Source organism: Diplotaxodon limnothrissa, linkage group LG5, assembly GCF_057381915.1.
Source record: "Diplotaxodon limnothrissa isolate DT_005_m linkage group LG5, D_limnothrissa_male_GT1.1, whole genome shotgun sequence".
Taxonomy (NCBI): domain Eukaryota; kingdom Metazoa; phylum Chordata; class Actinopteri; order Cichliformes; family Cichlidae; genus Diplotaxodon; species Diplotaxodon limnothrissa.
The window spans coordinates 8,879,028-9,023,206 of record NC_140600.1 but is presented as its reverse complement, the minus strand read 5'-3'; the positions used below and the strand labels follow the sequence as shown (position 1 = coordinate 9,023,206).

The 144,179-nt window shown below is 39.9% G+C and overlaps 1 protein-coding gene across 3 annotated transcripts; it reads left to right on the top strand.

Annotated features, from left to right (window-relative positions):
• Nucleotides 1-43,351: 43,351 nt before the first annotated feature.
• Nucleotides 43,352-105,275, top strand: cntn6 (contactin 6). 3 transcript variants are annotated; one of them, XM_085353004.1, is made up of 22 exons: nucleotides 43,352-43,412; nucleotides 46,337-46,460; nucleotides 46,696-46,871; nucleotides 50,165-50,260; nucleotides 52,895-53,098; nucleotides 53,243-53,345; nucleotides 53,488-53,672; nucleotides 55,875-56,017; nucleotides 56,109-56,238; nucleotides 56,562-56,715; nucleotides 67,378-67,505; nucleotides 73,702-73,874; nucleotides 75,903-76,020; nucleotides 78,727-78,885; nucleotides 79,859-80,008; nucleotides 80,547-80,617; nucleotides 81,035-81,269; nucleotides 83,625-83,740; nucleotides 95,780-95,960; nucleotides 99,975-100,087; nucleotides 101,463-101,631; nucleotides 105,196-105,275. In XM_085353004.1, the coding sequence occupies exons 1-22, from the start codon at nucleotides 43,352-43,354 to the stop codon at nucleotides 105,273-105,275; spliced, it is 3,069 nt and encodes a 1,022-aa protein (XP_085209130.1). The 3 variants fall into 3 exon arrangements, with proteins under 3 accessions (XP_085209130.1, XP_085209129.1, XP_085209128.1); XM_085353003.1 differs by lacking the exon at nucleotides 105,196-105,275 and having other exon boundaries at nucleotides 101,463-101,735; XM_085353002.1 differs by lacking the exon at nucleotides 105,196-105,275 and having other exon boundaries at nucleotides 43,358-43,429; nucleotides 46,339-46,460; nucleotides 101,463-101,735.
• Nucleotides 105,276-144,179: the final 38,904 nt, after the last annotated feature.

Here is a 144,179-nt window from a genome sequence, read left to right as displayed (position 1 = left end):
TAGAACTGACGCACACACTGATGAATTGCTTGTTTTTTCACAATTCTGAGGAAACTGAAAATCCCAGGACATATGCATTTCCTGAAATACACAGACCAGCCTGTCTCGTCAGTTATGCCACTGAGAAAGTCACCATTTAGATATTGACAAGAAAATAAACTGAAGCTCCCGATTTTATGCATCATACCGCTGCTACGTGATTGGCCAATTGAATTATTTTTGTATCTACTTGATGGTGCACCGCCAAACAAGTATCCAATGGATACTTATGAGCTGCCGCTAAGATTTGACAGAGTCATGATGAAACTTAAACAGACTTGTGCGCTCATTGTCAGTGATATCCTGGCTTATGCTGGAGTGATGCAGAGGTTTCTGCTCATATGCCTCACTCTCTTAGCTGCTCTTGTAAGGAGAAACTGTGATGATTTGTAATCTTGACAACAAATCACTCACAGCAGGGGGTTTACAGTGTTTGCACATTACATGTCTGAAGTCTGGGTATTTTTTGTTCCATTTGATTTATTTGCCCGCATGAGAACAATGCTATTTGACTTTACATGGCACTAAATCTCACATGCCATGCTCCAGGTGATCTGCTAGGAGGTTCATTAAGAATACAGACAGAATCAGGCCAACTACTTTGCAGCCAGTGACCAAAAAAAAGTCTTCAGGCAGAAGGAATCCTACTGGACTAATAATGATGTTTGATGTTTTTTCATGCGTACTACCAACAAGTGTGCAGTGGAAAATATTTTGGGCATCCTACTTTTAAATTTTCTTTGAATTATGGATTAAAAAACTACCAAGGAAGTCAGTCTATGATATAAGCAGTTTGCCCCATGTGATTATTCTCTTATAAATGATCTGCTGTAAAATAAAGAAAATAAGACAAAGTTGGAAAGCAAACTTTATCCCTCTGTGAGAAGACTTGCAGGGTCGGCCCATGACTCCAAGCAGTGAGAGGTGTTGCTTTCAGAGGAAACTAGCTTACAATCACATGTACTAAAACTCATCTCCTCAAAATAGATTTAACTGCTCTCTACAATTGACTTTGCTCTGGTTCAGGTTATGTCTGCTGAAGTCTGTCTGTCCGCTTGCAAGGTTCATTTTTGTTCCCACAGCTGGAGTTCCTGCTGTGTTGTTGGAAACCCTGCATGCGCTCAAGCTTTGGCTTGTGAGCTCAGCAGCCCTCTGCCTCTCAGAACATTTGCCTCTGAAATGCAAAATAGCCTTTGTGGTATTTTGAAGAAGTTTGTAGTGCACTTTAAATTACCTTTTTGGAATGTTTTTCAAATGATTTTTGAGTTATTTTGTGCACAATTCGTACTACTTTGGATATCTTTGCCAATCTTAATAGCGAATATTCAGGGTTAAATGGAGCACAGTGTTAAATAGAAAACTCAGGTTGTATTGGTATCAGCTACTTCCTTCATGCTTCACAGTTACTTGATCATTCACCAGCTAATTGGCAATCAGGTGACTAGGAACATGCAAGTGTGTTCGTGTAACTATCTAATTGTGACAAGTATGAGGTTTTTGAGAGCGTCTTCAAAGAGCAGAGTTTTCTGCTTTTCCTCACTAAGGAGACATCAATTGGAAGACTTGAACTTCAGCTATAGAAGCTATAGAACTCAATTAATAAGCTATTTGACTTTGTTGATCCATCATAGCAGAATAGAGTCCCATCCGTCCATCCATAACTCTTCCGCTTATCCCAGTTGTCATAGGGCAAGAGGCAGGGTACATCCTGGACAGGTCACCAGTCTGTCGCAGGACTGACACACAGAGACAGATAGCCATTCACACTCACTTTCACACCTTTGGGCAATGAATCACAAATCGACCTGACCCCACCAACTTGCATGTATCTGGACTGTGGGGAAAGCCAGAGTACCTGGAGACAACCCACGCAAACATGGGCAGAACATGCAAACTCCGCACAGAAAAGCCAGATGGTGAACCCAGCAATACTATGAATTTTGACAGGATGCCCGCGAGTTCAGACACTAGTGGTGGTGAAGATGAATATGGAGGGCTCTGAGAGACCAGGCTGAGGTGGAGCTACAGAGTTAGATAGAAGATAATTACACATAAAAGAGGCTGATTGGCTCACAGAAGAAACAACTTCGCCAGAGTCATGACGACAGGCTTGAGTTTGGCTGGGTTAGATAATATTCTAAATATAATTTTCTTACCATAGAAAAAAACAGAGGTTATTTTGAAACACTAAATCATTTATCAAACAATATTCTAAAAGTGGGTAACAATAGTAATAATTATAATAATTATAATAAATATAATAATATTTCCTCTTACTGGAATGATTACAACACTGGTTCCGCTTCTGCAGCACAGAAAGAAATTCAACAATAATCATATAATTGCCTTTATTAATTTCAGGTGGAATAACGTTCTCTGTTATGTTAATGGTTGTTGTGAAAAATTTCAAAGTACTTGTTTTTCTCTATTGCTGTAGTTACTACAGGTACCATAGATGCAGTAGGTGCTAGATAGTGGTGGTAGCAATTGTACATGCACTGTATATTTTTTGTAAAAGTCCATTGACCAAAAGGTTGTACACAAATGTTGTCAAACTCAACTAGGAAATGCATCAAACGTATCTACCAGCTCAGACACAGACATCTGGATCAGTACACAGAATTCAAAGTGAAAAAGTCAACGTGTTTGTCTTCTTTGGTGACTGCAGTCAGTGCAGCTCCCTCCACACAAAGCTCACATAGGTTAATGTCATCTTGGTTAAGCTAATTTAGCCATAGCTTTTAACAGGAGCATGTAATGTTTGTGGGGCACCATCATAACTGTGTCTATCAAAAGACATGAGTGCATGTGTTAGAATGCTGGGTGTTTGGGATGTGATATGCCTTTTATGTCAAAAGTTATGGAAATTCTTTAAATCTGGTCCATACTTCAGTTTTATACCCCCAGTGTCTCTTTAGGTGCAATGAAACAATAAAACTTGAAACAGGGGGGCGGATACTTTTACTTTCTGCTACATAGTCTAGGATTTTTTCTTACATACTTAGACCTCAGAGGATTGTAGAAGCCTCCCACCAAAACAAACCCAACACAGCTGTTATCTGAAACAACTGTAGTTTATACATCAACAAACAAGATTAATACTCCTGTTGCTAGGGGGAAATATAAATCCAGACTGCATATTTTATTTACTTCCACTTTGACACAGAGGGGGACTTGGCTGGGTGATGTTCAGCTGCTCATTCAGTGTTGCTTTGAAGCCACTCAATGCCTCGGAGAAGTGTGTGGCCTGCGTGACCTGACATCGCCCTGTGTGTTGCACTGGCTGTAAAAGCAGAAGACAGCACCTAAACACTGGAACTCACATGTTTCACTGTGCCAGCCAAAAGAGTCTGAATCCCCACACCCACCCCACTCAGTAGGGTTGAGTCCAAGTGGACTCACAGTCAAACAGGTCTGTAGAGGAGAAGGATTCAAAATCATGGTATTGAACTTGCCTGAGCATCGTTAAATCATGTGGATGAAATCACTTTTTAGCCTCGTTTAGAGCAGGGGTCACCGACCTTTTTTCTTCTGTGAGCTACTTTTACACAGCAAAGTATCAGACCTACTCATGCTTAACAAAATATTACTTGTATAGCCATTTTCAAGAGCGCATATAGTGTATAAGAAGTTTCATTCACAAGTATCTGACCGTTGTATATGTTGTACTTCAAAATGGTGGAAATGATCATGAACATATAGAGATCATGCACAAAGAAATTAAGGCAAGTTTGGCAAGTTTATTTGTATAGCACAATTCAACAACAAGGTGATTCAAAGTGCTTTACAGAGACATTAGAAAGAAGAACAAATAAAAAGCATGATTTAAAATTGATTAAAACAAGCAAATAAACTAACTAACTAATTAACAAACAAACAAACAAACAAACAAACAAACAAACAAACAACAGTATATAAAATCAAAACAGATAAAATCAGAACAGTAGATAAAATCAGTAGTTAAATGTAAGTTTTGAAATTTAAGCTTAAAGTGTGGATTTGGTGCTTTATTCAAATGCAGCTGAGAACAGGTGAGTCTTCAACCTGGATTTAAATAAATTAAATAGCATAGATATGCTGTACTCCTGAAGAACACCTCAAAAAATGTGTAAAAGTCAGATAATCCAAACTAATTCAACAGCATGTGATCCAGCATATTGAACTTCTCTAAATTCACAGTTTGTCAAAGAAATAAAGAACAAAAGATGCACATTTCTGAGCTCATAAATTCACCGTCTTTTTATAGCGTGCATGAGTTGCACAGTTTCTGTCAGTGAGAAGACTGGCACTGCATAGATTCAACCAGAGAGCTGTATGCAGCCACTGAGGTTCACTCTGATGGAGTCATTTAAATGTTCATCTGTCAGTCTGTTTCTGTGCTTTAATTTATAACATTCATGTCAAAAAAGGCAGATTCACACAGATATGTCGACCCAAACAAAGCCGCTACTTTTAGACCAGCCTGATGAAGAATTGTATAGTTGTCTGGGTCTCCAGAAATGTTGGGAATGTTGCTCAGATTTAAGCTGGACATCATTTTGGAGATTTATTATCTCCATCTCCGTCTCCACAGGATCAACACTGCAAAGCTCAGCCATCTGTCCTGACAACTCACTGATGTCAACATCTAGGAAGGGGTTAACAATGCTGTCACAGAGGGCTCCGGTTTCTCAAAGTCACAGAATCAGTCTGACAACTTCTGTCCCAGCTTGGACAGCAGGTCACAGGCCCTGTGGCCGTTAAACACCTTTTCTGCCCCTGAATGGGACTGTAGCATCTTTGCAACTTAGGTGCAGCGCTGAAAGTCTTTTATTTTGTGTCTGCTGGATATAAAATGAGAGCTTAGCTGTGAACGCCTTCAGAACACTGTTCATTTCACACACTGTTTTGTCTCTACCCTGCAACTGCTGGTTAATTTTTTTCAATCACATCCACTAGGAAAGCCAGATCCAAGAGCCACTCAGCATCACTTAGTATTGTGGTATCCTCTCCTCTCATTTCCATGATCTCACACAGCAAGGAAAAAAAGCATTCCAGTATCTTACCTCTGCTCAGCCACCCAAGGAAATCTCCATATTCTGCAGAATATTCCTCTGGGAAAAGTCTGAAGCCCCAGTGTTGCTTGGCCTTTGCATGAATGGAGTTAATGATTTTAACAGCAGGTGTCACAACATGATCAAACCCCATGACTTTTGCACAAATAGCCTGCTGATAGATGATGCAGTGATAGTTCAAAAATTTAGGAAAGTCTGGGTCGACTTTGCAATGTGCAAATAATCCCGAGTGATGTCCTGTCATGGCTGGTGCTCCATCAGCTTTAACAGAAACCAGTTTTTCAATGGGAATCTTTTTTTCCCAACAAGTACCACTCCACTGCATTGTAAATGTCAACTCCCTTGGTGGCGGTTTTCAGTGGCAGTAATGTCAAAAACTCCTCTTTTGTAGAAAATTCATCGAACACCATGCATGTGAAAACAGCTAGCTGTGCTGTATCACTGTAGTCCACAATCTCATCACACTGAAGTGAATACCAGGAACATCTGTTCAGGTCCAAATCCAGCTGTCTGTCTGCATCCGCTGACAGTGCGCAAACCTTTCGTGCTACAGTGTTTGAGACAAGCTGGACATTAACTATGGCAGAAAGAATCTTTATGCTCCCGGAACAATGATTCTGCCACAGCAGTCATTGCTTTTTTAATGATCCCACCATCAGTGAAGAGTTTTTTGTGCTTGCAGGATGTGCGCCACTTTAAATGATGCCTCGGTTGATGCGCTAGCCTTCTTCATCTGTTAAGTGATTGTTGTTTTTGAAGGATAGTTTTCAGCTCTTTTACCTTTTCTTTGCAGAGGTTGCTTCCCGCAGGAAAGTCCTGGGAAAAGTTACTGTGGTGAAATGCAACTCCACATTGCATTTTTTTCCCAAGAGCAAGGTTCGCGCCATAGATCAAACATACTTGTTGTTCACATTTGTGAAAAAAAAGTCAGTTTCTCACTCCTCATTGAAATAATACTTTTTTTGCCTCTCACTTGCATGACCTATGCTGCTTTCATTGTTGCCTTGTCTGCCTGCTAATTCTGCATGGCATCTAATCTCAATGACTCCGTCTTCCCCGCTCCAGTTGCAGACAGCAGCCCCGCTGAAGCCCTACAGCAGAGGTATTGAAAAGAAGACCTTAGAGCCTTTTTAGTTCACTTAGTTTGTCACTTTGGGTCAAACTATCTAAATACTGGATAGATTACTAACCTCCTGAAAGTAAAACTCTGGGGTCTTTTGAAGGAACAGCAACTAGCCACTGGTACAGATACACAGATGAAACCTGGGTCAAAATCAAAGCCCAAGAAGTGGAAGCCTTCACCTCTTCAACTCAGTGGTTAGAAACATAAAGTTTACCAGGGAAGATACAACGGATAATAGTTTGCAGTTTCTGGACTGTGTTGTGCACATTGAGGAGAAATCCACACATGCTGACCAGTACATACTCTTTGACTACCACCACCTCTGGAACACAAACTTGGAGTAATCAGGACCCTGCAACACCGAGTGGAAAATGTTCCCTATAAGCCAGAAAGGAAAGGAAAGGAACACACACATGTAAAGAAAGCGCTTAAAACATGTGGTTATTCCAACTAGGGTTTCATAAAATCAAGATGCACAGTAAACAAGGTCAGACACCAACTTGGAGAAACAGAGTGACAAACGGGACAACAGTGTCATCCCTTGTGTAGCAGGTTTATTAGAGAAACTCACGAGAGTTTTCTCCAAACATGACATCCCAGTTCACTTGAGACCCAGCCACACTCTCAGAAAAAAACTGGTTCATCCCAAGGACAAAACTCCCAAACACAAGATAAACAACATAGTGTATGCTGTGCAGTGCAGCGAGGAGTGCTCAGATGGAGAAACCAAACAGCCACTCCATAAATGCATGGCACAACCTGGAAGAGCCACCACGACAGGACAAGACTCCATCTGTCCATCTGCATCTGAGGGATAAAAGTCACTCTCATATTTTGGACTGAGAAGACAGATGGTTTGAAAGAGGAGTGAAAGAGCCCGTCTATGTTCACTGTGAACAAACATCTTTGAACAGAGGGGATGGCTTACAACACCAACTGTCTGCCACCTGCAATGCAGGTTTGCATCTCAACCCCCACTCACATCTTGCATCAAATGATATCAGTAGATCACATGATAGGGTGTAGCAAGGTCTCCCAATGGTTTCACCCAAAACCACTGCTGACAATGACCCACACCTTTTTTCACACCTTGGCTCAGTGATGAGGCACATGATCAATAGCAGGTCAGCAGCCCTCTTAAGGAACAACTCCCACTAAAATACTTAAATACCTGGGACTCTGAACCATTTGGTTTTAGAACTGAAGAAGCTTCTTGGATGAGAGTTGAAACGTCTTCAAGAAACTTGAAGAAACTCAGTTACTTTCTTTCCAAGCTCCTCAGATGATCTCCTGAAGACTAATATTTGAACAACCTGAAGCCGGAGCTTCTAGCTCTCAGGGATTGCTTGCACATATGCTGACCCCATTATTAGAAACTCTGATCACATGTAATATAAGCACCAACCATAATAATAGTCTATTTATTCTTGGAAAATAAGCTATGCTTTAAATTAATTTAACTTCACTCCTGGGTTTTGACACATTTTATGGTCTATTGATTGATACTGATTGAACTGACTTCTGCACCTCACTATTTAAGGACAGAATAGGAGAGGTCCTCGTGGTTGGCAGGATTATAGCATATTTAATTTTCATGCCAGAGGCTGCATTTTCTGCTTTCCCACAGGATTGCAATTAAATTTCACTTCTTCTTTTTAAATCTCAGTTTTTCGAAAAAATGTAGCCATGCAGTTGTTAATAAAAGCACAAATATTCAAAAATATTGTCATCCAAGGTGAGCCAGGGTTTATAATGTCATTAAGGGCCTGTACTTCCATTCAGTGAAGAATGTGGGGTGATGCACTTGAAATTGTCAGGAAAAGCTGTGACATTTTTTTTTGGTATTGCTTTTTCAGAACATTGCCTATTTAAAAGTTAAATAGCTAGTTTATTGTTTTAAAAAGGATGATTACACTGTATTTCTTTTTTCTTCTCTTTGTTATGACTGCTTGTCTGGCTGTTATTATTTTTGCACCATTAACTGATATCAAAACTAATGACACATTTGTAGAAAATCCTGAATTCATTATCATTAATTGAGGTAAGAAGATTAGCCCAAAACGAGAGGCTCAGTGGATGATAAACGAGTTGAAACCTCTCAACAAAGTGCCACTTGCAGTCAGAAGTGGCCTAAGTTGTTAATGATCACCAGTAGCAATTTTCCCATCAATTATAATGACAAGATAATGTAAAAGGTATCTCCACAGGAAGCCTCTCTCTTTTTGGTGGTAAAGCACTGATGGAGACGTGAAAATGAGCCTTGTGGACTGCTGACTGCAGCAACACAGTTTCGCTGCATGTGCCAGACTGTGCCACTGCAATTAAGTGCTGAGCTTGTGTAATGGAGCAGCAACGTGAAGAATACATGGAGGTCACCAGAGTGAAAGGTTCACCAGTCACAGCTGTCATGGCTCTGATCTTCAAGACTTTGAGAAAAACTTGTCTTAAATGATGGTTTTCAGTCACGGGCTTTTCTCAAATTCTAAGGAAATCACAGCACCAAAACTATCCGCCTTCTCTTCTGAAAAAGTCTATACTGATTCCTGACACCAGTGGAACAACCCACCAGAAGATCATCTTTCATGGAGCAAACACAGTCTGATGTGCGTGGAAAGATATAATATCTATAGTATATTTGCAGTATGCAAAGTATTTACTGTAGAACCTAATATTAACCTGTCAAATGACACAAGCACGAGACATGCTGTTTAAACGAGACAGAAAGAGAATGAAGACAGTAAAACGTACCCACTGTGACATGACCCAGTGGTTTATAACTCCACATTTCAAAACCTCAGTGTCAACATTTTATCTTCCTACCGTGTTGGTTTTTCTAGTTCTAGAAGTTGAAGGATTTCTTATTAATTACAGAAACCTGACAGTGTGACTCGAATTATTCATCCCTTATCAAACTTTCCCGAGGTGGTTGCTCTATCATATGCCACCCTTGAGTGTCTGGTCAAAGAGGAGGTCTTACTGCTGTGTCTTTCAGTTTTCATCAGTTAAAGTCGAGAGTGAGGATCCCTTTTACCCTGCTGCAGTGCGTTGTCCACACGGCCAAGCCAACTTTATTTATAAAGCACTTTAAAAACAGCTAGCACTGACCAAAGTGCTGAACATAAAGTAAGAAAAAATATTAATATAAATACTAAAAATAAAAATGCAATAACAGTAAACAATATTGAACACCAACATCAAAAGACAATAAAATCCAAATAAAATCAACATTTCTATACCGGGTTAAAAGCCAGACTGAAAAAGTGGTTTTCCAGACCAGATTTAAAAATATCGACAGAAAATGGCCCAAATAGTTTTTCTTTACTTTTAAGGAGTGACTTCTTATCCTTCACCTTGAAGCTATCCAGACTGGAATACTTGGTGACACACTCATGTTGACGATATCATCTTTGACAGAGGTCTTTCAGTATCGTGGATTCTTTTCATTCATTTCATGTGTCCTCCCCCTCACATTACAAAGGACACACATTGGACAGAGTTTTTACCTGATTTTATTTGTTCCAAAGACATTCTTCTTTCTGATCATGGTTCAATTCTTGGTAACTTGTCCCATTATCTGACTCTATCTGCCATTACCCATGTGGTTAGCTCTTGGATTTTAAGTTCCTTTACTGCTGTGAAATTCCCAATCCTTTTAATTTAGTCTCATGCTCTTATAACAATGTTGGTCTCTCAACAACTATTTTTAATATTTCTTGTCTTTCCAATGTATACGATGTCCCGTTAAAATGAGATTAATTCTTTCAAACTCTCTGCTGGGATAAATGATGCTGTTAAAAAATTGAGTGTTTGTAGAGATCAGCTCATTTATATGCTCAACTCAAAGTAAATTTTAGTTTCTTTTGACACTTTAGTTGAAGATGTGAAGTCTACCTGCATTTCAAAACTAAACTGATTTTAAAGAGCAGAGGTAGTCCTACGGTGTTTTTCAACACTACTAGTAAAATGCTGTCCCAATTTTTAAAATGAAGATTCAAATTTTCTCTCTTAGAAATAATATTTTACTTTCAACATTATATGTTTAAATTAGCTGAGCCAATGAATGTGCACTCTTGCTTCCTTGACATATCTTTCAGTCACTGGTCCTGTTGTACTGCCTGTAATCAGTTTGCTGATTGGTTTAAAGGAAAAAAAAGGCAGAACAGACACAGAAATTGGCTCGCAACCAGCTGATAATGATAGACATGGATTACAATGACAGGGATTACATTAAAGCCTGTTAAGTAATTTTGTATACTTTTTGGGGGTGTTTATGTTAATAAAGACAGCAGTTTGAATTAACAAAGGCTCTACAAATCCTTTTTTGCCAGTACATTTTACCACTTTTTTATGGATTAGGACACAGTCATTTAGCAGAGTTCAAGGGAATAACACTGGAAAGTGGCTCTTACACACAAAAAACATTGCCTTGTAATATCCATTCACAATAGCCCAGAGACCCAGGAGCTGCACTGTTATTTAGCCATAGCCTCATGTATAATGGATGATGAAATGTCTTGCATGAATTCAGCGACCTTTGCTCTTATTATGGCCGGATGACAATCACAGCGTAACATCACCGTATGCTCTCATGTGAGGCTCAGATAACTGCTTTTCTTCTTTCACCATTTCTTCCTTTTTTCTTTTTTTCAACAGCCACAGGAGATTTTTCAAGGAGAGTGACCTTGTTTTGCCAGAGAGCTCATGCTTGGTCAAGAACCAGTGCTCTTGTAGATCTTTGAGGCCCACTGGGACATTGTATGTCCATGCTGCAGAATAATTATTCTCCTGTTTGTCTGACAATAAGACTTGGATGGCTCTTAACTTTCTACATCTAAATGAAAGTAAAACTGAAGTCATTGTGTTTGGGCTTCCTAAAGACCCCGACCTTTCCTTTGATTTTATGGGACCCCTAACTTCCGAATGTACTTCCTCCATTAAGAGCCTCGGTGTTACTTTTGACAGTGCTTTTAAATTTGATAAACAAATCAGCTCCGTAGTCAAGGGATCTTTTTATCATCTACGGATTTTAGCTAAAGTCAAGTCCTACCTGTCCAGGAACGATCTAGAAAGGGTGGTCCATGCTTTTATTACTTCACGGCTGGACTACTGTAACTCCCTTTATGCTGGTTTAGATCGTTCCTGCCTGCATCGCCTTCAACTGATGCAGAACGCTGCTGCTCGCATGCTGACCGGCTCCAAAAAGAGAGACCACATCACTCCGGTCCTCTGCTCTCTCCACTGGCTCCCAGTTGCTTTTAGGATTGATTTTAAAAATTTACTGTTGGTTTTTAAGGTTCTTAACGGTACTGCACCTCCTTACCTGGCAGAGCTTCTTAGCATTTACCGCCCCAGGAGATCTTTGAGGAGGAGATCTTTGAGGTCAGCAGACCTGATGCTTTTAGATGTTCCCAGGTACAGACTAAAGACTAGGGGAGAGGGGGCTTTTGCTGTGGCTGCACCCAGACTGTGGAACAGTTTACCTCCTCACATCAGATTCTCCACAAGCCTTGGAACTTTTAAAACTGCTCTTAAAACTCACCTCTTCTCATTGGCTTTTAGCAAGGTTTAACTTATTGTTTTAATTTATTGTTTTATCAGTGAGGTGTTTTATGTACTTGTGTTTTATTGTATTTTATATTTGTATTTTATTGTACAGCACTTTGGTCAGCCTCGGTTGTTTTTAAATGTGCTTTATAAATAAACTTGACTTGACTTGACTTGACATGCTGGCGTAAATAAATGTGAATTTACTCACCCTCTCTGCCTACAGAAATGGCAGTGTTAGTAGGCTTGGCACCAGGAAATTGAGTCAGGTTAAGGCTTCAGTCGGTGTGTTACTCAATTAATCTGTCAGGCGACTTGTCACTTTCGCACAAAATTATGTACATATAGTTGTTCTCTGAAATATACTGATGTTGTCCACTAGCTTCATGAGGTCATTGCATTTATGTTTTGTTTTTTTCATAAATGCGTCACATATGGAACTCGCACAATAAATCTAAATTATTTTTGATTTACAGGTAAGACTCGGATGAACAAATGAAATGTTCTATTCTTAAAAACTGCTAGATAGGATGACATTTTGACCTGATAATTTTCCAGCTGAGCTCAAAACCACGTCTACTTAAACATGTAATTTTGTGGTTTAGAGTCAAGCCCATGAATCAGAATGATTCACCAGTTAAAAATGCAATGATTTAAAGATCGAACGTGTCTCTTTTGTCTTGTAAACAGCCTGTATTTGTATAGCACTTTACTTAGTCCGTAAGGATCCCAAAGCGCTTTACATTACATTCAGTCATCCACCCATTCACACACACGATGGCAGATACATTGTAGCCACAGCCGCCCTGGGGCGCACTGACAGAGGCTGCTGGACACTGGCGCCACCGGGCCCTCTGACCACCACCAGTAGGCAACGGGTGAAGTGTCTTGCCCAAGGACTGTCGGAGCCGGGGCTTGAACCGGCAACCTTCCGATTACAAGATGAACCGCCAACTCCTGAGCCATGATTGCCCATGATCTGTTGCTGATATTTTCACTATTAATTTTTAAATGTAGTTTTATTTTATATCACTCAGGTAACCTTTGATCTTTAATCATCTAGAGCCTTGACGACGTTTTCAAAGCTCACTTACCCATTCAAATTAAATTTAATCAGTAGCAGGAAGACCGTGTAACTGATATAATTCTAGTACCAACCTTCAATATCTGAAAATGATAAAATGGCCAAATAGTACAAATAAGATGTGTGCTTTTCTTGAAATGTGCAGTTCAAGTGATGAACTAAGTCGTCTAAAATGATTAAAAAGTCATTTAAAGTAATTATTGGAAACACTCTAGTTCTACGTTACTTACAGGTAAAAGGGATCATTTTAGCATTTAACCAATAATATTCAAAAGTGAAGGAAAGCAAAATGAAGGATTTGTTCAATCTCTTTAAGAAATGTGACTGTGGTGGGTATGATTTGCTGATTCGTGGTCTCTACGGGAACTGACTGAATTTATTTGCCATGAATTTTTGCATATTCCTCACATGGTGAATTTTTAAAAGTCTTGGGATCCCTAAATTTCTGATCGAGTAAAAATATTAATGTGTCCAATACTTTGTTTAATCACAAATACCTGAAAAAAGAAATACAGTCACAGCAGATCCAGCAGTAGCATGTGTTTGGCTCTAATTAGCACTTGTTAACACTGAAAAAAGCCTTACTGTTTGTGGCTTGTTAATTTTGAAACGTGACAATTAGAAAACCAGCTGTGACTTTCTTATACCTACTTGTTCTTTGTTCGTTCTTCTTTGATCTCCGTAAAAGAGCCAAAGTTGACCCTGTTGGCTATATACAACACTATATAGAACACACTTATTTTTCTATTGAGAAACAGGCATCGAGAAGCAAACAAATATGAAATACAATGGTGAACATGGCAGTTGTTACACCTGCTTAATATCAGCATATTAGTGATGCTATTTTGTGCTTGTTAGAGACCAGGATGTGAGCACTGTTTGTGCTTATAGAGAACTTGTGTCAAAGTGACATTTTAGCAAGTGAACGGTGAACTACAAGCCCCATCTGTCACGGTCTGACTGGGGCAGACCGTATGTGTTGCAGAGGAGGACTCAAACGCAGACCAAAACGTGGTGTGGATTAACAAAACAAGCCGTTTATTGAGGTTAGCAACGAGGGTACAAAATAATAGGGCATCGGTGAAAACTAAACAATAACCTAAACTGGGTGAACTAATAACAAAACATGGAAAACCTTAACCATAGTGAACTGACATGGGTACCTGGAGATGAGACATGGATGAGCAGACGACCTGACAATGGCATGCAGAAAACAAAGGGCTTAAATACATACATGAGGTGATCAGGGGAAGTGGAGACACATGGGGGAAACAGCTGACAGACATAAACCTAATGACAGGACCAGGAGAGGAAAGCTAAATACAATAAACAAAGAACACATGACATTGTCAGAATAAAACAGGAAATACTAAAACTAAAACATGACAACACAACTTAACAGACCTAATATGTGATGAATAAATACAAAACCCCAAAACATAGAAAACCCAGGAATAATAACTGCCTAAACTAAAGGCAGATAGGAAATAACACAAACTAAATCACATAACAAAATGAGACAAATACAAACATGAACTCAGAGCGCTGGGTCAGAGACCCAGCCTGTGACACCCATCACTTGTGCCAGAAAGCTTGTAATACATGCTCACTGTCAGCCTAAAATGCAATTCAGTATTCCCCCAAAGTTAAAGTTGGAAATGTCAGTGTGTTTCCTGGAGTATCAGTAAGTTCTTTGGCAAACACAACTAGTTAGAATTCTGTGTGTGTTGCTTAGGTGCCAGTAAAAGAAAAAAGATGTAGAATGAAAAATGACCTTCTTTTTTGTCACATTGCCGTGTTCTTGTTGCGCTTCTTTATTGCAACACTGAAGTTTTTAGAATGACTTTGTAGCTGTTTGTGAAAATAACCGTAAACGTGGAAGCAGAAACTGAAGAATAGAATTTTTTCGTCTTTAAAACTGTGAAAAGTTCATTCAAAGCTGCAGAAGATTTCCAGAGCCAGTGTTCACACTAGAATCTGCTTCTTTGTGCTGAAGGTCTAACCTGCATAACTGCGTAATTTTCATGAACACGTTGCCAGTTTTTCTTCTGCTCTTGTCTTTGCTGCGTCATTCTTTGCATCAGTGTTTTTTTTAATAAGGCAGAGACTCACCTTTCTCAGTGCTCGGCACACATATATCCCTTGTTTGTGTGACAGGTAGTTAGCTTGTTAGTGTCTGACGAAGGATCCAGGTGGCTCGGTAACCAAATATAGACCAATCACCCAGTATAAGGACACACTGATGCAACCTTCTGCACAAATTCATGCTCATAGTGTACACACCCATCAAGTTTCTTTGTCCTAGTTTTTATGTATCCACTGTCTCTAATTTGAACACAGATGTCTGACTGTACAGCTCTCATCCTAGGTGTAGAGGATTGTTTCATTATCCTCAGAGTGTCAGGGCATTCTTTCCTCAGTCGTACAGCCTAAATGGAGCCCGAGACCTAGCGGTAATGGGTGACTTGTCTCCTGGGTTGATATTCTCAGGCCCAGGCTCGGGGAGAGACAAATTAATTGAAACCACTGGGGTGCATGAGAGGGCAAGCGTAAAGGAGGCTGTAGGGGATACTGCTGTTTCAACCAGGGACAGGTATAGCCATTTGAGGGGTTATACTCTGGAAAAAGGCAACACCATATCTCAAATTTCAAACCCCGAGTTTGAAATAAACACCTGAACTCCTTTAAAAACCAACACCTAGCTCCTTGTGAATTACACACACACACACACACACAAAAGAAAAAAACAAACGCGAAAGTTGGTGAACCACTGCTTTCATGTGGTCGAAAACCTTAGCACAGGTAGGAAACTGTCCTCCAATCATCTTTAATCTCTTGAACCTCTTGGAATTTGTGCTCAGTTGTGCTCTTTCACCAAATTTACATTGAGTTACAAGTAACTCCAGCTTGCAACAAAAGAGGGAGTCCACACAAGTATATTAATCATTAACCGTTTTATTGACGAGAGATGAAAGCAGAAAAGTCTATGTATCAGTGGTGCTTGCTTGGATGTGTGAATAAAGAGTCCATCAGCCCAGGAGCCTGCCTGTCATGTAGAGGAGAGAAGAGAGCAAGAAAACGTGGCCAGGCCATCTCTTTATACACTCTAAGCCACAATCACAATCAGCCAGCTGGCTGGGCTTCTTCAACTCCACCCAGAGTTACATGACCTACAAAGGGTCTTTGTAGGGTCATCACAACTGAAGCTATTTCTCCTCAAAAATTCAGATTTCCTCTGAGTCCTTCATGCCCTGTCCTTTTCTCTCACGTAAAGAACAACAAAAGTTTGGATGGTATGTTGATTTAGTAGCCCTTTAGCCATCATGGCCTACTCATATTTATGCAGCTAGAACAGCATTCGCTTGTCCTTCCTTTTTGGAAGCGACTCAGCCAAAGAGGGCAAATGGCTGTTGCTCGGCAACATAGGCATTGTGCGCATTGACTAGTGATTTAAGATTGCACAACCCGGTCCTTTATTGATATTTATTTTTGGTTTTAGGTAATTGTCTGTAACATAAAAGCATATAATACTGTACTGAAATACAAAATCTAGTTTAACCACCCTTAATTCAGAAGGGAAAAAACGAATGTGCACAAATTTCTGGCATGCTATTTTTGACTGAGTGTCATTTTATGTGTCTTTATATGTCTACTGCTTATGTGTGTGTCATGCAGCCATACTGTTATACTTAAAAGAAAGGTTGCAACGTTACCAGATCTCTAAATAATTATGGATGTAGCTAAATAAATAATTGCACTTTGTTTATGAAACAACTGGAAAGGGTGTGAATTTCAAAAAACAAGCAGTGATTTTAATTACGACTTAATTCAATTATTATATAATTAACACTGTCAAAACTCGGGCTTCGAACAGCATTTGCAGCTGTACTGAACACTAATGCTATCAGCAAATTCATAACCAAAAAATGACATTGGGTCTGTTGTCTCGTTAATTTAAGTGTCTATTTCGTTGGTCAACAATGGATGCTGCGGCTCTGTGATCTTAATGAACTACAACTTAAAATTACATTTTTAAACATGCTGTAAATTAAAAGTCTAAGCATTTTACTTGTTTTATTTTTGCTTAAGATGACAACTGAAAAAGTCCAACAAAAAGCTCGTCTCCAGCTCTCACACTGTCCGTTCACTCTTATGCTGCTTTTATTGAATTATCACATGATTACATGTCATCCTCAACTCATTTAGTATTATTTCAGTTCACCTGTCTCTCACCTGGTCCATCTCAGGTGTGTGTGTGTGCGTGTGCGTGTGTGTGTGTGTGTGTGCGTGTGTGTGTGTGTGAGGAGGCGCACTCACAGTGAGAGCAGTAAAAGGAGATGCTAGCATGGGTGTAGCATTGCAGTCGCTTCCTCACAGTCAAAAACGCAGCTTATTCATTTAATACCAGTGTTGGATCTGATTTCTGATATTTGAAGCCAAGGCATCGGTATAGAGTTGCAATTGGAAAAAGTTGGATGGGTGCATTTCTTTATGGTTCAGTCAACTATCCATCATGCTGAGCTCACACTAATCATAAACACCAGCTGTCCAGTGCCTATTCTAGTAAAGCCTGTTCAAACAAAATGTTTGAAAAGAAGAAAAAAAAAGAGAAAGGCAATATCACTTCTTTTAATTCTAAAGTAGAAATTGTAGGCAGAAATTGATTTAATGGTTGATTTAAGATAATTATATCTGGCACAATGACGTGGACTCTGTTCTTGTTGATGTGAACAACAAAAGCTAGACAGATTATCTTAGAAGCATACTTGCTTTTCCCACCGACTGATTGAAGAAAGAAGAACCGTTGTTGATCTCACAATAACCATATTTTATCTGTTGGTTTAGAGACAGGAAGGCTTTTGCCCATGCTTTGTATCAGAATTACACATATTCCTCAAATGGTTGCATTTGAGCACTTACTAAATACCTCCCCCAGACAATGGAATAATTCTCCAAAGTCTGACATTTTTCTTTGAACATATTCTCAGGTGAAATTGCTTTTTTTTTTTTGAAACTGAACTGTGTGCAAAGATTGTTTTGCTCTCAGCGAGGTGATTCCTGATTTTTGCAGGGCATGACCCTTTAGCAGTAGAAGTCTCAAACCATTTGCATTCTGAAATTGAAATGTCTCAGCTTTCAAGCAGGTGCAATAGTGTTCTCTTTGACTATTTGTACAGCCACTTTGTGTGCAGGCCAGTGTTGTTAGATTTTCAATTTACGTATTTCTGCTGGCTGCCTTTGACCAGGGTAGGTGAAGTTTGACAGGTTTTTTTCATTAGTTTAAAATAACTTGTATGTCATTCATTTCAACACTGTTACCAGCCTTATTCTGGATTTTACTGTTTTATTATTGATAGATACTTTATTGACCATCCATTCTCTTTCACTTATCCTTATCAGGGTTCTTGGGGTTCTTGAGCCTATCACAGCTATCATAGGGCGAGAGGCACGGTACATCCTGTATAGGCCACCAGTTTGTCGCATGGCTAGCACAATGTAGCCCATTAATTCATTTGCCAAAGAGATCAATGTCACGGTTGGATGTAATCCATCTTAACTTCTCACCATGAATCTAAGAAAGAAAGTTTTGTTTACACAACATTATAAACTGATTTACATGAAGAGGATGGTTTTTAAAGATTAAGTTTAGTTTACTTGTGAAAATGTGTAGTACTCGCCCATGAAGACAGTCCTCATCATTTGTGGATCTGGACCAGCTTTTTTCACAGTTGGAAAACCTTGATGATGTCATCACTAAAATAAAGCAACATGACCTCTGACATCTTTTGAAAAGGAGGTATCATGGATAATGTATGCTCATGTGCCTTTGGTTTGTACAAGGGCTTAAAGGCTAGATGTGGGCCCCTGGTGCATCAGTCAGCTTTCTCAGGTCATCTGAAGTCATACAAGCCTAAAGACTGGTTGGCAGCTACCTGGCGGGCAACCAAAGAAATCACAAGCAGATTTCAGTGCAGCACTCTCTTTGGAACTGATTTCAACAAACAGCGTTTAGCAACCAGACCAGAAATACACATTTTTTCTAGGTAACGGAGGTTGCCAAGGGGTTGCCATCAGTCTTTAGGCATATGTGGCTTTGGCCTAATGTAGGCAGGTGCACAAGCTAAATCATTCATTCTCTTACGTCAAAACAAGAGACTGTATTAAAAGATATTCTTGTTTTCCCCGTAGATGTAAACAAACTTCTTTATGAAACCAGGGAGTTGCTCTCTGCTGCTGCCATTAAAGAATGCTGGTCTAAGGCATTTCTTAACTTTAGTTTTCAGACCATGTCCATCTTTATATACAGTTATTTGAAATATTGTTTTCTCATTTAAAGTCATTTCAACTAAACTACATTTATGAAATGTAAGTGAATAGATTAAAGTTACAGTTAGCTCGCTGAGTCTCTCACTTCTAAGCCCTATTAGTTGACAGCATTGTTTCAGTTTTATAAATAAAACATTGTTTGTGCTACGACCCTACAGTTGTCAGAACTGAAACTCTTTAATATTCTTTTATGCAAAACAATGAACCAGAATAAGACCCCCAGCTAGTCAAATTAGTTTTTTGTGGACACCCCACTTCACATAAACTAGTTCAGTCAGTTTAGTTCAGAGATTTCCATTTCTTCTTGGAAATGGTGTCATGTTGTTTTCTGCTGTTAGTTGCTTGTACCTTCAGCGTAACTCAACTCATTTCTTCATTTTTTAAAATGTTTTTCAAAGAAAAGAACACACAGCAGACTCAGTCTTCAGATTAGTGAATGTGAAAAGTGTTTTTCTTTCAATATATTGTTTAAATTAAGTTTTAGCTTTTGTGGCCAGGATGATTCATACACAATGGAGAAATGTGTGTGTGTTTGTGTGCTAAACAGAAGGACTGCTATCAGCTGATGTTGACTATCTGTTAGACCCTAAATCCACTGGTCTTTGTTGTGTTAAGAAGCTTTGAAGGCCTCATCATCCTTACAAATTAAAACTTAGACTTGAGCCTTTGCACAGGTTGTAGGCAGTAATCTTTCCTTCTGAAACTCTCGCTTTCTCTCATAACAACTTATTAGATGTGGTGCGATTTAATCTAAGCACTGGTGCAAACATATGAAATGCACATGAAAGAACCAGACACCAGTTAAAGAACACCAGACGTAAAACCCAGCATGATCTATATGCTAGCTCAAAGTGGGGGCGTGCAGATCCCTCCTGCAGGCTCTCACAGAGACTGACTCTACAAATCTCCTGAGAAGTGAGAGCAGACTTTTCTCTTTATCAAGCTTCTTCCAACAAGCCGCCACTGGAACCATTGAAGAGATTCAACCGTGGAAGCAACAAAATGGCATGAATTTTTTATGTAGTAACCGTATTGTGGGGGGGTCTTCATATTTTCTGCTGCAGTACCCAGCTGTGAGGCTCCTAGCTCGAGCAAGCTCCTTGTAGGCTCACTCCCATGATGTCAGGAAGGGTGATCAGACAGCCATGAACTTCATTTCTTTCATGACAATACTCAGTCAAAGCCCTGTCAAGAACAGCAGTTGCTGCTTGCACCCCACCTATACTAATTTTTTTTCTTTTTTTCTGTATGACCTACTGGAGAAAGGATGATAAAATCCCTCTCCATTGTCTGAAATACCACCACTATCTCCCACATTATTTAGGTGACTGATAGCTGCAATTGCCCAGCCAGTGTCGACAGAAGCCTGAGTAGCTGTGATGATACTGTATGGCATGATGATGTGGGTGTTACAGCATCAGCAATTTATGATTGAGGCTCTTTTTTTTTCTACAGCAAAATTTGTTTTGGTGTCACACACAGAGCTGCCATCGCTCACACTGAGAACTGTAATTTTCAGTGGACAGTTTTTCTTCCCAAGGCTGCCTCAGCTTTTCTTTCATGGGTGAAATATTCCAAGGTGCTCGCCGAAACGCTTTCATTTAGATTTCTGTGTGCCTAACTGAGGAAATACAGATGATTTTGGTTTTGGCGACATTGTTATTCCATTTTCTTCTGATTACCTGACTTCTTAAGTGCTGTAATTCAGGCTTACAAGGTAATTGTCAGAGTAAGAAGAATATTTACATAGACATCCTTGGATTTTTAAATTCCACATTAGTCAGTCAGAGATGCATTTATGTGTGTGTTTATTAAGACATTGTTAAGTCTCTCTGTATCTATTAGTTTCCAATTAATGTAAAACACAGTAAAGTAACTTTATTGAACTTTTATCCTCGAATAAAGTTTATAATAGACTCATAAAAGAAGTTAGAATGAACACAAGCAGCAAAGCTGCCAAACCAGAACAACAGCGGCCGTGTGGAGGGAAATGTATATTTGGATGACTCTCTAGGTGTTCCTCATTAAGACCGATCCGTTTCAACTTGCATTTAGTGATCTCACTACAATGTTAATAACTAAGTACGACTTTGTTTCGCCAAAAAGTTGTGATTCTGTATAGAATTAAAACAAAAAGTAATGATTTGCAAATCACCATATATTTATTAACAAATGGTACAAAGGACAAGCATAAAATATTGAAACAAATATTGAGTGTTGCCAATAAAACAATTAATAACAAAACAAGAGCACCGCGTAGAGTCTCCCAGAGGTAAAAATGGACAGGGTTTCAATGTTCTTTGAAAGAATATGTGGAAAAGAAATGCTTCACATTATAAAAAGAAACATTTGTCATTATAGAACCGCAAAGAACTTGGGGATTTCATTATCTGTGGCATCTGTGTGTCTTGCATGATCTCTGTATGCAAGGGACAAGGACAAAACCCAGAACTGCACAGCCAGGCACTCAGGTGGCACTGCAATAAAAATAGGCAGGACACTTACATGGAAGTAGCTGCATGGGCTGAAAAACACTTTTTTATTTAAAACTGACCATGCAAAGAACACTACTGCCTGATCTGTGTTTAAATGACTTAATTTATTCATTTTCCAGAACAGGTTACTTAGCATATATTCTAACAGCCTATCTCATGTTAACTGTGCCTACAGATCAAACCAAAACATCTGGCTCACTAAAAAAATGAATAAAAATACAAAAACTGTTACATCACAGTGATAAATGTACTCGTCTTAATTTTTAGTTGTGTTCTGCAATGACAACATCAAAATGAATAAATAAATAAAGCATAAATCTACATCTTGACCAACTGTTCATTGCCACCCCAAAATGCTGGTTTATGTCTTGCATTAATAAGAAAGTCAAAACTTGAAAATACGGACCCTGCAGGGTGTTTGATGTTTATGCAGATAATGCAAAGGTCAAGGTTAATATGTAAGATATCTGCAGGGCAAAAGGAAGATATGAGCATGGCAGTGTTACTGCCTTGAATTAGCACTTCTGTGCAGCTCTGTGAAATTCTTGTGGGTGTTTTATTACTTTGAGCGATATTTACTTTGAGTAAAACATTTTATAAAAGATTATACCAACACCATTACTGTTCTGGTTGACAAATAATAGCTTGAGCCAAGAGCAAAATATGTTTACTTCACTGTATTTTTTATTGCTAAAATGTCTCATTTATCCAAAGACTAATAGACCCTCTGGTGATGACTTTAGCTTGCTTTATCTGTTTCTTTGTGTCACCTGACAAATGAGACTTTCCATTGTATTTTGCATTAAATTGACAACTGAGCCCAACCCACTGGAAAACCTGTACTGGGAACAATCAAATGGAGAGGAAAGGCCTCATGCAATATGGCTGCATATTTAGAAGCCCGAAATTTGAAACCATGAATTATTCATTTGTGGCACTTTAATGAATGGGAAAAGAGTTTCCCTATCATTCATAATCTGTACAGCTGCTGTAATGCGACTCTCTTGCTGCAGGCACTTAGTGGGGTTTCCAGCAGTCCATGTGATACCTACGCATGGGAAGAAGGAACTGAAATAAATGTTCATTGCATGCAGAGATAAAGGAACTGAGTGGTTTTTTTGTTTTGTTTTAATGTATTTTTGGTTTTACAGCAAATATACTGTAAAATACACTTTTCTAATAATTCTAATACTAATGATTTACAACTGAAAACATTAGAAATGCCTCTAGTTTGCGTTTCCAAAATCTGTGCAACATACTGTAGCAGCAGGCCTCAGAGAAACAATCTGAAACACTATCTGGATGCTCAGGATCAGAGGCATCTTATATACAGTGTATGATTGTTTGAAGGTAATGTTTAAAGCGTCACATACAATAAAAATTACCAGCTGGATGTACGAAGGAACACAGATGCATGCTGACACTATAATGGATAATGACTCATTTTCTGAATTTGTGCTCTCACATACAATCTAAAATATTTTCACTCACTGCATTGGAAAAGTAACCTGATTTGTCCTTGATTTGCTTATTTATTTATGTGTTGGTACCTGTTCCGTTGGATTTGTGGTGATGAAGTCAGAGTCTCTGTATTTCTTGTCTGGATAGCCAGGGTGCCTTGTTATACATGTTAAGTATTCCTCTACTTATTCAAAACAAACCCCTGTTGCTGCTGCCAGAATGATAAAATGCACTCTTCCTTAGAGAATCTATTTTCATCCAGGTCGACCATACGCTGTGTTGCAATAGTGAATGCAAAGTCTCTTTTCAGACTTCCCTATGCATGCTGAATCACTGTTATAGTCAAGGACAGTAAGACAATGATCGTTTTGTCATTATGACTAATTGCAAGAATTCTTTGATTATTTATGAAATGGCATTTGTGATTTCTTGTGTCAGTTGAAAATGTCTATAGACAAACAGTTCTAAATATCTTGCTGGGTGAAAACACATCTGGTTGTGCTGATCACTTTTGAAATATGTGTTCTGTGATGGATTGACAACCCATCTGGAGTGTATATCATTTCATTCACACTTACATAGCCAGGTGTATTAGTATAGGCTCCTCTTCTGCTACCTTACCTAAGCAGTTGTGCTTGAGTCATTTGAGGCTCTTTTATAAATGGTTACCAGGAACAGACTCTAAAGCGTTGAACTGAAGAACTTGAGTTCTGTGGAAAGTCAAGTGTCTCAGAGTGTTGATTAACAAGGGTCCTTCACTTACCCTCTTCAGGTATTGTTTTTTTTTAATTTTTTTTATCTATGTTAGCAATGGCATTTTATGGGGAACATGAAGTGCCCTTGCTAATAGCACTCGCAAGTCTCTATGACGGTGTGTGGTTTAACATATCCATATCCTTTTTTTTAATTTTATTTATTTATTTTATTTTGCCTGTCCCGTTTGGCTCTTTTGCCATCAGAATTATTGTCTAAAGGCGAAGAAAGATGCCCAACAGATTTACTTTACCAAACTGACCATCCCAGCCTTGCCGTAATGGTCCATTTGATTCACCTTTTATTGTTTATTTTATTTTCACTTGCTGAATACGGGACAGACTTGACTGGGGGAAAGAAGGGGAGAAAGAAAGAGGGAAAGAAAAACAGCTGAGAAGAGGGACGGGGGAGAAGGGCAAAAAACAAAAACCAACAGAATGGGCAGAAAAAAAAATGCATATATCGATCACTTGGATCACCTGTTGAGAAAGAAAAAAGAAAACAAGCAGAAGAGAACAAGAGTAATAGAATAAACAACATCACAATGATATATGGGAATATGACAGTAAATACTAAATATTAAACATTATTGTGCAGCACATAAGATCAACAGAACACAGTGTGCTTTGAGGTAGGAGCCAAAAAGGGTGTAGTTTGTGGGTGTGATCACCCGTGTGTACACCTGTGAGCATGGACGCGCTTGTTTTTTTAAAAGGTTCCTTCATGTAATGATCTGCTAGAGGGTGTGGGGGGGCCACAGCCCCGTCCTCCAGGGCATGAAGCAGGTATGGAGGAGATCAAAACTCCAGACATCCAGAGGCCCCCAGAACACAAGAGACCAAGGAAGACCAACAGAGGGGCAGCCGCGCCAATGTCCCAGTAAGAGCTGAGGAGAGTCCCAGATGAGGGCTCACTCAGCAGCCGCGGAGCAGAAGCCAGGGGGGGTTGCAGTGACGTGCCCGTGAGCTCCGCCGGCAGCCAGCCGTGCCTGAGTGACCGAGCCCCAGGCCGAGAGGCCGGGGGCACCCCACCTCCGAAGTGGCCCGAGCGAGCCCCAGGCTCCAGGCCCCGATAAGCAGCCGCCAAGGAGTGAGCCGGTGTGTACCTGGATGCCCATCCCCAGACACAAAGAACCACCAACGCACCGATGTCAACGCACACACAGACACAAACATCCATTCCCACCCACATGCTCTCATATGCACTTACTCCACACTCAACCAACGTGGAGACAGACATAAAGAGTACACACGATCACACTCCCCAAGCGTACTCTACGAACCCTTGCCCCTGTAGGGGGGAACTGCACCCAGACCCAGGTGGTGTTACCCTTTTCCCTGCGGTGGGGAGAGGCAGTCCGCCCCGACTCCGCAGCAGCAGGGAGGCCCCACACTCCAGACCGCAGTCGGACGGCCAACTCCTCCTCCTAGCCCCCCCCGCTCCAGCAGGTCGCAGAGAATGGGGGTGAGAGAAGACTCCAAACCTCCCTCCACCCGCTCATTGTAGTGTTGATGCATGTGTGTTCTAAGGTGCATTTAAAACCCAGGAGGGCATGGAGCTACCTGCCAGAGAGCAGCAGGTAAGCGCATGGTCCCTCCTGATAGCCCTCAATGTCTACGTGTATTTAAAATTGAGAGGCGGGTAACGACGCCAGGGGTGAGGTGTACACCATATCCACCGGGAGCTCCGTAGACTATGGGTACGACCCAACGCAGTATGATGACAAAGCGTGCAGACAGGCCAATCCACCATGTGCATTTCACGTTTTGCCTCTCCCATGCAAGCATGAAATGGACATGCATGCAGAATTTGCATTACCAGCAGGGGGAGATAATATATTTAAAACCAAGAAGTTTAAATAGTGAGCAAGGAAGAAATAAAGTACATTCCAGGGTCCTTGAACCAATTAATACTGGTGCAACTTACTTCAGCTTCTGCAGTAAGTTGACAGGGTCACAATAAACATGCCCATCAATGCTTCATCAGGCAAGTTGTAATATTTATTTACCAACAGGTACTGAAACTAAGGATATTTACTGTATTTAATTTTTTTATTAGTTTTCTAAAAGAAATGGTAAATGGCCTGCATTTGTATAGCGCTTTTCTAGTCCCTAAGGACCCCAAAGCGCTTCACACTACATTCAGTCATTCACGCTCACATTCACACACTGGCGATGGCAAGCTACATTGTAGCCACAGCTGCCCTGGGGCGCACTGACAGAAGCAAGGCTGCTGGACACTGGCGCCACCGGGCCCTCTGACCACCACCAGTAGGCAAACATGGAGTTAGTATCTTGCCCAAGGATATTTGGCATGCAGCCAGGAGGCAGTCTGGGATCGAACCACTGACCTTCTGATTAGTGGCTGACCTGCTCTGCAACCTGAGCTACAGCCACGCCAATAACTAAATCACAGATCTAGTTTACTTTTAGTTAACTATAATAACCTGTTGGGTTCTACCCACCACGTTTTGAAACCTTAAACATTAGCCTCTTGTTGTTATTTGGGAACAAGAATTGACCATATTTCAACCAAAGCAAAGCAATCTTGGTTAGCAACCTGCATCTACAAATTCTGCAGATGAAACACACAAACAGATTTATTAAATGCTAAAAAAAAAAAAAAACCAAAACCAAAATCTTTCTGTACCACATAGCAAGGCAAATTATTTTTCAGATAATTTTACCAAATATAAGTGAGACATCCAACTTAGATCTCAGTCATAGGCATAGGCATTCCCAGTTATTAACAGTGTTGGTCAAGTTACTTGAAAAAATAATTAGTAACTAATTACTGATTACTTCTCCAAAAAAGTAATCCCGTTATTTACTGATTAATTATTTTTAAAAGTAATTAGTTACTTAGTTAATTTTTAAAAAACACGATACACATCCTGAATACGTAATAAAGCTACAGACCTTTCAACCCAATTCTATTTTTTATGCATAATGCATCATATTAAAACTGAACCAAATGGAAAGCATCTTTTTTAAAAAAAATTATGAGTTTTAATTTTTTGCACATTAAAATTAAATTAAATTACATGCAACAGGCTTTGTCTTGAAGAAATTTGTTTAACATGTAAACCTATTTTCTGGATGTTTGCAAAAAACAAACTTTGTCCAAAAATCTCTCATGTTTAGCTGTTTTTTTGTAAAAAGATAACAATGTTAGCCTTTTCTGCAGCTATGGGGCATATATGGTATCACTCTTGGCTGGAAGCAGTGCTTAAACAATGAAAAAAACACAAACTTTGTCCAAAAACCTCTCATGTTTAACTGTTTTCCACTTTTTCTTTGGTCATTTTAGCCTTTTTGGCCAGGGTGAAGGGAGTACCTGCCATCAAACAAGAAGACAGCCTCATGTAACTACGACGGTGTTTGGTAGTTCACCTTACATGCATTAATGTAATAACGTGGTTAGCCTACAGAACGTAAATTACACACAAACACCATTTAGCTTCTCACACAGAGAAGAACAGCTGCTGCTGCCATCATCATACTCATCATTTCTGCTACACTGGCAGGGCTAGGGGCCAGGACTCTACTCTTCGGGTTTGTGGGGGATGTTGCTAACTCCGGGTCCGATAACAAGCACCACACCCGCAGTAGATGTGCACGGTGTGAGGTCTCGCAGCAATCTATCAAATACGGTGCATTTCTCGGCTTTTAAAAAAACGCTATGCGTCGCCAGGTGTTTCATCGGATTTGAGGTGTTACCTCCTTTGCACAGTATCACAGTATCACCTTAAAGCACTTGTTGCAGGCTGCTGAGTTTGCATCTTTTGCTGTGAAGTACAGGCAGACTTTTGACCGCTTTGCCTTGGGCATTTTTAATCTGTAGCTCTGCTCTAAAAGAACGTACGTACCTGGGCCCGCCTACTATCCTCAGAAACGTAAAATGATTGGCTAGAATCTAAAGTGTATCACATCTCAGGAAAAAAAAAGTACCGAAATGAAGCACCGAAATGTGCGCTGCTTTTCGGTCTGGTTACTACCGTTTAGTCAATGCAATAATATCAAAGGAAACCTTGTGCATATCTTTCAGACTTCATGGGCTTTATCCAAATAGCTGTAGTAGATATCTTGGGATTAAGAAAGGGCTGTGCATCCTTGGTTGTCACACAACTGCTAAAGTGCACAATTTCGAGCATTGTTTTTAGACATTATCAGACAGTTTCAGGTGTGAAACAACTACTTGGATAGATTTACAGTCAGAGAAATGTAGTCAGATTTGTGACCTTGCTGAGAGGCATAAAGTTGATGTGTTGATTAAATCATGTTAAGTTTCACCTGAGAAACCTGAGTAATTTTAACACCAGGGAACTGATTAAGCAACTTAATTCATGCATGCAAACATCATACCCTAAATATCACCTAGGATAAAACTCAGACAGAATACTAGTGTGTTGTTGGGGTGTATTGTGTCTACAGGTTTTTTTTCTTTATAGCTATAGGCACTGGTTTGAATCTGGAAATGAGTCAGAAAGTTTGGAGGGAGAGCGGGATATAGGATTGAACATATCACAGATTTTGGGAGATAGCCACCACTGACTTCTTACTTGGAGACAGGCAGAGAGCAGGAAGAGAAAATTGTTCCTGCTGGGATGAAAGGTGTGGGAGAGCTATACAATTTTTCCCCAGATTTTTGAAACTAACTAGTCTTTCCTGCCTATCACAGAAATAAATTAGCTTGCATAGGTGTCTCAGTTAGCCAGTGCCCTGTGTTGATGTGGATGAATTTTCACTGATGATGAATAAATGTTCTATTTCTGGCCTTGTTTCATTATAGAATGGAATAAAATGTAATAGAATAGACCTTTATTGTCATTGTACATGTACAACAAAATTGTAGGTGCTTTACACCAACTGTGCTGGAATAAAATATATAGTAGACAGTAGAGATGGACCGATCCGATATTACGTATCGGTATCGGTCCGATACTGATCTAAATTACTGGATCGGATATCGGAGAAAAATAAAAAATGTAATCCGATCCATTAAATATCACGAAAGCACCTCACAAAACAACACGCCGTAACTCGCCTCAGAACGTTAGCACGTCGGAGCAGTATGCATCACGTGATAGAGCGGCTGTGGCATGCGGGACCTGTCGGTGGTCTGGATAGCATTTGGAGCTTCGCTAGCAACCCGGCATTTCATCTCTGACAAAGTTATCCCCGAGAGAAGTAAAGCAAGTGTGTAAGTCCATCTCTGAATGTTTGTAAAGCATTCCTGCGTTAAGCTTAACAAACGATATATGGAGCGACTGCCTCTCTCTCTCTCTTGCTGCTACTTCAATCATGAAACTGCTTAATGATCAGCTGATCGGCTTTTCTGTCGCGAGTCCGTCTCTCTGGTTTGTTTTTGGCCCACTTTGCACCAGAAAGAGGAAACCAGCGGCTGAACAACAGCAGCACGTTTAAGCTTGATCAGCTGTTGTTAGAATTTATTTAATATTACTTTCTACTCAAGGATCTTTTTCTACAGCTGACGGCTGGTAACTGTCCAGGGGCGGATCTAGCAAAGTTTAGCCAGGGGGGCCGATAGGGCATTAACAGGGAAAAGGGGGCACAAAGACATACTTTTCTTTCTTATTCTCATTTAAAATGTCTAGCTTTTAATCAATAATTATCTGACACCCAAAGTTTTAATTTGATGTAAAATGAATAGAAGTCAATTACTGTATATAGTGACTATTAAGTCTAATATATATACCCTAGTAAGCTATAGTACTTTTTCCTTTGGGAAGGTACCATCTGTGCAGTCTGCAATTTTGTTGAAGAAAGATGTTGAATCTATTTAATATTTCTTGAAAAATAATTGATTTCTGTGCATTTTTTTTCACACTGCATCAAATTAAGGTTGATTACGTCAATTAAGCATCATGAGGTGGAGCGTGAGGGGTGGTTCCCTATTTTTTATTTATTTATTTTTGTTGCTGGGAGTTGGAACCCTATTAGTTAGGTTGCTTAATATTTATGCCAAGTACTCTTTAAAATACCAGAATAGGGAGGATGGTGTAGGTTTGAGTTTATTAGATTGATCAGTATTGCTGAACTATGAAATTTTTTTTTTTTTGCATACAGGTATAACAGAATAGCTTTAGTGTAGTTGTTGTTTTAAACTTGAGTATGAACTTATACAAAATGCAGCAAGATATTTAAAAAAAACAGTTTTGTTGATTAAAAAACACTATATCGGATTCATATCGGTATCGGCAGATATCCAAATTTATGATATCGGTATCGGTATCGGACATAAAAAAGTGGTATCGTGCCATCTCTAGTAGACAGCAGGAATAAATAGTAAACAGGAGAAATATACCCAAAAATAAGAGAAAGGCACACATTAGAGAACAAAAGACTTCCAAAGTGCTTGGAATTGGTGCAAAGAAAAGACTTGGTGTGCGTGACTTGCCTGATTGATGGGGATTACTCAGACCATGGGTCAGATTGATGAAGTGTGGGGGGGGGGGGGCCCTCAGTATTTGCTGACAGTTCGAATGGCCCAGTTGAAGAAGCTGTTTGTTAGTCTGGAGGCGTTGGACCTAATTGACCTGAGGAGTCGATCAGAGGGCAGCGGGTCAAACAGGTGGTGAGCACAGGGATCGTCTGTGATGGCCCTGATTTTCCTGAGATGAGAGGATCTGGCGATGGCCTCCAGGGGTGGCAGAGGGTAGGGTTTTTGGACAGTGTTAATAACCCTCTGCACAGCCTTCCTGTTCTCAGTTGTGGCCCCTGCTTACCAAACACCCAGAGAGTAGGAAACCACTGAGGAACGTTAGAAGGCCAGCAGCAGCTTCTGGTCCAGGTTATTCTCCCTCTGGACAGGGAGGAAGAGCGGCTGCTGCTGGGCCTTCTTTAGGGAGTTTGTGTTATGGGTCCAGGTGACATCAGCGGAGATGAGGGTGCCCAGAAATCTGAAGGTCGAGACAGATTCCACCCGTTCTCTATTCATAATGAGTGGGAAGTGGACCTGTCTTTCCCTCAGCTTCAGGTTATTTTCTGAGCACCAGTGCACGCTGTCTTATCTCCATCAGACATGAGCCCAACCACGGTGGTGTCATCTACATACGGACATTAGAGTGGTTGGGTCTGAGTCGGACTGATTGAGGCCAGTTGGTGAGGACGGCTTTGATCCAGGAGCAGGTGGCAGTGGGGATCAGAAGGTGGTTCAGTTGGTGGTAATGTCTGGGATTATGGTGTTGAAGGCTGAGTCCACAAAGAGCATCCTCACTTAGCTCACTTTGTGAAGGTTAATGGTGTTGGTATCCTCCGTGGACCGATTTGCTCTGTAAGGAAACGGGTAGGGGTCGGGGGAGGGGGGTTGATGGTCTCTAATGCACTCAAAACACTTGATGACTACAGACATGAGGGCTATAGGTCTGTAGTCAATGAGACTGTCTATTCCAGTCTCTTTGGGTATGGGAATGATAGTGGAGGCCTTCAGACAGGTGATAAAGGTGGCATGAGTCAAGGAGAGGTTGAACAGCCTGGTGAGGATCCCTGCAGCAGTATGCTGGGATATAGATGCCATTGGGGCTAGCAGCTCGCCTGGGGTTAACCACTCTCAGTCTCCTCCTGACCACATAGATTTTCGGTTAGGAAAAATCTGGATGGTTTTGGTTGCTGTCACATTCTCTACACAGCAGGACAGACTGTGTGAAGGTCTCTAAATCCTGCTGTTCAAAGATGGACCAGTCTGTCAGATCAAACCACCAGCCCTGTAGCTGGGGGATTTGGAGGACCCTAGCCCCATCACCACTTAAAGACTTTCTTGCTTACCATATACTAAAAGAACCTCATGGAAGAAAGGTTAAGTAAACCAACACTCACTGATCCATAATGTAGCCATGGAGATCGTTTTTGTGGTTTGACACATCTGCCATTTCCATATGACTGGATTTTTTACAGTCTAATTGAGGCATCATAAAAGAGGAAAATTACAAAGATGGTGATTCCCACTGGACTAATATAATACGAGAAGTTCTGTGTTTGGCATAAGAAAAGGTTGGTCATTTACCGTCAAACGTTTAATTTAAAAATTAAGAACATTGTAGATTTGTACTGGATTATGATCATATCAATGACAGATACAGCTGTAAGAAAATTATTGGAAGTCCCAGATAATACTATTCCTACTTAAACAGGATTGAGCGGATACATATTTATAGTGTAGACATCTCTGGCATCTTTAAAGAAAAAGATGCAGGTAGGTATAATTTAATCAAAAAACCAATCAAGATATTCCCAATGTATGCTATCCCAGGAAAATTCCATTTTAAATGATGCAAGCAACAACAATTGAGTGCTTATGCAGACAATTTTAGAGCATAAGCTAGTAAGTTTCATTACAGTGAGCTGAGTCTTGAATTTCAATGCATTTCATTTCTTGAAAGGTTTCCACGCTTTTAAACAAGTTCCCAACGGAAGCTGTTTCTCTCTGTGTTTTCCTCAAGTATATCTCTTGTGTAATACCTGTTAGTTCTAAACAAAATCATTCTCAAATTAAAAATGTTTCCAGTTTTTTTACTTAAGGAAAAGACACCTCTGATGCTTGCAGTTTACTGTTCGCAGTGTTTTTCTTTCCCTTTTGGTTGCTCTTCCTCATATTATTATTATTATTATTATTATTATTTAGGCCAGGGCAAGCAAGGCTCTGTCCAGCTCCAGAATCAATCAGTCTTTTTGTGATGGCTCTGCAGGAGTCTTGCTGGAAACCAAATTGCACTGAGTAAATGGCCTCTGTGGTGCCTGTGCAGACATTCAGGTCATTATGATTAGTTCTGCAGTGTCTCGAAGCACGTGTTTGTGATATCTGACTTTTCCTCCTTACAAATGTTATCTCTTGTAGAAATGTATTTTCACATTCAGGAAAGTGGGACCAGTGTTTGTTAATGCAAAACATGTCCTATTTAATGTTACCCTCAATCCTCTGTGTGGGCTGTCATATGTGGAGAAGGGGGCAGCTGCTCAGCACAGTAGCTCTCATTCATACTATGACTACACCTTTGTAATTGTTGTTCCACAAAGGTAGGAGCTAAAATGGGTCACAGCCATTGATACAAGCTTAAAGCTAAATGAGGTGCTACAAAGTATCATAAAGCCTATGGTTGCTACTGCCCACGGAATTTAGTTGATATTTGTGAACCTACAGTCCTGTGAAAAAGAAAGTACAGCCCATGACTCAGTATCTTATAACAACCTTTAATAGCAATAACTTGAAGAAAGCCATTGTTGAGGAATTTTGGCCCACTCTTCCTTGTAGTTTTGCTCCAATTGACAGAGGTTTCCAGGCATTCATTCATTCATGCATCTCTCTGGAGATCCCACTACAGGATTTCATGAGTGCAGACTGGACCAAAATCTTCACCTCTGTTGGTAGTGATGGTGTAAATCTCCTCCATTTGTGCAAACATGCTCTGTTTGGTTTTTGCTTAATATGGTTCTGTGCATTACTACCAAACATCTCCACTTTGGTCGTGCCTGCTCCAGAACTTTTGCATTTTTGTATAGATGCAACTTTGTAATCTAAGCTGTGTTGCCATGTCCTATTTAGAAAGAAGTTTTCTCCTGGCATCTCTTACCAACAAGCCATACTTGTCCAGTCTTTTGTAATTCTACTGCCATGAACGTTAACATTTAACTTGCTGACTGAGGACTGTTTTGTTAGATGTAGATCTTGGGGTTTTTTGCAGGTTCCCTGAGAACTTTTTCTAAATTTGCTGGCATGTCCACTTCTTGGGAATTGTGGAAAATGTGGCATTGTGTCAACACATACCGCAGTGCTCCAGACTTGCAAACTGCTAAAACAACTTCTTTTGTAGTAGTGATCACACTTGCCGATGATCAGTAAATGAAGTGCACTTTATTATCAGCAGCATGTGAAAAGTAAGGATTTATCACGGGGATGCATATAAGTCTGCCTGTACAACTCCTAATACACTGTAAACACTGCAATAGTTACATCCTTTTTGCACATGCTCTACAGTAAAATAGCGAATGACAAAGTTCACAGGTTAGAGTCAAATATCAATCATATATATTCCACCTCTGTAATATTCTTTGTCAATATTCTTGATAGCCACCTCTGTTAATTCTTGATATTTATAATTGAGCATTTTTTAATATATTAGTGCTATTTCTTAAATTTGTAAAATCTGTAATAAATTGTATTATTTTAATAGTTTAGTCTGTTACTGTCTTGGATCAACTGTAACCCACATAATTTCCTTAGGGATTAAAAAAGTATTCTGATTCTGTCACCAATTTCTTTTTCACAGTCATGCTTTTATCACAACTTGGTTGGATTACTGTAACTATTTCTATGTGGGTGTTAGCCAGTCCTGCCGGTCTCAGGTTCAGGTGGTGCAAAAATGCTGCAGCCCAACTTTTGACTAGAATATGGAAGAATATTACCGATGTTTTATTGTTATTCAGATTGCTGCCTGTCCATTTTAGGCTTTATTTTTAAATGATTTTGTGTGTTTTTCAGTCCTTAAATAGCCTTGCCCTGTCTTATGTCTTAGAGCTGCTGTACTTGCACTGCACCCCCTTTCCTTGTCGCTCAGATCAGCTAATAAACAGTAATATCTCCCAAATTGTGGAATTCATTGCCATTTTACATTAGCTAGTTCTGTTCATTCCTTTTTTCATTATTTCTTATTTATTTTTCATTATTCATTATTACACAGCAGCTATGGAAACATTAGAGTCAATAAAGATGAATAGACCAAATAATTAATGTGATGATCTGTGAAATAACTATATATGTGACAATAAGACCTAAAGATTAGTACTACTAAAAGCACCAAAAGTACTAATAAAACAAAAATAAAATTCTCTGCAATTTTCGTTTTCATTAAATCTCTAAATGCTTTTCTTTCAACTGGAAAAGCTATACTTAATATGGATATTACTTAATACAAACCCAATTCCATACATGTTGGAATATTTTCCATTTTCCATGATTGCTGTATACTTTTGTTTAACAGTCAAAAAAGTAGTATTTCAGTAATTTCACTGATCAACTTAATTGTGTTTTGTAAAATATACAAAATTTGTACATGACTACTATTAGAGCAAACACAAATGGTCATGTCTAAACGAAAGAAACATATCACATATTATAAACAGTCTGACCTATTAAGCTTTAACTTTACAGTCTTTACATTAAACATAATGAACAAAGAAAAGATGAGAATTATTTTGACATTTCCACCCTCTGAAAACTAAACTAAAAAAACTAAAGCGGCTCACTTGAGCTAGAGAATGAATCACTTATAGAAACAAGGACACTATAGGAATGCATCCAATCTATCAGTATTCACAACTTATTGTACAACAAAGGAACAGTTGCTCTGTTTGATTTTTAAATGCTGATTGAAAAAACACCATGAACGAATATTACATTTGGCCGAAGGAGGAATTGTTGTTTTAGCCATCCTACTGCGAGCAGCAAAATTATTATTTTCATATAATATAATCATAAAAAGAATTTAACATTGTGACAGGATAAAGCGTTTATTCTGATTCCTGCAGATCTATATATCTGAAGGTTTTCCCCTCACATAATTATTTGCAGCACCTCTCCGATGTACATTTTCTTTAGAAACATATCACTTATTAATCTTGTATCACTTTGTGCCTTCAATCTAGGGGATTTTAAAGGAATAGCCTGTTTGGTTGTGCAGATTGTATGGTTGAATTTAAACTCAGTTTGAATTCTCTTGTCATGAAAGTATTATTACAATCACTCAACATTTCCTCTGTTTTTTTTTTCTTAGCTGGCCAAAGGACTGATTGTGTCTTACCTGTGAAGGAAAGAGCAAGCAGACTCTACTTCCTGTGAGTATTCAATCAGTGTGAAACATGCTTGTCTTTGGCCTTTGTGATTTATTGCATGCTATAAATGACTGACTGACTATAAATTACTGTTTTTCCAGGTAAAGGAACTGTGGTAGCATAATCTAGCCATATCTGTATGTTCTGTCCTAGCAATTCTCAATTTACTATTTTTTAAGTATTTAAAGTATTACACTTTTTAGGTTTGGAGAAGTAAAAACATGTAGTCTAAAACATGCAGTCAATAAATAAAGACACTTTAATGTTGTTGTTGCTATGCTAGTCAAAAGGGGCTATTTTCTAACTTTACTTCCCTGATGAGCTAGTTTGCAGATTAAATGTGAAGGTAAGTCTATTTAAAATACAATTTCCCCCCAAAAAATATTAGTGTAGTTGTATTTCAGTAAAACAACTTGTTTACCAACATAATCCCCAGAAATTTGTTTGGTAACTAAAATGTATATATCTGGATAATATTAAATTATTAGGATAAGAGGCCACAATAATGACAAATTATATAAAGCAATACGTAATTGTGATAGAAACATTTCGTTAATAGTAAAGAAACCCAATATAAAGTTGCTTAAATCAGTTTCCCCATCCTCACACCTCATTTTCTTCCTCCATATTTCCCATTATATGTTTTACTCTAATATTGTTGAGTTGTTGTAGCAAGGTGAGATACAAACCATCTGTCAGACATACAGTATTGATAAATGATATTAATTTTAATTCATCCAGTAAAAACAATTTACATTAATTATCACAGCATAAAATGCACACCCAAGCTATGCTTACAGTAGAGCGAAACTGAGATTACACCAGATTACGACATGACTGACATGAAAAAAGTACATATAAAGCAATATTATTTTGAAGTTTTACTATATTTCTCACCCCAATTGCGGGACATGAAAGCTAAAGCCAGTATTAGCGTTGATGTTACAGTGTTACTGAGAAAAGTAACCAATCACAGTATTTTACTAAAAGTAAACACCCCTTTACTTTAAGGTTGTGCATACTCATCACATTGTACCGAAGGTGTTTAACCTACTGTAGATTTACATCTAAATGTACTGACTTTACCTCAATGGATGGCAATTTGATATTGGTAGCATTCCCCCCTTACCACATTAGCTGCAACTAGCTTGCTAACTTTACAGCAGTTTTGGAGCTCTAGCATCTTCCACCTCCTCAGCGGCCTCACGAGCATCATTTAGGAGCTGTACTTAACGTAACCCGGATGTTTCTTAAAAATGTAAAATGGAGCTAGCAGACATTACCTCATTGGGTAATGGCTCAGGTCCTCTAGAGAAAAAAAATCAACTCAGGAAATCATGACTGCTTAAAGGATGGTTCTGTCCTTCTTTGTAAGGTTATCTGAAACCTTCAGCTTCAGAAAACTGGTAGGAACATTTCCAACTACACAACTGATCACAAATTATGGCCTAACCCTGCCGCATGAAAAGCAAAAGTTGACAAAAGACAGCTGAGAATTCTGTATCTTCTTTCCTTGAGCATCTATAAGTATTCACCTCACATCTGAGGTCTTTCTGGTCCTTCCACGCCCTAACTTCATGTAGTTCTGTTTGCTAAGTCTGTATTGAACTGGCAGGGTGTTAGCTTTCAATATTCTTCTCCTACTCAGTGTTTGTATTATGCACTTGTACAATGAGTGACAGTCTGCCACCTGAGCTGCAGCACTGCTTACGCTCCCTTGTGGCTGATGGGATTTAAGATGGACTGTAATCTGAGATCAGGTGGGTTTGTGGATATTTACAGCTTGGATAAGATAAAACAAAGACTTTGAAGCGACAGCTCTACAGTGAAGGCATATGTTGATATTAGCATTAGCGTACCATATAATTACTGAACAATCAGGAAGTGAGTGAAATCAGGGATGTGTTTTCAGGCTGTTGGTACTTTGTGCTATGATTACGCAGTCTTTACCTGGCTCTGTGTGATGCTGAATGTTGCGTTTATCTTGGTTGTCCTCCCTGCTCCAAAAAAAGAGGAAAAAATGCCTTAATTACCTCTCGCAAGGCTGGCAAAGTTAATTTCTGTAGTCACATATTTAACCAATTACTCAGAGTGTAATGAAGTGGAACGTGGTTCACTGGAGTTCACAGGACATCCCCCACCCCACCTTTTATTCTTAGCTTAGTTTGGCTGTTTCAGAGTGGGAAAGGTAATCTTCACTAAATGTTAAACCAGGCAAAACTTCACTCTGGATACACAGATTTATCCGTGTCAGTACCCATTCCTCATGTAATCATTTTAGCACCGTTATCTCAATATCACGGGCAGTGGGGGGGAGAAAGGTGGGGGAAAGGACATTATCTATGCTGGGTGTTACAGTATTAGGGATTATCCTTGACAGATAGTTTCCCTTCCAGGCACCATTAGCTTGGCCTCATCCCATTTGGTATTTCCAACACCTGCGACCACCATCCACTGGGCACAAGAATTATTACCATTGTATTTTTTCTAGGGTATATAAATTAATCATGGGGATCACAAGCAACTGCTTTAAATTTCTGGACTGTGACCAAGAAACACATCCTCCCTGAGGATGCCAAGGACCTATGCATCATTAAAAGAGACTTGTGCTGTCTGAGACAGGAACAGTGCCCGCTCCCTCACTTATATACCTTGTGGGATTGGGGCCTCTGCACTACGCATAAATAGCTACTGTCTATTGCTAAATGTGACCAGAATCCTTGAGCCCGACTTTGAATGGTGAACAAACGAGGGTGTTTGCAAGTGGACAGAATAAAGTTGATCATCCCAAAAGTGAAAGTGGACAACTCGACATAAATTAACATCTGTCAGCGAGCAGAGCAAGTCTACTAATGACTTTAGGCTGCAGGGGCTTGTTAGGCAACCTCTCCTATTGGCTTTAATGGTTTCATATCCTCACAATCCATGAAATACCAACGACTCTAATTCCTAATCTGGTATCTTTATATTGGCAAATGGCCTGTCTTTGACTCACATGCAAAAATGAATGATGGGAGGATTAATATAGATAATGCAGTCCTATCTACAAGTTATACCTCAAAGAGTGCAGCTAGATCTTCTTATACGAGCTTTCAAATCTCTGAAACTCTCTAAGCAAGACCTTTAAAAGGCACGGTAGTAACTGTCAGTGAAAAGCAAAGAAGCAAAAGATCTGCTTTTTCAGTGTTTTCATCCAAGTCTAATTTGACTTGTTCTGAGTTCTGCTCACATGGCACTTAGCAAGTGTGTCTAAATTTTAAAACATATTGATTAGGAATTACTTACAGGTGCTGGTCTATAGCAGCATTGATCACAGATAGGCGTTTTGACAAAATGTCTGGAAAACATTTCACATCGATTGAAAGTGTCTTCTGGGCCAAAATAAAAGCCTCGCATCTAACTGTAATTACCATATGCAGCTTGGTGTCATTCATTTAGAATCTCTTCATCCAGCACCTTAATCAACATATAATTACCTCAGACTCTAAAGTAGGCTGAGAATAGCACAACGCGAGGCAGTTTATTGAAAGAAGGGAACATTTCACACCTCAGAAGCCTAAGTAGGTCAAAAGACTGGCTTCAGTTGTTAGATGGATAAAGTTTCTTCATTGCATTTCTGCACAACAGGAAATGCATCAATCTAGTGAGTCTCATAAGGAAAGACATCAACCACAACTTTTATTGATCAGTCCTTCCGTATTTGATTGAGACTCATGACAAGGCTGTGGGCAGGATGACAAACAAAAAGGCTGAAGGTTAAAAAAGTGGAAACCAAATCAATGATGATGACTGACAAGACGAAGCTTGGATGAACACTACTGAGCTCTCTCAGAATAAATAATAGAGAGAAGAAAAAATTGACTGCATTTCCTCCCTACACGTCCATTCTCCCTTCTTCTATTCATGATTTGTGGACATTATCTGTTTTAGCGCCGTTTTTTTTTTTTTTTTTGTCTTGATTAACTGCAGCTAGCAATCGTTGATTCAAGTAAGGTTTTCAAATTTATTTATCTCCAAAATTTACAACAACATTGCCAGTCTAACAAACTTCGCCTTACAGTAGTTACCCTAATAAATTTTCTCAAAGCTGTGTAGCAGGGATTTTTGAGTTACACAGAAGACTACTAAAGAAGAAGACTGCAAGAGGCTAAGTTACCCTCGAGGAAACCCTGCAGATAACACTATCATCCATGTGCTCCTCATGAGTGCATGTGGTTTGCACTTGTCTGAGCAGCACTCAGTCAACCTGATCGTCAGTAAAACTAAGGTGAATGTACAAGTTTTAACTGTTCTTGTTCACTGTAGTTAGTGTTGTACGCATACAAACACAGTTTAGCTTTCAGTATGCGTTCCCTCTTTGCCTTTGTGGCATTGTTGTACAACACTGACATTTTGTTTAATCACTGGAAATGTATCAAACACTGGATATTAGATGTAATAATTCTCCAAAACCACATTTAATACCTCGATTGCTGTTTGTTGACACCTCAATATTATATTGTTTAGAGGGAAAGTAAAAAAAGAAAAAGAATTTTTTTTGCCACAGGCTTGATCACTCAGTCATGCATTTTCATTTTACTTGTTGTCTGACAATAATACAGTTCATTTTAATTTGTTTTTTGAAGCAGTTGAAGCTCAGTGGTTGAACTTTCTTATTTGACAGTGGTTTATAAATACAGCTGTAGCAGAAGAACCTTGATTCGAGTGGTTATGGCATTTCCCTTCTATAGGAAAAGATCTGTTTGAAACTAGGAGGGTATAGTGTTTATACTTTACTCAACTCAAGGCGGGAATACATCTCATCTGAGGTAGATTGCATCGTAACAGGAAACTTCAAGTTGCCTGAACTTTAGTCCAAATGTGTTAAAATATGCTCATTTGATATTTGGGGGGGGGGGGGGGGGGGGTTCTTAGGATTTTTTTTCTTCTTTTAGTTATTTTTTTTAGAGCATTTAAACATTCCCTTTGCTGCTGAAAAAAACCCCCACTTTTAGTAACTGGTTAAAAATCCTTTGGCAGAGAGTGATAGCTCTAACGTGGAGGAGTCTTGGCAAACCAAGTATTTCACATTGGTTCAAAGAATTGTCTTTATGTTTACCATTAGAGAAAATTACATATACTCTAAAAGATAAACAAGAAATTTTCCAGAAAATTTGGGGGCGCTACATCCAGTATATTGGGAATAAAGATCTATCTGGTTTGCTGTGTGAGACAGGGACAGCCTAGCTATTCCCTGTACAGGACCACAATCATATGCTGCAATCTGAAAATTATTCTTTAAAATCTGTCAGAGGTCTCATGGACTCAAGTGCTTTCATTGAATGTACCTTATGTTTCGTTTATTGTGTAAATTTGTTTGTGTATGTACTTTATATATGTATATATGTAAAACTTTAATAAACATAATGTTGAAAAAAAATCCTTTGGCAGCAATGTCAAACAAGCATTTAAAGCAGCTGCAGAGCAAGACTGCATGTTCAAGAGGAGTTTGGGGCCATTCTTTACTGCAGAGTACAAAATGAGCAAATACTTATACCTGGAAAAAAGAACTCGGCAGGTTTTCTGACTCTTTTTAATTGAGTTTTGTTTTTTACATACAAGTTAAGCTTTTATAAGTTAAACAGTGTGTTAACCGTTAGTCAGTACAATGTAAAACTTTCTTGAAGGCAAAATGTGTGGTAAACATGTACTTAATAAATCTTGGGGGGTCAACACATCCGTATCTCTTATCATATGGCAGGCGGTCTAATAATGTTTGGGGTCAGAGTTCGATTTGGTACATTTTTAGGTACATGTTGTGTAAATGCTGTGTCAGCTTTGTGGATTCTGCTTTGCTTTCCATGAACGGAGAGTCAAATATAGTTAGCAAGTTGAACAGGCAGCCTCCTGACAGTGATCCAAAATATCACGTTTGTTGTTTTAGTCTGACCTGCTGATTTGAATCATTATCAACACAGCCATGTGTAACACACAGCTCATGCAGACAAATACTTTAAGAAGCTCGGTAACCGAGTGTCACAATTTGCATCAGTGGTTGAACTTCATTTCCAAGTCATAACTCAGTCAGATTTAAACACGTACTGTGGTCACACACAGGCTAAGACTCAACATGACCAACTCTTTCCAAGCACATAGTTTGCACAGATGTTCACTCTGAATATTTGATCTATAAATCTGCCAATCTATAAATTTGTTCTATAAATCAGAGAAGAATTCATTCCCCTGTTTTCAGTATTTAAAAGAATATTATGTGTTTGTTTCAAATGTAAGAAAAGTAGCCTATATGCATGACAGCATTGTCCTTACTGTTTTAGTCACATGACCCCAAAGCACTACTTTTTGACTGAAGCACTGAAGCTTTCACGTCTTTTGTCCAAATATAATATAGAATAAAATGAAATAAAAGAAAAAGACTGCGACTTTTAAAACCGTAGAAGCTTCACACATGTACAAAACTCTTTTCAAATATATATAAAGTGTGTAAAACTAAACTAAAGGCAATAATGCAACAAAATAGCATAAACTCATGTACCCTTATAGCAGTTATACTATATCTTTCCTTTTTCTTTCAACACAGGCGCTAATAGCATGTCACAAAGATGTCACGCTCTGTTTACACAGCTTTAAATCATTAGTCTACCCTGTCCACACATTTACATTGCAAGGAAAAACAAGCTGTAAACACAAAACTGGCATATTATTAACATTTAGTTGTTATGTTTAACTTGTAAGCAAACACATGCCTAATTACATATGAAGCAACATTAGCATTCATTACAAGTTCGCTTCATTTGACAAATTCAAGACCACCGTCTCCTGAGGTAAATATTTGGCTAATCAACTCTAAAATGCTTGTGCCCCCGCTATAGCTGCTACCTGAAAACTCCTTCCTCTTGTGTTTGCAAGAAGCCACTAATGAATAAGGTACGTGTGACAAAATAGGTTGTGGGAGCTAAATAGTAATAAACTAAAATGCTCCTTGGAGCTGCAAAAATCAGCTGATATTTCTGTGTGACTCTTACATATTTGAGCCACTGATCATTTTAAAAACAGGGCAGGTGTTATGTCTAGATACAATATGTTGAACAATAGAGCTACTCAAAAGCAGCATTATGTGTTATTACCTCTTTATTACACATAATCCGACTCGACAGAGTCCCAAACAATTAAAATTTTGCTTATTAATTCTAAGTTAATGTCAAAAGTTTGAAGCTTTTCTCCAATAATATATCTGTTTCCATTCATCAGTGTGATAAACTTACCACACATATTGTACAGTTTGGGGTTTTTTTCTGCTTGACTTTCTCTTGGAGATAGTGTAGCAGTGTGTACACCAAATATCAGCTCCCCCATCGACTGCTAGCTGGCCTTTCGGCATGGGATTTTGGCTCTGCTTATTTGGTTGAATGAATTATTAATGGCTCACCGGTTTTCCACAAGTTCCATCTTTTTATTATTTTTTTCTCTTCCCTAGCAGGCTCGATGTGGACTGCATCTCCTCATCTTCACAGCAACACATTTACCTCCCATCTCTTTCAGAGCCAAACGGAGGAGCGTTTGCCCAGGAAATATTCTGCACTCTCTGGCAACTGAATGGGAAGAAGGAGAATCTTTGACCTTGGAAAATGAAGATGTTGTTGCCATGGGAACTGTTAATCCTTCTGTCACTCAAAGAGTGCCTTGCTGGTGAGATGCCAATTGAAGTCGCGTTTTTATAACACACACCTAATATGAATACAGTGGATCTTGAGCAAGGAAGGACTTCCTTTTTCTTAATGCGTGTTTATGTTACTATTGCACATCAAACCGAAAGATAGAGACCTCAAAAATCACTCTATTAGTTTTGCTTGTGGGTAAAATCTACCAATTTGATCCAATTTGTTCATTAAAATCAGTGTTTAGTAGGAAATGGTAAAACTTTTGTGCATCAATTTATTGAAATTTTGATAATAGCGCTAAGCCACAATCAGAGTTCATATTTTCCTTTCAGAGCACCTCAGACTCATGATGTGAATCATTGTTAAGACCAACATTTGAAAAGAGACTCGCATCCGGTGTGGGACTCACTGTCTCTTGTCTTTTTATGCCTCGCTGTTTTATTATGCAATTTTCTTGCTTTATGTCCAGCTGCTGCCACTTCCATGAATTGTGGCAGAGCACTGTAAAAATCCATACTAACTCTTTCCTCAACACTCAATTATTCTGTGCCTCTTCCCCAGCAGCACAGGTTCGCAGTGTGCTGAGATGCTCTTTGAGTAAAGCAGATGAGCGTTAGACTTTATTTTCCTAATACCTGCATGAGTTACAGCTAAGGCATTAAAATCTCGCTAAGAGCTCTGAACATGGCAACCTGCGCAGCGTAGAGATTTAGTGTTGACAGTCACATTTGAAGAATATACTGTATGCTCAACTCAAGCCAACCGTTTACAAGGCATCAAGGAATACATTTAAATTTATACAGCATATGGAGTGGGGTCTATTGTATTGTTATTTATGCTTGCATTCCCATTGATTTAGAGCCTCGACTCAAGTCAGCATTTTCACCGAGGCGCATAATGTAGTCTGCAGTCACAGAGCAGAGAATAGAGGGTTATGCACATGTCATTGCACGCTATACTCTACATACATGCAAGTGAATGTGCGCTCACTACGGAGCGCACATTCACTTGCATTCCCAGGAAATCTAATTAAGGTTAATTTGTATGTGTGTGTTCATCTGTGCTGGTGGTCAGTCCAGTTGGCGTGTTCTCAGGGCAGGTCTGTTCGCGAGCACAAACTCAAACCAACCCAATCGTTTCCCAGGTGAAATAGCCCCGCTGTTAAAGGTTCATTAATTTGTTTAATTTAAAGGACACCGCAAACAGGGTAAAAAAATGAAGCACCTCCCTCAGAGGTTGGGGAAACAAGGCCCTTACCAGAGGCAAAGACTCCCACTCTCATTAGGATGATGGTGATGATGGTGTGGGAGGGAGCGCGTTTTGTCCTAGTCAAGGTTAAAGACTGTATTATAAAAGAAAAGCACCTCATCCTTTCAAGTGCACCAGAAGACAAATGGACAATTTTTTCCCCCCCCGGAGCAGCGCTGCTGTGCAGCTTGGGCATATGACACACGTGGTCGGTGGAGAGGGAGGGCGAGTGCCACAGTGTGGCCGTGCATCTGCTAAAGAAACGATAGATTTCACGGGACTAATTAGTGCAATATCAGTTAATTACTCCTGTGTATTGATAGTTTGGCTGGAGGAAACCAAAACAACAAGCTTCACGGAGCAGACATGCATGCTCAAACAACATGTATACAGCTTTGCATGCGCTCGTCTAATTAGATTATAAGCAGAATGGGGCACTACTTTGATTACTGCGGCTCTCGTGTAAACATCTTAACCAAGTCATCCTGCTTGCATTAAAGCAAAGATGAAATAAAACATAATTCAATTAGCCAGCTGGGTTACTTGTCCATCTTTCTAATTATTCTCGACATGTAATTCAGCTTAAACTGGATTCTGTGTTTTGCTTTTCTGTACTTTCATGTATTTGTTGTCTTTTGGCATTTTAATAAAAAATGTTTTCCCATCAATCTGCACTCAACGGCCCCCAAAGACGGAGCAAAAACATGTTAGAAATGTTTGCAATAATCACAAGCTCAACACTCTTTTATATTTGGACTATTGATTCAATAGTAGAAGCTGCTTTGCCAGAAGTCATAGTTTCAGCTGTGCTTGGGAAATGTTTGCCATCTTTTACAGTGTGTGTGATATCATTAGGAGGAAGCCAGCTAGCCAGTGATTTCCAGGTGGTGTACCAGTTTCTGCCACTTAAACTGAAAAAGATGCTTAAAATTGTTGTTTGACTCTGATTTTTATGATATGCTACTTTGTCAGCTTGAGACCAGAAATGACTAAAATACATTTTGTCGGCTAAATTTTCGGCACTAAACTATTCATCCAATTTTCATGAAATCAGAACAAATTGGAATGTTTCAAGGATCAAATTTCAAATCAAAAGGAAAGGAAATCTGTACAGCTGCGAGGTAAAGTAACATGTTTTTTAAAGCATATGAAAATACGCCTCGATAAATTTTATTTCCTTTCACAGTACACTGTTGAAAGCATTGTGACACATAGAAGTAGCACCAGTGAAATACATATCATATATACCTGTATACACTGAAAACATGTTGACCAATGATATGATTACTAATGATGATGCATTTTGTTTCTTCTTGTTCTTCTTCTTCTTATTATTAGTAGTAGTAGTAATGGTAGTAGTAACATTTCAGCCATGTGTTACTCAAATGTATTTATGTGCTGCACAGATTTGCGATCATAACTGTGTATGTGGATGTGTAAGAATGAGGACGGGAGAGGAGGAAGAAAAACTCAGTCAGTTAGCCAAAATGCTTGAGGGTTATCTTTGGTTAATTGCTCTTTCATCATAATGTATTATCTGCCTCGTGACATGTGCACGAGAGCGTTTATTAAATGCAGGATCTGCTCAAGGAGCCATGTTGGCAGCTAATTATAATAGGTGTTAAGTTCACACACAGTTTTCTGAGCAATGAGTGCTTTTTTTTCCCCCATTGTACTTTTCTTGTTTTTTTTCTCTCTCTGCAGAGAATACACGCCATGGTCCCGTCTTCACCCAGGAACCTAGCGACAGTATTTTCCCAATGAGCACTGATGATAAGCAGGTGTTTATTAACTGCAAAGCAAAAGGGAACCCACCTCCGCGTTATAGGTGAGTGGTTTGACAGCTTTTTGTTTATCTACAAAGTGAGACTACAGCGTGTGGGATCAAATTTACAGAACCCATTTATATTTTAATGCAGTCGTTCACTACAAGTATTTGTGTTTAGTCGTTGGTCTCCTTGTGCGATGCTTTCTGGAAAAGCAGGAAAGCTACATGTTCTTGGCCAGCATCACTTTTCATTGATGGTGCAAATGCTTCAGTCTTCATCAGTCTGTCTGTGCAGGTGGAAGGTAGATGGAAGAGACATAAACACGGACTCAGATCTAAACTACAGCCTTGTAGAGGGGAACCTGCTGATCAGTAACCCTCATGTCATCAATCACGGGGGAGTGTATCAGTGCATTGCCACCAACACATTCGGGACTGTCGTCAGCAGGGAGGCAAAAGTCCAGTTTGCATGTGAGTTGATTCTTCTTTTTTTTAAATATGCATATACTGTAACAGCAGTGAAAAAAAATCCCACTCTCCCACCCCACTTTGACTCGGTGTGATATTATGTGTGACTCAACGGAATGCAAAACAGTTAGAGTGGGGCTGCGACCGATGATTAATTCCATTTATCTCTATTATAATTTCCCTGGTTAATCATTTGATTTATTTGGTCTTTAAAATGTCAGGAGATGGTGAAAAATCCCAGAACACAATATTTTATTCGTCAGGCCAGGTGTCCAAACCCCAGAAGTATTCTGTATTCTGTTCTGGGCAAGAACATGATACTGGACAGAGATAATGGTTGTTTTTGGCTGTTTTTCCTTATTTGAATGGTAAGATATTCAGAAATATTGAAATCTGATCCCAGTTTTTATACTCGTGTTACTCTTAATGCTTTGCTAGTAAATTTGTTAGATGATAGTTGTGATGTCCCTCTAAGTGTTCCATATAAAACATATTTACATCCAGTACAATATTATCAATATAGCATATTGTAAGCTTTGTGGTCATTAAACAGCTATTTCAGACCCACAGAAGCTTCTCTGATGAGAAGTTCATCATGTTTAATCTGCCAACTTCTAAGTATGGCCATAAGCCAACTGTTGTGGTGCACTGCTAACAAGGTGTGTAGCCTCTGCAGGTCCAGCGTGGACGACCAATGAAACGGAGTCAGATTAAAAAAGAATTAGCTGTGAAGTTAACAAATTCAAGTTTTCTGATGTAACTGTTCTGGCCTTTGTTTGCAAAGTTGTTTTTTAATAATTAATCACTGATAAAAACTGTGTGTAAAGAACCAGAGCAGGGCGATATGACCAAAAATATTTATCACGATATACATTTGAAAATTTGCGATAACGATATAATTGACGATATAATTGACACTAGACAAAATACTTTACAACTCCTGAACTTTATTAGTGCAAAAAAAACAAAACAAAACATCAATGTATTTTCACTTAAACAAGCAGCTGTTTTTTATGTGCATTAAAGTTATATAAAAATTTAACAGTGCAAATGCAAATTCCTCGCTGACAGTTTAACCAAAAGGCATTTCCAGTGGAAATTGGCCGACGTATCCTCAGCATAACCATGTATAATATCCACAAAACTTAAAAAGAGGTTATACACAAACAGTACGGTAATATTATGTTGAAGCACCGTACGTATCACTCCGCGAGGCTCCTGCCTAATATAGCCGTAATGCTCCGATAATCCATCAAGCGGTGGGTTCGTAGCTTAGCAAAGTTGTACTGAAACATTTGACAGATTTTCAAGTGCCGTCTAAATAAAATCGTTTCGAGGTCAGTAAAAACAACCAGAATTCATACATAAGGCACATGGGATTATAAGGGGCACTGTTGATTTTCAGAAAAATCAAAGGATTGATTTTAAGTGTGCCGTATTTTCCAAACAACACGGTAATAACAACGGCCCGCTAGCATGCGCTACCAAAAATAGTGCTTTGTTGTGTATCTGACGGACGAAAGCTAAACCACCACTGAAGTTGCAGCATTTTTACAAACCAATTCTGGTTCATCCGTTTCATTCAACGATCCGCTTTCGCTCTTCTCATTCTGCGTCGCCGCCATGTGCGTATGTAAACAAAGGCACTGCGCATGCGCATTTTACCCATATTCTATCGCGATATTTCATTTTCCTATCGTTGCCCAACATTACACCAGTATTACCGTGAACGGTATGATATAGCCCAGCCCTATAAAGGACCCACGGCAGACCTGACGACACATACATGCTTTTCAGCATTAACTTTTATTTACACACTCGATTGCTGTTCACAGACACACAAGGCTGCAGTTTCCTAGCTCAGCCGAACACTCCAACAACAACACTCAAAACAGGAACCAGTACAGATTTTAAGACGGGACATGATTGCTGATGCCGTGCTGGGAAGGTGCACGCACCTGCACGGCAGCTGCAGTTATGTCCAGACCACGCCCCGCCACATTGTGGGGTGTGAACTTCTCTTTGTTGTAGAGGTAAGACATGCCCAAAGAAGTTTAACAAAAGTACTGGATGAAGGCGGCTCATACTCACTAATTAAAACTGTGTTTGGTGACCACGCCACGAGCAGATTTATGGCAACTCTTACCTCTTATATTAGAAACAAATAGTGATGTAGTTGCTACAGGACTGCATAGCTGCTCGAAAACCTTGCTGTTAAAGCCTGTTGGTAATTAACTGAGTTGATTCAACTGCAAAGAGATGCAGACGAGTTGCGCTCATCAGCGCAGACTGACTCTGTTTCACTGCAGTCGGACCGTGATTGTTAGAAGCCAGGCTGCCTTACACCATGCAACCTGTGTCCCCTTGTGATTGAAAGTGATTGTCCAGAGGTTGAGGGTGTTGTAAGCTCAACTTCTGGTTGACCAGTTGGTCGCTGCAGCTACATGCAGAAAAATCACCAGGCAAGCACTGATTTTTGCCATCGTTTTTTTCTGTAGTGTGACTGAGCATAAAAGAAGCAAGCAAAAAATAAACAACTTGGTGGCCTTACTATATTTCCACTGGATAGGGTAAAGTATTGCCAGAAAAAGAGCTGTTTACTTGTTTAGCTACTGAGATTGCCAGTCTTGTTTTTGTCTAACACGTCCTGTTTTGGTCAAACAGTGCATTTCTTGTTTGCCTTCTTTAGTGGTTTTTAAAACCTAATTAATGCACAGCATCAATTTTTTCTGTTGTTTTTTAAACCTGGAAAAAAAATCACTTGTCAAAAGTAAATGCAACAAAAAAACAAAAAGTAGTGTTACACGGATGACAGCAGTTACAGTAAGTGTGTTACCGCTGCACACTAGTCTGCAGCTCTGATGCAATGCATGAAGGAATGAAGCCTGCACGTCTTGATTTGGAGGGACTTTTAATCAGTTGATTTCTGGTTTGACAACCGCTTATATTTGCTTGCTCCCCTCCCGGGATTTGATGGTATTTCTCTGACGCTGGAATTGATATGTCTCCCCACTGCTTATTGTCTCACGCAGCACAGCAGCATTTAATTAAAGGTGAAAGTAATCTCTAACGCGCGATTGGAGAGGAGCATTTTGGTGTACCCTCTGCCTGGTCTCTAGCGCATGCCGTGATATGAACAGGGGGCTGTTGGGTTTGACTTGTGAGCGATATGAACAAACTGGGAAATGTTGTGCAGGATTAAAACGCCCTTCCCTCAGATGTCGCCCGCACGTAAAATTAAAGTTATTACAGCTGTCAGACCCTGAAAAGTTATTGATGTGTTTTGCGCTCAACAGTTCTGCAGAACTTCAGCAGCAAGACGAGGAACACGGTGTCGGTGAGAGAGGGTCAGGCCGTGGTTCTGCTCTGCGGACCCCCGCCCCATTACGGAGGTACAGCGCACCTTCCTGACTCTTTGTCTGCTGTGCTTTCACACTCCTGCTTGCCTCAGCAATCTTTATTGTTCCCTTACTCTGCTGCTTATTATCTCGCTGTAACACTGCAGCGTCTTCTTTGTTTTTATGTCTTCCCGCTTTCTCTTTCTGCAGCTCTTCCCTCAGAACCGTGACAAACTGTTTTCCACTCACTTCTCCTTATCTGTCAGACAGGGAACTTTTTATGATCAGCCGCAGCTCTACCTGCCCAGACCCATGCCTTCATCTATAGTTCATAGCCTCATACTTCTTAACCTTGAGCTCACTTTTCTTGCCCATATGATCTGTGACCATGCTGTCATCTATAAAGTCTCCAGTGCTCCACTTCCCCGACTGTCATTTTTTTTCCTTTTTTTCCTGGATGTGGGCAGGTTATCTGTTGGGTAATAAAGGCTGCCGGTGGCTGGTGCGGCCGCGGGAGCGTTTATCCCGCGGCACAGCAGTGAGTCGGCTCATGTGTCTGTGTGCTACTGATTAGCAGACCCTCAAAGTGGTCCACACTCCTGCAGCCATTCGATGCCCACCAGCACAATTTCACGCCAGCATACCAGCCTTTCTCCGCTCTCTGTTTCCAACTGAATCCTGCTGCCACGTGGGAATCCACACTTTAGCAATTTGCCCTCCAGCATTCCCTCCCTTCCCGTTTAAAAAAAACAACAACAAAAAAAACCTCAATTTCTTTATTTTTCCTCTTAAATGAAGCATAGTGAAACATTTGATGGGATTTGTACGATGTGATAACGCCACAGTAGCTGGAGGTGTTTTTAAAATGGAACAAAAAAGTGTTTTTTCCCCTCCACCTTTAGATAATGTTAAATACTTCTTTAATACTTGTTGATGCACCACTTGAGGAATACACTGATGCACCTTATTAAAAAAGGAGACATTTGAAGCTTTTCAGAGCAATCAATAGGTAAGTGGCCTAAAAGGAGCTGCTCTGTGAGTTAAACTCTGTCAGAGGACATGAGATTATGTGCCTGCAAGTCCTCTGTTGCTGTGAGACTGCAGCTCTTCAACAGACCCACTCTCTGATAGTCCCTAATCATGAAAGGTCTGTCAGTTACTGCCCTGACTTCCCTTGTAATGATTTTAATTCACAGCTTTCCCTGAAGGAAAGCAAATGGGACTTTTTTTTTCCTTTCTTTTTTTTTCCCCATCTGCCCAGTCAAAAGGGCTGCCTGCAGAATGTCATGTGTCTGATACGGGCGGGCTGCACTAATAGCAAAGTTCATTCAGCATTCCCTGCAGACGCTTCTCACTCTTCTTAGCTCTCTTTCGCTTTTCTTTGCGCTTTGCACTCATACATTGGCCTGTTTATCAGTCCTTTCTTTGTTTGTTTTTTATTTGTTTCAGAAGTGTAAAATAATTTTTAATAAAGTTAGAGACTAATAACCATAAGTGTTGTTGCCATATTCCACATGCTCAACAGATAAGGCAGGAACAATGACGCCATCCAAAATAACCCAAAACTCTGAGTTCAAATCAAAAAATGAAAAAATGAATAAAATATGATCCTCCAGTGTTTTTATAACACATAACATAGAACTCTAACCAACTCTGTACATTTTTGATAGCTAGAGGCTTGACCAATATCGCCAAAAAAAAAAGTCCCAGTGCTGGGTTCAACTTTTATCAAACCTTCATTCTTCTGCTGGAGTCCCCTGTGATGACAGCCTCGCTGAGCAACTCAATGATCCGAGTCAAAACAGAGAGGCTATTCTTTTGCTGTATGTGTCAGCGCAACCTTAGCCCATCTCTCAGTGCTTCCCATGTTACCTAACCTTTCCGCAGCACCCAGTCCCATGTCGCTTCAAGCCTAGTGAAGGCACAAAGCTTTAGAAAATAACACACAAATGTAAACTTTCAGTTAAAAAGCAGAAAAATAGTCAGGTGGGCGCTGGAGTCAGCTGCAGATTTGTTGTTTGGGGGAGCGACTCAAAATAAACGCCCAAATTTATGATAATAAAGGAAGAAAAATGGCTCAATTATTTATTAAATTTAATTAAAAATGTCCAAAAAGGTCCTATTTTTTTCTCAAAAAGAACATTCTTGATGACTTATTGTTGTTGGAGTTGAATTCACCATGTATACTATAAAAATGCTCAACCATAAGTTTGTGCGTCAACATCCGAGCAGAAGGTCAGCTGATCTTAACTTGGCTTAACTAAAAACACTTTGAACTCTTTTGTGCTTTGAAGTCATCTTGTATTGTTCAACAGATAAATAAAATATATTTCTCATTTCCTGATAAACTACATAGAGTGAACGTGTCGGTCCACACCTTTTAATAATTAATTATTATTGTCCTTAAAAGTGGTCAATCCCACGATGACTCAATAAGTGCAGAACTCCAAATCTCCTCTGGCATTAATATCAGCACCAAAGCTTTGTAGCGTGGGTGTCCATGGCCGAGCAGCTCCCATACTGTAAGTGTAATGTGTGGGTGGGCCTGTACTTTTGTCCTTAAATTATCTTTGTATGTGTTAGGCATTAATGGTCTTGCTGTTCTGGGAATTTTGTAAATGTGACTGGAAAGTTTATTTCTTTTGTGCCTCACTATCTGCATTTCATGTCCTGTTCCCATTATTCCAGAGATCAAATATTCATGGGTTTTCAATGGACAGCGCAGCTTCCTGCAGCAGGATGCTCGTCGTTTCATTTCTCAGAAGACGGGAAATTTGTACATAGCCAAAGTTGAAGCATCGGATGCGGGGAACTACACATGCGCAGTGAGAAACATGATGACCAACTCAACAGTGTTCAGCTCTCCAACCCCAGTGGTGGTACGGAGGGACGGTGAGCATCACCATCACCAGTCTGCCTTGTGGTTATCAGTCTATGAGATAAATCACTTGAGTGAACTAGTTGTCACCTGCGCCACAGCTCTTGCCCTTCTTTTGTGTTTTAAATGATATGATTTTCCATTTATTCCTTGTGCAGTGGTGATGGGCGAATACGAGCCAAAGATCGAGGTTCAGTTTCCTGACACCCTTCATGTCTCCAAAGGATCGTCAGTGAAACTGGAATGCTTTGCCTTAGGAAAGTAAGTGGCACAACACAGTCCACTGGAGTATTTGCAGAGCAGCGTCCTCAATTACTATCAAACACGGCAGCAGCAATCTTTCCGGTCATGGTGGAGCAGGAGAATGTGGCCTGCGTGACCTCTTTGTGTTTGACCTCCGCAGCCCTGTGCCTTCCATCTCATGGAGAAGAGCTGATGGAAATCCACTCCCTGGCAAGATTAAAATCAACCACTCCAGCGGGGTTCTGGAAATTCCATATTTTCGCCCAGAGGATGCCGGCGTGTACGAGTGTGTAGCCGAAAACAGCAGAGGACGAAATGTTGCCAGAGGGCAACTTATATTCCACAGTAAGTAAGAAAGAACATTTTGCTTCGTGCTTATCGGAGTCTACTAATAACCCTTTTTTTCTTTTTCAGTAATATTTAGACCTTTAGTCAGAGCTATAATTATTGGAAAACAGCCCTTTATTCAAGCATTATTTTTTCTAATATTTGTTCTAATGGAAGGATAATAAGCATGATAATTTGAAGTCATGTGTCCTTATTGTTGGAGTGTAAATGCAGTGCAATAAATATTTTCAAATTAGAAAATATGATTTCCAGTATCTCAGGACAAATTTACCATCTCTGAATCAGAGAGAGGAGTCAGTGTCTCGCCTGCTCCTGTCTGCCATGTGTGCAGATAAGAAAGTAGGAAAGATGGATATCAGTGTCTGAACTAGATTCAGGATCCTTTGTTTTATGCAGACCTTGTGTACATGCAGCGTGGATTCTGAGGTGTCTGGTTATGACATCAGTAGTGCTAAAGATTAAGCCGTGAATGGCTGTTGACACAAAGCAGCAGTAACGCCGGGCAGGTTTGTTTATGCAACACATTTCACATGAATGCAATTCAAGGTGCTTCACAGTGAATTCAAAAGGAGATGGAGATGGCATTGAAACAGTGTCACATTAAAACATAAAAAGAACAAATTCAATGGAGTTTTTTTTTTTTAATTTAAAAGAAATCTGAGGGTCAAAAGTAGAACTAACTAGAGCTTAAAGTTAAGTGTAAAGAAGGAAGTTTTTAACCAGTACTTAAAAGTAGTAGTGAGCAAGAGCTTCTTAAAGTTAGTAACTAAATACTGCACATCTGACGCTGAAAGTATGACTTGAAGCTCAGACAAGCCCTGCATGAACAGCTGGTTCACGCCTATGATGCCAAATACTGGTATTACCTGTCTCAGAGATACACAAGGTTATGGCAACAGCACAAAGAAGTTTCCATCCCATTACAAATGTAAATGAATTATATTTAAACATGCTGCTAAAGAGCCATTTTTAATGTGCTGGGTTAATGTAGTAAATACAGATATCGTAAACTAAACCACAATCTTTTCTGAAAACCAATGTGCAATTTAGTGCCTAACCCTTACTAAGTAGTGTTAGTACTAAATCCCAACCAGACTGAGAGACACAAATCAAATTAAACTAAGCAGTGATCAGTTCATAATTATCAAATCTTCAAGTATATTATAAAAACACACGCTTGCTGTAGGTATACCTATTCTGGTATCGGTTAGAATAGTATTGTTTTATATTTATATAAATCAATCAATAAAATCATTATTTTGGACTTATGGGCAACAAGTGTTAATGCAAATAGCCAAACAGATGAGCGTGAAATCAAAGAAAGATCATATTCACATGCTAAATAATGTTGACCATTTCCCAGTCGACCTACAAAGGAACCAAATTCTTATTAATTTCCTATCCCTATGTAGCTCATCTTATATATCTAATTGGATTATACAATCTAATGTATACAATCATTCGCACAGTTATTACGAATCTCTTTGGGTGCTTTTTGAAGTTCATCTCTTTCTGGGTTTTTCAGATTGGTTACATTAATGATTCCACTGATTGGCCATGTTGTACGTAACTTGAAACTCTTTACTGTGGGTTCGCAAAGAGAATCAGTGCCATACACTATATAATATAAGAAAGATTAGGTCCTATATGACAGAGAGAGCTGCTCTCTTCGTACAGAGGTGTCATCTTTCACCGATTATGCTGTAATGGCAGAGCTGTCAGTAGGCACAGTAAAACCTCTGCAAATGGTCCAAACCTGTGGCAGCATGTCAAGTCTACAATCACCCAAAGACAGCTTAGGTAATACTACCTTTTCTTTTACTTGCCACTCCTTATCTGTTGCCAGCAGTAACATGTCAAGTCACTAATGAAGTCAAGTCACTAATTCCTGCCTAGGAGAGACCAGAAAAGACCAGAAGTGTGAACTCTGGTCTAGTATGCCTTCTCCTTCACTACAATCACGTGAATGACTTAGAATGAGTAATCAAACGGGATTTTGTCTTCCCAAAAACGTTGTTTGGCAGTAGTTCTTCATTTAAAATAATCTCTTTCTCTCTTACTCTTAATTCCTGAGTTTCACTGGGAAATTACCATATTTGTCACATCGGGATTGATTTTTGTAGAGCGACACTTTTACGAATATATGCAATTAATTTTTGAATTCATAGGATATATTCATAACCATTTGTCTTTCTGCAGGTGCTGAACATCTACAGTGGGTCCAGACACTGAAAGATGCCCATATGGCCATCGATGCTAACCTGCAGTGGGAATGTAAAGCCATTGGCAAACCTATGCCTACGTACAGATGGTTGAAGAATGGTCAGTCACTAAAAGCAGAGGTAAGATGTGTGAGTGAGTACGAGTACTGCATGTTTCAAAATCATTAATAAGGATAATTGACATTTTCTTTCAATTTTTTTTATTGTTCAGGAGAGGATCCATTTGGAAGCAGGCAGACTGACCATACCCAAGATTAGTCTGTCAGACTCTGGGATGTATCAGTGTGTGGCAGAGAATGAGCATGGATCTGTGTATGCCAGTGCTGAGCTCAAGGTTGTAGGTAAGCAGTCGTGTTTGCCCTGTTTCATTTACAATGGACTGAACAAGAGGCAAGGCAAAGATATGCTGTCTGTACATCTTGCTGTCACTGGAATTAAAATGCTCCCTATTTGAAAGTGAATAAATAAGTAGAAACCAGCTAAACTAGCACCTCACTGAGCCTTGCACATTCATTTCCATAATTATTTCCTACAATGAGCCAGCTCTGGTGGTGACATATAATTTCCGTAATTGCTGGTGATGCTCTTGACATTTTGGCTGATGCACAGCTGTTGCACCTTGACAAAGCGAGACAAACTGCATCAACACGGGTCTCTTCCTCAGCCTCGCCGCCTGACTTCACCCGGCGCCCCGTGAAGAAGTCCACGGTGATCCAGAGGGGGGGTGAGGTGGTGTTAGAGTGTCGCCCCCACGCTTCTCCCAGGGCCACAATCTCCTGGTGGAGAGAGGGGGGGATGCACCTGAAGGACAGTGAGAGGTAGGGTATTATAAGCACCGCTGCACAACCCACTGAAGGCATTAATTTCCAGTACCGATTGTTATTTATGCCTTGGCTCAAGGGGACTTTGGAATCAGTGTTGCATAAAACTTCCTCGTTGGTCAAAGAATGTGTTTTTTTTTAGATAGACACCTTATTCCCTCGGATATGGATGTTGGTTTTCTGCTGACACTGCTGCCGTTTGCTGCCTGTACCAAGGAGGCCATGACACCGAGCCTTATCAGTTTTGCAATGCACAGGAAGGAGAGCACTGTATGATTTAGCTGTTTGAAACTTCAAAGCGTCCGGTGTCGCCGCAGTTTTACAGATCTTCAAAGCCGGGGAAAAAAAGTAGAACAGAGATCCTGTTGGGACTTTTCCCATGTGAAAGCCAAAGAGAAAAACAATCTGACTCCATCTTTCAGTGAAACGCCACCTCAGGCGACATGACAGGCCACGCCGTGTCATGATTGAAGGTCTGAGGCGACACCTGTGAGCTAAAAGAACCCGTTTTCTGTTGCACCCAGCCTCAGCAGAAGCTAATCCACACAGGATGAACCAAGCAAGAGTTCAAGCACAGGATGAGGTCTGCTTTCATTAAACGCTGGGTGTCAAAGAAAGGGACATGAAAGGTCATGTAGTGATGGCTAGATAACTGGTAGACAGGCTACAATAAGGGCAGACAAATTATTTCCCAGGAAACTTCACAGCAGTTTAACAGTTGTCAACAATCACTGAAAATCACTTTCCTTACACACTTTTGAGCTGCGCCTAAGTGCAGCTCCCACTGTTGACAATATGATGTTATCTTAATCACATAATATTGGAGTATTTTGGATCCTTCTGTTTTTTTGATGGGAATAAAAAGCAGCATTGGCACATTGGTTTATCCGTCTTTGAGCCATTGTTCAGCATACCCATACATCATCCGACTTGAAATTGAAAGCATGTCTTTTCTGTAAAACACCGTCCAAAAGGCTTGTCAGTCTCACACTGTATAATTACTTAATGGCTTCAATTTTGTGTTAGTGCCTTGCCTCCTAAAGCCACCACAGCTTCAGTGGCTTACAACACCTTAACATCAATTGAGGCTTTGAAATAACAAAAGGTTTGGCAGTAAGTTGAATTTTTAATTGTATTCTAAACGTGGAGCTCTGAGGTCATAAATTTGGTAATAATGCATTAAAATTGGCCATCAAAGGAACAGAAGCTTTCCTGTATTGATGTCACAATGAGGCTGCATTACCAACTGTTAGTCAGCCTTTTTATTAAAGGGAAAATGTTTATAGTGCTGTTACCTTTATAAAAAAGAAATATGATATTTGAAAATTGAAGTAAGTTGCCAGTTTAACCAAATAGAATAATGTATGGAGAAATAGTATGATTTAACATTTATCCTTTATAAATATGAATAAATTAATATATAATAGGGCTGCCACGATTAGTCGACTAGTCACGATTACGTCGACTATCAAAATCGTCGACGACTGATTTAACAGTCATGCGTCGTTTGAAGCTTTGTAAGATCCCAAAAGATGCAGGGATAAGTAGCAGGATTTAAGAGTGTAATAACGGACTGAAACAGAAGATGGCAGCACTGCACGTACAAGGATGCCAGCTGCCGTTAAACCCCGAAGAAGAAGAAGCAGTGTCCCAGAATTCATAGCGCGGCCTAGCGCAGTTGTCAATAATGGCGGCAGCTAGTTAGTTTTAATGTTACTCTTATTATTCTTTCTGGGTCACAAAATAAACGTTTAACATATAATGTAGCTGTGTAAACCTCAAATATCTGCTCAGTTTATCAAGACACCACATATTTGCAAAAGCGCTCCGACGTTTTCGGAGACGTCTGTTACCCACTAGCTCGATAGCTAGCCGGGGGCAAGGCTCACTAGAGCCGGTGAGAACACCGGACTCCCAGCAAATCATTTTCAAACCTTTCGCTACTCAGGTTAAACATGATATATAAGTCACTTAGATAACTTAAAAATGTTATTGTTTGGCTTTTTTTAGTATTTTATTTGTTCCTGGGTAAATCGGTTTGGCTGAGATTAAAGTTATAGTTTTACACAGTTGAATAAACATCAAGCAGACAACTGATTATCAGAAGTGTGAGATGCTCAAGAATATACTCCGGTGTCCCGTTATATTATAGATAGCAAGGAGTTTATTAAACTTCACTTAAACAACCTGCAGATTTCATTAAAATTTAATAAACTATCATCTTGCCTTTATTTTTAGTTAGCACATACCTGAAACACTTAAAGCTGTAAGCTAATGATAGTTATATAAGAGCAGATGCATGTTGGTGCAATAAGCTGTACGTTTTATGTCCAATGGATGCATGATCTGATTAGTCAACTAATCGCAAAAATAATCGGTGACTGGTCGACTATCAATATAATCGTTTGTGGCAGCCCTAATATATAATAAATCTCAGTAGCCAGCTTCTAGTATCATGGTCCTATGTGTTGTGGTAATTTTTGCAATTCTTTGTAAATTTATTTGAGTTTGGGTTCCTGTTTAGCTTTTACTGTTATTCTCGCATTTGAACTTTTTGATTATTGTTGGTTCGAGTTTTGAACCCTGATTTGATCTCATTGTCATTCTAGCAGTCTGACTACTTTTCATGCTTGTTTAGTTTGTTTAGATTGTCTTACAGGTCGATATACATTGGATTTTGTTCTGTATTTTTTTACTATCACAGGTGTTATTAAAGGAGACCTGTTATCCTTTTCCTTACTTTCTGTCATCTTTATACTTTTACAGTGAAAGATGCTCATATTAAAACAGGCCTAAAATATTAAATAATGAGGTTATCGTATGTGTAATTCCAACAGACCAATGAGTGCTCTGCCCCCAAGCTGTGCTCGTTACTCTCTGTGATGTCAATCATATATATTAGAAATATTTCTGAGAAGGTCATGTAGGGCACACAGCTCCGTCTGTGAGCACAGAGCACCCACCTGTAGTTCAAACCTTTTGCTTGTGAAAAACAGCCAATCAGAAGACATTTGGTTTATATGCGGGTGGAATGGAGCTAAAACAGTTTTCTTCATAACAGCTGATACCATGAGGGGCTTCACCACGATCCCTTATAATATATATTATGGATGGTTTTACAAAGTGTGGCACCATCTCTGAAAGACCAGCTATGATTAAAAGGGATGCAGCATAATTTGCCTTCAGTTGCTGAAAAGGTTTTACAGCAGTAGCGCTCATAGTGTAATAAGACTTTTTATTCACCCTGTAGTTTACAGTTTTGGTCATGTAAAAATAAAGATGTTGAGTTTTAATCAGCATGGTGATAGGTACAAGGGCACTTGTTGTATTTCAAAAGTGTGAGACGTGTCTGTGATTCATGCAGCTCGAGATTGTTCTTTTTCCCAGAGGGGGGGGGGGGGAAACATGGTCCCTGGCTTAAAACTAGAGCCTACATTTTCCCTCTCCCCTTTTAAATCAAGGACTTTTAGAATTTTCAGAGAATTCTGACTGCTCTGCCTGCTTTTTCACTAGAAATGACATATGTGCTACAAGTGAAAGCTTCACAGGTGGAGGGCTTTCTCGAAAGGTCATTTCCTTTTTTATTATTGTCCTTGTTATTGCTAACGTCACTCATGCACACGGCATCACAAAAAGCGGTCTCTTCATCTGTGGAAATTTTAATTGGTGGGTTGTAAGCTAACCCCAAAGACCCCACCTACAGGCACAAGACTGTAGGATTCCCATTTATACATGCTTCAAAATATTCTTCCTTAGTTAGTGGGCTCATGCTTTTTAATACTAAATAACCTTACATCAACAACTTAACAACTCACCACCGCAAATTTAATACTTCTCGGGATCAACTTTAAGATGGCTTTAACCATTAAAAAACAATTTGAAATGCTCTTTGTTGAGGCCTTTCACAGTCTTAACCCAATGCACATGTTTATTGTTGAACTGATTTTTGTGGCAGTAGGAGTCTCACTTGGTTTCTCTCAGTTTAATAACTGTGAAATTTGGTAATCGATTGAATTGATTGAGGAAAATGTAGCATAAATTTCTTACATTTGGCTTCATTGGAAAACTGAAAATTGTAAATTTATTGCCTTTAATAGGTTCAGTAGCAGTATTCATGGCACACTGTACGTCAGCTTTCTTTACAGAATGAAACTGCCTACGATGAACCTTACAGGTTTGAAAGGAATTCATTTAGATAAGTTCTCTCCATGAAAACAGTATTTTATACTTAAACTAGCTGCCAGTAGATTTGAAGAAAAAAAAAGTATGGACACAGTTCACTCATTTTAATGTTTACATTTTAATTAGAAAATAAAATAAGAAATTAAAAACATGCAAGTTATACATTCCTATGGTTATAAATAGAAAATGAAAATGCAATTAACTTACTTGACTGGAAACCTTCCTCAGGGTCCTCAATGTGATTATTTGTACTTTCGAAGTTCAAAATGTAGATCCCAAAAAAGACACATACTGGTGCATTTTCTTCTAGCGCATTTCGTCAGTCTGATCTAACTTTTCACGCAGTGTTCAGTGAAATATAAAAAAAGATATTAAATCTACTCTTTTATTTTTCTCATTTCACTATTTCCTTCTTAATACAACAGGAAAAGCATTCAATACGTTGTGTATGTATCTGTCTTGTGTTGCCTTTGGAAAGTCCTGGGTTCAAATTCTCCTAGGATCTTTGTCCACTCCTATGATACTACTACTGCCAACACTACTACAAATAATAATAATATAGAAAAGAAATGAATGGGTGCCCTTGGAACCAGCTTTGCACCTTTTTTTAATGGTCCATTTTTGTACTGTTTAAGGTACAAACGTTGTCACCTCAGGTTATAGACTGGTCTCTGTAAGGTACAAACCACAAGCCAATACTTACAAGTAACTCCTGTCAAGGGCATAACAGCAGTTCTTCAGTGACAAGCTGTTGCAGCCCTGAAGGCACAAAAACAGTGTATCTTAGAAGAGCTGTCCATTCTCCTTGGATTATTAGTATTCCAAGAAACCAGCAATGGATTGTTAATACATTTCCTTTATATTATACCACATCAAAAACAAAGTGCGAGATATTTGAAAGTCAAAGTACACTGGTTTGAGTATCCAATTGTCTGTTTCTATCAAGAAGAACATTCTAGATGCTAAAAAGTAAATCTGACCGAAGTGCTGTTTATTTCACAGAGCGACTATATTTTTAGATTTCATTTTCATGTCGATTATCACATGCTTCCTCTTTCTTTCCCCCCTGCTCCCGCTCCAATCATTATGTACAACCACATTTCCATAGGCTTTCCTTAGCTCTGCAGACCTGCCTCAACATGCGACCAGTGGGATTGATTATTTATCATATTTTCCATCGGCCAGTCTTGAGGAAAGGGAGAAAAATTACCCAGGCAGCACATTTGAACAAGAATAGAAATTCACAGCTTGGAACGCAGTTTGTCTACAAAGTAGATAGTTCTTTACGTTTCTATTTGTTTTTGCAGCTCATTGCTCCTCGGGTCATGTTCTCAGTGTGCCTCCATCACTCAGTGTTTGATATTTTTGTCAATAAATCAGCGCAAAGCACCCTGTGTCAGACATGCTCCCTGGGTCGTAGCTTGGCCCGAGCAAATACATATTTATTCTTGGAAGCCAATATGAAATTGTTTGATTTTTTTGAGCTGGCTGCTCACAGCATTTCTGTTTGATTTACTGAATCCAAAGGTCACAACAGGAGAGCATTATCTGCCTCATTTATGCGTGTGTTTCTGTGATTTCCGACTTCTCTGTTATCAACCGAGGTGGCAAAATAAAATTCCAGGGCGTAACGTAAAGTAGTATAAGCAAAGTTGTATATTAATGTCAGTCTGAACAACCTGAAAATATTTATTTTTTCATCCACTCATTTTATCGTTAAAGGTTGATTTTCTTATTAAAATGTTTCTGAGCCTTTCCCCCACGAGTGAGCAGAGAAGATCGAGCAGATAAAAATGTTTATATACTCAGCTGAATCATCTTCAGTTATTACGCACTCTTGAAGCAATTAGCGCAATGAGCTTATTTGGCCTCGATTTCCCCTTTCAGGCAAAATACAGGTTATCCTACCTTGTCAGCTCTTGGGAAGAAATACCTGCAGACTCTAAAATTCATCATGCCGATATAATCTTTTTTTTTGGTCAGGCCACTTGTAACACTAGCCCATGAATCACTCAAACATAAAAAAGACATCCTACTCATAGACTGACCGGTGTTGTGTCTGCACATGACAGATAACTTAGCCATGAGATAGTTTTAAATAACAGTATATTTAGGCACTTAGTCACTGGCAGGCTGTTGCAAACACATCATTTGCTCCTTGAGTCTGACAGGCATAATACTGTGTTTCTCACCAAAAAGGTGATTCCCAAAGAGCTATTGGCCAGAATGTTGGTTACAAGTAACGGCGTTACTAACAGCGTTACTTATTTCAGTAACGAGTAATCTAACTAATTACTATTCCTATCGTTGCAACGCCGTTACCGTTACTAACAAGAAAATGCGGTGCTGTCACGTTACTTTTTTTCAACTAACAGACGGTTGAAGCTGTGTTCAGATTACGGTATCTTATATCAGTCGCAGGGAAGTAGCTGTAAGTAGGGATGAGTACCGGTAATGGCACTGGTTCTGACATAAACGGTAGTAACCAGAACGAAAAGTAGCGCACATTTCGGTGCTTTGGTTCATACACTTTGGATTCTAGCCAATCATTTTACCTTTCCAAGGATAGTAGGCGGGCCCAGGTACGTACGTTCTTTTAGAGCAGAGCTACAGATGAAAAATGCCCAAGGCGAAGCGCTCCATGCGCACAGCAGAAAAGGGTCATTACCATGTAAATGTGTGGTTAATTCTTCAAAAATGTATTTTTTTTTTAAAAAATTTTTTTAGGCATCTTAATAAAATTAATTTATTTCTGCTCTTAAATACCTAAAAAGTTCAACTGGCATGGTGTCCAATTGTGTGCCAAAATTGGACATTTTTGTACAACGTCTGGATATTCATGTATTGACAGTGCTGTAATTTTTCACTGTTTCACTTTACAAACATAAATCTTTGCACAGTTGATGTTTATATGTTGGTTACTAAATTTCTGTAATGAAATGTGAACTGAGGCATATGCTAAAAAAAAAAATAGGCGAGGATAAAATCTACTTACTTTTTCTGTGTTTCTGTGTTCTCAGTAACTTTGACACAGTAATATCTGCTTCAATATTTACACCTCTGATGAAATTTCACAAGTGTTAGCTTTATTTTGATACCAAGATTGTAAGCACAGAGTTTGTAATTGCAGAGAAATAATCAATAAAATTTGGGCATTGCATTTTCGAGCAGGAAACTAAGAAACCCCTTTGGGGCTTAAGAGGTTAAGTTGATACTGTGCAAAAGAGGTAACACCTCAAATCTGATGAAACACCTGGCGACGCATAGTGTTTTTTTAAAAGCCGAGAAATGCACCGTATTTGATAGCTCGCTGCAAGACCTCACACCGAGCACATCTACTGCCGGCGTGGTAAATCTCCATTAGTGAGTTAGCACGGATCGCCCCGTGCGGGGGGCTGGACGGTTCTTATCATTTTGCAGAAAAAAGGAGACTGCTAAAAATAAAAACATAAGAGGTTTTTGGACAAAGTTTGTGCTCTCCATTCTTTAAGCACCGGTTCGAGCACTGTTTCAAAAGTACGTAGTTTGGCACCGGTATCGGACAAAACCTAAACGATACCCATCCCTAGCTGTAAGTAATCTGGGCGCTAGAGCTTTAAGCAGCTGCGCTCGCTCCGGCGGACGGCAATCACGATCACTTTTTGGCACAACACCTGGAGCTAAGGGGGCAAAACAATGGCATGAGTGCTGCTGTTTGATTGAGGAAGAATAAAGTAGTCACGGTAAGCCAATCACATGACCACTTCACGATGACAAAGCAACAAGGTGATATATACCAGTTTTTAAATTGTGTTGATAGGCCACGTAAAACCATGATGTAGATGATAAACAATATATATGCGGCATTTTTTCCTCAATAGTTTTGTCTCGTCTAACATCTAAGGACAGTGCAGCGAGCACTCTCTGCTTATGAGCAAAAAATTTAAAAAATACAAAACAAAAAAAACGCTCTTTCCTGTTGGTGGAAAAATGCACCATGTCGACCAATCAAAAATGATATGGCAACATGACATTTGGTTGTTTAGGAAGAGGGGCAAGTTTTAGAAGTGACGGCGAGAGAGAGAGAGCGAGAGAGACAGCAGAAAAAGAGAGAGAGAGCGAGTATGTACATATTGAATGCAGAACACCTGATTGTTATATAAATAGTTTGAAATGGTTATAAAAATAGAGGGTAAAAGGTAAATAGCCGCAAATAACTTTGTTGTTTGCAAAATTTGTGCATATGATTTTAAAATTGACCATTTATATTTGCATTTAAAGTTATGAAATATGATTCAATAAACATGTTTGTGATTGTCAAAAATTATAACGTTTTCTACTCGGATTTTATGTTTTTGTCTGATTTTAGATCAATTGTGTTAATACAGTATGTCAAAATGAAAACATAACTGTAAATTCAGACACGTGTGGTTGTGCTGAAAAGGATGATACCAAACAAGGCAAAGTAAATAGTTTTTAAAGGTGAAATGTGGAGAAAACATCAAAAGTGGTTAAAAATGGCCAATTATACCCTGGAGCCCAGAGGGTTAAACGTTTTTTTAAAGTAATGAAATAGTTGCTTTTCAAGTAATTAATTACTTTTAGAATCTTGTAACTCAGTTACTAACTCAGTTACTTTTTTGAAGAAGTAACTAGTAACTGTAATTAATTACTTTTTCAAAGTAACTTGTAAAGATTTGTGGAAACTGGACAAGAGAAAGAACAAGATGTGGCAAGTGAATAGTATCTATAGTATCCTGACACAGGATCTGAGAGATGCATTTGGCTCTTCACCTATATATGTTTGCTGAAGCCTCATGAGAAACGTTCTCAGTGGCTGTCAAGAAGCCATTTTTAAGCAACAGAAATGGGGAAAAAAGGCTGAGGTTCATCAAAATTAGCAGTAACAGGTCTTGTGGAGGGAGGAATCCAAATTTGAAATTGTTGTATGTGTATGTATGTATACTTTATTGATCCACATGGGGAAAGTCCTCTCTGCATTTAACCCATTCACTCAGTGAAGCAGTGGGCAGCCACCAATCCAGCACCCGGGGAGCAGTGTGTAGGGACGGTACCTTGCTCAGGGGTACCTCAGGGTAGCCGTTCAGTGGATTCAAACCCCGACCTTCTGATCATGGGGGCACCACTCTACCTTCTGCCCTATCCCTGCCCTGTTGGTTCAAACAGAGGAAGCCAGAAGAGAGACAGAGAACAGTGAGTGCCTACAGCCATGTGTACAACATGGTGGAGGCTCTGTCATGGATTGGAGCCATATTTCAGCCAGCGGTGTTGGACACCTTGTCTTGAATAGTCCTTGAATATTTCTTGATCTTGAAAACTTTAATTGGCAATGATCCCAAACACACTGCCAATGCAGTAAAAACACAAAAAGTCCAGAGCCCTGTCCTGGACATTACTGAAGCAGTGTGGGACAGAAAATGGGACAAAAAGAGGTCTAAAAAACTTTGAATGTTCTTCAAGAAACCCAGAGAGCTATTCCAGAAGACTATTTAAGGAATAGTCTTGCCTAAGAGAGTTCAGCTTGTGTGAAATAATAAAAGGTCTCATACCAAATATTGACTTTGAGCCTTATGAGAATTGAACAAACTCTTTTTGCCTTATATATTGTATTTCAGTGTACTATGCCTACACTTATGCCAATAATTCATGCATCTAGTTCCAATTTTCCTGGTGAAATAAAAATAAAATGGGGGTCAGTTCAAGGCATCTGCACAGTACTACATATGATTTTATATGACATATTAAATATATATATATCTGTTTTTCTTTTTTTTAAATGTAATAATTCCCCAATCACAGTCCCCAAAAGAAGCCCCACCTTTATTGACCACAGAGAGCTCCTGTATCAAAGGAAAATGTAGTTCACAAAAGTAAGTCACCAGCTGTTTCGCTCTTACAACAAGGCCATCATTCCTCTGTGTAGCTGTTGTTTTACTCATGTTTTTGTCTCGCTCTCTAATCAGACTGCCAGCCTAATGCTTTTTTCAAGGTGTGATTCTTGTATATCACCATATTATTGCATTTCAGAAATGGCTTATAGCATGTTGATATAATCGCCGCATGTTGTAGAGCGATAAGGCTGCAGGTAAAGATCCCTCTCTACAGCGCTGCTCCCCTCGCCCTATCACTGTCCCGCCCGGCCCCGGTGGCCTGTTGTGTGTCCAATTAATATGTGCATTTAAGCTATTGTGCTGTCAATACTGTGCTGACCCTACAGCAAATCTGTTCTGCTTCAGCTAAGATAATTGTTATCTTTTGAAGCGTGCAAATAGATTTTTGGAATAGATTCTAAAGCCTTCATTCAAAAAGAATTAAATGGAGAAAGATAAAAGAGAGAAAGTTCAAATGGTTTGAGAAATGAAATCTTATCACAGCCAGAGCTGGTCCCTTTGATTCCTGACATCATTGTTCATTCAGTTAATTACTAAAGAAGTCATAAAGAAGTGGGTTATTTCAGTTTTGTCTCTCTCTCCTCAGACGGACCATCATGGAGGATGGAACTCTTCGTATCACCAATATCTCCAAATCGGATGGAGGCAGGTACACATGTGTGGCCAGAAACCGTTTTGGTACTTCCAGCAGCACAGGGACACTGGTGGTAAAAGGTATTCTTTTCCATTTTTTCTTTTTTTAGTGTACACTGAAAAAAATGTTTTGTTCAATTTACTCAATTTTTTTATGACAAGTGGTTGCACGAAATAAATTTGTTTGAATCCAGAAATATTTTTTAAGTACACTGAATTTAATTTAAGCGAGTAAAACCAACATATATTTTTAAGCTACTTTAACTTAACTGTTGTGGATACGTCTTAGTCAAATATTATTAGTAAGTCCAACTAAGGTCGTGTTAAATGTACCAGAATAATTTGTTTCCTTTACACTTATGTCCCAAACTTATATTCAAATCAATCAAATTGTTAATTTCTCTCTATTTCAATTAAGTTAAGTTTACTTAAAAAATATTGCTTACCCTGATTTGTAGTTTTTAAAAACGTCAATAATGAAAACTACAACATTCTTTCACATCATTTATTAATGCAAAATTTGTTGCAAACAGAATAAGAATCCACATCTCTAAGGGAAATTGCTGCAATTTGTATAATACAAATTACAAAACTTTTGCCTATGAACTAGTAGCTTTAAAAAGCTGTATTCAAACAAAACAGAAACAACAGACAAGAGAAATGTTAACCAATGTTTCTCTTCCTCTATAAAAGAAAAAAAAAAACTCCTTACATAAAAGAATAAAACACTACCAGCAGTATAATGTATCACAATTAGAAACTGATGCATCCACAAACTAACCAGTTTCAGACTTGCTGTTCTGCGATCCATATTTAGAAATTGCATTTTAATAAGGTAATTAGACTTAAAATTAAACTTGTGTTTTCCTTACTGCTTATTGACCACTGTCTTTCCATTCTAGTCCTTCCTTGAAGATTCTGAATGTTTTACATATTTTCTGACCTAACATACTCGCTTCAAAACAATTAATAGTCTTTAAAGTGTTACCAGTGTGCTGCAGTGTGGTAATCATGAATGTTTTTTTTTTTTTTTTTTATCCGGTTGAGTTAACACTGATTATACGCAGGGCAGCAGCTATAACTGAATAATTACAAAGTTGCTCTTCAAGCTACTCAAATGTACCACACGTGAAACATTCATTATTGAAAGTTAAAATGTTCAATCGAAACATAACACAGAACAAATGATGGTTGTACAAGAGTTTCACTCCTATTCACAAGAGCACCAGTCATTGGTAATTTACATAACAGCATTCTCTTGATGTGTTATTTTAGAAATCTTCCTATCCAGTAGCAATTATGTTCTTCAGCCCAAAGACTTTGGGGGAGAGCTTTTCACCATCGAATCCCATCAACACTTTCTAAATGAATTCATAATAGTCCTTCAATTCCTTGGGGAAGGCTAGGTTTAGTGCATAGATTACTCCAAGCATCAATGCACAAGCTTGGGCCAGAGATCCAATGTTGTCCATGACTATCTCCCCTTCAACAAATATTCCAATGTCATCATAATGTCCATTTTGTCCATCCTCCCTGTTGATGACATAAATGCCCATGGTGTGCTTCTTCAGGTCTCTCTGGATATCATCTCCTTCAATGTCCTAAACATTTAATAAAAAGGTAAAAGAAAAAACAATTAACTCTACAATTAAATTCCAATCTAGTCGTTTGTGTGTGTGTGTGTGTGTGTGTGTGTGTGTGTGTGTGTGTGTGTGTGTGTAATACACACACACACACAGATATCTATCTAAAAAGTGTGTGTATAGATGACTTGCTTACAATGACTTAAATGACTTACAAAGAACTCCCGAATAAGGCTTCCGTCCTCTTCACCAAGGTAGAGGCAAAGTGCCCTGAGAACTGCTTCCCTTTTCACTTTAACATCACTTTCAGCCTGTTTAAAGAGAGTTGCTGATTAAACCAATTTGGAAAAAAGAACAATGTCTGACATTCGCAATAAGTAAATTTTATCATATGTCAGTTCAAACATAGTAAATAAAATTTATATATGAAATTTCAAAATTTAGATTGCTTGGCTGGTCACCTAAAACGGCTTATTGGACTCACCAGTGACCTGCCACTTAAGACAAAAGAAATCCAAATAGAATTTGCAATATTCAGATTTACCTCTTGCATGATCTGCAAGTGGTGGGCAAGTTTCTGCCCAGAAACACCGCCCTTCTTCTGGAAAACTGTCATCAACTGAGGTGTAATTCTGTCTAACTGTGCCGCGAAGGTCATCTCCAGTTGAAGTGTTGTAATACACTGGAATTCAGCATTTACCTGTATCTCTCACACACACACACACACACACACACACACACACACACACACACACACAGAAAAAAAGAAGACTGGTGCTTAATCATTGGTATGATTATTTTGTTATTTCTTCATTAAATGCTACAATGCAATTGCCATCACTTCATAAAGCATGATTATCATATGGGTTAGTATACAGTGCGTGAAGGATGTTACTACTGTTAATCAAAGAAGAAATGAATGGCATCAGTCCATTTAACGGGTTTAAAGGGTTTTAAAAAGCAGATATTTGTCTGTTTCAGGTGGTTGGCAACACAGTTTCCTGTGCTCTTTGTCCACTGGTGGGAGTGTCTCACCTGTGAGGTCAGCGGGGCAGAACTCTGCCATCAGCAACAGAGAGCAGAGAAAATTTAGATGTGCAACTAAAAACATGCTTGCCATGTAAGCCCCAAACATCTCTGAAATTGCTCTGCAAACTTCAGAGTACTTATACTTCAGGAGTCCTGTGGGTACCGTAAAGACTCATGTATGCAAACAAACCACATTTTTTTTTGCAATCTGATCCTTTTTCTCTTGGCTGTTTCCTTCAGGGATCACCACAGTGAATGATCCACCTCCATCTAACCCTATGCTCTGCATCCTCTTAACTCACAAGAACTAAATTCCTGTTTTTCATTTCACTTTCGCAAGTTTTTTTTTTCTTTTGTCCTGGATAAAAGAAATTTAATCATATATATTAATTGATATTAATTAATATCAATATTAATAATCACAAGAACCCTTAAGATGAGATAGATAAACTTGTCCCTGCAATACTGTGACAAATACTGTTGTGATAAATATGTAAGGAATTTGCATGTACTTACCAAAATAACACCATCTTCTTGAATAAACAGTAACACATAAGGGGAAGAAAATCTGCCAGAAAAGGAAGACAAATAAAAATAAAAAAAAACTTTAGAAAGACAAACAATTACCGTTTCCAAGCCATTAGTGCATTACTTCATGATACTCCCTTGTAACAAAACAAATCTTACTTGTGCCTCTGTGCAAACTACAGATGGCACGATACCACTTTTTTATGTCCGATACCGATATCATAAATTTGATTATCTGCCGATGCCGATATGAATCCGATATAGTGTATTTTATAATAAATAAAACTGTTTTTATAAATATTTTGCTGCATTTTGTATAAGTTCATACTCAGTTTTAAAAACAAAACATTAAAGCTATTCTGTTATACCTGTATGCAAAAAATACACTGCACCCAAAATATTTTATACTTCAGCAATACTGATCAACCTAAAAAACTTACACCATCCTCCTTATTCAGGTATTCTAAACAGTACATAGAAATATTAAACTAACTAATAGGACTGCCAACTCCCAGCAAAAATATTAGGAAACCACCCCGCACCCTCCGCCTGATAATGCTTAATTGACGTAATCTACTTTAATGCACAGAAATCAATTATTTTTCTATAATAATTTGATTCAACATTTTTCTTCAATACAGTTGCAGACAGCGCAGACAGCGTACCTTCCCAAAGGAAAAAGTGCTATATGTACTACTATTACTAGGGCATATATTAGACTTAATATTTACTACATACAATAATGGATCTCTATACATTTAACCAGATCACCACTTTGGTAGTAAGATTTAGAATAATTATTTATTAAAAGCTAGACATTTTAAATGAGAATAAGAAAGAAAATTATGTCTTTGTGTCTCCCTTTCCTTGTTAATGCCCTACCTGGCCCCTGGCAAAACTTTGCTAGATCCGCCCCTGCACAGTTACCAGCTGTCAGCTACCTAAAAAAGGATCCTGGAGTTATTTGTCTCTCAGAAACAGTTCATAACTTCCCTTCAACTCATTCATGTCACCTAAAATGTAAACCTGTTTCTTCATTACCTGTTCAGCTCTAATGATTCAGTAAAAACTTCTCCTGGTTTCACCTTCATGTTTCCTTCTCACCACATATCCAAACTATCATGACCAGCAGCTATTACGGCTGTGGCTCCAGAAAACATAAGCGGATACTAGAAGTAATATTAAAAAAATTCTAGCAACAGCTTATCAAGCTTAAACGTGCTGCTGTTGTTTATCTGCCGTTTTCCTCTTTCTAGCGCAAACTGGGTGACTAACAAATGAGAGAGACTAGCGACAGAAAAGCCGATCACCTGATAATCGATCAGTTTCATGATTGAAGTAGCAACAGGAGAGGGAGGGGGGAGAATGAGGGAAGAAGTTTTAGCTGTTCAGCATGAAGACACCGAATAACTCCAGCTTTGTGTCTTTTTTCATTCTAGCTGAAGTATAAAACAAATCGCTTCCTTTCCCCCTCAATACAAAACTCCGACAGCCAGTCCAGCTGTGGCTCCATACATCGGTTGTTAAGCTCAACATGGAAATACTATGCAAACATAAAGAGATGAACTTACACACTTGCTTTACTTCTCTGTGTTAGTTTTCTCTGAGATTAAATGCAGCGGTTTGGAAGCACGTAGCGAGGCTTCAAATGCTAAACCAGACCGCTGACAGGTCTTGCACTCAACAGCTCTATCAAGTGAAGCAACTTCTTTTCTGAGTTAATTTCAGTTCTGACAAACATCACTCTCAGTGCCTTTTGATCTCACATTTTTGGCAACCACTGAGTTATTCTCCTCCACAGTTTACAACCATTATTTTTTTCTGCACAAAAGACGTTGTGCAACGCCAATCCTACTTATTTCCTACTGCACCCCTGACTGTGCAGGTGCGTTCAGAAGCCCCCTCCCCCGCCCGACTATTCCTTAATGCCAATGTTGTGGCGGGAGGGACGATTTCTCCACTTAAAACTGCAGGCGACTGTACAGTGAACTTTACAGCTAACTACAGAGAAATTGCCTCGTTCCATAATTTGTTAGTACAAAGTGTGCCACAAGAACTAAGCTAAAAACATATGACATTTTAACGCATCAATACAATTACTCTTTTAATAGAGCAGTAGCTAATAGAGCACATAGCTAGCTTAAGTCAAATTCATGACAAAGTTCAGAGGTGTACAACTACTTAGACTTCTTTCTCCATGTGCACACGTCTTAAAGAGTCAACATGCTTTGACTGAGGTAAAAAAAATAAAACAAAAACGACCGTAAAAGGTTTACTTACCGAAGCTAGACCACCTTTATATGAAGTTGTGCGATTAACTTGAGCCCGCTTGCAGCACACAAAGAGTCCGCTTCTTCAGTCCGCGTGCAAAATGGTGGCCTGTCCTAACGCATGCGCAAAATGGCCCAGCAGGAGGCTATGAAAAACATACTTAAGCATTTTGAGCTACATTTAATTAACTAAAATTAATTGGATTAAAACGCAGGGAATGTATTCTGGAGTTACTCGAATTATATATGTAGACAGGAATTACTCATTTGAATTGAAAAGATATACCAAAATATAATATGCTATATTTAAAAGGAGACAATATCACTTTTTTCAGTGTACCTTCTAAGCCGAGGGTTTAAACTTTTGTTAGAGGGAAAAAAATAGTAGCTCAAGCATGAAATGGATAATGAAATATATAGCCGTTTTATGTTCCTGCCGCTCTGACAGACATATAAGTCATCCGAGGTTTTGTCAGCTCTGAGTTATTGTTCATGTAGCAGAGTGGGGCAAACCACTGACGTCTATAGCTGTGAGTGAAGAATATTTTCATTTAATTTAAAAAGAGCTCCTGTAGCATTTTCAGATTTGGGGTTGTTAAATGATGATTATTATGGAGAACGGGAGTGAGAGAGTCATTTTATTTCTTTCTAGTTGACACTGTGATTGCAGCGTCTTTAATTATTCATTACTGAGTTATGGGCAGCTTTTGCTTTTTAAGTGAAGTTATTTAAGGTCGCTTAATTACACTGCTAGACCAAAATCTGTCTCGTGATTCTGGGCAAAATAAGCTTCATTACCTTATTCATTTGGCTGATAGCGACACCGTGCTGCATATAGTAACAAGTCAATGTGTTTTTCTCCCCAAGAGCCCACAAAGATCATAGTTCCACCCTTGAGCTTGGATGCCAGCGTGGGACAGAGCATCGTGTTGCCCTGTGAGGTGTCTAGTGATTCGTCCCTGAGCCCCATCTTCAAGTGGTTTTTCAACGGCAAAGCTATCGACTTCAACAGACAGGAGCACTTTGAGATGATTGGAGGGGTATGTATACATATGATGGTTAGCTTTTTTGCTTTGTGTTTGATGAAAATACACCACGTCTGTATCTGTCACAAACATGGTGGATCCAGTAAAATCCAAATCAATTTCAAACATACAGTGGAAGGAATAATTATTTGATCCCTGAATTTGTAAGTTTTCTGACTTTTGAAGATAGGAACAGTCTCTCATTTTAATGAAGAGAGGCAGAGTACCAGACATACATCCAGAGAAAGCACAGTCCATAAAAGCTATAAACTGATTTGCATTCATTGAATGAAATAAGCTAGTCATTATTCTGTTTTCCACAGAGTGGCTGTGTGCCCATGTGGCACAGTTAATCCCATATATTTCTGATCCCAAGTTGTTATGTATATAAAGCACACCTGTACACAGAGTCAGTTTCATCATCATCACGGGCAAGACCAAAGAGCAGTGCGAGGACGTCAGGGACAAGATTATAGACCTGCACCTCACTGGCTTCATTATTCAGCCTCAGAGGTTTCCATCTGAAAAAAACAAAACAAAAAAAAATGGAACAAATGGAAATATAAAAATGGCAACATGTGGTTTTAGGAGGACCTACATGTGTCAAAATATCCCCATCACTGCCCACACAGGCCCCACATCTTGACACACGTTATTGCAGTGAGTCAGGAAACGCTGTTGTCCTGTTTTCCAGCACAGACATGCATCAACTCATCATAACAGCAGCAGCTTAATAGCTGTTGCTCCCTTGGCTACTTCTGTATAGGTTACAGCCATCAAATGACAGAGTACTGCATGATGCAGTGTGTTGCCATTTAACTTTTTAAAAATATATATTATTTACCCATAAAAATGTCAGCTAATGGATGTATTTCATGATCATACTGCACAATTATATCAGGTACATGCCTGAAACTCTGTAAATTGTTGTTCCGCAACAATTAGACAAACATGATTAAATATGTAAATATGTAGATAATCTTCCATTCAAATTTTAAGCCAGCAAATTGAAGTTGGTTCAGAAGAAATGGTAGCTGGCTGACCGGCTGACAAAAACACATACATTTGCTTCTAAAACTCACTAAATATATTGGGTTAATAAAATAATATGTAGCGATTAGTGAGCTCAGGCAATCTGTATGATAAACTCAGTTAACCTCTTCATACCTATAGCATTATAGTCAATGAATAAATTCAAATATAGTATTTTGTCTGTAATTGTTAAGCTTTTGTGGTCCTGGAATTTTAAAAAAAGGTTTTGAATTCCCTTCAGTGTTTGTGCTAAACTAGGCTAAATGGTCCCAGCCTGTCTCTGAGACAAGTGAGTGGTATCACTCTTTTCTCTGGATTCTATGCTAATTAAGCGCATTTCTCACCCTGTCAAATTATTCCTTAAGGTTGTATACACTGAACTGGTCCTGTGAGAACATGAAGGCACCAGGGGAACTGGTATTTGTAGGCTAGCTCCATTTTAAACCCACGTGAAAGCTGTGTACATTCAATTCAGACGCCAACAGATATTACTGTGAGTCGTGACGAGGGAGCCTATAAGGATGAGACTCTAGCCCAGAGGAGATCTTAGTGCAAACAAAACAAAATACGAGTGTGTGTGTGTGTGTGTGTGTGTGTGTGTGTGTGTGTGTGTGTGTGTGTGTGTGTGTGTGTGTGAGAGAGAGAGAGAGAGAGAGAACAAGCAGCAACAAATTGAAAAAAGCATCTCTGAAAATTATTCTTGGAGCCACTCAGCCGAGTTGTAAGGTTAAAGTGTAAATACAACAAATACTGAAAACACTGAAAACAAGTCAATTTTGTGTAGCCTTTCTTACAACGTAAAACCAAATTAATTTCTTTTGCCTCTTTTTTTTGTGGTTGATTATTCCAAGCTCCTTTTGTGGAGGATTTGCAGCACATGGCTGAGAATGAAACTGAATGTGCTCCTGAGGATTTCCTATACGTCTTTTCTTTTTTCACTTTGACTTTGCTGCTTTTGGTGGAGGTTTTTTCTTCTCCGAGACTTTCAGTCGCATATGTCTCTGTCATCAGGGATTTGCGGGTGACCTGATGGTGAGGAACATTCAGCTAAAGCATTCTGGGAAGTATGTGTGTATGGTACACACTGAAATCGACACAGTTTCTGCAGCAGCAGACTTAATTGTCAGAGGTATGCTTTTTCCTCCTTACACTGCTTGTCATTTTGTAGTACTCTGCATGTCTGTGTTTCTTAAGATGATGATAAGAGCTGTATCACCGACAGTGTAAAGAGGGAGACTTGTTGCATGTTTCATTACTTGCTGATATAATTTCCAACAGAAGTTTTAAATCAGGCGATAAAGCAGAAAACTCCTCTACATTTGACATTGAGCATTTCAGTGTTAGCAGCATTTTCACTGCTGGTAAACAAGCTTTACTCTGTAAAGACATGTTAGATCCCTTTTCTGATTTCAGAAGGAAAATATTGATGATTTTCAGCACTGAAAGTTGTTCTTTTAATACGACACGGCCGCCTGTATTGGCGCGGTTGGCTTGTTGCAGGCAATGCAGACTCAGGTTGCTCATAGTGCCGTTGACTGATCGATTTGACTGGCAGACGAGAGCCGGTTCAAATTCAGCCAGGAGAATGATGCTGCCAAACGAAAGGAGCCCATCTAGACATAAAGACAGGGCTTTGTAAGCCATCCCCCCGATGGTGTTACACTCAACTTTGTCCCAGTGGCTTTAGTGGAAATATGCCAAAAGAAGGCATTTCTACACATGAAAAGATGCAAAGCAACAGTGTTCTGCATATAAGATCTTTTGTGAAAAAAACATTCTGTGATTAGTGAGTATAATTTGGATTTAACTGGTGGCACAGTGATGTTTTTTTTTCTTTTCTTTTCTGCGTATTCTGCTTTCGTCTAACAACACAACGACATGGAGGTTAGGTCAACTTGTGAATGTAATTGCCCGTACCGTCTTGCTTGGACAGACTTGTTGGATGTTGGCTAAGTGGTTAAAAAAAACAGATGGGTAATTAAGCATATGTGTCAGTTAAATTAGTCCTGTTAAACAGATACTCCTGACACGTGTTACCCAGTTTCCAACTTTCAGGCTGATGACTGCAAAGTCTTTGAGAAAATAAAAGAAGTTAAACTCATTGCCTCTTATATCACAGTTAACTTGAAGGAAAGAGTAAGTTGCCACAAAAGCTTCAAGGGTATCTAGAAAAACAGTCTTCATGCAAGAAAACATTTTATAAAGTATGTTTTTAACTGATTTCATGCCATAAATGTTACTCTGGGGGAGAGCATTTTTGATGTTTAAACTCAAGGATTATAGATATCCTACATACCCGTCTCTTTGGTTGATGTGCCAGTAGTTTAAGTAGAGACAAAATATGTCTGTGACCCAGGCACAATAGGCTTTATTCAACAACGTAGAGTTCAGGGTGCTTGCTTCTACACAACCTTCAGAGGTGTCCGAAGCTCCAAACACTTCCTTTGTCTCTTTTTATTCCATTTTTATTATGTGTTAGCATAGCTTATGCATATGTTATGCGCCTTATAGGCTTTGCCAGGGAGAACTGTGAGATGAGAGACAGACTGTGTCAAGCTTGCTCATATTTATTCTCGAGCTTCAGTTGAGTTTAAATCTGTCAAAACCTTAAACCAAGTGTGCAGACTCAAGTTCCATTTGAATTTGCAAATATCTTCACAGACACTCCATCACAACCATGACTTATTACACAAAGGAAATACATGATAAAAGTGCAAAGGTTAGACTAGGCGTAGAAAGAATGGTCTGGGATAATCTGAGACGTTCAGATTAACAATGCAGGTAATAAAGAGTCTGCCACCAATATAGATTATGCAGGTTTTCCATATTGTGTTTTTATATGCATAATCCAAAACCAGTGTTGTCGATGCTCAATCATCTTCCTACAGAAGTAGTTAGTCGCATTGAGAGCACAGCGCTACTTTTGCAGATTTGCAGGGCTTAGCAGGAAATCCCATGTTGCTGCGTTCCCTGATTTTAGTGAGAAACCAACTGAAAAATCTGCTTTTTTCCAAATCCTTGGTAATTAATGTTGTCTTTTGTTATTATTATACTCTACTTTCACTTAGCAAAAAACACTGAACCTCCCTCAGACAGAAAATCCCTATTGAGCAAAATAAGCTCATTCTACTACACAAAACTTGTAAAATGAAATCTTTACTGAAAAACTCATCCAAGGGTCTCGGCCATGCAACATATCTTCATAGAGATAAAAACGTATCATAATGTAAGTAGGTACACCTACTTACAGTGGGCTAGACAACATATAATGTTATGCACAATTTTACCTCTGTTTTTTCTGGACCTTAGTCTTAACATGGATACATTATCTAGTCCTAGTTTATAAGTATGTAAAGACAAGGTTACTTAAACCTATTGTACAGCTAATCTGTGAAACCCAGTGATAAAGAATAAAGGCATTTTTGAAATGTATCTACGTATTAAAGCTAAACAAACCTCCTAAAAGAAAAATATTCAGCGACCTGTTTCTCTTTCTTTTGTTGTTTTTCTTGCTGGTGTGAGGCATACATGTCTCCAGAAACTAAATAGGTCAGATTTCATGATGAGCTCACTCACTGTTTTCTTGTTGTACTTGTTTTTTTTAACAATTAAAGCATTAAAAACACCCCAGTCTCTGATAAAAGAAGTGTAACCTGCGTTCCCACTGATCTGTGATATTCGGTGTAATAATTATGGTGGTGTCACAGCCTGTTATATCTCCTGTTAGCTAGGTTATGAATAACACCTGCAGTGGAGTCTCAAAGCTGACGTGAGCTCATTTGTTTAGGCTGCTGCCGTACAGTGAGGCTGATGCAGGTGTCTCTTCTTGTTGCAGGACCTCCTGGGCCCCCCGAGGGCCTGGTTGTGACTGACATTACTGACACTACTGTGCAACTGTCTTGGGGCTCTGGACCTGACAACCACAGCCCTGTTACTAAGTACATGATGCAGGCCAGGACCCCCTTCTCTATAGGCTGGCAGACTATGAGGACAGGTACAAATGCACCACCACCGTCAGGCAGTTATATTTTTATTGAATGTGTTTTTTATCATTCAACGTTCAAAATTCAGTGTTCTTTATGGTGATTATAAATGAACATAATTAAGGCAATGCATGATATTAATACAAAATACAATATTTAAAAACAATTTTTTTGATGTATTAAAAGTTTGTGCATATAAACCATTTATGACACATTTCACATGTATGACATGTAACAGAGGAAAGCTGAAATGCTTCGCAGCTTTTTCAGTGAATGAAGCTGTTTAGTGAGTTGTGAATAGCTCCACAATAAACAAGAAGTCTTGATGTAGAAATGCAAAAAATTCTTTTTACTCACAGAATTTTATAGTTACATATTTCCTGGTATTTTTCTCCACGCAGTATCGTTTGCACATAAGTAGCATCGCCCTTTCACTGATCTATAAAAGTGACATATCCTGATATTTAGTTGGTTTCAAAATTAACCACCTTTCCATTGTAACTTTATTGTCCAAAAATAAAACACAGGCTGCACTTCTGTGTCCCCCCTCAGAACCACCGGGAGGGGAGCTATTGTTCACTGTACTTTGAAATGTATTTTTTCTAATCAAAATGCATGTGTACTGAGGGCTGATTTACCATCATTAAGTAAATAAATATCAGGTATTCACAGGAATTTCTTGCCACTTTTGGCAATACAGCCTAAAAATCCTTAGTCCCGCAACAGCTTATTAATTGTGGTTATCTAGTTGTGTTACTGTTTAAAATAGCATTGCAAGATGCTGATGCACCTGTGCGATCGACAATAATTATGATGCTTGTAGAGATGCTGACGAGCTGTAATTAAACTGTAAACGTCATAGTTTCATTCCATGCATTTCATTGGTATATGAACTACTTATACTTGCTGGGAACCAAATGTGAATGTGACACATGAAACATAAAAACACAAAACACATGTCAATTCTAAATTCTTTAATCCTAGTTCCTGATTCTGTGCCTGGACAGATGATGCATGCCACAGTGAAAGAGTTGAACCCCTGGGTGGATTATGAATTCAGGGTGGTGGCAATCAACAGTGTTGGTGTTGGAGAACCCAGCACGCCATCAAAACAGATTCGAACCAAAGCAGCAGGTACCCTCTCGATTTGTTGTTTCTCTTCATAACAAATTAATCAGTCCCACTTGGAAAATGTAATTTAACTGTTTGATTAGTTCCACTTTTTGTCCGTGCTCCCTGTGATGTTTCAAATCTGTTCTATGTTTTCATGCCACTACTTTGATTACTCAGTCGCACGCGGGAAGAGTGGAAATTGAGTTACACTTTTAAAATGCTCGCACATGCCACGAGACACGGCCGTGAGCGAGTCTTTTTTTGACTGGTTAGCTGAGTAATTCTATCCCGCTGGTTGAATCACAAGGGAACAAGTTTCCCGTTGAGCCTCACGCACAGGGCTGACATATGGCACTCGGCTAATAACGGCGGCACACACGGGTGGTAATGCCACTGTCAACAAAAACCTAATTCCTCTCCTGTGTGATTAACCCATTTTGTGTAAACAGAAGCTCCACATAGTGCCTGTGATCCCCTTATTTGAACTACTTCTTGCACCTGTGTCAGACATAACAGTCAGAACTGAGGGATGAGCAAGTTTCCTTTTGTGTCTGTTTAGTTCCCAAGGTTGCGCCGATTAACGTGAGTGGTGGCGGAGGAGCTCGAGGAGAACTTGTTATTATGTGGGAGGTAAGAGGATCATGGGCATTTCTGAGTGGGCATTCATTGTGACAGAGTATTCTTCTTTTGATGAGAATGGAATCCTGGCAGGTTACTGCGTCTGCAGCAGTCTGGCTTCAGTGGAATGGCTTTTAATTAAAAGGCAGAGCTTTTCTGATTTGCTGCCTGCTGACTCCCCCTGTTGTGTAAATCAACAAGGAGATACAGAGCCAGTGCAAATTACACGTGTGTAAATCCAGAATTAGGTGACAGCTTTACATTTTTTGGATGTGGGTCAAAGCACGGAGAGGTGCTGGATCCGTTGAATGCTCAAAACTTTGTTAGACATAAAACACTGTTACTGCTTTACTCTTTTACAGCTGCCTAATTTAATTTCTGCTCACAGTTGTTTGGGTCAAAGGCGTAACTTTTCTGTCCCCATCTCAGCCAGTTCCAGAGGAACAGCAGAGCGGAGAGGACTTTGGCTATGTTGTAGCTTTCCGCCCACTTGGCAGCAGCACCTGGATCCAGACAGTGCTGGCATCACCTGACGCATCCAGATATATTTACAGAAACGACAGCATCGCACCCCTATCCCTGTTTGAGGTGACAGTGGGAGTCTACAACAATATGGGAGAGGGGCCGTTCAGCCGCGTTCTTAGAGTGTTTTCTGCAGAGGAAGGTGAGCGTCTTCACGTCCTGCAAATATAAATACTTATCCTTTCGCTTTTAGCTGCAAATAGGGCTTTCACGACAACAGTGTATTGATGATAACTGTATGATAACAATGTAAAATACGCATTTTGTGTCAATTACTGTATTTTTCGGACCATAAGGCACACCGGATTATAGGGCGCACTGTTGATGAACGGGTCTGTTTTCATACATAAGGCAAATTATGCGAAACAAAACAGTCAAATATGTTAAACTTTATTCAACTCATTCACAATAACTCAGCATCATTCGGTTGTAACACAAAAAATACAGAACAATACACTCACTTTTTCAGTTCATTCCACAAATCCATCAAATTCTTCATCTTCACAGCTGCTCTTGTTCCCGTGTTCTACTGTGTGACTGATAGAGTTGGAAATCTGCTTCGTAAACATGTGTCTTAACAGCTGACATTTTGGGGTCCTTATACACACACAATACGGTAATATTATGCTGAAGCACAGTACGAATTACTCTGTGAGGCTCCTGACTATGGTAGCCATAATGCTCCGACAATCCATCAAGTGGTGCGGCTTCGTAGCTTACCAAAGTCGTACTAAAACATTTTTTGACAGATTTTTGAGCGCCGTGTACCACAGAAAATCGGTTTGAGGTCAGTAAGCACAACCAGAATTCATACATAAGGCGCACCGTCGATTTTTGAGAAAATTAAAGGATTTTAAATGCGCCTTGTAGTCCGAAAAATACGGTACACACAAAAGGCAATATCATAAACAACTGTGTCGTTGTCTTTAGTTTTTTGCTTTTGTGCATTTATGATTATAGACTCCATTAACTTGTACTTTGAGTTTACCAAAAAATGGGATGAGATATGGTATCAAGGTTTTTCGAGGAACAAGACAAACTGGTGCAAAGGTTAGGAGAGTTGTAAGTTCGAGTGTGTGTCGTTAGTGTGAGGACATGCTCTTGTCTAGTCTAGTCCAGGATCATTGCAACAGAGGGACAGAAAAGAAGAAGAAAAAAAAAGAGTCTGCCTGGAGTCACAGATGATGGAGTAGTACAGAAATAAGATGTCGGACTACTTTTAATTAACTGCTTTAGCCCACTTACAATGAAAATCTTGTTCATGACCTGTGTAGCATGTTAACACTATTGGAAGTAAAAATAACTTGAACTCCAATTTTGAAAACACAACTTTCTTTCTTTCTTTTTTTTTTATATAAAGCTGTGAATTGTATTTTGAGTATGAGTCTGTGGTCTGGGAGAGAGTCTGTAACTCTCTGTCTGCAAAATACAGTATATAATGACCAATGTTGGGCAATTAATTATATAGTTACTTCTTCAAAAAAGTTACTGAGTTTTGCAAACAACAAAGTTTTTTGCAGCTGTTTACCTAAAAATGCAGCCAAGGTGTTTTTTTAAATAAACATTTCAAACTATTTACAGAACAATCAGCTGTTCTGCATCAAATCTGATGCCACACAGATTATTTGTGCCACTCCAAAAATAATTTCTGTCCACGATGAGATAAAGGAGAACAACAGCCATTGACTACACTACACACTAACTACACAAGATTTGCGCTAAATGTCGCAAATCTCTCACATCTCAAAACACCGCCGTCACTCCTAAAACTTCCCCCACGTTTCTTAACAACTAAATGCCATGTTGCCATATCATTTTTTGATTGGTCGACATGGTACATTTTTCCACCAATAGGAAAGGTTGGGGGTTTTGGTTTTGTCTTTGCTCACAGGTGGAGAGAGCTTTCGAGCGTTTTCCTTATAAAACGCAGTTTTTACCGTTTCTTCCTGCAGTAAATATAAACAACGATAGTATTCAGGAAAAAAACAAACATTGCAAATATTTTTATCATAACTCTGGTTTTACGTGGCCGATCAACACAATTTAAAAACTGGTATAAAGTCCACACTTTTCCGTCAATTGTTCCGTCTGTCCTGCTCACATCTCCAATGGTTGTACACGTTGTCATTAACGTGGCTTCACTCCACATCAGCCACGCCGCTTTGCTAGCTAAAACGCCAGTGTCGGCACATAAGGACGCTGTCGTAGCCTGTCAACGACGTCGATTAGCTGCGTATATACGAATGTGAATCACATCATTGGCTGGACTACGGGATAAGGTGGCATCGTTCTAATCCCATACTGGAGCAGCCAGTCACTTACTGACTAACACTGCAAAACAGAGTTGTTAACGTATTTATTTTAATTTCAATTCAGGTTAGATTTTTTTTGTGCGCAACGCAGATTTTCTGTGCGCAGAGACCGTGCCAGCAGTGCGCGAATGCACACGCGCCGCAGTTTAGAGGGAACATTGTTGATAACAATCCATCCTTTACAGAACCCTCTGAAGCACCTTCGAGAGCGTGGGCCCGTGCGGTGTCAGCCTCTGAGATCGAGGTGTTCTGGGAACCAGTTCCTCCGAGGTCCAACAGTGAGAAGATCGTTGCATATGAGGTAGGAAAACAAAGAAAAGTGAAACATTCAAACAAAGACACAAAATTAATCCCAGATGGCTGACAGCACAATAACCTGATCTCATCTGAATATAACCACCAATGGTGACGCTGTCGAAATATTCTGGCATTAAAACACTGTGTGTGCCGGAGTCACAGAGGTCTGTTGACAGCTGTTACAGTCTCTAAGAGAACTCTGCACCCAAGGCTGTCTCAGAGCTGCTATTAAGAAAAAAGGGAGAGAAAATAAATAAGAGAATGTGTGAACATCATACATCACTATCCTGTACAACAAACACTCTCCTGGGATTTAGCTGTGGTAAACCTAGATAAAAATAACACTGTCTCCGAAACCCCAGATATTTTACATGGCAGTGTATACCCAGGTGGCCTAACCTCTGCAGAGATGCTTTGAGGTCGCTGCCAATGTTTGCTACACACATTGTCATAAGACAGAGGTTTCCATGTTTGGAAACAAGACAGAGGTATTTAACTCAGCTTAGAATATTCATGTTTAACACGGGAAAATCCAATGAAATATTCAGCTTCCTAAGAGTAGAAATGTTTTAAAATATTCAACTTATTATAATTTGAAGCCTATGCAAGTACAAATTTACTGCTCAGTTATAAAATTTATATGATCCTGCTGGTTTTATTGATCATGTGCAAATTATATAATCCAAAAAACCACAAAGACAACAGAAAAAACACTATCCATCCATTTTCTACCGTTTACCTTGGTCCAGGCAGCGGGGTAAGCAGTCTTAGCAGAGATACCCAGCCTCCTTTTGGACGGACACTGAGGCAATTGCAAAGGAGCTGACATATGTAATTTCTGTAGCATGTCCTGGGTTTGCCCTCGAGCGTCCTCCCAGTAGGACATGCCCAAACCACCTCACTTAGGAGGCACCTATAAGGCATCCTAAACAGAGCTCATTTCCATCCCTTGTAACCACTTTCCTTCTTTCAGTCACTACCCAGAGTACCTAGCCATAGGTGAGGATAGGATCTTGGATCAGCATTGCTTTCATAAACTACTTTACCTTTGTCCAAGAAGTTGATTCTGTTCATCTGGACGTAGCGTTTTGTGGGAGAAACGTTTTGTCACTCATCCAAGTGACTTCTTCAGTCTCAGCTGACTGCAGGTTTCCCCAATGTTATGAACAGGCTTTTAAACCCCAAAACACACTGCACCAAAAAACTGGTCCACCTCAAAGATCGGGTCCCCCGACACAAACAGAGTAACATAGTGTACGCTGTTAAGTGCCAGGAGGATTGCCAGGATTTATACATCGGGGAAACCAAACAACCTCCTATTTACGTGAAAAGCGAAAGACCATCTCTGAATCGAGGAAGGGGCTAAGGGTACGTCTTTCACCATCTTACAATGCTGTGATTGCAGCCATTCCCCAACTCTCTGTGAATGGTACTCATGGCCATTGATCAGTGGTCTTTGATCAGTGGGTTTTGGTCAGTGGTTGTTGATCAATGGTCATTAGAATTTGCATAATTAAGATTAAGGAACTGACCTCCCAGCCCATTGTTCCTTCAGTGGGCTGGTTTCAGTCATTATGTAAATGTACCAGTTATAAGATTGGGGAAAACTGCAGTCAGCTGAGACTGAAGAAGTCACTTGGATGAATGACGAAACGTTTCTCCCACAAAACGCTACGTCCAGATGAACAGAATCAACTTTTGGAGATTTACTTTCCTGGATGATTGAGAATGCATCAAGACAATACTTTACCTGTGATACCAATATACCAAAATACTCAAATTCCTCTACTTCGGACAGAAGCTCCATCCTAAGCCAGAATGCAAGCTGGAGGAAAATAAAAAAGAACAATGTTAAACTATCTAACTGTAAAATCTACATTTTTTGGCATTGCTTTTGTCAGCTGGCTTGGCCAGTTTGATCTGAAAAACCGAACAGCAGCCTGTGGGTAGATATTTATATTTAAGCCTTGCAATGACAAACCATTCCTAAAGAGGTCTACTGGGATTTTGTGACATATATTCTAATTAATCTAATTTAGGGCTTAAATTGCCTCTCAAAAGCTGTTTTAGAGGATCATTTGAATTTTAAAGGCTTGGCACAACTCCAGCAAGCATACGGTTTAGGGATGCTACAGCATCACACCCGTCGGTGCTGTTTTTCTTTAGTGCTTGCAGAATATACAGTAAATACAGCTTCTTATACTTTGGATCATCACACAGTGGAATTTCCTTTAAGGAACTGAATTATTTTATGTTTGTGTTGTTATTTACTTTCAGAACTATATAAAAGGTTACAACTGAAATCTGCTCAGTTGGAACTCATGGATTGGTTGAAGTAACAGGTCAGGTCAGAAATCTTCTGATTAGACTGAGAAAAAAACAGCAGCTGATGGTGGAAAAATATGTGCATGCATTTGACTGAAAACTACATGCACTTTTCCCACCTGCATTTCTAGGGTTTGACTTCATGTGGACGATAAAGTTTCTTTTGTTTTCAAGTGCTTACCTAAACTCTGTACATTTGGGTACAAACCCCTCTGGAGTCTAATTTTGGCTGTGCTACAACAGCGTTCCAGAGGAAAATTTATGGTTTAAATTATTATGGCTTTGGAGTGGCAGTGGGTTGTTCTGCTTATTTCAGGTTACTGGGAATTAAAGTGGGATTGCACCAGGGGCCTATTAATGTCATAGTGGCATTACTGTTATTATACTGATACATCCCATTGCCTTGTTACTGGTTGGTGCTGGTCAGACCATGGGCTGCCACGGCCTTTCAATGCTCAGGGCAACAACACTTACACACATTGCAATTGCAATCTTTTTTGGACTTGACACATTATTATCACTCACACTCAGTTGCCAGTGTATTAGGAGCACTGTGCTAAAGCTAATGTGGTCTAAAACAACAGTTGTAGTTGCTAGAAATTACCCCTGGATAAAGGTCATAATATTCAGGTGCTCTTATAATTCAGTGAGGGGCTTCGTGTAATCTGTTTAAAGTTTGTGATGCTGCTTAAATCAGTTATGTTACACCTAAAAGATACTTCTGTTTAAATTCTGTTTACCATCCTGTTTAAATCAGTGAGGCTGGACTAAATAAGAGAAACACCTATGAATAAATTTTTTAGGGTTTAGCACATTTGTATCAAGAAGTCTTGTGACCCCATGGTATATATGTTAATTACCCAATTTGACAACAGGAGGAGGAGACACAAACCCAGACTCAGGGGGTCACCAGCGCAAGATAAATGGTAGGGTTTGTGTCAGGAAGGGCAACCAGTGTAAAAACTGTGCCATCTGAAGTAAGTGAGCAGCCAAAAGTATATCAAAAGGTCTCTGAAATATTTTTTTACAAAGTAACATTTACATTAAATAGTATAGATTGCATTATGTTTAGCTAGGTGGAGCTAATAAATTAGCTGTTGTGTGCTAACTAGATTCACTCTTTATTAGCTGTGTTTTGTTCTTTACCACCAACATGTAATTCATTCTATTGCATGCTGGACTACTGTTACATGTTAGTGAGTATTTGTGTCTGCCGTCTGGTGTGAACACGTTTGGTGGTGGTGTGGTTAAACCAGTAAGTAAAGTGGGTAAAACGACAAGAATAAGCTGTAAAGAGGTGAGGAGATATGCAAAATGATAACAACTATTTGTTAGCTGATCACATACAAGTCATTATGTGAACCTAACAAAATGTTTATCTAACAAAAATTAGAAATTAGAGCCACTTTCTTTAAATCATCAGTGCAGATGCACAGACAGAGATCTGCTTGGTTCGTGTGTCTTCAGCCTCCCTGTCTGCGGTGTTATTACAGGAACCGCGTCTCCAGGCTTTGAAAGCATCATCCAGTGTGGCTGAGTCTAGCAGCTGTGTTGCTACATAGGAGGCCTTTCATCTGTGTTTTTTCAGTATTTTTTACACTTCAAGTCAAATGTTTTCCATTACATGTCACTGTTACATGTCCCAAGAGACTGAATGCAAGCTGTAGCTTGTTCTCTGCTAATGTGCTGGTTTTATAATGTGTAGACACTATGTGAATCCTACACCTGCTGGGTAGCATCAGAGCTCCTTTACTTCTATATTATTGTAAACTCCAGGGCAATTATGCACTTCCTTAACTAAGCACTGTGAATATAAATTTGAATTGGGTGCATATAAAGAAAAGTCACATCATTGCTCTTTGAAAATCAGGCAGTAACTAAATGATGGTAGTCTTTTATTCACAGGCTTTAAATAAAGTGTCTTTATTGCAAGTACCATAGTGACATTAAGTGAAGCATCTACTTTTCCAGAGTCCCAGAAAATAGTTGGATTGGCCTAAAAACTTTTTACCTGTTGTCCTCTGGAGGAATTCCAGAAATAACCTCCATCTGAAGTTGCTCTTTAATCTCCCAGAAGAGGATACCCGTTCCTCCCACAGCAAGTTCCTCTTTACAGCCAAAGAGGGAAGAGGGGGAGTGAAGCTGGAGAGCTTTGCACATTCATATTATCCTGTTCGTACACGGTGCCAAAATGCAGCACTTTCCTCAGAGTTATTTTATCAAAGGTTTGTACTGATGGGGAACTAAGGAGTCAGGTTAATAAGGAGAAACCCCAATAGAAGTGAACTAAAAACTAGTGTTTTTATGGCCAAGTCTTGAAGCGGAACAACCAGCTGCCAGTCTGTCACACATAAAGAGTGTGTGTGTGTGTGTGTGTGTGTGTGTGTGTGTGTGTATACACATATTTTACAAATTAGATAGAGTCAACAATAAATAAAATATATAAAAATATACAGAGTTGAGACATGTGCAAAACAGTGGCATTACTGTACAGTATGGAGTGCATAATGTTGAAGTTCCAGTAGTGGAGGTGAGGTGTCTGTGACGTGTTCAGCAGTCTGATGGCCTGATGGAAAAAGCTGTCTCTCAGTCTGCTGGTACGGGACCGGATGCTGCAGAACCTCCTTCCTGATGGAAGTAGTCTGAACAGTTTATGGCTGGGGTGACTGGAGTCCTTGATGATCCTCCCCGCTTTCCTCAGACACCGCTTCCTGTAGATGTCTTGGAGGGAGGGAAGCTCACCTCCAATTATCCGTTCAGAGCACCGCACTACTCGCTGGAGAACTTTGCGGTTGTAGGCGGTGCTGTTGCCATACCAGGTGGTGATGCATCCAGTGAGGATGCTCTCAATGGCACAGTGATAGAAGGTCCTGAGGATGCGGGGGTTCATGCCGAATCTTTTCAGTCTCCTGAGAAAGAAGAGGCGCTGTTGCGCCTTCTTCACTGTTTTGTTTGTGTGTACTGACCACGTAAGATCCTCAGCCAGATGTACACCAAGGAACCGGAAGCTGCTCACTCTCTCCACAGCAGCGCCGTTGATGGTGATGGGGGTGTGTACTTCTCTGCACCTCCGGAAGTCCACTATCAACTCCTTTGTCTTTGCGACGTTGAGGGTGAGATGGTTGTCTTGACACCAGTGGGTCAGGGCGCTGACCTCCTCCCTGTAAGCCGTCTCATCACCATTGGTGATAAGACCCACCACTGTAGTGTCGTCCGCAAACTTCACAATGATGTTGGAGTTGTTAGTGGCTGTACAGTCGTAGGTGTAGAGTGAGTACAGGAGAGGGCTCAGTACACAGCAAATTCAAAAGTGTTAAATTTTTTGGTTTTAATAGTCTCCTTGCAAAAGTAGAGTTAATTTTACTCTAAGTAGAGTCACATTCTTTTAATGTAACTCTGAGGTGTAAAATGATAGTAGTTAAAATCGAGTGTTAAAAATGAGTGTTTCTCTGTCAAATCTGGAGGTGTTACAATGGAAACATTAACTCTTGACCTCTTAACTCTGAACTCCTAGAGGGGCTATGACACCAACAGAGTAAATTCACAGACTCCGCCCTCAGCACGGCTCCAATCGAAGCTGAAGTGAAGCCGTTTCAGAACATTTTGCTCTACATATTTGAGTTGTTTGCCATGCTTGGTAAGTCATTTTTTCAAAGATTGTTTCAATTGTTATTAGCTTTTACTTCTGTGGCTCTTTGGAGTTGAGACAAAGCTGTGTGAAAGGCATTAGCCATGTTGCTCGGTGATAGCATAACATTCTGTTTTAGCTAGCTGAAAGGTATTGTTTGCGGGCAAATACCACAGCCTTGAAAAAAAGCTTGCATGTGAATTTTCAGTCACATTTTTGGTCAAATACACCTAAAACAATGTCTAGAATGTGAAATGTTGGTATAATGGTGCTACTTGAAGCCTGAAAACGATCGCCCATAAAAAAAAACAAAAAACGAGCAAACAGCAGTAGCAGACGTCCTGACTGGATTCTACGTTAGCATAGATCCCTCCAGAGTTTTGTGCACACGGTTTAGGTAAAAATGAAAAAGGTTGAGGTTTTACATTTAGTTCAGTATTACCTGTTGCCTGTGTCCTTGTCTTTTGGGAAAATACTTTACACAAGTAATGGCTCAAAGAGGATTCCTTTTTTTTTTTACTGTGCTGCAATTGTTTACTGGATTATTTGTGCCATTATTTAGTGTCAACTAATTTTTATTCGATCTCCACACAGGATATGCTTGTGAAGATGGAATATGGGGGAGAGCAGAAGTGCGTTGAAGTTCCACAAAGGGATGAATGAAGGACATGCATATTGTATTGAAGAAATAAGTGATGAGAATGCTGTTATTTGCATTTACCATGTCAGACCTTTTGATAAACAAAATTCTAATGAAAGTGAGAACATGTATACTGTTACATCTTTCAGAAAATGTTTTGAAATTGTGGTGCACAGTTCAGAATAAATGTTTTTCAAAAACCATTGCATCTTTTTAGTAAATGTTTATTTCCAAAAGAAATTTCTAGAAGTTCAGAACAGTAAAATCCCCGCTTTTTAGAATGAATTAGAAGATAACTCTTACGTAGTTAAACTAAAATACTCTTTGAGAGTTAATATATAAACTCTTAACACCAAGTGTTAAATTATCAACTCCAGACAGATTTGGTGTTTAACACTAAATCAGAGTTAACGTACCAACTCTCCAAAAAGAGTTAAATTAACACTCTCTGGTGTGGACCGCACATCCTCCTCATATCCTGGGTAGCACGGTGGCACGGTGGTTAGCACTGTTGCCGCACAGCAAGAAGGTCCTGAGTTCAATTCCACCATCAGGCCAGGGTCTTTCTGTGTGGAGTTTGCATGTTCTCCCCGTGTTTGCGTGGGTTCTCTCCGGGTACTCCGGCTTCCTCCCACCGTCCAAAGACATGCAGCTTGTGGGGATAGGTTAATTGATTAATCTAAATTGTCACTAGGTGTGAATGTGCGAGTGAATGTGAGTGTGAATGGTTGTCTGTCCCTATGTGTTAGCCCTGCGACAGACTGGCGACCTGTCCAGGGTGTACCCCGCCTTTCGCCCTATGACAGCTGGGATAGGCTCCAGCGCCCCCCGCGATCCTGAAAAGGATAAGCGGAAGCGAATGGATGGATGGATGGATGGATGGTGTGGACCCATATAGACACTTTAATAGTGTTGAAATCAAATCCGACAGTGTTAATTTGGACATGCTGGATTTGCTGTGTACACACCCCTGTGGAGCACCAGTGTTCAGTGTGATGGGGGATGAGGTGATGCTGCCCAGTCTGACCACTTGGCGTCTGTCAGACAGGAAGCTAAGGATCCAGCTGCAGAGGGAGCTGCTCAGTCCTAGATCCTGCAGTTTCCTGTCCAGCTTTGAGGGAACGATGGTATTGAATGCTGAGCTGTAATCTACAAACAGCATCCTCACATACGTGTCTCTCTTCTCCAGGTGTGACAGGGCAGTGTGTAGTGTCAGGGCTATGGCATCATCAGTGGACCTGTTGTGGCGGTATGCGAACTGTAGAGGGTCCAGTGAGTCGGGTAGTGCAGAGCAGATGAAGTCCCTGACCAGCTTCTCGAAGCATTTGCTTACAATGGGGGTCAGGGCTACAGGTCGCCAGTCGTTCAATGAGGAGATGGTGGAGGATTTGGGTACAGGGACGACGGTGGCCATTTTGAAGCAGGCTGGGACTACAGACAGAGAGAGGGAAAGGTTGAAGATGTGCGTGAACACTCCAACCAGCTGAGCCGCGCATGACTTGAGGACGCGGCCGGGAATCCCGTCCGGACCAGTAGCTTTGCGTGCGTTCACCTTCCTGAAGCACTTCCGCACATCCTCCTCAGACACAGTGTGCGTACTGACGTCATCTGCGGTGCGCACACTGTCCGGTCTCGTGGTGTTCGCTGTGTCGAATCTAGCGTAGAATACGTTTAGATCCTCACACAGAGAGGCCGTGGTCTGCGGTGTGCTGGTTTTCTAAGAGCTTCATTCGAAACAACAACATTATACTGTAACAACTTTGCCTCTCTGCAAGCACCGGTTCTACTTTGGAAAACCGTCCAACTGTACATAGTTTATGCACATTTCTACTGTCACACAATAATTCCAGCATAAATTTTAAGTAGGTAGGACGGTTTGCAACTTTACCTATCAGAGTATGCTTCTGGCTCATATTCATAAAGATAGGACGGTTTGCCACTTAATTTTACCCGTCGAAGTATGCTTGAAGCTGTCTGTGAAGGTTCTCAGTCATCCAGGTCATTGTAGTCAAAGGAGCTTGCAAAGAAAAGCGTCTAGACTTCTTTAAGTTGCTTGAAGACGTTTCACCTCTCATCCAAGAAGCTTCTTCAGTTCTAAGGTCAAATGTGGGGTGTCCCAGATTTAAACCTAGTGGGAGTATCCCCCCAGACTCAGCAGTCCACCTGCATCTTAAGGATAAAGGACACTCTTTCGAGGATGCCAATGTTCACATTTTGGACAGAGAGGACAGATGGTTTGAAAGAGGAGTGAAAGAAGCCATCTATGTCCACTGTGAGCGACCATCTTTGAACAGAGGCGGTGGTTTACGACACCAAATGTCTGCCATCTATAATCCAGTTTTGAGTTCCCTCCCCAGACGCCTTAACGCCCACTCACATCCTGGGCCATCTGACCTCAGGAATTCACATGATTCCCCACACAGTTTCCACTTATTTCTGTTTTTAGTTCAGTTTTATGTAAAACATTAAACTTTGCAACAGTGATGAAGGATGAAAATAGTTTGAATCTTAAAACTCCTCTTACTTTTTCAATAAACAGGATAAAGACAGCCATTCGCACATTGCTTTGGGACTCTTGTATTGTGTCTTTCATTCTCTTTTAATATTTTAGTACTGCAATGTCTATAAGGCCAGGTTTCACAATGAACTCACCCGAAACCCTGGCTGATTGGGACCCACACCCAGTTTCACACCTTGGCTCAGGCGATTAGAGGGTCATCAGGGGGTCCTTTTGTCCCTCTGTGGGGGGATACTCCCACCAGGTTTAAATCTGGGACTCCCCACCATTTGACCTTAGAACTGAAGAAGCTTCTCGGATGAGAGGTGAAACGTCTTCAAGTAACTTAAAGAAGTCCAGACGCTTTTGTTTGCAAGCTCCTTTGACTATGCTTGTAGCTCATATTCACGAAGGTAGGACGGTTTGGTGCTTAATTTCATGTTGTGCTCATACGCAGAAACAACAGGTAGGATGTTGTGATAGGATGGATTTCCAGAAAACCCGGCACAGACAACATGCTAATGCTAAGCTAGCCGAGAACCCAGGGTAACGTTAAAATTGAGTGAATGCCGACCTCAGCCCAGCAGCCAGAACCTGAACGTAAGCAGGTAACAAACTGATGAGCAGTCAGGCTGAGCAGTTTGTGCTCGTTTTCTTTTTGCTTTGTGACGTCGGCTTTTTGTTCTACTAAGAGAGCCGTGGTGTAATACTAACAGAGAGATCATATGCGTGTCCTCATCAGGGTGTGTGGGACTGCAGCCATACTGTTTAATGGTAATTTTGAGACAGTGCCTTTCAGGTCATTTTACAGAGTAACATTAAAGTAATGTAACAATTATTTTAACAAATTACTTTCTTTAATTAAGTAACATACTGGATTACTTTTAAGAAAATATTTCTGTGTAATAATTACTTTTTTGGAGTAATCAAAGCACTGTTGGTGTGCATTCAAGCCAAAGAACATATATTTCCAGCAGAGGTAGCACAACTTCAGCCTCTCACACTGAAGTGTAGTGGTTGTGAGGCTCTTGGGATGTACTGCTCCTTCTGAAGCAGCTCGTGGTTGAGAGGAGGATGACGGTCGCTCAGCTTTAGATACTGGGATGTTTATTTGCTTCAAGTTGTGGTCAAGTGCAAGCAAAACCTTTGAAGACATATTTGTTTCTTGTTCAATGGGGCACAGTCTGTCTCACAGACAAGTCAGCAGTCTGTAAGAGAGATGTATAGGGCAAAGATATATCCAAGCTCCCATCACCTTGACCTGGAAGAGATCTTGTAAATGTGTACCAGCATCAGCTTGACAGAAGGATCAGCACCTCCTATATGCTGACTGTACGCATGAATAAGTAATGGGCATAGTACATTTCTTTGTGTCCAAATAGGCATGATCCCACAGGTCAAATTGCCCGGCGTTGCACCATAAAAAGTTTTACAGTTCATCTTTTATTTGTTAAAGAAAAACAAAACCCACAAATGACAAACCGCACACTTTTACAAAGCTTAAATATACTAATATACAGTTAGTAGAATTACCCATAATGGTAATATATCTGGATATTTTAAACCATAAATTCATCAGGAAGATTTTTAATGATGTAAATAATTATACAAGCAATCTACTTCTGCAACCAGCGGAGTCGACCCCCACAGGCCAATAGAAAGAATGCAGGCACTTCCATATTGGTTTCACTTTTCAGACCCTGAAGCTGCATTAATCTTAAACCTTTATAATATAAAGTATAGGCATTGTATTTTGGCACATTGTTAGATTTTTTTGTTTTTTTTGTTACTGCAAAATCAGTAGAATATTGTGAGGCCATCAATAGAAATGCATTGCATCAGTGTAGTGACACCCCCCACCCCACTCCCAAAAATTTGCTGTGTCACTACTAGTGCTCCAGTGGATGGATGGATGGATATTTCCACACGTATACAATGTGACACTTCTTATGAATTAACTTCATACTAAGATAAGGAAAGATGTACAGCGTCCTAATTTGTAGTTACAGCTCTTTCCTTTTCAAACAGCACCTGTCCTGCTTGGTTATCTAGTATTGGAATGTATAATATAATGTAAAATCAGCAGCACTTACTGTTCATGTTTACCACACACAACCACAATTTGTGTTGCAGGTATGACATATTTCACTGTCACTGTCTCTATTAGACAGCATAAGATTCAGCAAGACAGCTTAAGCCTTCTTCGATCTCTCTTTGAGTGAGTGTTTAGATTCTTTGCAGAGGTGCTATAAGAACTGTGAACTTCTTGTGCTCAGGTATTTCAGAGATTTTTCCCAAGTGTTTGAAAAGACTTCTATAATTAAAATTCAGTCGGAGAAAACACCCTAGATGCATCTGTTATCAGCAACTCCAGGCCCTATTGCTAATCTGCCTCTCCCAAGCAAGATCAAAAAAAAAAAAAAACGTGTGTGCACTCAGTTAAATAAGTACCTACATTCAGACCATCTGTTTGACATTTCCCTGTCTGGTTTTCCTGTCTTGTGTTTGGGCCATAAACAGTCTCTCAGTGAATACAGATTCTGACAAGCTCTGGTACTGTTCACTCTCACTGCTGCTTGTGATATTGCTGATTGTCTGATACAGTATCATTTGGTAGTGTTGGACTGCTCGGAGACTTACAATAGCTAAGTCGATAAAGTGGAAGCACTAAAGTGATGCTCCTTTAAACCTGATATCTGTATCTTATCCATAGGTCTGTTCCTTTGTACTATATGTCAGCTGGTACTGCTTAAACATACATATGCACTTTGAATCTACAGCATATGCACTCTGAAATGACATTGTGCGGGATGTTTTACTTCATAATCATGATGTGACTATCTTAATGGCCAGTCAGGGTGGAAACAGGCTACCTTGACAGTTTAAAAGGAAAAAATGAAAAGGTAGGCACTATGCTCAGAGGTCTGTGGTAACTCATGTCTCTTTGGTCCAGGTTCTCTTCTGGGAGGAAGGATTGGAGCAGAGTGAAGCTGACAGAGTGAGGGTTATCAACTGCACAGCTCTGCTCTCCGGCTTGAAGGGCAGCACACTTTATCTGATCTCAGTCAGAGCCCAGAACAGTGCTGGACTTGGACCCTGCAGCACACCTTTTAATATCACCACCAAGAAACCACGTGAGTCCACACACAAAACTGGGATCTATTTACTTTAACCGCTTTTTTCATGTTGACTCGAGGGTCTTTCTTTTTAAAAAAAAATACGTTTTAGTCTGTTTAATGGAGTTTAGACATGACATACTCGATATGTGCCCAATGATGATAATACTTACCTCAGTCTCAGCTGTTACTGTGTAATTACTCACACCAATAATATCACTATTATTATCCTTCTAATAGCAGGAATATTAAAACTGAGATCATATTAGGATAGTATTTCAACATGCTGTTAGGGGGCCATATTGAAATAAATATGTTTAAATATAAGCAAGTACTGTATTTATACTTAAACGTCATGCTTTTTACCTGTTCCATGAAACAAAAAAAAAATATTCTGATGAGTGCATCAGATTGATGTCAAATCACAAAGTTTTACAATCATTAATTGTAACATTTACCATCAGAGTTTGCAATATTGTATGGAAAAAATCTTAATAATCATTAAATACACAGTCAGATTTGTGAATATAAATTTAAGGGTTTGTGGTTCATCATAGAAAAACTTTTTCAATACTTTTTAAGATTCAAAAAATATATTACCAACTTCATTGAGACCAGCTGGAGATCTTCCCAATATTATATTATGTCTGATATTTTATATCTGCTTTTTACCATAAGGGGCTTTTGAATACCTCTTTTATAAACCTAAACCCTACAATCAAAATGTATTTAAAGCATTGCATGAATGTAGATGCATTCCTTTCAAGAATTTAAACTTTTATTGTGATTTAAAGTAAATTAAATCACAATAAAAAGTGGTACTTGTTTACTCACTCATACCCATCCAGTCATATTCTCCCAAATAGTTGTGCAGCAAATCCATCTTTTCAGGAAGAAAGCCGTCTATACTGTCACATTTCTATGGTAACACCCCTACAGTTAATTACCAGACTACTGAAGCCTCCAGCTATTCCAGCTATTTCTCACCTCAGGGTAACATTCACACATACACCTACATCACAGCTGCCTCTCTTACACTCTTTGATTTTCTTTTTCACAAGCACCAATTTACAAGTTACTTTTTTTCTGATTATAAAGTCAAAAGTTTTGTACCTTTGTCTATTAAACTAAGCTAAAAACCCAAATGAAAGAATTAAGAATTTTGCTAAACTTGTTTCCTGTGTGATAGCTGAGTGAAAACAAAAGAGAGCCGTTAATAAATTAGAAATCACTATAGGCTGTAAGATTGGGTCGATTCTTTCAATAATACAATATCAATGTGTCCACAAGTCCTCCTGTTAGTGTAGTTCATTAAAAGATAACCTGATGAGCAGGCCCCTGTTCGGTGCAGGTTTCTATTCAAACATGTCTTTGAAGACAATAAAAGGCTCAGCTTCAAAGTATCTTCAGGTTCGAGCCTCTTAATTTCAAAAGCCCGTCCTTTCTTATTATCCCTTAAATATAGACAAACATGGAAAATGTTTATCAGTCGTAAAAACTTCATTTGATTATGGAACAACTGAAACTTTAATCTATTACATCCTCCACACTTTATAATGCACTTTTGTACCACACGGAAATTGTACATTTTCTCCATGACTGCTTTTATTAAAAGCACACTCAGAGTGGATCTTTCAGCTCCTTTACAGTCACACCTGTTTTAACTTCAAACATGTAACAGTTTGGACACATTGGGCTCTTGACTCTTTGGGCTCTTTATATATTTATCTTTATCTTATTCTTCCCAGTTAAATTTACCCTTCATTCTAATTTGTGTTGTACAGTTATTTCATTTTTAACCTTAATTTATATTTTATTCCTTCCTAGTTAAATTTACCCTTTTTTAATTTTTCATATTTATTTCCTATCTTATTCATAGCCTTTTCCTTTTTTGTTCTCTTTAGGTCACGAGCAGTTGTCCAAGCATTTCACTACATATTGTACTGTGTATGACTGTGTACGTGACAAATAAAATTTGAATTTGAATTTGAATTTGAATTTGACTATCAGCATCTCTTCTATGTTCTTATACTGACTTTTCAGGGATTTGTAAGGCTGTTATCTCATGGCGTATATCAAAGGTGACGCAGGTGACAGAATGGCATCATGTGATGCCCCAGAATGAGACCATGTTGGTAAGAATAGTGTGGAGGACATACTGGTTAAACAAGTGTGTGCTGACAGGAAAGGTGAAAAGCTAACTCTTTGCTAAAAATTGCCTTGGTCAGAGGTGAGAAGTAACAAAGTAAGGTTACTGACAACTTTTTACTTTATCTTTGAACATATTTACACAAACATCTGTACTTTCTACTGCTTACATTTTCTAAAGAGCCTCCTTACTTTAGCTTTAACACATTTAAATAAGGTTCTTATTTCCCAGCTTTGTGCGCCTTCAAACATCGAATCAGTTTGAGCCTAAATAAAAAGAACAATGATACAAAAGATAATCCTGAGGGGAACAATGTTTTTTAATGTGGCAGGTAATTTCAAATGCAACGTTCCTATCAGCTCAACAAATAACAGCAAACACACAAACTGGTTGCATGCAGTCTGCCGCACAGTTTCTGCTAGCTAAAGGTACAGCAGCTATATTTCACAGGGAGAGAAAAGACTGTGCGGTGACTTTACTGAGAGATGAGGAAAGAAAGGAAGAAGAGAGGTTAGATTTAAAGGTAAGGACAACTCAGAGGCATTTGATAAACTGCAGATTTAAAGCTTACATTTAATGTCCTTGTTTATCACATCAGATATTGGATCTGTATGGTGTGAAGTTTTTTTTAATTTATTTTGTTGTGAAACGTCTTGAAGAACAATGAGGTTAATACAAACTTTGTGTTATTTAGAGGTTGCATGAAAACAGGTTCGCTTTCTGTACCGTGGTGAATGTATAATAAAGCTGTGGTGTTCATGGCCACTGTTAGAAAAGTGTAAAAAGAGTGTACATTAATCAGAATTTAATCTGATAATGCCTATATTACTGCAGTGTATTCCACCTTTACACACACTTTCCACTGTCTAGTATAAAAACATTATATGCGGTATACTGTCAGTGTAGAGAACTGAAATCAGCCAAGATAGCTGTGAAATACTGGGCTACATCCTGTTCAATTCAGCTGTGCAAATCCACAAAGACCAGTAAACCTCAGAGCAGCAGTAGCAGGTCAGCTGATCACAGCTGGTATACAAAGAAAATCTACTGGAGCTCTCAATAGAAACTAATTCTTCTTCTTCTTCTCCCCATGCTGAGCCACTACAACTGATATTAGAGTTCCTCTACCTGCCAAATCCCACTTTAACCTCTGACTACATCAATGTTTCTGTTTAGGTGTGAAGGCAACTCGCACCACCTTCAATTTTTTTTTTTTTTTTTTGGCTGTGGGTCCTTAGATTTATTTCACTATGCTTAGGTGACAGTCAAAATACAGCAGCCACAGGTTTAGGGTTAAACACAACAAATATGATATATGACATATAAATGAGGTGAGCAAAATATTAAAAAAATTAATAAAATGAAACCAAAATAAACCCAATAAAATAAAATAACTGTAAATCTAAGTAACAATAGTAACTATTAACATAATAGATAGGAAAAAGAAATATTTCAAAACTCACAATGCAAAGCCGAACATAGGAAACAAATGAAATTGTACTTTGCACTCTGCACCATTTCTGCCTTCATAAATCAGTAGTTATCACAAATTATGATCCACCTACATTGCATGTAAGATTCTGAAAAGAGCCAATCTGCATAATCAGTATCCTTATACAGATTGCCATCTATATTAGGACACAGGACTGCACATGAGACTGCAAATGATTTCCTACACTGTGTTTATTTCTAATCAAGTAGTTTGATTTCCTGTGGATAGTCAAAGGTCATGCACCTTCATTTTTCTCCGGTTTGCTCTTGAAGGTTGACGACTATATGATGTAAAATGCATAATGGGCTACGTGCAGACTAGCTTAGAGAATACGATCACTGACACGCATTCATTTGTAAATCTTCTGTCTTTGTAATTACATGTCTTGCAGCACCAAGTCACCCTCCAGGGAGTATTGAATGGAAACTGACCAACTCTAAGATCTTTCTAAATTGGGAACATGTCAAAGCGATGGAGAATGAGTCCGAGGTGACAGGATACAAGGTGAGTTTGTCAGAATAACAGCAGAAAGTCCAGAACTGCGGAAACAAATAGAGCCTCAGCAGCTGTCATCTCAATAAATGGCTTTCTCATTGCAGTGGAAAGATAGACCTCAGCACTCCAGTGTTACATTATGAATTGGCCCTGTCTGGCCTTTCAAAATTAAAAGATCTGTTCCAGGTGATAAAATGAAAGGCGTCATGCCACAAAAGGAATGAAGTTTTTCTAAGCAGTAAAACGATGAATCATATTTGATCCACTTTGCATACTTTGTGTGGAAAAGCACACTGTTTGTGATTTATATATATACATACAAGACACACACAAAGGTAGTCCAACTCCTCTACCTCTAGGATAGTACATCATTATGTGCTATTGCTAGTTTTCTTGGCACAGTCTCAAGGAGACAGGCAGTTAGAGCAGGGCCATAGAAGGTCCTTAACCCATCACTATCATTGGTATCTCCTCCTTTTACAAGGGTGGCCTACACAATGACCTCCAAACAATCAGAAACTTTATGAAAGTGGGTTGAGGGCCTGATATCCTCCAGTGGGTCCTGTGCTTACCGTCCTCATGATGATGAGCTCTCTCAGACCTATGCAGCCTTATTGTTGCAAAACGTATTGAGGGCATTGGTTACAGAAGAATTCTAAGCTACTGCAGGTTGCAGTGAGCACTGTCGGGGTATTAATGTGGAAGTAGAAAGAACATCATTTCACCATATAGCAGTCATGACCAGATGCTGCTCGCCTGATTTCAGACAGAGGAGTTTGCATGTGTGGATTGGCTGGGTTATCATAGTCATCCAATGAGCTTGTCATGTCAGTAGCACCTTTGGAAACATTTTTACTTAGAAAACTGGTGACTTGTTCAATACTTATTTTACCCGCCGCACATACATAGTACATAGTCTTTAGCCGGCTCTTTTGCAGACACGACTCGAGTAAAGATTTCACAAAGACAATACTGTCAATATTTCTTGCATATTTTTCTTTTTTTTAACTAAATTTGCAGTTTGGCTCTCTACACTGTGTTTCTTTCGGAGGACTAAATAAAACTTTCTGCTGCGTTTTAATGATGGTGACGCTACACAAGTAAATGTGCAAAAATGACGTCTGAGGTGCTGTTCTCAAGTCCCTGAATCATCGAGCCAAATCATCCCTGTCATGCCGTGTGGCATTTTGAATTCATTACCTCCTAGAGATAGGATTGTATAACCAAGATGAAGCAACAGTATCGTGCGGCACTCTTGGATTTGAATGTGTTTTTTTACACACTAGTTTGATACGTTGAATGAAGTTACAAATTTTTCTGTTGATGAGTAAAAAAAGTTTAATATCTCACTGTTATGACTAAAGAATTGCATTTTGTCCTCCAGGTTGTGTATCGCCAGAACTGGCATGAGAGGACAACTGTACTGGAAACCAATAAGACCAGTTTGGAACTGCAAATCCCCTCTGGAGAGGACTACCTCATTGAGATCAAAGCTCTGACCGAAGGGGGCGATGGCACCAGCAGCGGTCCCATCCGCATACCAAAGATGTCCAGTAAGTTCCATACACTCCACAGCATGCAAATGATTGGAGCTGGAATTAGGCAGAGAAGCAGTGGGATGGGTGCACCGTGTGTAACTAATCCCCTGTGTGACTGATGTTGTTTATCAGCTTTACTGTAGCTTGAACAAGGCTTTCAGAATACACATATAAATTGTAAGTAGACTGTGCCATGCAACCAAGAGGAAGAGACACAAAATGTACACAGATATCTCACCCAAGAACGTTGGGCTTTTTAGCTCTTGGGGCTTTTTTTGTTTTGTTTTTTCAGAGCTACTTACCGTAGCTCAACATTTTGGCAAATATACTGACAATGATGAGTAGTTGATGGTGTGATAGATCTCCATTGATAGGGTAAACAGCACTTTATTTGTGATATTAAACATCTCATTAAGTCTAAAAACTGTTGGCAGCTGTGGTGTGATCACATTGTTAAACAATTCAACTTTATCTGCCAGTTTCTGGAGCGCTGGAGCTGATGTACAATCACAATGTATTATGTAGTCTCAATGAAAATATCAACTAGCAGACTCTGGCACGATTAAGACCCCAGAATGTAATCAGGTAAAGCTGACGTACTGCTTTGATTTCCTGCTTCAGACAGAATAAAGAGTTTAAAAGGCTGAAGCTTAGATCTGTTTAATGGTCAAAATAAATGTGTTAGTGATTATAATCATGTAATCTGTTTTGTTCTAACTAATTTTGCAATTTGGAATATTATCTGCAATTAGCAAAGACATGTAGATCAAACCTCATATCCTCTTTCAGTTTCACATTTCTGTCTTTAGAGTGAGTGGAAACATAAATGTAAGACAAACTGTAGAAAGAGCTATAAAAGCCATCTTTTAAAACACAGCTGTCTCTTAATCAATGCCAACAAGAGAAAATATGAAGCATGTTTTCATCTTTTTCAGATGAATCATGAAAACATAAAGCACAGTCGCTGTTTAGGTGTAGCTGATGGGTCACGTCAGTTCAAGATCTGATCATTGGGCTAAGCATTGGCGTTACCTGGGAAACAGACGAGGAGAAATGTAAACAAGCTGACTTTGCCAGAAATAATTATGACTTTATTTAACCTTTTATTTATTATATAGTTCAGCAAATGTACACACACACACACACTCACACACACACACACACACACATATATATGTTGACCTTTTTACATTTGTAAATGTCTGATTCAACTAAATTGGTGTTCTTTAAATAAAAATCAAATGTTTTCCATGTAAATCTAAAGAGATGGGATAAGGGGGGGGGGAAACTAAATGTGTTATGAGAGTAGGTAAGTTAGGCAGGTAGAATGAAAATCTGAAATTAAACATCTTGTCTGTCGGGAGTATCTGCAGCTTCTGATCTTCAGTTGTCAGTCACTCTGACTCGTGCCTCTGCTTCTTTCTGTGTAAATCATCAGCAGGAAACCTAATTAAACAACTATTCTGTTATGACAATTTCTCAACTAAAGCAGACTTTGTCTTTGTAAATTTTCCTAAAAACAAAGCGACTCAAAATAAAATTCAAGGTTACAATAGCTCTAAAAACACCCATTGGCATATTTAACATTATATGGATATGGTTTCATGGAATTTAATACGATAAGTGCAAAAACTCTAAATGAAGAGTACAGTTTAAAAGAGGTACAGCAGTGCATAAGTGCAAAGGAAGCTACGAGATAGCCTGTGCCAGGAAAGCTATAGCCATTTAAATTCTAAAGTGAAGAGGTGCTTCATTCATTTTTTTCCCCAGAGAAGCTGGAGAAACACAATATCAGAGTGTTATCTGTGCAGCGTCTACAGAGCTGGAGTCAAACGTTATTTAGCTTAGATCAGCCCAGTGAATACGAGAAATAAAACCAGGTAGCCTTACTGTACAAAGATCAAAAATCCAACCAGTCCCTCTAAAGGTAATGATACACATATTTCATCTCACTCTCAAAAATAAAGCAAATTATTATCGTTACTTTAAAACAGTTAACAAATTATTTTTTTGGCTGAGAAAGATCCTCTTAAGTTATCCTCTTGAGAGGTGTAAAGGAAGGCAACTGAACTTCCTGGTTCATTCCAAGGAGAAAACACCAAACACTGGTTGAACAACACAGCATATGCAGTGAGGAGTGCTCAGACGTAGGAGAAACCAAACAGCCACTCCACAAACACTTGGTACAGCATAGGAGAGCCACCTGAGCAGCATAAGATCCAGCTGTACACCTGCATTTAAAGGAGAAAGAATACTCTTTTGAGGATGCCAGTGTTCACACTGGTGTGGATGTGAACACTAGCAAAGAAGACAGATGGTTTGAGAGAAGTAAAGCAGGTCATCTATGCCCACTATGAATGTCCACTGTTGAACAGAGGTGTTGGTTTATGACACTAGCGATCAGCCACCTATCTTGAGATCCCTTCACAGGTGTTTCAACCTCCATTCATACTTTGCTTCTGGTACCCTCAATAACTCACATAATGATGGGGTGGGGCAAAGTCTCGCTAAGGTTTCACCTGTCGCCCCAGTGACAGGAATGATCCGTGGCTTTTTTTTTTCTTGGCTCATTTAATGACTCATATGATCAATCCCCCTTGAAGTGGACCCTCAGGTCCACTTCAAGGGGGACAGCCCCAGTAGGGGTTTATTACCTTGGACTCTCCACCAGTTGTTCTATAACTCAAAAAGCCTCTTGGATGAGGGGCAAAATGAGGGCCTCTGAATATATAAGGAGAAATGCCATTCACAATCACTTTTAAGTGCTTTTAAGAATGCCTCTCTGTTATATTCTGGACTTCAGCAAATTTTCACCACTCAGATTTCTACATGCATGCACTTTACAACTGCTTTGATGTTTTGCAAAACCTTTGCACCAATTAGACTTTCCAGTATTCTCAGTTTGTCTTAACTTTACTCTCTGCAAATACCTCTCAAAGCTATGTAAGGAAACTATAATTTATTGATCAGTTTCTGATGTACAAATTGCAAAAAAAACCAATGCAGTATTTTGCCCCAAATCCTTATCTAGCGAACCTCTCAGCTGTGAAAAGGAAACCTGCGCTAAGTGCAGCCACACACACCTAGGGGTGCAACCTGGCCAGTCAACCAGTGAAATTTGCCCCCGTAGTGATGCTGGCGACTGCTGACTGTGATCGATCAGCAGTTTCATGTAAACGTAGCAGAGCTTTTATAATAAGCTTAATCATTTAGATTACACACAACTGTCTATTTTCATTGTTACTAAACCTCAGTCATTCAAAGAACAGACACAGTTTGACATCTTTAAGTCGAAAGATTAAGAGAGATAAACAACATCAGCTTTTTGCATGTTAATATAGATGTTCTGAAATTTTAGGAAACAAAAAACGGCACTTTGAATGATCAGGACACGTTAGAAACACTGTGAACCAAACAACGAATGTGTTACGAAGCTAAACATACATCATAATGTAAGCACTTCTCCTCTACTCAGTGCTGTCATTTTTCCATGTCTAAACTCCAAAACTCAAAAAAGACACAGAAGTTATGTCTTGAATCTCTTTGCTAACATTATACTTTGTGTTCCTTTCTTTATAGGTCTCAACTCAAAAGGATTTGTGTTTCCAGTTTCAATTCATTTTCCCGCCCTCGTGATATTTTCTATGTTCATTTTGTAGCTTCTAATGCCTTTATAATCAGCTCTAGACAAAAGAATGAAAACAGTGTAAGATGGTCTTTTATCTTATTCCATCAGATTTATGGAATAAGCAGCGGAAGTAGAAGTTTTCCAAAGCTGAATGATGAAACCATTCTGACAGGTTGTCAAATGCCCCACAGAATCTGTGGCCGGACCGCTACTCACAGGCAACAGCACAATTACAAAACATTTTCATCTGGCAATTTTCAGGACCACTGCAACCCTCCAGGATGCATGCATTTGATAAACATGGGAAGATGAGTTTCTTATCGTGCACTGAGAATTGAACAGCGCAGGTCCGTGTCCCAGTTTCCCCATTCGACTCTACATTTCCACTTTTTTTTGCCCTAGCTTCTAAGAACAGATAAAAGGCACGAGTGTCACCTTTTTAACATGCAGCTTTAAAACAGTCATTCACATTCCTTTATTTACTTTGTTAAGTGTTGTTTTTAAGCATGCACAAATATAGTAGTGCTATAGGTTTATCCAAAAAGTCAGCTACTGGTACACGGTGTCGGTGTCCACGTCAGTAAGTCAAAGTAACAAGCAACAATGATACAAGTCATTGGTATGTGTGTTTCATTGATCAGCATTTTCAGTGTATCTCCAAATAAAAATGCCTATGCATTTAAATAACTGATGGTAAGGAAATTTAAAGAAAGTACATCAAAATTAACACCAATAGTAACCTTTTTTTTAATAAGATAAGATAAGATAAGATAAGATAACCTTTATTAGTCCCACACGTGGGAAATTTGTTTTGTCACAGCAGGAAGTGGACAGTGCAAAAGTTATGAGGCAAAAATTAGAATACAATAAGAATAAATACAGTACACAACTGTACAGAATAGAATAAAATAAAATACTATATACAGTAGAATAAAATAAAATAAATATACAATAAGATAAAAATAGAATACAAATACAAATACTATATACAACTGAGTAAAAATACAACGATGACAGAAAGGATTATTGCACTTAGTATATAATATACTATTCTATACTGTTATATATTCTTTCAGATTCTTCAGTTAGAATTTCTCCTGCTTGTTTGCTTTAATGGTGCAGGTGTCTCCTCTTTCTGCATGAACCACCCCAAGGTAAACATGTGCACAGCAAACAGCAAACAAGATCTTTTGATTTAGATTCTGATTTACTGATATTGAATTTGACAGTTATTTGGCATGTGCATTTATTTTGTGGGATGGGCAAAAAATGTTTCTACACACATAAGTGAACGATGCCCAGCGTCCTTTTTTTCCCCACTCAGCTGCTGAGTGCATTACCCACAATGCACTTTGAACACCGAACATTCTCTGAGTGATTCTTGTGGGTTATGCTGTCGTAACCTTGAGTTGCTAGGCGCACGCAGATGAGAGGCAGGCTCCAGAGATCGAGTAGACTCAATTCTTTCTAGCTCGATACCCAGCTTCACTTGAAACTGTTTATAAGATTTAGTACAGCTCGCTCTGGAGCCACAAAAGGCTTTGTGCACCTGTTTTCACATATGTAAAAAAAAAAAAAAAAAAAAAAAAAAAAAAAAAAAAAAATATATATATATATATATATATATATATATATATATATATATATATATATATATATATATATATTCTTGAAATCTACCAGTTTGGATTCTCTAATAAAAGTCATAAAAGTCTAGCAGTTTTTTTCGTTTTGTTTTTATTCCCCTGCTTTGGGAAATTAATCACTACACCTGGGCACGTTTGATAAATGTAACAGCTCACTTTTAGAACAACTGCATTTCATCCACTGGCTGTGTTCTAGTTCAAGTTAGGCTTGCTATTGTGCAACAGCGCCTCAGCGGCATTGTTTGCTTACACACCTGAGTGGAACAGAGTCATTGTTACTGTTAATAATTACCAGCTGGGCCTTTTCCCACTATGACAAATGAAAGCGTCCACTGTGAGAAACGCTGCTCTGTAAGCAGAAGCTCTGCCTGACTGTTAGACACACACACAGACATAATTACATTACACCAGATAATGGCTAATGTGACCCAAAAAGGGGGTATTTAGCAGAAAAGAGAGGCCAGTTATTTGCTCATCTGTACAGCAGTTGGACTGTTGAAGATAATTCCTGTTGCACTCTGTACCGGTCATTGCTTTTAATCGTGTTGGTTTTTGGGGGGGTTGTAACTGTACAGATTCTTCAGTTAAACATGTGTCCTACTGCTGCCTCCCCGGTCCATGTTTCAGCTTGAACTGACCATAAATGTTTCCTGTGTTGATGTTAAGCGACAAAATGCACATGATTCTTTTTAAATATATGTAAAGAAATACTTGGATTTGCTGCTTAAAGAGGTTGTGTAGTGGAAAAAAAGTTAACCAGTTAACCTGGTGTGTAGGTTGTAAGATCTGCTTTGCCTTATTAAATTAATGCTCTTTAAACTTATTGTGAACCCGTCTAAAACACGTTGATTGTAATTATTTTGTAAAAGGGCAGACGTATTGAAGATACAATGTAGAATGTCATTTATTAGATTTGTAAAGTTTTATTTGTGTCAAACGCATTTCATGAAATGTATTTTGCACTTGATGTGATTGTATGTAGAGTTTATTAAAAAGGAAGAGCGGTCACATAAACATCTATTATACATCCCAAATTGAAATGATAAACACTGACAAAAAGAACATTTGACATAATTGCATTACATCAGGACTAGAGCTTTTTTAAATACAGATAAAAAAAAGTAATTTGAAAAAAACATTTCTATTGAATACCTGGGAGAAATATTTCCATTTTGATCATACTAAATAGCTGAAAATAGTAGAAAATTGAGTTTGTTTGTCATGTTTTAAGTTTCACTTTTATTTACTATTACACATGTTTTAATGTCTTTCATAGACTCCTAAATTGTGTATGATATATGGCTAGCTTGTGTGTGGTGTGCTGTAAAGTTTAGGTAAGAGTGTAAAATGGTGCATCTCCCATGTTTTTTTGTGAACACTATTCTTTTTATTTAGGATTATTCACTATATAACATCACATTTTGTTCTCTATGTATTCACTATTTTTCTGGGTATAATTTTAAATAAGTGCATCTTACATGAGACTCCCTTTATTTATTCTCACTATTGTGGCTGGAATATCCCATTATGATGTCCCAAATTGATATTTAAGAAACAAAATCCCTGCTCTTAAATTTATGATCGTACTTTGTCTTTAACCGAATCTACGATTTCTTCATTCAGCAATGTAATACCATTGTATTAATATATTATTATCTCTGTGAGATGACAAAAAGGCTCAATAAAAGTTTCACATTGAAACCCTTTAATCATCTGAAGTGTTTTTCTCTTGTTTGAGTCATGCACCTTACTAAGTGACTTTTTTTTTATTCTTTACAAAACTGGTCTCAGGAGATTCTGGCTGTACTACAGAGAGTAAAGTGGAGAATCACAGCAATTAAGTAAGTTTAGTGCAAGCTGCTTATGCTGTAGGGCTGCAGAGAATTAAAGGTAAAGAGATGTAGCTAGAGTGTTCCCTTGGGACCAAGGGAAAATTACCTAAAGACTCTCGAGAGATTTTCATGCTATACCTCCATCAGATGACTAGAACTTTCTTTCCACTGCACAGTGGGATGAAAGGTTTATGAAACAGGCACAAAAAAATTATATGAGGTTTGATGTTTTTTTGCTTGTTGTCTTCTTTTTTGCAGATTCCTTTTGGTTCATTAATGGCTCAGTCACTCTAGAGTAAAACACCAATGATGGGCCTCCTTGAGACTAGCAAAAACTGATGATTGTGTTCAACTTTTTTTGCATTCTGCAACGGATTGGAAGTAGTTTCAGTGGCCATCTTCTCCAAGGCAATTGCAGGTCACCTGATGAGAGGCAACCTGTCTGCAAACAATGGCTGAGTCAGATTGGCAAAGGTCTGCAGATAGCTGTTATCTGACTTGTAAGTGCAGAGAGTTGGCGAACATGCTGCAATCTTGCTGTCAAAAATTACTTGACTGAACTGGTAGTTTGATTATATTTTTATATAAAAGCAAGGTTACAAAGCATCTATGTCATTCTGCAGTTACATTGTCAATACAGTTACAGTTACAAGTAGTTGCTGCAGTAACTACTTTACTATTTGTGAAAGAATTTTTGATTTTTTCTTTCAAACCTATGAGACTCTGGCTGGATTGGGAACATAAATAATTCATGTGAATTTCTGTTTATGTAGACTGCAATAGATTTGCAACAGACAGCAAAAAATCTCTTGTTTAAAGGTAGTAAATAAGAGTAATAGTAAGGTTAACTTTAGGGATAGATTGAGGTGTTCTCTCATTTTTCAGATGCTCGAAATAGAGTCACTGGACCTCCACGTCAACAAGAGTAATCCGTGATAGTTTGGATACCTGACCGTGACACCACCTAGATGAGCTATTTCAGGCATGTCTAACTGACCCCGGGGCAGACCCAGGCACGATCATGTCTTGGGAACCACTCACCCCAAGAAGACCTGGAGGAAGTGGCAAGGGATGTATGGATGTCTCAGACTGTTAAACTGTCATCCAGACCCAGACAACAAAACGAATCGGTGGAATTAATTAATTAATGTATTTATTTATTTATTTTGCTTAAGCATCACCAAAAACTTATCTCAGAGCCCTTCAAATAAACCACCAGCAGAACCAGGGAGTGCGGCCATCTGCCTCGAAATATTTGGGTAAAGAGAGTGCAGAAAGAGAAAATGGCAAAAAGAAACAACACAACACTTGGTCCTTATTATTGGACAATGCAGTCTGCTGTACATCTTGAAGCTAATAAAATTAGTCAGTTATCACAGATATCCAATTAAAAAGACAAGCTTGTATTGCATTACTTGCATTACTATATGCTGCAGTTCTTTATCTTCTTAGTGGCGATGTTTGCTATTGAGTTATAAAATATTTTTTTTCTACAGAAGAATAACAGAAGTATAATGGTGCTGTGGTGTCTGATTTAGTGACATATAATTTATGTATAATAATTTTGAATGAACACCTTGTTACACAATAATAAATGTCCTCCTGAGCAGCCTGTCCAACAACAGTTGTTAAATTGTTATAAACGTATAACAGTGCCGTCACTGTTTAGAAACTGTATATTGCATCGTGTGGCTGGTCAAATAGTTGTTAAACTGCGTATTCTGGTTATAACAACAGATGTTAAACTACAGTTTTACACTTTACAAACTGTAATAACGTTATGTGGAATAATCGGTTTTACCACCTGACAGTGATGTAGTATCAAAACTCTCGAGAAAAATGCAACAATACTGTCTGGAAAGACAATAGATGTGCAGATGGGTCTATTCTGCAGAGACATCCAGGTCTATCGTGTGCTCAGTAAGCCAGCATGTCAATATTACTCCAATAATACTTACAAGCACAAAGTGATCTGAAAGGCCAAGTGGGAAATCAGATTTTTGACCTGGTCAAACTGCAAGACAACCAAGCAATTTTTCGGCCAGTCCAGATGTCCAGTTGCCAGATCAGTGATCATTTAATGAGGCGGTTAAACAGTTGTATCATGCAGAAATGCAGCCAACTGTAAAATTACCCAGGGCAGTTATTTCAGGGTTAAATCAAAGAAAAACCAAACAATGTCTAACCAGAATAAACATGCCCTGTAACTATGATACAGGAGCTGGAACACTGTAGTCTATATAAAATGCCCTCTCCAGTCGCTATTTTGTTCTATTAAAACCAGCCCATCAAAGAAAACAGCATGTTACCAAACAAAGAGCACTTATTTCATAGTACTGCATGTCTCAGTTTTGACTGGTGTTCAGAGAGGCAGACTTTTCAGTTAAAGTTATGTGTTTACACTCATAAACCTGATATCAGCCATATAGATACCAGTTGAACAAATTAAATGTATGATGGATTCTGCAGGTTATCCCTTAATCATTAGTCTCAGGAGATAAAATCAGCACCGATATGACTTTCCTCAAAGCTTTCTGATCTTGGCTCATAATCTCTGTGCTGCTGTGACATTGATTTAGTGTAAATATGTCTACTGACAGGGGCTGCATTTTCAAGGCCTAAAAGAGAAGCTTTTCATTTGGAAATTCAGAGGAGGAAACTAAAAATTTATGCTCCAAATGCACTGAGGAGTAAGACAAAAATGAGATAAACTGAGCGGGTGCACATTTAACTACCTTTTTTGACACATAATTAAAAATTAAGGTATGATAAGGTATGATAAGCCATGCATGTTGACAGTTTCAGCAACTCCACAGACTATTTCAAAACTGTTTCTACTTTGCAAAACTGCTGCACAATCTCCTTTGACTTTAAGCCGCCTGTTCTGCTGGTGCAAAATTCTGCCTTAAATATGTAAAGCAAGTGGAAGAACCAGAGCTTGACTCACAGCTTGTGGTTAATCCTTTATTCATGGAAATCTCCTGAGAATGGCAGCGTTCGAAGAGTGGCTTCTTTACCTTTGCTAGGCTGTGCACATTGTGCTGCTTTGAATCCACCACCTCTCATTATTAGCAACATCTCACGCCTCCTACGGGACAATCCGAAGAAACTGCTTGGGTCAACTGATAAGCACCGGGTGATCTGTCATGAGCTAAACCCAGAGAACTTATTTTATCATACATATGGTTTCAATCCCAACACACACATGCTGCCAAGGAAAAAGTCAAATGCGGAGGGGATTGGTGTTGGAAAGTAGGTAGGAGGCTCTGTTTTCTACATCCAGTTTGAAAATATGATTTGTTGTTCATATTGAAAGTGAGTTGGGGGTGTGGAGGAGCTGACAATATTTTCTGGTATTGTCGAGGTGTAGGCTGCGAGATATGTCAGAAAAGTGACAGTGTGTGGACCTGAGCTGCGCTCTAAAGTAGGGATAAAGTGGTGTGATGGACAGAAGATTGGCTGGGAATTAAAAAGACCATGAGCCCTCTCCAAGCACCATGGGACAGCTGACAGGCAGCCAGTAGAGCTCTTTTCCAGGTTCACAGGGAAAAGGCTCTGTGTGGAAGACCACTGCTGAATGCTGACAAACACCACACTCATCACTTTTATTCATCGGGGGTCTTTGAATGCCAAAGTTTCTTCACAGAACTTCACTGTTACATTGTTATTTTGCTGTGGCTTTTGTTAGGAGCACCATGGAAAGAAGACATTTCCAGGGATTGTTACACTGTTACAAAGTCTTATGAAGTGTTATTTTTGGTACCTCTGTCCATAATTTATTATAGCAATGGACCCAGGGGTGTTTAATTTGTCAGGGAGTAAATGTGTTCTGATGGTTTTAGGATTTCTATTGGAATCCATTTACAGGTGTTAAAGAGCAGGCTTATGATGAATATTATTTCACAAATTATAGCAAGGTCTGATCTCTGCTGTTAACCTTCTGCTCAAAACCTTTATTGAAGCCCACTCTCCTGTGTGCCAGTATCAAATGCAGGAACTGTGTTACTTCCAAATAAGAAGAGAATATCGGACCGGTGAATTAATCATTTTTAACTACCGCACCCAAAAATGTAATTTAATTTTAATTGGCAGATATGTATTGTAGTCACTGTTTCAATTATTAAGAATAAACACTGTGAAAATGTTGAAGTGTATGCAGGGAAGCTGATGTCCCCAACAGAACTTTGAAGAATATACAGTGGGGCAAAAAAGTATTTAGTCAGCCACCGATTGTGCAAGTTCCCCCACCTAAAATGATGACAGAGGTCAGTAATTTGCACCAGAGGTACACTTCAACTGTGAGAGACAGAATGTGAAAAAAAAATCCATGAATTCACATGGTAGGATTTGTAAAGAATTTATTCGTAAATCAGGGTGGAAAATAAGTATTTGGTCAATAACAAAAATACAACTCAATACTTTGTAACATAACCTTTGTTGGCAATAACAGAGGTCAAACGTTTACTATAGGTCTTTACCAGGTTTGCACACACAGTAGCTGGTATTTTGGCCCATTCCTCCATGCAGATCTTCTCGAGAGCAGTGATGTTTTGGGGCTGTCGCCGAGCAACACGGACTTTCAACTCCCGCCACAGATTTTCTATGGGGTTGAGGTCTGGAGACTGGCTAGGCCACTCCAGGACTTTCAAATGCTTCTTACGGAGCCACTCCTTTGTTGCCCGGGCGGTGTGTTTTGGATCATTGTCATGTTGGAAGACCCAGCCTCGTTTCATCTTCAAAGTTCTCACTGATGGAAGGAGGTTTTGGCTCAAAATCTCACGATACATGGCCCCATTCATTCTGTCCTTAACACGGATCAGTCGTCCTGTCCCCTTGGCAGAAAAACAGCCCCATAGGATGATGTTTCCACCCCCATGCTTCACAGTAGGTATGGTGTTCTTGGGATGCAACTCAGTATTCTTCGTCCTCCAAACACGACGAGTTGAGTTTATACCAAAAAGTTCTACTTTGGTTTCATCTGACCACATGACATTCTCCCAATCCTCTGCTGTATCATCCATGTGCTCTCTGACAAACTTCAGACGGGCCTGGACATGCACTGGCTTCAGCAGCGGAACACGTCTGGCACTGCGGGATTTGATTCCCTGCCGTTGTAGTTCGTTACTGATGGTGACCTTTGTTACTTTGGTCCCAGCTCTCTGCAGGTCATTCACCAGGTCCCCCCGTGTGGTTCTGGGATCTTTGCTCACCGTTCTCATGATCATTTTGACCCCACGGGATGAGATCTTGCGTGGAGCCCCAGATCGAGGGAGATTATCAGTGGTCTTGTATGTCTTCCATTTTCTGATGATTGCTCCCACAGTTGATTTTTTCACACCAAGCTGCTTGCCTATTGTAGATTCACTCTTCCCAGTCTGGTGCAGGTCTACAATACTTTTCCTGGTGTCCTTCGAAAGCTCTTTGGTCTTGGCCATGGCGGAGTTTGGAGTCTGACTGTTTGAGGCTGTGGACAGGTGTCTTTTATACAGATGATGAGTTCAAACAGGTGCCATTCATACAGGTAACGAGTGGGGGACAGAAAAGCTTCTTACAGAAGACGTTACAGGTCTGTGAGAGCCAGAGATTTTCCTTGTTTGAGGTGACCAAATACTTATTTTCCACCCTGATTTACCAATAAATTCTTTACAAATCCTACCATGTGGATTCATGGATTTTTTTTTCACATTCTGTCTCTCACAGTTGAAGTGTACCTCTGGTGCAAATTACTGACCTCTGTCATCATTTTAAGTGGGGGAACTTGCACAATCGGTGGCTGACTAAATACTTTTTTGCCCCACTGTATAATCATTTCTAATTTAACCATTGGTTGCTGTTTTGCCGTCTGAGCAAAATTACCTGAAACTATCTAAGTAGAAGACATAATGAGAGCTGGACCAACTGTAAATGCTAACAAAATGTATCTTGGCCCGTTCTCTTTTTCTTTAAATTTCAACACACTGGACCATTGTTTATGAAATGGAAAGGAGATAATGCTGTCCCAAAATTAAAAGTAACACGCAACCCAGCCATTCATAGCACAGCATTTTCTATATATGCAACTACTGCATAACTTTCAGTAAGAGCTCAAACCCACTGTGGATGTAATGCTGCCATGGCGAATGTTACTTATGAAGTTAATGCCTTGTGTGAAGCACCTTTTACCATGGGTTTAGAAAATAAATGTTAAAGCTGTTAGTTGTGTTATGTTGATAAAAATAATAATTTGATGTTAATGATGCAGTATAACTCAGTTTGCATTATAGTATAGTCACATTAAGCAAAAGAGAGGTTTGAGAGTTTGACCAAAATTGGTTGCAGGAAACAGGACTGCAACCAGTCACAGTCAGTTGCTTTGTTCAAAGTGACATTAAAATGTCAACAAAGCAGCAATAAGATAGAGTCAGCCTGCTATCAGAGATGGGAATGAATTAGTCAAGCTGGCTATTACATATAATCTGTTAGAGATAAAACAAAAACTGACTGTCATAAATAAACCTGCCGTTGCAAATCTGTTGCTGTTCATGCGTCCACCCAGGTTCTTTTGTTTCTCTGCATTTATACACTCAGACTCTCCTCTGCCCAACAACCTCCTTCAGCTTGTCCGAAGGGGACCAAGGCGTTAATCTCTCTAACATCATCTAGGTCTGCCCTGAGGCCTTCCCTCAGTAGGACATAGACTATATTTGCTTGTCTGCCTTCACATGCATATGAGCCTGAGTGACATCCCATTCTTAATCCATAGTTATTAATATGATCCTGGCCCAGCCTTTGCAGCTATAACAGCTTCAAATCTTCCAGAAATTCATCCAAATTCATGCCTTTATGGACCTTGCTCCACTGGTGCACAGTGGTGTTGGAACAGGATGGAGCCATCCCGAAACTGATTCCACAAAGTTGGGAGCATAAAATTGTCCAAAATGCCTTGGTATATTGAAGCATCAAGACTTCCTGGCACTGGAACTAAGCAGCTGAGCCCAACTCCTGACGAAAAAATCCTTATCATTATAGAACTGTTCTCGTGGCAACTGCCAAACCCAGACCTATTCATCGTATTGCCAGGTGGAGAAGTTTGGAGGTCTGCAGCGATTGACTCTGCAGAAAGCTGGCATCCTCTCTGCACTATGTGCCTCAGCATCCGCTGATCCAGCTCTGTGATTTTACGCGATCTACTAATTAGTGGCTGTCACTTTTATAATACCACTATTGAATATTTAGTAGAGATGAAATTTCACAACTGGTCTGTGCACATGCGGCATCCAATCACAGTACCACACAGGAATTCACTGAGCTCCTGAGAGAAACCCATTCTTTCACAAATGGTTGTGAAAGAAGTCTGCATGCCATGCATTAACAAGAGGTCAAAGGTCATATGGGCATAGGTGATGGTAGGAACATAAATTGACCAGTAAACTGGCAGCTTTGCTTTCATGCTCAGCTCCCTCTGCACAACAGGCTAGTTGGAGAGATTCAGACGCCATGCCAACAAGACTGTTGTCTGTCTATCAATCACCTGATCCACATTCCCCTCACTCGTGAACAAGACCATGAGACACTTAAACTCACTTTGGTCAACAACTGGTCCCTAATCTGGAATGTGAACTGCACCTTTTTTGCACATGGTCTCATATTTGGAGGTGCTGATTCTCCTCTCAGCCGCTTCACACTCAGCTGCAAACTGCCCTATTGACTCAGTCAAAAACGTATAAAAACAGCACAGCAACTGGCTGTTGCTGTGCTGCCAGGCTTAATGAGGGTGATTTATTAATCTGACTTTAGTCTTTAGATCCTGGAACCTTAAATAATGAAGGGTTAAACTGAATCATCTCTTCAGGCGCAAGGGAAAATATGATTGGCCTAAAAAGGCAATGAACCATTTTCAGAACAGTTTCTTTTCACTGTTTTTACTCTGACTGTTATGACCTTTTTTCTACCATTCTTAATGACGGGATCATTTTTGTTGAGTCATCCAGGGCCTGCTGAAACAGCACAGTGGGAAAGGATAGTGTCATTTTTTTTACATGTTTTTTTTTAGATCATTTTTAAAAGATTGTAGTGTCCCCAACAAACCATCTTCTTCTTGGTCTTTTTTAGCAAAACATAAAGAAATCAAATTGAATTGGAACTGACTTTTTTATTACACTTTCATGAACTTTGACACTTTTTTGTAGTTTCTGAGATTTCTGAGATAATTCTTTTGCTACACTGCGCTGTGCAGGTACAGCTTTTGAAATGAATGTGTTAGCTATGACCGTGCTGTCATGACACTTTTTCGTTCAGCTACAGTCCCAGGTAATTTGGTTATAAGATCAGGCATTATTAGCAAATTGGCAACTTTATTCACAGAGAACACAATTTTAAGAGCATTAAAATAACATTTTTGCAGCTTTAGACAATATGTAAAATAGTTGTTGAGATATGTCATAGAATACATTCAAAGCTTGACTGCTTTTAGGGTGAGATGAAAGCTCAAGCTAATCTTTTTGGAGTAAGGGTTTGTGTATAGTATAGGTACATATGGGACTTGTACAATAAACATAATCATAAAGTTTCATTTTTTAATTTACTTCCAAAGAATGACAATATTCAGGTTCATAACACACATAGTTCTCACCATAACAGTTAAACCACTCTGATGATACAAATTAAAAACGTCCAGCATATTCATAACTAAGCCATTAACAGCAGCTAAATCAGTTAAAATCTGCACAAGCTATTTCCCTTTTTATTAGATTTGAGAGAACGGCCGCCTTGTTTTAAAAACCTATTGGACTGATTTGTTGTCAGTGTTGGGGTGATTACTAGTAATATATTACTATTATTTGTTTTTTATGTTACTTAACATGACCTGAAATGCACAACCACAGTCTCACAAGTTAACAAAATTTATTTTATGTTACAGTCCCACACACTGACACAAATCCCTATCCAGCTGAGGAAACTGCATATGATCTTTCTTTAAGTGTTTAAGGTTGAACACAAAGTCAAAAACACAGAGGAAAGTTGAAAAACAACCCAAAGAGCCTTCAAAGCAGTCTCCCCTGCTATTACACTGTAGAAATGGAGGCTACAGTCCTTATTAACATTATTCTGCATTTTTGGACAGCTTTGTGTTTGCATGCTACCTGTGCAGATATTTCTAAAAACCTAATGTTGTATTAACAGTTGTTTCTGTCCAGGATGCCGCTTGCACTTTACCATTATATATTTCTCCCTTTGTGCAATTAAGACAAAAGCACTGCTCATATCTTCACTTCTATGCTGTTGCATGCTGGGGGAGCAGGCTGAGGGTCGCAGATGCCAACAGACTTAATAAACTGATCCATAAGGCCAGCAATGTTGTGGGGATGGAGCTGGACTCCCTCAAGGTGGTGTCGGAGAGGCGGATGCTGTCCAAGATAAAGACAATGTTGGATAACACCTCCCACCCACTCCATGACATGTTGGTCAGTCACAGGAGCTCGTTCAGTGAGAGACTGAGATTACCGAAAAGCACCACTGAACGACACAGGAAATCATTCCTGCCTGTGGCCATCTCCCTGTACAACGCATCCACTTAACACACTGTTTGCTGCTACAACTACACATGTTTCTTTTCCAAATATTTATTTATAAGTGACTTATGTATGTATGTATGTATATATATGTATATATTGTACTATTCTTAGTTAGCGTATTGTCTGTCTTGTCTTAATGTTGGTTTAAAATGGAGCACTGTAACAAAAATAATTTCCCCCAGGGATCAATAAAGTATTCTGATTCTGATTCTGATTCTCAAAAGCTGTAGACTGCACCAGCATGCTCCCCCTCGCTGCACATGAACTGAAATTAGCTGATTGCTTTGTAAGTATATAGAAAGGAAAATACATTTTTTTATGTTTTGCTTTGCTTGCCATCCTCCTATCAAACAGATAATTGGAGAATCTCTGTAACGCAGGTAACAACATAATTGTAACTATGTGAGGGTGGAATTTAGTACTGAAATGTGTTACATTACTGTGTTACAGAAAAACAACATGATTACAATAATATGTACTGCTTGATGCCACAGCCTTGACTAGAGGTTTTTTCATTCCCAGAGCAGCAGTACCTGCAGCTTTGTCTAAGTACCTGGAGTATAAGAAGCATGCACGAGAGAAACCTTTAACATCAGTGTCAGGGCCAAAGGTTATAGCAATAGTAGAACAACTCACTCCCATCTCACCGCTAATGCAGACCTGTTCAGGTCACTTAAAAGCAACTGCTGTGAAGGGGAATATTCAGTGGCTAAAACTAACAAGCCTCCATGGTGGCCAAACCTAACCAAACAGTGAAGCTGAGATTGGCAAAAAAATCCCTGTCTGTCTCTCCTCTCCTCGCTCTCTACTTTGCCTTTCCACTATCCCAGTGTGTGTGCATGTGGGTGTATACTTTTTAGCCAGTTTTTGTGCAATAGGGGGATTCAGGCCAGGTTCCTGCCTTTTGGACTTTGTGCACCTCCTTATGTTTACACACCATTACCTGATACCTCCTTGAAGCCACTACTTAAGGGCGTGGCTGAGCTTCAGTCTTCGCTGCATCGTTAAGCAACAGTCAGAGTAACCCAAGCTCCAACGCTCGTTGTCTTTGTTCTTAACCTATGCGGAAATCTTTCCATGGGAGCAGTGAGCAAAGTGTGCCTGAGAGTGTTTCTGTGGAGAAACTAGCAAGGACGATCGTGAGCACTTTGGGAGCGGGATTGTCACTACTGTAGACTTTGTGTTGGACAATTGTTGGACAATTGTTGCAATTTTCACAAATAAATTTACTCTATTGTTTAAGAAAGTCTGTGTCTGAGTGCAGACTTTTGACTCTTGGTTCCATTACACAGTGTGGCACCCCTGCTTTGATAGCTAACCCAGCTAGCATTCTTTAACTTCGGGCTCACTGCCAAAACGACTTCTAACGATAAGCTTTTGGCACAGGGCATACTGAGCTGAAAAAACGTAATGACGAACAGTCTATCGCAGGGCTAACACATTGAGACAGACAATCATTTTTCACAACGGCTAAATGGCCTACAGCCAAATTAGAATTGGTAGTTAATCATACCCATGCATGTCTGTAGCATTCCTCACTTCCTGTGTGAGGAAGTGAGTTCCTGAACCCTGAAAGCAAGCATGGTAAGAGCATGCAAACTCCACACAGAAAGGTTCCAGCTGGCTGGTGGGTTCAAACCTGTGAGGCAGCAGATCACCAACAAACCACCTCCCCACTTCATAAAGCGACTGTCATGTCTAGTGCTGCGCGGCAGGCAAGATAAAAGACCCAAAATGCAGCACTCAGAAACAGGGAGTTACCTCAGGGTGCAGCTTTATTGCTGGAGAACTCTTCAAAGCAATGAATTTTACAAAAGCGAACCAAAACCTCAAATGCAGAACTACAACCAAAACTGGGAACGGGAACCTAACTAAGACGCTCATGCTAGGAAAAACCAACCGGGACACGACGAGAGACACACAGCAAAATGAGGGTACACCGAGCAGGGGGAGACTAAGACACTAAATACAAGAAGAGGTGAACAGGGCAAGAGGAAACAGCTGGGAGACACAGCTGACACCAGTTACACAGACAAGACCTGGACCATCAAAGTACAACAGGAAATACACCAGGCACAGGGGCAAGAGTGACATGAGGAGTACAGGAACTAGAAATACAAAACAGAAACCAAAACACTAGTAGACATTAGCCAAGATAAAACCACAGAATGATAATAATAATAATAATGATATAAGATCAAAACACTGGGTGGCTGACCCATGACCATGACAGTGACGTTGGAGTCACTTTTATAAGTTATTTTTGGACCTCCACTTTTGGTCCACTGAATTGGTTGTTTTGTAACTCCAGGCAACATCTTTTTCAATGTGGTCATGTGGATGTCTTTTAAAAGTCATACTTAGAGATCTTCTTTATAATGCTTCTACATGTACAGAAACAGTTATGTGTAATGGACTGATTCTTATATAGCGCTTTTCTTCTCTCGTACTCAAAGCGCTCTGTTATGCCCCCAGAAATGTGTTCTTTGTGTTCTCTTTATCTCGCTATCGTAGCTTAGAGCGGTGTGTGTATTTTCGTAACCATGACAACACGAGAGCAGTTTACGCTGAGAGTCAGGAAGTGAATCTACTGTGTGACTCGGGATATTAGCGTGTGGGCTCATTCAACCGCCAGCTCCGCCGTTACAGGATTAATCCTTTTCTCTTCGCTAAGGCATAGTCTGTGAGTATAATTCATTTTGTACAATTAAGCGGTGAAGCGTTTTGAACCGTTGTCTGTTATTCGGTTAGCTTTATTGTGTCTCATATAAGCTATGCGGCTAGGCTGTCAAGCTGTGATAATTAGCCAGATGCTTTGAGCTTATTGCATCTATAATACATTTCATATATTTCATTGTATTGTGTTTACAGTATATTTCATTGTATTGTGTTTACAGTTTCACAAAAAAGTGCCCAGTAAAAACTTCTGGAATCCAATCGTCTGAGTCCTGGAGATTTTCTTGGGAGTGTTTAAGCTGAATGGAAACTTAGCCCATTACAGTGAAAAGACTGCAACGCAGCTAATAGGGATACGAGGATCGCCGCTGTACGGAGCTACTCATTATCGAGAGATAAGCAGCCTCCAATATAGCCTCGGAAAACTTCGCCGCAGCCCACATCTCCCGATACCGGAGACCCAACGGCACGCAATGTCACAACGTAGCAATGCTGACAAAGGAATTGGAGACAGCCAGTCAGAATGTGTGCGCTCAGGGAGCAGTCGCTCATCCGGCACGTCGTCTGTCTCAAAAATTAGCATAGCCATCGCCATGGCAAAAGCAAAGGCTGAAGCCGCGCAAGCTAGAGCGGCACATTCAAAGAGGGAAATCGAGCTTAAAGTGGAGCAAGCACGTATTCAAGCCAGCCTCGACGCATTAATCGATGAAAAAGAAAGGGATGCTGCCGTTGCTGAGGCGAACTCCCTAGTAGCTGGTCTGCAGGATATGGGTCTCGAAGTACGCAGCGAAGTTAACAGCCTGGTCCGCCAGTCTGTCAAAGACCAGCGCGTAGCCGTCTTTGTCTCCGAACAGGCCAGCCTGAGCGCCAAGGGTCTATCGGCTACAGAAAATAACCTTCCCCCTTCTCAGCCAGTCACTCACCCGCATAACGCGGCTCAGACCCAAGCTGCCGCTCCTGCTGCTATTACGCCACACCAAGCTCTTCAGGGCCCTTGGAGAAGCGACGCACCAACACGACAGAGCTCCAAGTCACCCTTCTACCCCCCTCCAACTCCACTCCTACAGCAGAACCCCAAACGAGATTCTACGCTTCCCACGCATCAGCCCGTCCACGGGACACTCTACGGAGGTGATTACGACCATTCTACAACCACTGACCTCATCAAATATCTCGCTCGTAACCACTTGGTGACTTCAGGTCTCACCGCATATGACGACCAGCCAATAAACTATTGGGCCTGGAAAACATCATTCCAGAACGCCATTGCCAATCTAGACCTGTCTGCTGCAGAAGAACTCGACCTCCTAACCAGACACCTGGGAAAGGAGTCAACAGAGCAGGTAAGAAGAATAAAAACGGTCAACATCAGGAATCCAACTATTGGACTGTGCTCAGCATGGGGGCGCCTCGACGAACTATATGGCTCCCCAGAAGCTGTCGAACAAGCTCTGTTCAGCAAACTAGAAAGCTTCCCAAAGCTCACGACAAAAGATCCACGGAGACTCCGGGATCTAGCCGACCTGTTGTCAGAGCTACAAGCCGCTAAAGAAGATGGCTACCTCGCGGGCATGTCGTACTTGGAGACCTCCAGAGGAATTAAGCCCATCATCGAGAAACTTCCATACAGCATACAAGAAAAGTGGCTATACCACGGGACGAGATACAAACAAGAACATTTCGTCAGCTTCCCACCTTTCTCCGTGTTGGTGAACTTCATCCGCACCGAGGCGAAAGCACGTACGGACCCAAGTTTCAACCTCTTCACGCCAAGCCCCCCAACCGAGAGAATGAATAAATGGGAGAGGCCCACGAAGACGTCCGTTCACACCCACAAAACAAAGTCTCAGGCACTGCCAAGTTCGAGTCTAAGGAAAGCAGGGAACGTATTGACCCGAATAAACATTGCCCCCTGCACAAAAAACCCCATCCTCTGAGGAAATGCAGAGGTTTCCGCGAGAAGAGCTTAGACGATCGCAAACAGCTTCTGAAAGAACACTACGTCTGCTTTCGCTGTTGCTCGTCAACAGAACACTTTGCAAAGAACTGCACAGCCAAGATAACATGCACCGAGTGTGGTAGCGCTGCCCACGTGACAGCCCTCCACCCTCACCCACCTACCTGGAAATCTAAATCGTTCCCCTCCATCTCAGAGGATAGCGGGGAGGAGGACAAAGCTGATAACCAGGAGGTCAACGCAACGTGCACACAGGTATGTGGGGAAGGTCTGAGTGCTAGAGCGTGTGCTAAGATCTGTCTCGTCAGGGTGTTCCCAAACAGACGAAGAGAGGAGGCCAAGAGAATGTACGCTATATTGGATGAGCAGAGTAATCGCTCCCTCGCGCGGTCAGAGTTCTTCGAAGCCTTCAAGATCTCCGGGCGCTCGTACTCATACACACTAAAGACCTGCGCGGGACGTACGGAGACATCAGGAAGGAGAGCCAGCGGCTACACCGTAGAGCCGTTGGACGAGAAACTGAGTATCTCTCTGCCTACACTCCTCGAGTGTAACCAAATTCCCAACGTCCGCGCGGAGATTCCCACCCCCGGTGCGGCCTATCATCATACCCACCTAAAACGCATCGCTGACAAGATACCACCTCCGGACCCAGACGCCAGCATTCTTCTCTTACTGGGCAGAGATATCTTACGGGTCCACAAGGTCCGAGAGCAAATAAGCGGCCCAGGAGATGCTCCCTTCGCCCAAAGGCTTGACCTGGGATGGGTCATCGTCGGAGACGTGTGCCTCGGAGGTGCTCACAGACCACCGGAGGTGAGAAGCTACAAAACAGCCGTTCTAGGGAACGGTCGTACAAGCCATCTCCAGCCATGTAACAACCAGATCAAAGTGACAGAGGTGTTTGAACAAGCACGTGACTATCAACAACATCCAGCGCGAACCCCGACGACGCTAATCGGAGACAATTTGGGGCAAACCGTCTTCGCTCGCACTCCCAACGACCACAAACTTGCTCCATCCAGGGAAGATTTGGAGTTTCTAAGGATAATGGAAGCCGAGTGTTGCCAAGACAGCTCCAACAGTTGGGTCGCACCTTTGCCGTTTAGGTCACCGAGGCAGCGACTCCCTAACAACAGGAAACAGGCTCTCGAACGCCTCGTCTCACTTCGGCGCTCACTGGAAAAACGACCACGGATGAAAGCCGACTTCCTAGAGTTTATGGACAAGACGCTCAAGAAGGCGCACGCAGAAGCTGCCCCTCCCTTGCAACCCGGTCAGGAGCGTTGGTACTTGCCCCTGTTCGGCGTGTACCACCCCCGGAAGCCGGACAAGATCCGCGTGGTCTTCGACAGCAGTGCATCCTATGAGGGAGTATCGCTCAACGATGTCTTACTCATTGGTCCCGATCTTAATAACAGCCTACTAGGTGTTCTTATGAGGTTTAGGAAGGAACAGGTTGCAATCACCGCCGACATCGAGCACATGTTCCACTGCATCATCGTGAAAGAAGACCACCGGGATTTTCTCCGCTTCCTGTGGTATAGAGACAATGACCCTACCTCTGACGTCGTGGATTACAGGATGCGGGTGCATCTCTTTGGTAACAGCCCCTCGCCTGCCGTCGCAGTGTATTGCCTGCGGCGGGCGGCTAAGGCAGCAGAGGCCGACTACGGCAGCGATGCTAGGAGATTCGTCAACCGCGATTTCTATGTCGACGATGCCTTAAAGTCTTTCAGTACAGAGGAAGAAGGCATCGCAGTTCTCCAGCGAGCGCAGAAGATGCTCGCGGCTTCCAACCTCAGGCTGCACAAGGTTGCATCAAATCGTTCCGCGGTCATCAGAGCATTCCCCTCCCAGGATCGCTCTCAGGATTTCAATGGCCTGGATCTCTCCATCGATGATCTGCCTATCCAGCGTAGCCTGGGACTGTTCTGGAACATGCGCACGGACACTTTCACGTTCCAGATCGAGATCGATCAGAAGCCGTTCACCCGCAGAGGGGTACTCTCGACCGTGAACAGTCTATACGACCCCCTAGGGTTTCTAGCACCCATCACAGTTGATGGAAGACGGATCCTAAGAGAACTCACCTTGCAAGCGGAAGATTGGGACGCACCCCTTCCCAAAGACATGGAGATCGAGTGGACTAGATGGAAACAGTCTCTTCAAGACCTGGAGGGGCTCCAAATACCACGGCATTATACGTCCCTCTCCACCACAGGCGCCCTAAGGAGAGAACTCTGCGTCTTCGCCGACGCATCGGTCAGAGCAATAGCGGCCGTAGCCTACATCAGGGTAACTGGCAAGCAGGGACAAACTGAGATTGGGTTTGTCTTTGGGAAATCGAAGTTGGCTCCCCAACCTAGCCTAACTGTCCCTAGACTTGAACTTTGTGCTGCTGTGCTCGCCGTCGAGATCGCCGAGATGATAGTCGCAGAGATGGACACAACGTACGACAACATCACCTACTACACAGACAGTAAGGTCGTACTGGGATACATCCATAACCAGTCAAGGAGATTTTATGTCTACGTACACAATAGGGTCCAACGTATCCTTCAGTCACCCTGTCCCGGCCAGTGGAAGTACGTTCCAACGCATCTTAACCCAGCTGACGTTGGGTCAAGAGCTGTAGCATCAGCCCTGCTCAGCAGTACACCATGGCTCAAAGGACCAGCCTTTCTTTGCGACGCATCAGGGCATCCATCCGAGCTTCAAGAGACGTACAATCTTGTCGACCCCGACATCGACGCCGAAGTGCGTCCACAGGTGATGACGAAACTCACCCATGTCGCTAAAGGCGTGGTACGCCCTCAACGCTTTGAACGCTTCTCCAAGTTCAGCACACTCCATGCAGCCATTGCACATTTGATCCACGTAGCTAGCTCCTTCGCTCGCTCGACGCAGGGCGAATGTCGAGGCTGGCACATCTGTCGTCCTACAGAAGAGGAGCTGCTGAAAGCCAAAGTGTGCATCGTAAAGAGTGTCCAGGGTGAGTGCTACGCGGAAGAGCTCAAGTGTATCGGCTCTGGAGTCGACATACCATCTTCCAGCAGCTTGTGGAGATTGCATCCCATTATGGACCAGGATCGACTACTCAGGGTAGGAGGTTGGATCGAGCAGTCAGGCTTAGGCATGAACGAGACTCATCCCATCATCATTCCTGGCCGGCATCACCTCGCAACTCTGCTTGTGTCCCACTATCACAAAGCAGTAAAACACCAGGGGAGACATCTTACTGAGGGTGCCGTTCGGGCCGCAGGTTTTTGGCTCGTGGGAGCCAAACGCTGTATCAGCAGTCTGCTCTACGGATGCATCACTTGTAAGAAGCTGCGAGGGAAGGCCGAACATCAACGGATGGCAGCCCTGCCGGCAGAACGGTTACAAGTAGCACCTCCCTTCACCTACATAGGTGTCGATGTCTTTGGACCGTGGGGCATCGTTTCACGCCGCACAAGAGGAGGAGTTTCGAACTCCAAGCGATGGGCGGTGATGTTCTCGTGTATGTGTTCCAGGGCAGTGCACATTGAGGTGATCGAAGCCATGAGTGCCAGCAGCTTTATTAACGCCTTGAGGAGATTCTTTGCGGTCAGGGGCCCCGCGAAGCAGATACGCTCGGACTGCGGAACTAACTTCGTCGGCGCTTCCCGTGAGCTGGGGATGGACAAGGAAAACTCAGGGTTCGACAGGGTGGAGAAGTACCTCAGTAAACAGAGCTGCACCTGGGTGTTTAACCCACCCCATGCATCCCATATGGGTGGCGCATGGGAGAGGATGATCGGCATTGCCCGCCGTATCTTGGACTGCATGCTGCTTGAACAGAGAAAGTCTCGCCTGACGCACGAGGTTCTGACCACGCTTATGGCCGAGGTAGCAGCAATTATGAACGCAAGGCCGATCATTCCAGTGTCATCCGACCCCGAGTCGCCCTGCATCCTCACACCAGCCATGCTCCTGACTCTCAAAACAGGCTCCGCGCCTCCTTTGCCGTCAGGCAAGTTCGAGGAAGCAGATCTCTTCAGGGAGGAGTGGAAACAAGTTCAGGGCCTGGCAGACATGTTTTGGAACAGATGGAGGCGTGAATACCTCAAAACACTGCAACTTCGACACAAGTGGCAAGGGAAACAGCCGAATCTTCAAGAAGGGGACGTAGTTCTCTTAAAGGATGATCGGGCAGAGAGAAATGAGTGGCCCATGGGCATCATCACGAAAGCCTTTCCAGGGAAGGACGGTCTGGTCCGGAGAGTCGAAGTGGAGGTCGTTAAAGATGGAAATAGAAGAGGATTCTCTCGTCCCATTACAGAAGTAGTTCTGCTTCTTTCTCCAAAGTCTGACTCTGCCAATTGATGTGGGCTCTTAAAGACCCCAAGCGGGGAGTGTTATGCCCCCAGAAATGTGTTCTTTGTGTTCTCTTTATCTCGCTATCGTAGCTTAGAGCGGTGTGTGTATTTTCGTAACCATGACAACACGAGAGCAGTTTACGCTGAGAGTCAGGAAGTGAATCTACTGTGTGACTCGGGATATTAGCGTGTGGGCTCATTCAACCGCCAGCTCCGCCGTTACAGGATTAATCCTTTTCTCTTCGCTAAGGCATAGTCTGTGAGTATAATTCATTTTGTACAATTAAGCGGTGAAGCGTTTTGAACCGTTGTCTGTTATTCGGTTAGCTTTATTGTGTCTCATATAAGCTATGCGGCTAGGCTGTCAAGCTGTGATAATTAGCCAGATGCTTTGAGCTTATTGCATCTATAATACATTTCATATATTTCATTGTATTGTGTTTACAGTATATTTCATTGTATTGTGTTTACAGTTTCACAAAAAAGTGCCCAGTAAAAACTTCTGGAATCCAATCGTCTGAGTCCTGGAGATTTTCTTGGGAGTGTTTAAGCTGAATGGAAACTTAGCCCATTACACGCTCTATACAACACACCGCATTCATCCATATGCACAAGCACTGTTTATCTATACTTTCAGTGCTTTCTAACTATCATTCATACATCGGAGAGCAAGTCGGGGTTAGTATCTTGCTCAAGGATGTTTGGCATTCAAACTGGGGGATCAAACCACCAACCTTCCAATAAGCAGCTGACCTGCTTTACCTCCTGAGCTACAGCCTTCACATTGTGCAAGAATGCAGAGTGATCAGTGGACATCTCCTGTACTTTCTCAGAGCAGGCTAATGATGACAACACCATTCACTTCCTCTTACAAAGCTTTTCACAATAAAACAGGATACTTGTAAAAATGAACCATATATAATGCAAATGCTTTTTTAAGGAATTTCCCATTTTTTTCTAAACACTTTAACCATTATTGTTTTACATGTTAACATGGATTTCAATGTTTTTAACATTTCAACACAATTTAATAAATGACATGACCATGACCTGGTTACAAACAAATAAGTCAATTAACTAAAATAAATAAGCCAGTTAAAGAAAACAAGAAAATGTAAAATAATGACGTCAAAGTTCGGTCATGGTTGGACGTCCAAATTGTGGAACTAGTTTGGACGTCGTATAGATGTCCAGAGTTGGTCATGGACCAACAGACCCAGTATAGACATGATCTGCATGTCTATCCGACACCCAATGATTAGTGGTTCCCACCACCAAATAGATACAAATGTTAATATTAACCAGAGCTTTGGACTTTCTTGCCAAACATCTTAACACATGGAATGGTATTTCTCCATATTAACTCCTTAGCTGTTGGATGTCCTTCTTGGACTTAGTGGCGATGGTAAGATTGTGTAATATTTTTTTTGTTGTTTGTTTTATCAAACATTGCAAAATAAAAAGAGATTTAAACTCACCATAAGGGTGCTATTTAGGGTGCCCCACAGAGTTTCACTAGACAGGCAGATCCACAGGTACTAATGAGAACAGGCATGAGAACTGAGAAAGGGTGAGGGGAGGGAATGAAAATGAAAGAAAGGTCTTCCAAACAATGTTGACAATGAACAGCTGAGAAATTATGGCTTTGATCACCAAAAAAAGTAAGTACCAGGAAACAAACAATTTATGCGTTAACGAAGTTTCAGTAAGTTACATAAATATGTTGTTTTTCTTAAATAAATGAAAAAAAAGTTGTGCCAATCAGAGCATGTTAGTGTACATTGTGTGGCTCCAACCATGTAAAAACTACACAAGTTCTCAATCAATTGTCTCTGTATGCAACAAAAAAAAAAAAAAGTCTTGCATTTGGTTTCCTCTTTGCACAAATGGGATTAATATATATCGAGCTGCATATCTGAATGAACCACTATTGTCAATGAAAACCTTTATCAGCTTTCCACCCAACCAGTTTTAAGACTGGGGAAAATAAAGGCAGTCTTTCAAACATAGTTGCTGGGTGTATCATTTCAATTAAGCTATATTTCATTATTTTTATTTACAGTTTAACAACGGTGATCTCAAAGGGTGATGTGAGCAAGCACTTGGCAAAGGTGGGGGAGAAGTCCCAATTAAAAGGAAGACACCACCACCAGACACAGGCTCAGAGAGGGGCAACCAACTGCTGTGACCAGTTGGGGAGTGGAGAGAACAGCAAGACGGTAAAGAGGAGCACAGGGAGACAGTTAATTACAGGACAACAAAACCAACTAGATGAGAGATTAAACAAAAAGTTAATGACATAGTGTGTCAACATTATCGTAGGGTCGTTACCTTACAAAATAAAGCACCTTGAGGCAGCTGTTGTTGTAATTTGGATTATATGAATAAAATTTAATAAAACTTAATTAAACTGACACAGAATAGTGGTGTTGGCAGCCACTAATGTATGTATGCAGTATGTATGAATCAATACAGTATTATATTGCACAGAATTATATACAATACTGTATAAATGGAGTATTGTGCTTAACAAATTAATGTAAGGTTTATCCCACAGCTGCGTTAAAGTAACAGCATTGGTCTCATAATGGATGATCCCCATTAATTAAAGCTTTTTAACTGAAGTTTTGTTTTGTTTTTTGCTAAAATAAAATTATTATTGTTACCCCTGACATTTCAAATTAAAATTTAAAAAGCGAGTTATCATTATAAATTTTTCATTAGGTTGCAAAATGATAGTTATTTACTCCTGAATTGCATTCGTCAATTTATACAGTGACAGGTGGTCTTATAAATTTGTTCAGCACTGTATGTGTGCAGTGACAATAAAATGTTTTCTGTGTGGAGTCCTGAGAACACTTTCCTTTTCACATGACTGCATTATAAAGTGTCACAAAGTCTTAGACTGAGGCCACTGTTTTAACTCTGTTAATATTTGGTTGTGCAAGGATTTCCTCCGTCCTGAAGGACAGCAACACTGAGGATTAAAGTGGATATATTGACTGATATCTGTGAAGAAACCTCAAATCACATCAGCAGTGGAGGGCAGAGACCAAAACCAGAATGTGTTCAAAACCAGCTGCAGAAATGTGACATCTTTTGTTACTGTCACTCTTCACACAGATCTTTTCAATGTGTCTGTCAGTTCATATTGGTGTCAGATATTGGTTGGAGCCAGAAATAGATATAAAGAGAAATGTAATAGAAAAAGAAAATCAGATATAAGGAGCAATTGAGAGCTAAACACTGAAGAGGCCTACTTTACACCGCAAAAATGATGTTACTAACAACACTGATGCGATTATAATTCTTTACCTCTCAATGTTTGCGTCTACATCTAATCTGCAGTCAAATGCTACAGGATGTGGTCTCTATAGGCTGGTGAGCCTTTCATTATTGATTACCTACTGTAGGCGTCATCCCATAAATCCACCATCAAAACAGCAGGTTGGACTTGTTTTGCACAATGCTACGATTGCTCTGTCATTCACTACAGAACAATGAGATCTCCCTGTCTCTTATACACTACCAAAGACCTGCAGCATTTCAGGGCATTACTGCATGTATGCCATTGATCTTTCAAATACCCTGGGGTGTGTATGCTAGCGTGCTGATCATTCCTTTGTAAATTATTGATCAGTGACACGTGGGTTTGTGTCTCATTATGTGCTGCCTGCACGTCATCTCGCTTGTACAGGACCTCTAAATGCACAGTGGTTCATATTTATCATTGATATTTCTTCCTATTTGGCTGTCCTAAACACAGTAGATGTGTGGATACTCTCTATAGTTATGCAAATTGATTCTAGTCCTGTATGTCTTTGAAATATGTAAATACCTTTTCCTGTCTTCTGTGGTCTCTGGGTGATAAACACAAACATACAGCACATTTGATCTGTGTAAATATGAGACTGATGATATATTTGACGAGATAACACTGCACTGTACTGATGCAGTGTAATGCATGGCATTCGAAACAGGACTCGACAAGCTTTTGAAATATTTTAGTTTTGCTAATGCATGTTTAAAATCTCAATAACAGCATGATTATCAGAAATAATGAGTATAAATGATTTCCAAAAAGTCATTCTCAAAACTTGACACTTGGGTAAATTGGTTTTAATTGACAGTATTCCCGGCAGAGAGAAGGAAGCCACGTCTGAAAATGTCTGCCACTGAAAGCTGCTGGAAACCTTTCAGCTTTACTGCAGCGTTCGCCTCAGCCCCATGCTGCTGCCATCCCCTACTCTCACTGAGAGTCTTACAGATATGGCGATGGGCAGAATTTATCATGAAATGATTTCAAATGGGCCTGTTCTAGAGAAGTTTCATTTTGTGTTCATTTTTCAAACAGATATAGCCTTGAAATGGGTATATTTCTCATCTCGTGACCACTGATTATTATGGTAACTTTGTGCTCCGCATCTATGAATTCAAAACTTTTACTTTGATCATTCAACTGAAAAAACCCCAAAAAGCCACTTCAGAGAGGAATATGCCGATACTATATTTCTGTGTGTCTACCTACCTTTTAATCTAAAAGCTTCTTAATTTTGTCGCAAGTTTACACAGGTTTTGGCAGTATTGTGGGATGACCGTGGTTCAGGGGGTTGGGAAACTCATCTGTAACCGGAAGGTTGCCGGTTTGATCCCCCAGCTCTCTCTGTCCTGGTCGTTGTGTCCTTGGGCAAGACACTTTACCCTACCGCCTACTGGTGTTGGCCAGCCTCGCTTCTGTCAGTCTGCCCCAGGGCAGCTGTGGCTACAGCTGTGGTTTGCCTGCACCAGTGTGTGAATGCGAGAGTGAATGAATAGTGGAATTGTGAAGTGCTTTGGGTGGCTAGAAAAGCGCTATATAAATGCAATCCATTATTATTGTGTTCTCCAAAGGAAACCTGGGAACCCATTTGCTAGTCTGCTGAGTAAACCTCTGTCTGCGTTGGCGTTTTCAGGACCCTAAGTGGATATTCAGAAAGATTTCCATGTATCATCACTGCTTATAAATGTAGATACAGCTTTTAAAAAGCTAATGAGAAGCTAATACACAATAATAGGAAAATGTAAATGTTAAAAATTGAGAGATGTATCCAGTGTTATGCAAATTTTAAAATACTGCGAATAATAATAATAGTAACTGTGCCACCACTGCTTGACCTCCTTTGGTCTTTAAGTTCTTCTTCTGGTTAAGGTTTCAGATTTGCTGCATAAATCTTTTTGTAAATCAGACAGTGTCTCTTAAGAGGGGATTTCAACATTTTCTTGGTCAGGGTGGAGTCATTTGATGTCATCTGATTCTCTCTGCTCTGTTCTCTGCACATAATTGGACGTATTTATCTATGCAAAGGATTTTAACTTGTTTTCTTGCGGCTTAAAGAGCACCACAGATCCTCTGAGACAGCCTCCTCTGACACATATGTTTGCTGATTAGAGCTTTTGGTTCTTTATTTAGACAATTTAGTATTTGTGATAAAGCTCTCTCGCTCTCTCCTGCTCCCCCATCCCTCTCTTCTCTCAGTGAACAAATCTTCCGATGTTGTCCTCACTTTCGGTCTGCCTGATTGTGTTTTGGACACAACTGATAAAGCTTAAACAAAGGGTTTTAGAGTGTCATGCACCACCCACTTTGAAAACCTTCAGTCTAGATTCTGTGAAAACCCCTATTTTGCTTAAAATAACAATCTGACTTCTGACACTTCCACTTAGTTCTGATGCCAGGTTTCCTGCTATCACAGTGCTCCTTAGAAAGCAATGTTCTGTTGGAAATCAGAGGCACAGGTGGCCAATGGGTTCAAGTTGATTTACTTGAAACAAGCCTCTGATAAGTAGTAACAATTGGCCTGGCTGTTATCGTAATGCTGCTGCAACTGAAGGGATACTACTCAAGAAAACCAGACTTTGCACGAAGCAGCAAATATGGTCAATGCGCAGATTTGCTTTGGGTTGGTTGCTAAACCAAAAAAACATATCCTGAAATATTTTTTCATATTGGAGGTCATAAGTTCTTTTAAATGATTTAAACTTTTATATTTATGACAAGTTTTATATATATTTATCAGACTTTTTCGAGCACACCAGTCCTGTACACAGTGGACTGAGCCCTGCATGTGACTGAGCCACATGCAGGGCCGTACACTGTTATTCAATTCTGTTCAATTCAATTCATTTTCATTTATATAGCACCAACTCACAACAACAGTTGCCCCAAGACACTTTACATATCTCTGTATTATATATAAGAAACCTCCGACAGACCAGTTAGAGGTGATGGGAGGAAGACAGGACAAAAGAGAGCAAGAGATTACACAGTAAACCTGAGAGTGGAGTACACGCACACGCACACACACACACACACACACACACACACACGCACGCACGCACGCACACACACACACACACACACACACACACGCACGCGCACGCACACACACACACACACACACACACACACACACACACACACATTTTACTATTGAATTGTATTATTTTATTACATTTTCTTGCTGAATTCTTTACTTTTGTTAAACAACAACAAAAAACCCAAACAGCTGCCTTATAAGATTACAACCTACATGCTGTATGTAGATATTATGGAACAGATGTACTAAACTTAAACTAATGAGCTTCTTGCCTCACTTCAGCAAATCTCTACTGCCACCTGTTTCTTATATTAGTGAGGGAGATTTCAGGAGAACAACCAACTTTTGCACATGAGTCTAGGTCAAAGTCAACGCTATATTCAAAGTATTCATTGTATAAGTGACACTTCTACTGTTCTACTGCTTATGAATTCAACTTTTCATATACAAAGAGGGAAAGCGTTGTTCCTTCTTTCAAAAGTTACATTGTCCTGATAATGATAGCAAAAACAAACAACTTCAGCTTGAGGCAATTTAGGACTGTGTCCCTGTTTTGCCCGTAATTTGTTGCCATTTCACACAGCAACAAATATAAATCAGATACTGGAACACTACTGAGCAGCAGTTGTAATGCTTTCTTTACAGATCAAAAAAGCAAGCAACCAATTTGTAAAGAAACTGATATACTTCTTCTTTGTTTGCCGTATTTCACAGACAGCTGAAAGAGTTCAAATAACAAGCAAGTGTTGAACACTGAGTTCTTTCAGCACAAGGGTAATTGCATCCTTTTTTTATAATATTTGCTATCCTCTTGAACCTGAAGTTTTTCAGGTTAAAATTTAATTCATTTCTGGTTTCCTTCCAGTCGCTGTGGCCCAGAGTCCGGTACAGCGTCACGAAACAGGTCTATAATGACACCTCTGCAACTAAGTTAACCACCTGCGTGAAAAGTAATTTACATAGTACATGGCAGATAGTCATGTTTGTAATTTGGTTCATGAACGTTTCTTAAATTGTGGCTAACATTTAGACCGCTGCTGAATTGGTTAAGAGTCTGTATTATATTAGATGTGTGTGTGTTCAGCTTGTTTTGAATGTGCTGCACAGGGATGGATAAAACATTCTGCCCTGACTGCGACAAGGCTACACTGATACCTCTTCTGCACTGCTATCAATACAGCTTTCATTCCTTCATCTGTCAGCGGAGAGGCTATACTGCCTTAATCATCCCGTCCCAGCTTCGACTGCACACTTTTAATTACCAATCTGAGGATTGGCATTTGCGCTTTCTGTGAAGCAGTTGTCTTCAAAGATGCAATTACTGAGACAACCAGCTTCTTCAACATCATTAAGATGCATAGATGCTGCAGAGACAACTAAGCTTGTTAGCTCTATCACCAGACTCCCATTTGTTAACATTATAGACATGAAATTAACTTTGAAATGCTGGTTAGCAAACTTGTCAACAGTTCAAACAAAAGTAGCTGAAACTTTTTCTTTTTTTTCCTAAAGAGGAATTGTGCAGTTATCCTGAAACTTCCCGTCCTCAGTATCTGACTCGTTTCTCCCATTCTTCTTCAGCTCTGATGTGAGCTGGATTGTGGAGGGATTTATTTTCATTGCCAACTTTGTCTCAAGCGATCAGTCTGAAAACTGTGCTGACATCTGGACACTCAGCACTCTCTGTGTTTGCAGGAGACCACAGACAATATGTCTCTTTGCTGCATTTTGCTGGAGACTGAGTGTACATTGCCACAGATTACTGGCATTACATCCATTTTGCAGCATTTTCCAAAAACTGCTGCAAGGCTGTGGAAAATGTAAACAAAGACATTTAAATGTTAAACTTAGTTGAAAATACTAACTGCACGACATTAACATATTGAAGCTTGGAAATATTGTGGAAAAACAGCATCCCTTTTTTTGTAATTCAAATCAGAAGCACATTTCACATGTTTACGACTATGTTGCATCACCTTTTCTTTTAAAAGCGAGGTGTTTTCGAGCTGAGGGCACCACTTTCGGCAGTTTTGCAAGTAAAAATGTTTTCTCATTTATGCCTGATGTTGGATTTCAGAAGCTCAGCAATGTTTTCAATGTCTGGCCAGTCAGCCAGATTAGCAGCCAGACTCTCTTACTGTGGAAACATGTGCCTGTCATATGTCCAGAATAGAACTTGGCATTTTCTTGCTGAAAAGAGCAAGGCTTTCCCTGAAAAAGAAGCTGTCTGCATGGCCACATATATTGCTCCAAAACCTTTATTTACAATATATTCAAAAGTGTATTTGTGAACACCTGTTTCTCTTTGAATTCGTCTGTTTTCAGTCTTATTGACAGAGATGTATGAAATCAAACCAAATAAAACAGAGCCATGCAGTCTGCCTTTATGAATATTTGTTTTGTTTTTTTAAACGGGTCTTCTAAAGAGTTCACTGAATTCCAGGTTCAGTTACAGGATGTCATTGTTATAACAAGTTATTTTATAAAATTCCTTTTCTCCTAGATAAATCATTGCAAAGTGAAACCATCCAAGTGGCAGAACACCTACAGTTACAGAGTGAGGCTCAGCAAGTGCTCAGGCACATGCTGAGTTCAAGTTGACTCAATAATTGCGGACAAACCTCTTCTGGCATTAACATCAGTAGAAAAACTGTACAGCAGGAGCTTCGTGGCATGGGTTTCCAAGGCCAAGCAGCTGCTGAAGGCGTGATGTGCAGGTGACCCAGTACTTTTGGCCTCTCCTCTTTAAGGTAAAGAGAGAGAGAATAAAGGAATTCCAATTCTGAATGGAAAACTGTCCTATGGTTTACCTCAAGCTATCTGAAATGACTCAGACCCCTGAGAAGGTGATGGCATCAGTTTTATTTTAGATCATATTTGATATGATCTCTATACTCTACTGTAAATGAGTTTTACTTGCATGTTATAGTGTCCAAGCTTTTTGAGAAACAATGTTTAAAAGACATACTTCTTTATATCAAAAACAGACCTGCTCACAATGCCCACAAAGTCACCTAAATAAGCCTTATTGAAAGTTTAGACTGGCTATTTGGGAGCTCTGTTGAAGGTAACCTCATTCCCAGGTCCCCACTGAAAAGTTGCACCAACCATATGGTGAATATAAACAAGCGAAATATCTTTTGTAATCATTGGGGAGCATGCAGCTCATCCAAGCTACGTTCATTAGCCCCACACGACCCCTGAAGGTGAATTGGAACAGCGAGGAAGACACAAAGAGAAGGTGCAATTTGTGTGTTGCATTGTTGCATCCGTGATTATTACAGAATTGAATAATTGTTTCTCTAATTATAGACGTTGTGAAACCACAGTTAAGGCCACAGTCTGTTCCTCTCTCCTTGGAGAAAACGGAGTAATTGAGTGTAGCTCACAGCAGATTAATGACATGGTGTTTGCAACTTGGCATCCAGTACTTATTATTATTGGCAAAGGAGGGCTGCTACGTATTGTTTGTAAACACAGATATGATTTGATGAAATGATCCCAGTTTTCCCACTTCACCGCTCAGGATCTGGAGAAAAGTTGGCTCGTTTGAAACAGTTTCTTGCTTATCCTGTGGGCTAATCATCCTAAGAAAATTACATTGATAAGGCAGGCTGTCCCACAGAAGTGACCCCAATTAACGTTGTCATCATCTGTGTCTGAAGAGTGCTCGACCTTCGGTGACCACACACGTCCCAAAATCTGCCGCGTCTCCTGTTCTTTCTTCCTTCAAGGGACTGCCTCTGATTTACCTGCTACGGTCTTTCTGTCAGCGCTTCTGTCAGCTTTTCGTTGCATTGATATTTCAACTCATCTAGGACCATCCAGGTGAGCAGCCCAGACACGTTTATATATTTTCTGCTAAATAGACAGCTTAACTCACAGTTCTTTGTTTTTAGATCAGGCTGCCATTGATTAGCCTTGAAAAGCGCTCAGAAAAAATGGTGGTAGAATAAACTGCTGCTCCTCTACCACTCTGAGGAAGCCTGCCATCTTTGAGCTGTCACTCCATCCTACACAAGATGTTTGTTTTTTGCCTTTTAGACTCCCCCACTCTTTTCAGGAGACATACACAAACACACACACAGGTGCCTGTATCTAGAATTAATGTTAACACTCTTTGCTCCTCTAGGAGACTTGTTTTCCCACATTGGCTCAGAGCTGTGTTTTTAACAAGGTTCACACAGGAAACACATCTGTAACCGGCATGTGAAAATCTTTATTTGGATAACCGGAATGTCAGAGATAGACGGAAGTAATTGCACAGTAGTGACTAACCGTGAGTGTGCACTGTTTTCCAAGCATGCATGCATGCATGCACCCATCTCCAGTATGCTCTCATGCCTGCACAGGCATCAGGACAAGCCTTAGAGGCAGATTCATGAGTTTCGTTTGGTTGATTGAAGATGGAAACGCAGCCCAGCTTCCACAAGCTCCTGATTGACAGATGTTCCTCTGAGGCATCAGTCTCCCGAGTGCTGCTGCTCAGTGGCCAGGGGAGCCCAGTAGCTTGACTTGATGATGATAGATGATGCCAGTGGGACACGCCCACCTCATGGATCAAACATAAAGGAATGTGACATTGAAAAATAGCCTGACTGAAAAGTTTCATTTGATCGAATGGTCCTGGATTAGTCTCATCATCTCTCTCACGGGGAGGAGGCCTGAATTTTTCTACATGACCGAGCTCGGCAGCTTCACAGAAAATAGCAAGGCAAAGATCTGGGATGCAAAAAGGCTGGAAATAACTCCTCGTGTCTTATTAACCTGAGGAGAGTGTCCACAGGCTATCATTTTTAGCTTAAAATTTCAGCGTTCTGAGTCCTATCTTGTTCATATTTGCCAGGGCTGGTGAAATAAATATGCTCCTCTCCCCGAGATATTTGTAATACTAACACAACTGAAGCCAGCTCACTGGTTTACAGTTAAAAGCAGCTCAGACTTGACTGTATTCCTCCAGGCTATAGGAGAGCAGCCATCTGCAAGGGTAGTAAATGCTATTGAAGCACCACTGAGCAAATACATCCATGTCGGGGCTATTTTATTCAAGGAAATAGAGTCCGTGCTCCACCGACTATCCACCGATATACATGGTGGATTTGTGAAAGCAAAACCAGATAAAGTAACAATGAAGTGTGCTTTGTTCATGCTGTTCTGTGTGTTTACTCTGAAATTTTAGTCAACTCTTTCAGATCTGTGACATTTCTGTTAGACTTGGTTATAATAATAGTGGTGCCTTTCAAAACATACAAGGTTGCTATATAACACAAAATTAACAACAAGATCAGGATTAATAGTACAACAGGTAGAAAATTTAAAATACAGGATTAAATAGAAAACATGAGGCTTATAAAACCAGTCTGATATAATCAGGTGGGTTTTGAGCTGTGATTTAAACCATGTATTAGAGTCTGGTTGACAGAGGTGAACTGGTAATGAGATCCAGAGATGAGGTAGAGAGCAGCTGAAAGTGTGACACCCGTGGCACCAAGTCTGAAACAAGGAGCTGTCAGGAAAGCGTGCACAGAGCATGAAGATCTGAGAGATATAGGAGGGGGCAAGTCATGATTATGTTATATACTATATATACTAGGTAGCTGTGATCTTCTTGCCCTCGGGCAGCACTGCAATGAAAAACAGGCACTGTTTTTCACTGCGTGGTCTCAGGAGCAGTGTCTCTGAGCACAGCTCACCGTGCCATCCACAAACACAGGATGAAGTTTTATCATGCAAAGAAGCAGCAATAAATGAGCATTAAACACAGAAATACAGTATGGTATGGGAGTGCATCTGTGTCACAACTAGAATGTGCACAACTAGAAAAGGCAGTATCAATGCTGAAAGGTAAATACAGGTTTTAGAGCAACATGTGCTCCCATCCAGATACTGTCATTTTCAGGGAAGGCCTTGCATATTTCAACAAGACAGTGTTAAAACCAGGGGCGATTTTAGCCCATTTTTGGGGGGCTAAAAATGGGCTAAAATCAGCACCCCCAAAAATGAATCAAAGCACCCCCAAAGATTTCTTACTTTTTTTGACAATATTTTCTTTTTGTGTGACACACTGCTAAAAATATAAAAAGCATACAGAACTTGGTTGAGACCAGGGGCGGAGCGTGGGGGTGGCTTACTGGGCTTTGTCAGAAGCCCGGGGTCTTTTGGAGTGTAATTTTTTCATAGTTAGATGCCTGGCTAACAACTGTATAAAACAAAAAGTACACACAATATTCAAAGCACATAGTGCACACTGTGGGAATTTACGACTGTGCGTGAATCCCCCCTGATATTGGTATGATCCGAGCTCAGGCACTAAGCGACTGAGCGAGGGGGCGGGGCAGCTGCTGCCTGTGAGTGCGCTGTTGGAGAAACGGAGCCAGCCATACTAAGGAGAGCTTAAGTTTGACCAGGTACCAAAGCAAATCATTCGTACCCTTTTGGGCTAAGCCCCGGGTGTTTCAAATGTCTGGCTCAGCCTCTGGTTGAGACATAACATTTCAACAACAAAAGTATAGATCCCCCCTCCTTCCCAAAATGGTTTGTTCCAGCTCGCCGTTCCCCTACTCTGGCTAGAGCAGTTGCTGCCAGAGCGATGGTGGCTGAGACGGTGCGGAGCGGAGGTGTTAGTGCCTGGCTTAAAACAGGACATGTTAGCTGCATTTAACCTTCAGTTACTCTTTATATAGTTAGGTAGGAGTCAGACCATGTTTCTTTTTACTGAAAAACATTACACCAGGTAACCTGGGTGTAAAAAAAACTTGTTTTCCGGCGATGTTTGCTACCCTACAATCCGTTCTATATGTTGCCCTGTTGCTCCCATTGAAATGTATACAGCCTATTTAAAACTTAAAACTTAAAATTCTCCGTAGCCTATTGTTGTTACTACTGTCCTGTTTTAAATGGATATTAACTAGCTAACTGACCGAATGCCCAACTCCTGTTGTGTGCGTGTGTGTTTTGTACAGAGAGACAGCCAGGTTCATAATGGATATGAGGAAGTTTTTTTTTTGTTTTGTTTTTTTTAAAAGGAGCCACATTCAGGTAAAATTAGATTTTAAAAGTGTAAAATCAAATGATCCGTCAATCAAGAATAATGTTGGATCAGTGTTTCAATATTTATATATTTTATTAGATGTTCATGTGGTTTGGTTATTTGCCTTTTGGTTGAAAGTACACTGAGAGAGAACTTTTTGTTAGTGATCTTAATTATATTTTTTCATATTAATGTAATTTTTCATCTAATTGAATACAATCTATTTGTGTATGATTGTCAGTCCAAAGAGGGAGAGAAGAAAGAGGGGAACGTGAGGAGAAAGTACAAGGTCAGGAAGAACCAGGTAAGAAAACAGACAGGGAACAGTGACAGGCACAACAGAACTGACAAAGAGAAAAAACCTGGAAGTTGTGTCCTCCCTATATTAAAGCTGCTGTACAGAATCTGCAAAACAAACTGGGTTGAAACATTTGACCCTCTTTAACAAAATTCCAACATAACATTATAATTGATTGGGGAGATTAAAATTAATAATATATTTTTATGTGGTTCAGCCACAACTCTACTAAAACCTCAGCCAGTAATAGGTAGGCCAACTGTCTGTATGACTGCTGCAATACATGCACCACATTTGCACACTATCAGAAAGAGCCAAACAGCCCTGGTGGAGTGAGGAGCTGTAAAGAGAAGCAGATGCTCTGTTTATATTCTAAAAATGTTTTAAGCTTATTTCAAAGATTCTGTACAGCAGCTTTAAATGTTTTCCAAAAGCACATATATTTTTCGTCTCAGTTTAAACAAGTGTTCTCTATGTTCTATGGTGGATATAATATGGGTTTGTCATATTTGCATATTATTGGATTCTGTTTTTTAATTATATACAGTTTCCATCCATCCATCAACAGTTTCCCAACATTTTTTGGTGTTGGGGCTCTACTTTTGCTGACCAGGTGCTTGCTTGCCTTTCAGTGTGACCAGCTTTGGTCATTGGTGAGCATAACAGAGCTGCGCCCTCGATTGTCCAGTTGAGTTTGAACAAACAGGTCAATGGAACAGAAGTGCAGCAACTCATACAACTTAAATTACTCCAACCACCAACTTCTCCTGAAAATGGCAGTTATAATGCTTTACTTATAACATTTGTCTTACTAGTACATAAAATGTCTTACTTCATTGATAATTTAGTGAGCCTGTAGCTAGTTAGAATGATGTTACCAATATTATCCTAAAGAAACATGATGAAGACATTTACGTTGTGTTGTGTGTGACAGCTCCATGATAGCTATGTGCCTGACCTGAAGCTGAAACAACGGTAAATGAAGCTGGTAAAAGCAAAAGTGAGATGATGGACCAAAAGCTTGCAACACAGAACTCACACAAAGCTTGAACTGCTATTCCACCCCAAGTAGGAGGGAGCCCTTTAGCAATAAGTCCATCGTGCTTCAGAGGCTCAATAACTCCACACATGAACTCACTCGTGGTGTAATGTCTCTTTCTAAACAACAACTATTAGTGAATTTACACCGGAATACAGGAACGGTCATAAGAGTTACGTAGCCAAAACTAATGTAAATACACAGTTTAATCATCTTAATTGCCAACACATGTTCCCGAGGCATGATGGGAGATAACTAGCTGCTCCCAACACGCCACAATGTTTTGTATGTATGAGGGTTTTTTTTCAATTTAAATTAATTTTTTTCACTTCCATTCTTTCCACATCCAGAAAGTAAAGTCTTTGATTCTTCAGAGAATATAACTATGAAAATTATGAAAATGTGGATTCGTTGTGTAAAGTGTAAATAAAGCTCGAGATTATGATGGTATTAGCAATGATTGTTAAAGACACCTATCAATCCCATTGACTGATTACCTTACAATATAAAGCGTCTTGATGCAACTGTTGTCGTGATTTGGTGCCATATAAATAAAAGTGAATTGAGAAGTTATCATGATTGTAGATTCTTATTGATTTGTCTACTTTGTATGTTTCACTCCTTAACTGAGTTTGGCTCTGATAGAAATTTGATTTCCTAATCAAATAAAGGCAAAGAAGTAGGAATTTTATCTTTTCCTGTTCAGTATTTCTCTGTGAATAGCATTGTCTTAAAAAAGTAAATGTTGGAAATGCTAAAGCTTTAATGTAAATGCAATCTGAACGTGTCAGTGAATGTCAACCACCTTGTTACACAAAACTTCACATCGCAGTGCCGCTTAATCATAAGACTCTTTCATGTTGTCATCAACATTTTTCAAGGCAGCATATTTACTTTTAAAGCCTTCTCTTCAATTAGCTCTCTGTCCTGTTCAGACTTGGTTAGCACACAACAAATGAAGCTGTAACACTGAGAAACATCTCTTGCCTGCTGATTGAAACCCCCTAGTTTACTCACATCACCCCAAATGTAGCTTTTGAGCATAGACTCTGAAAGAAAAGGTTCTCATTGCAGAATGATGCTCAGTGTTCCTGCACATCCAGCAGCAGAAACTGATGAAGCTCTGGTGACATTCGGAACATATCAAACTTTAGAATATTGGACAATAACTACATCAGCTTTACCTTTGTTGGGACACCTGGAGTGTGTTTAATGTCCTACCAAGCTGAGTTAATATCTATTTGCATGATATTTCAATGCATTTATACGCTTGTTTATTTATTCATTTATCCAATTTTGATCGTTAATCATGCACAAAATGCACCAACTTCCCTGTTAAGGTTTATGTTCTTCAAATGACTTGCCATGCTTAACTTCAGTATACAGGGAGTCCAGAATCATTAGGCAAGTTGTATTTTTGAGGAATAATTTTATTATTGAACAACAACCATGTTCTCAATGAACCCAAAACACTCATTAATATCAAAGCTGAATGTTTTTGGAAGTAGTTTTTAGTTTTAGCTATTTTAGGGGGATATCTGTGTGTGCAGGTGACTATTACTGTGCATAATTATTAGGCAACTTAACAAAAAACAAATATATACCCATTTCAATTATTTATTTTTACCAGTGAAACCAATATAACATCTCCACATTCACAAATATACATTTCTGACATTCAAAAACAAAACAAAAACAAATCAGCGACCAATATAGCCACCTTTCTTTGCAAGGACACTCAAAAGCCTGCCATCCATGGATTCTGTCAGTGTTTTGATCTGTTCACCATCAACATTGCGTGCAGCAGCAACCACAGCCTCCCAGACACTGTTCAGAGAGGTGTACTGTTTTCCCTCCTCGTAAATCTCACATTTGATGATGGACCACAGGTTCTCAATGGGGTTCAGATCAGGTGAACAAGGAGGCCATGTCATTAGTTTTTCTTCTTTTATACCCTTTCTTGCCAGCCACGCTGTGGAGTACTTGGACGCGTGTGATGGAGCATTGTCCTGCATGAAAATCATGTTTTTCTTGAAGGATGCAGACTTCTTCCTGTACCACTGCTTGAAGAAGGTGTCTTCCAGAAACTGGCAGTAGGACTGGGAGTTGAGCTTGACTCCATCCTCAACCCGAAAAGGCCCCACAAGCTCATCTTTGATGATACCAGCCCAAACCAGTACTCCACCTCCACCTTGCTGGCGTCT

Bases quoted from the DNA above. Each gene is read 5' to 3' on its own strand.
- cntn6 (XM_085353002.1), top strand. From the start codon at position 43,358: ATGTTGTTGCCATGGGAACTGTTAATCCTTCTGTCACTCAAAGAGTGC. The intron at 53,346-53,487 runs GTAAGTGGCACA...TGACCTCCGCAG, and splicing joins GAATGCTTTGCCTTAGGAAA to CCCTGTGCCTTCCATCTCAT. The intron at 78,886-79,858 runs GTACAAATGCAC...CTTTAATCCTAG, and splicing joins CTGGCAGACTATGAGGACAG to TTCCTGATTCTGTGCCTGGA.